At 38.0% G+C, this 131,995-nt stretch overlaps 4 protein-coding genes across 5 annotated transcripts in view; 3 read left to right on the plus strand and 1 right to left on the minus strand.

Annotated features, from left to right (window-relative positions):
• LOC107044980 overlaps positions 1-4,115 on the plus strand; it is a 5,360-nt gene extending 1,245 nt beyond the window's left edge. Inside the window, exons 2-6 of the mRNA XM_015267062.1 lie at positions 5-1,213; positions 1,282-1,439; positions 1,653-1,843; positions 1,916-3,940; positions 3,989-4,115. Coding sequence (XP_015122548.1) covers positions 5-1,213; positions 1,282-1,439; positions 1,653-1,843; positions 1,916-3,940; positions 3,989-4,115 — 3,710 coding nt within the window. The remainder of the gene's footprint in view (positions 1-4; positions 1,214-1,281; positions 1,440-1,652; positions 1,844-1,915; positions 3,941-3,988) is intronic.
• Positions 4,116-22,813: 18,698 nt separating this feature from the next.
• LOC107044983 (guanylate cyclase soluble subunit beta-1) lies at positions 22,814-108,027 on the minus strand. 2 transcript variants are annotated; one of them, XM_015267066.1, is made up of 14 exons: positions 107,879-108,027; positions 105,996-106,069; positions 94,712-94,812; positions 91,421-91,539; positions 81,719-81,874; positions 81,497-81,650; positions 73,957-74,111; positions 71,868-71,996; positions 70,433-70,515; positions 59,499-59,669; positions 56,258-56,495; positions 54,341-54,481; positions 53,968-54,125; positions 22,814-24,288 (listed from the first exon to the last, which is right to left on the minus strand). In XM_015267066.1, the coding sequence occupies exons 1-14, from the start codon at positions 107,879-107,881 to the stop codon at positions 24,159-24,161; spliced, it is 1,812 nt and encodes a 603-aa protein (XP_015122552.1). In that variant the 5' UTR covers positions 107,882-108,027; the 3' UTR covers positions 22,814-24,158. The 2 variants fall into 2 exon arrangements, with proteins under 2 accessions (XP_015122552.1, XP_015122553.1); XM_015267067.1 differs by lacking the exons at positions 94,712-94,812; positions 107,879-108,027 and having other exon boundaries at positions 105,996-106,064.
• LOC107044985 (ankyrin repeat and SOCS box protein 17) lies at positions 38,939-42,049 on the plus strand. Its single transcript, XM_015267069.1, has 2 exons — positions 38,939-39,150; positions 40,954-42,049. Exons 1-2 carry the CDS (start codon positions 39,021-39,023, stop codon positions 41,853-41,855), a joined length of 1,032 nt encoding a protein of 343 aa, XP_015122555.1. The 5' UTR covers positions 38,939-39,020; the 3' UTR covers positions 41,856-42,049.
• Positions 108,028-129,039: 21,012 nt separating the features above from the next.
• The window catches only part of LOC107044981, a 4,901-nt gene continuing 1,945 nt past the window's right edge, over positions 129,040-131,995 (plus strand). The window contains exons 1-3 of the mRNA XM_015267063.1: positions 129,040-129,414; positions 129,499-130,576; positions 130,638-131,968. Coding sequence (XP_015122549.1) covers positions 129,040-129,414; positions 129,499-130,576; positions 130,638-131,968 — 2,784 coding nt within the window. The remainder of the gene's footprint in view (positions 129,415-129,498; positions 130,577-130,637; positions 131,969-131,995) is intronic.

Consider the following 131,995-nt stretch of genomic DNA (forward strand, 5'->3'; position numbering starts at 1 on the left):
ACAGTTGAGGAGTTGGACGGCCAGGAGAAAATCATCGAAGGAAAATGGAATGAATTGCTCATCATCCAAGACAAACTCAGCGAGACCCTCCTGTCATCTCATCAACATATTATTGAGACGACCTATCAGAGGGCTTCAACGCTGAAGGAACCCTGCCTCACACTCATCTATCAGCTCAAAGGAATCATCAAGAAGAGGGAATCAGCGAGTACATTAACAACATCAGGCCAAGCCAATCAACTCAAGAGAATCGGACTGAAACCATTCGAAGGAAAATACTCAGAGTGGAAGCAGTTCAGCGACCTGTTCCAGTCACTGGTGGGAAAAGACGATTCAATTCCGCCAGTGCAAAAGCTAGTACGCCTCAAGGAGGCTCTCAAGGGACAGGCAGCAAATCTCATCGACACCTTCACGGTGACCGATGAGAATTATGAGAAGGCCTGGCAGAAGCTAGTGAGGAAATATGAGGATCCCAGACTCATCGCTCAAGCACTGTTCAACAGGATCCTCCACCTCCCGAAGATCACCAAGGCAACTGCGGAGAACCTCAACGCCAATGCAGCGACAGCCCTTGAGACGAGAGATCAGCTGATCACTATGACAGGCTTGTCCAAGGAGAGCGTCAGTGAGCAGATGATCGTTCATCTATTGAGGAAGTCCCTGGATGCTGAGACTCTCAGAGCATGGGAATTGAAGCTAGGAGATTCCAAGGACTTCCCAACGCTGGAGGAGTTCACCGGCTTCGTTGAATCCTGCGCAAGAGGCATCAATGCTGGAGCCAAGCTGACCACCGAGCCTCTAGCACCACCAGTCAAGAAGCATGGAGCAACTCAACGTCAGAGAAATGCTCACCTAGCAGTAACTCAACAGAGGGAGCCAGGAGAGCTCACCAGACTGCTCCCCAAGGAGCACTGTGCCTACTGCAAGGGACCACATTTCATCGCGAACAGTGAGAGGTTCGTCGACCTGTCCCCCATCAAGAGGAATGAGTTCATGGTCAGCACAAGGCTCTGTTTCAACTGCTTGGGCCCACATCTATTCTCAAAGTGCAGGTCCACCAAGACGTGCTTCAGCTGCAAGCGCAGGCATCACACACTCATCCATGGTGGAAGCACGTACACCAACGGCAGAGATGCTGAGCAGGCAGCTCCAGTGAACCCAACAAGAGAAGAAAATCCACAGACGGTCCAACCAGGAACGAGCTGGGCTGAGTGTACGTAAAAACCTAGTTTCCCTCTAATTTAAAAACACTCATTGATCGCTCTCAATTATACCTACCAGCATCCAGAGCATCACCAACACGAATCATCACCAATCAGGCGATCAGTACCTCAACATCACCTGTCATCAAAGAGCAAATCACCAAGCAGCCAATCATCGAGCAGAGCAGTCATCATTTACCAGCTGATCAGCAATATACTTTTCTAGCAACAGCCCAAGTATGAGCACAATCTCCAAAGGGCTTCCTTCTCAAAGCAAGAGCGCTCATCGATCAAGGCTCCGAGTTATCATTTATCTCTAAGGAACTAGTACATCAACTACAACTCTTACGAAGGTCATCAAAAATAGAGTTAATCGGAATAGGAGAGACAAACTCAGGTCACACGAGGGGAGCAGTATCAGTACTGCTTCAAGAAGTTGATGGATCACAGCAAGTGCAAATCAATGCTCACATACTCAAGAAACTCACCGTCAAGCTACCATCATTCTCGTGCTCAACAACATGGATCGACCCTCCACAAGGTCTTCAACTAGCCGATCCAGATTATCTAAAACCTGGTCCAATAGACATCATCATAGGGGCTGACAGCTATGGGCGGATCATCAAGAACAGAGTCGTCAGGTCCAGAAACACTCAATTAGTTGGCCAATAAATAATATTTGGTTGGATACTATCAGGTCCAATCGAATGCAGTGGTTGTTTACCGAGGGTTTCTCTATCGGCCGTAAAGGAATCTTCAAACGAGCAACTACAAGAGCTTCTTCAAAGATTTTGGCACCAGGAGGAATTACCAAAAATTCCCAACTCATCAGCAGAGCTATCACCAGATGAACTCGAGTGTGAGACATTCTTTAAGTCCACACACACCAGAGACGAAACTGGGCGCTACATCGTAAGACTTCCTCTACGGACCTCACCAACAGCGCTCGGAGAGTCTAAATTCAAGGCCTCACGTCAACTCCAGTCAGTTGCACGTCGTCTTCAGACAGACGAATCATATTCCCAGCTCTACAGAGAATTCATCAACGAGTATGAGGCACTGGGACACATGCGCAAAGCACCAGAAGGAGCAGAACCCGTCACAGCATACTATCTACCGCATCACGGGGTTCTGAGAGAGGACGCACTCACCACGAAGCTGAGAGTTGTCTTCAACGGCTCAAGTCCTAGCTCATCAGGATTATCTCTCAATGATATCCTCTATCCGGGTGAGAAGCTACAAGTTAATACCATGAACGTATTAACATGGCTCAGAAAACACAAAATTGTTTTCGGGACAGACATTGTCAAGATGTTCAGACAGATTCGAGTGCATCAAGACGATTGGGATCTCCAGAGAATTCTGTGGATCAACGAAAATCAGCAGCAGATCACCTACCAACTGACCACAGTCACCTACGGTCTCAATTGTTCTCCATGGCTATCTCTACGAGTTCTCCAACAATTAGCAGAGGATGAAGGACATCACTATCCAGCAGCCGTCGAGGCACTCACCAAAGGTCGCTACGTCGACGATATCTACGGCGGAGCTGATACAGAAGATCACCTCAAAGAAATCGCATGGCAGTTACAAGGGCTCTGTCAAGCAGGCGGTTTCGCTCTACAAAAGTGGAGCAGTAATTGCCCACACGTTTTAGAGGAATTGGGAATCTCAACGAGCAAGGCAATCATCCAGTTCGAGGAGCCTATCACCAAAGTGCTCGGATTGTATTGGCATCAATCGTCCGATACATTTCAATTTAAATCAAAGCAGTTCGAGTCAGCAACAATCACCAAGAGAGTAGTAGCATCAGAAATCGCTCAACTGTTTGATCCATTGGGATTCATCGCTCCAGTAATCACCCGAGGCAAGATAATCATCCAAGATCTATGGAAACTCAAGCTCACTTGGGACACACCACTTCCAAAGGAGTATGAAGATCAATGGACAAGCTTCAGAGAGAACCTCAACCAACTGAATCAAGTCTCAGTGCCAAGGTGGCTGAGACTCTCATCGGAGACATCGAGCATCCAGATCCACGGGTTTGCAGATGCGTCAACAGCAGCCATGGGCGCAGTGGTGTATATTCACACCAAGCAAATCAACGAACCAGCATCAACGGTAATGGTATGCGCTAAAACAAAAATAGCTCCCCTCAAGTGCATGACCATCCCTCGACTCGAGCTAACAGCAGCACTCATGCTTACTCAACTAGTAGTTGCAACTCAGAAGATGCTGGAACTCAACGCAGTAGACACGTACCTATGGTCTGATTCAAGTGTAGCCCTAGCTTGGATCAAGAGTCACCCATCGAGATGGAAGGATTTTGTCCAAAACCGAGTCATCAAGATCCAGGAATCCCTTCCAGACGCTACCTGGAGGCACATCAGCGGTAAGGAAAATCCAGCCGACTGTGCATCCAGAGGACTATCACCACAGGAGCTAGCAGAACATCAGCTATGGTGGTCAGGCCCTGAGTGGATAAATCAGGAACCTGAAAACTGGCCAGTATCACCACTTGACTCTCCAGCCGAAGCATCAACAGAAGCAAGGCCAACTTCATCACATCAGACATCTATCAAGATCAACGCCGTAGCAGAGCTCCTCAACAGATACTCAACACTAGCCAAGGTCCTCCAAGTAACAGCCACCGTGAACCGAGCCATCGACAGGTTCAGAAGACAGCCAGTCCCTCAAACACCGGTCTTAACCTCTAGAGAACTCAACGAAGCCAGACTGTTTTGGGTAAAAATTACGCAATATCAATATTTTGCATCTGTTCACAGGCTACTTGAGAGAGACCATCAAATACCACGGAGTCATCCACTAGCAAAGCTGACTCCAACTCTAGACAATGAGAGCATCATCAGGCTAGGTGGCCGCCTTAAAAATTCTCAAATAGACCCTGACTAGATTCACCCAATTATCCTGCCTCGTCAGTCTCGCTTAACAACGTTGGTCATCGAAGAAGCTCACCGAAGAACACTCCATGGAGGAACTCAACTTACTCTAGCCCACACACGCCAGAAGTATTGGATCATCGGCGGCAGATGCACTGTGAGAGCATATATCTCACGCTGCCCTGCCTGCATCCGACATCGTGGACGACAGGCCCAGCAACTAATGGGCCAACTGCCTGCAGTGAGAATATCACCTTCACGAGCATTTCTCCATACGGGGGTGGACTATGCCGGCCCATTCCCCATTCTCAAATGGCGACCCACAAATGCCCAACCAACTAGCGTTCATATTGCAGTATTTGTGTGTTTCAGTACATCAGCAGTCCATTTAGAGCTCGTTTCGAAGAGCGTATTGGATTAAATCATATAGAATAATTCCTATAGAAAACCCTATACGATTCCCAGGCGAATGGATAGAAACCTCGTGTATAGAATCGCCGTGATTTCTATACGCCATTTCTCTCCGAGCGTATAGGAATAAATCGTATAGAATAATCCCTATAAAACCCCTATACGATTCCCAGGCCAATGGATAGAAACCTCGTTGTATAGATTCGCCGGATTTCTATACCATATTCTCTCGAGCGTATGGGAATAAATCGTATAGAATAATCCCTATAGAAACCCTATATGATTCCCAGGCGAATGAGATAGAAACCCTGTATAGAATCGCCGGATTTCTATACGCATTTCTCTCGAGCGTATAAGGAATAAATCGTATAGAATAATCCTTATAGAAAACCCCTATACGATTCCCAGGCGAATGGATAGAAACCTCGTGTATAGATCGGATTCTATACATTAGTATGAATCGTATAGAATAATCCCTATAAAATCCCCTATACGATTCCCAGGCCAATGAATAGAAACCTCGTGTATAGATTCGCCGGATTTCTATACATATTTCTCTCGAGCGTATAGGAATAATTCGTATAGAATAATCCCTATAGAAACCCCTATACGATTCCCAGGCGAATGGATAGAAACCTCGTGTATAGAATCGCCGGATTTCTATACGCATTTCTCTCGAGCGTATAGGAATAAATCGTATAGAATAATCCCTATAGAAACCCCTATACGATTCCCAGGCGAATGGATAGAAACCTCGTGTATAGGAATAAATCGTATAGAATAAAAATTCACGTATAGAATACAATGATGAAAAAGTATTCGTATAGAAAAACTTCGTATAGAAAATTTTCGTATAGAAAAGTCCGAATATCATATACGAAAAACCTATAGAAATCGTATAGGATCATTCTATACACAATTCGTATAGAAAAGTTCTATACGATTTTTTCATACGTGCGGCGCGACAGTCAACTTCAGACGCAAAAACACCGGTTTGTCTCAAACGCGCGCGGAAACTTCGCGCACTTGTAATCCCAGGATAAACGTTCGAAACGAATATTTGATATTCTCCCCACGATGCTACGATATAATCAACTACTTTTTTACGAATCCGGTCATGCGTTTGACGTATATTTCCATCGCTGAGGGCAAGCGCTGATACTTTGAATAAACAATCCCCCCCTCCACCAGCTTCATGCAGAGTGAATTCCACATTGTTTAACTTTTTTCGCGACATGTTAAACTATATCCACAGAAATTCAATCAGTAGAAATATCGATTTATCCACAGGTATTATCACTATGACAAGTATATATCTTTAAGGAATCTTTCCAACCGTCCTCGACAACCTCTAATTGTGAAATGAATATTCGCTATGAAAAAAGAGTATGTTTCGTGTCAATTCAGCTCTACCCCCGTTGGTCACTCGATAGAAAGGGGGACGGGCAGACAAGAATGAACCCCGAAATATGAATCACCCATATTCTTGGAAAATATTCTGATTATTGAGTCGATTCGTGCAAACTTGCCGACATTACTTGCAATAAACGGACCCCCGCTGACGGAGGACTATTATTTGAATAACTGTTGAATAATTCCTGCTTTACGAAAATTCCAAAATTTTCGTGGAAACTCATTTAAGGGACTGTAATACAATAGCGTTATGCTTATATTTCAATGTGACACACCGGAGGAATTTGACATAAATAGAGTTACCATATTCGTCCACGGATTGCATGAAAAAAGTGAACCTTTCCAAAGGAAAAGATTCTATGGTATTTCTTTCAAAAATTACTCAATAATGCGATAGTTCAATACCCAATAATGCAATATTAACTTGTTACCCCTTAGAACTACGCCAATGAATTCAATCTATGGGCGAATTCGCCAAATATTGGTATGGTTTTGTACCTTAAAAATTTTAATTTCGTTGAGGCTTTTCACATGGTTTTTCTTATTATTAGGAAGATCCGCACGGATTTTTTTTTTTCAATTTTTTCCAGTTTTGATATGCTCACTACGTCAATTTTTCTATTCCTTGAGTATTTGACGAAATTTTTAGTGTCAGTAGTTATCAATTTTTTAATGGAAGGTTTCAAAAATTGAAATAGTTAAAAAAATATATTTTCTAAAATCAATTTTGGACAGAAAGGATCGGAGTGCCACTTTGATTTCTCAGTATGTTTTGTAAAAAAGGTCACTTTGGGTAAGGAGAGAAGAAAATCTGCAATCATGGTTGGGAAAGACGGTACAAAGTGCAATTTGGTTCTTTTTGGCATTTTTAAAGCATTTCCGATGGTATGAGCTAATTGAAACCATACTCAATTGGAAGAACTGAAAATTTCTATCGGAAGCACATGTCAGAAAATGTGGAAAAAATTTTCCTCTACTGAAACCAAAAATTTCGTCAAAAAATCAAGAAACAGAAGAATTGACGTAATGAGTAACAAAACTGGAGGAAAAATTTAAAAAAAGGATTTGGTCTTTTGAATCATAAGAAAACTATATGAGCAGCCTCGACAAAATTAAATTTTTGAAGATACAAAATTATACCAATATTTGGAAAATTTTCCTCTATGTTGTTTTGCAGGAAGAAAATGATGACATAATATTTTCAAATTCATTATTAAAGTGAATTTTTAAATCAACAGTATCGCAGAACTCCTTCTTAAACATTTTTAGAACCGCATATAATCATTACTTCATTTTTACGATCATGACCACTGCCATGTCTCCACCGTTGAACCTGAGTGAAATCATTATTAGAATATTAATATTACAATAGAATTACGTAATTTTCCCTAAAGTAAAATAATTATGGGTATGCTCGGAAACATATATATATATATATATAAATTTTGCNAAAAACATATTGCCGTGATTACGTGAGGTGATCAGTATGATAACCATGCAATGTTTTGATGTATAATTCAAATGACTGAATTATAACCTCAAAACTGAACAGCTCTTGGCATGACCCGGGAGCACCACGTGGAGGTGGCTGTTCAAGGCTCCCAAAAAGTTGTTAATTGCGGGTGTAACTCCGCAATTTCCAACTGGCGCAAAGACGGTGTATGCTGCCTAGCCGGGTTACGCAAGGTCGCAATGTTCGGATGGAAAATGACGCTCATACCTGGCTCTACCTCCTGATGCATTTAAATCCGCCGCGGTCCCTTCTGACCGCATGTTTTATTGCAAAACATAAGAACTCCACTTTCGGGAATATTCGCGTCAGATCTTCGGACTGAGGTTATCGGCATACTGGAGGGTTCGCGAGGTCGAGGTCAAACTTGCATGATGATCACTATACCATACGACGAACGCCCACTACTGGTCATTTTGATAACCGTTATCAAACTGCCCAGAGCTTCATTTATCGTATGCTACAGAAAGATCGTTAAGTTATCAGACTATCCATCTCACATATATATACATATATATATATATGCTAAGATTAGATAATGATTAAAAAAAAAATATTCGTGTTCGTATTTTTGTTTTAATGGGAAAGCAGCAATGTACAGTATATTGGCGCCCCAAAGGGCCCAAACGGCTGAAACTGGTATCGACGCCCCTGAAAAAGGTAGCCGGGCGCACATGTGTTTTTAATTTTGAGGGACTGCTGGTGAACGGGCCCATAAACTCCATGACGAGTTATGATCGTTTTAACAGTACTTTTTTTGACAAATTTTCTTGATTTTTTTAAATAATCAACGGAGATTGTTTATTGAAAAACTATTGACCGAATGTGTTTTACATTGGACTCAAAATGCATTGTTTTTTTTTCAGGTCGGCTCGGCAATTCTACAACGAAATAACCGCAGTCGACATTTCTATAAATAAAATGAATAATTATCGCAATTTCGATCTTTTTCTTCCCTGGTTAGCTTCTCAGGGGGTATACAAATCTCTGAAAAAATTGACGATTCAAAAAAAAAAATTTTCGTACGTTTGCTAGCGGTTCAAAGTTTGCCGACTTTTACGGACCCTGAAAATCGGGAGGGTTTTCGGCTTCTCACAGCGATTATAAATAAACTAATCAAATTAAAAACTTGAAACTCCGTATTGGGTAAGCGAAATACTCATATTACACAGTGTATTTGGTCTCATATTTTTACGATTTTTTTTCACTGAGTTATAGACGTTTATTTCGAATGGTCTCTACTTTTGACACCGACAGTAGGTAACGGGTGGGTAGACATCTGTCGAAAAATTGCTGCGGTGGAATACCTTGAGGAGACGGGCGTTGATTCATGCAGTTACACGATGGGAGGATAGGGGGGAGTCATTTTGGAGGACAAAGGTGTCAAGGAAAGTTATTGATCATTGATATTTCAAAATTGAATAATTTGTCTGGGGAGTATTCACAGAGAAAAAAAAGTTCCGGTTTTTAGGAGTATATACGTTATTTTTGGAAATCGCAGGGATCGATAAAAATTGTTACTAAAGAATTTTAAGAGAAATTTAGCATAGATTAGTCACAGTTCCTTAATTTTTATTTGAATTTCAAGATAGTTTCTAATTCTCCATTACAATTAAAAAATTGATTCTAAATATCTGAATTGGACGTTTCAATTAATCAAATAATCATCATTCTTGTGCAGTTGATTACTGATCTATAAAATATTCGAGAAATAAAAATTTCATTTATGATTAATTTAATGTTTGAAAAATTGAAAATGTTGATTGATAATTAATATAATAAAAATTATAATAAAATTTGAAAAACTACAATATAGTTACCTGATTTTATATGTAATAGAATCATTTTAATTCTGTTGTGATTTTGCCTATTTCTGCGACATTGATCTTGAATTTTTAGAAATTAATTTTCAATTTCCTGAGATTTTTGATAAATGAATCCTTTGACAATCGTTTTTTATAAATAAGTAATTGAAATTGTTTAAACTTCCGGAAACCCCATTATTTGAGACATGAAATCGATTTCTAGTAAAATTCTGAATATGAATAAATTTATTACGATTCCGAACACATAATTTTTATGGTGGAAAATTGATTGTTTATAAATCATTTATAGAGAATGCTGTTAATTTTCAAAAATTGAAATATTTAAATCATTTCATCAATCTTCCTCCAAAAGTTAGCTTTTTCATGTTTTTTAAAGATTTCTACAATAGTTTTCTAACGCTTCAATATCGAGATTCAAATTGAGACCTGCGAATTTTTAATAATAAAGTCATTGTAAAATGTCCGAAAACTTAGGATCAAATGGGGCTTAAATGAAAGCTCTGATATTCGAGTGGAAAAGTAGAAAAGCATTTCACGGGAGAAAAAATAGCCGAAGTACTTGGATATCCTAAGGATTCAATGAAATATCAGTGAAATGAGTAAAAAATTTCAAATGAAAATTTTTATTTGATTCAATAGAACCACTTTTCCCTGTGCACTGTTAGGAGAAAAATGAAATTTCAAGCCCAGTTGACTACCAATTTTCAGGACAGTGACACTGAATGCGATTTAGGAAAAAAAATCATGAAACTTCAGGTTTCACTGAAAAATCAGTGAAATTCCAGAATTTTGAGCAGCATAAAGACGAGAATTCCTTAATTTATTTAAATTTCCAATCTAATGAATTTTCAGTGAAACTTGTCATGAAAATTCAAGAATATATTTACCGGAATTTTCTGATTTTCTATTTATTTTCAGCGAACAATCAAACTGAAATGTACAGTTCTCTTTGATTTCTCCACGAAATTCTGAATTTTCAATGTCGAAATTCCTTGAAATTTCCGTGGGAATTTTCCTCATCCAAATGTCAGCCAATAGAATTACACTATTCGACTGTTATTTCATATAGTCAATACGGTATTCAGCTGATAATTTTTGATAATTCAACTGGTAATTTTTCATGTTGACTATATTTATGGAAAACAAAAGATTCCGTGGTCGAGTGAACCCCTGGTTGGAACTGTCAGATGGATTTTTTCTCATAGTGCAATTCTTTTGGCCGACATTTGAATGGGAAAATTCCCTCCCGAATACTACACGAGCTTCAAAATTAATCGAGTAATTCCCTCAAGGTTTCCTGTACACAAACGAAGTCGTCAAGTTTTTCAGAAAAAATCACTCGTGCTTCGCACTCGACTTGACGACTTCGTTTGTGTGCAGGGAACCTATCGGGAATGGCTCGATAATTTTGAAGCTCTCGTGATATTACTTGTGGTAATTAAATTCGATAAAAATTTCCAAAAAGTGAACGGAAAATTTCGGACAAAAATTTTTAACACTGTGTACCCATGACAGGTATCAATGATACGTTCACGTAATGTTCATCTCTGAATTCAGCATTTCAACCAGTGGAATGAGGCAACACGGAAGAGGGTATTCGCATAGCAAATGTGTACACGAAATGCCGATGGAGAGATAATTCTCTTTACATTGCAAATTGGTAGCGCGAGGTTACTGAATTACAATGACGCTTGTGGTCATCTAATCGTAAAATAGACTATAACATCATTAGGACAGTGTGTGGCATTTGAATATCATTAAGTACCCTGTGGAATGCGCTTATCTGGGGGAGATGTACATGCTGTGATTCTTACTAAGTGGATTCTAAACGGCCGATAGTTATTTCCACTCTTGTTTTCATTTTTATTATGATCACGCGCTCTGGTCTTTTGCGGGGAATGGAAACAAATGGTGAAAGAGTTTTCAACGCGTATAATCTACTGACCTATAACAGCATACCGATGGAGGACAGTTATAAGTGGTGGGTTTGTATGCATTCCTCCACGGAGGTGTATTATACCCCGCGGGTGTTGCTTTTATATGGTTGAGGGATATATGGCGGCTTCCTGGTAAATTATAATTACCCATCGACTACTTTTTTTCGCGTGGAGAACCATTTTTTTCGCAATTTCAGGCGTTTGAGAAGGTAAATAATATATTTGTATGCAAAATTTTGAAGGTATTCTGAGTCACTTGTTGGGTAGTGCGGTGTGGAGGCGGGGTAAACAGGTTCCGTTGCATCTTCCCATGGCTTACGCATTCCATCGGCTGTCCGGTAATGCTGGTTTTTACTTTTTTTTTTCAAGCGATTTTTTGTCTCGTTCCATTCAAGAGCCTTTTAATGGGGCTTGGTGGAGCGGTGGTGAGCGATTTCCGCAGGGTTTTTAGGAGCATTCGGGAGGCTTGAATTGAGCGGCTGAGGCCTGGGATTCATTGCTGAATGCGCCACCTATTTTTTCCGCATGCGGTTTTTGAAGAATTGATTCTTCGTTTGTGAAATCTTTTTACTTCTGTTATATAATTGAAATATATTTACGGAATAATGGAAGGATTTCCCAGAGCTTGCAAGAGTTTTTAATTTAACAGGAATATTCAGTTGCAAAATTGAAATTGAATTTTCAGTTAATTTGAGATATAGAAAATTGACCCCTGGATTTTCCAAATTTGTATGGAATGATTGAAATTTATAACTTCAGAATCTGTGATTTTTTCGAGGCTAAAGTCTCTGAAATTTAAATGTTTTGACAATGCCTGTAGTAAATATTTCAGCTATAAAATACATTCCGTTCTTCTTTCTTTTCTCATTCAGAGGAGGTTCATCTCGGGGATAAAACATTTTCATTTTTCAAGAAAAAAAAATTAAAAATACTAGTTTCTGCGTGATTTTTCCTCAGGAATCTAATTTTGCCGGTCAAAATTTTCTCCAGTCACCTAAAATAAAGGATTCAAATATTTTTTGATCGAAAAGTCAACTCAATGAAAATTCTTAACATATTTTTCAACAGTTTTTTTCACATCTTAGCATCCATCCGGAAGCCAACCAAGTCAGTTTTTTTCACATCTTACAATTTCTTCGTTTATTAAAATTTCTGTTAATATCTCAAGAAAAAAAAATTGTTGCCCAAATATGACGTATAAAGTTCATTTATTAATGCTAACTCAATGTTTAGTGGTCCTCATATATATATCTAGTCTTTTATTACTCCACACGCTGAGAAAATCAGTTTTTTTAGAAGTAGGTCTTTATTTGTATCAAGAAATTCACAGCTCGAAAATTACCAAGCGCACAATATCTCACACTAAGAAAAAAAAATCTTACGCCAAGAAATTTTATACTTGTCCGAAAGATGAGGGCAATTGGTTCATATCAAGAAAACGAGTTCTCAAATCAATTCAAGTAGTTTTTGCATTAAAATAATTTAGAATTGAAGCTAACAAAGTATTAAATGAATTAATTTAATTTTACTTGGGTTGAGAAATAATCGCTTTCTTGCCATCAAGAAATTATTCTTGTCTTTAGGAAAAGTACAAGACTTTGTAACGAAAGTCTTTTTTTCAATGCAAGATATTTTTCTCTTGGAAATTTTCAAGCCACGAGTTTCTTGATATAAGTAAAGACGTACTTCTCGTAAAATGTTGTTTTTCTCCGTGTAGTTGAGAGGGCTCTTCTCAGTAATCCAGATTTCACCAGCGCATTTCCTCCCTAAATTCGGATAGGTGCATTTTTTTGTATAATTTTCATTAATTTTCCATTCATTTTTGGAAATTCGCTTATTCTAATCGATTCTCATAAAAAAATTCGGGAATATAATCGATCTATTGAAAATAATTACTTTTTTCGGTTGACCAATAAACTTAAAAATGTATTTTTTCCCGCATTTTTCATAATTAAGGCAACAAATTTGTGATCATATTCACAAATAAAAAAGTTAAAAACATTAAAAAAAAAATACGGTGGAAATTTTTCTCAACTCGCTTTTGCGATTCAAAAAAATTTGAATATCTAATTTTTAGTGGTCAGAGACAAATTTGACTTTCAAAATTGGATTCCTGCGGAAAAATCACATAAAAAATACTGTTTAAATTTTTTTTTCTCGAAAAACAAAACTGTTTTTTCCCGGCGTGAAACTCCCCTTAAAAATTCTGTTTTACAATAGTCCAATGAAAGGAGAGTTCTCATTTAGGAATTCTAATTATATTGGACAGATTTTTTCAAAATTGTGAAATAAACACCTAAAAACCTAATCAATGTAAATTTCAGGAAAACAAAGAAAGTGTAAATGTTCAGATTGAGATACTATTGCTGACAGTGTAAATAGGTCCCGTGGATTTAGGCACTTCAAATAAACCAAGTGGGAAATAGCTTTTATCTTCACATGACATAGCTATCTTGCCTAATAAATGAGCAATATGCTGCCGAATGGTCATTTTGCACATCATTCTCTTCTATCGTATATCATTTGTCGTTGTATATGATTTTGTTCAATTGAATTATATTTCTTCTCTAATCAATTGTTTTAGATTGCGGTCTCTGTATAAGACATTTGAAATCTTAAAATAAGATAATTTTTTGGGTGCGTCATCTCTCCTAGTAGTTTCCGAGATATTACAACACTTAATTTCATCAAATGAAGATTCTTTCATTTATGTTGAGAACTACCGGGACGATAGACATTGTCTTCTTTCAAATCTTTTTTTTTTTTTAATCTTCTTTCAAATCTAGAACAAAATTTTTCCAGTCTTTACATCACCATCAATCTTGTCATGTTCTCAAACAGAAAAAATAGTATTTCCATTGAGAAAAATATTGATAAATTAAAAGTAATTTTTTCATCTGTATGGACTAATTACAAAAAGGATTTCATTTAAATTATTCTTATCTCCTTTTAATGATAGGAATTTCCCCAAAATTTCTTCGAAGGACTTGTGAATGGATAATGGTTGGAAAAAGCACCTCATCTGACGAGCAAAACAAGTGGGAAATTGCGTTGGTCACAACATAGTCAATACATTTTTGTTAATAAATTAAAGATTTGCTTCCAAAATTTATTTTGATAACGATCGATTTTTAATGGAGTTCAATGATTTATTGAACTCAATTCATTGACATTGCCAGCATTGCTTCAAAAATATTGGTTTCACAATAATTTTTTTCAACAACAGATGATGCAATCAATTTCATGATCGAACTCGGTCAAGATGGTATTGGAAAGAATATTTTAAATCATAATTAGTTTCATTTAAACAATTAGTTTTTCAGTTATCATCCGGTTACTTAACATTCGGACATGATCTAAAAACAGCATTATATTCGAGCTTCGTCTTCGAGATTTTAATAACTTATAGTAGTCCGCCTGCGGCGAGATGAAGCCACACGCCTTTAGAGACCATAGAAAAAGTTGGCTGTGGCACCTCGGCGGTGAGGGCTCGCCATCTTATCATTGTTTTCGTGTGTGCGAGAGTGGAAAGCACGCTTTTCAGAGTTTCCAGTTTGTTTTATTATAATAATCTATTTTTCTCCGTTTTTACACAGTTTTTCCATAGTCATGGATGATTGTAAGAAGAGGAAACACATAAATTGTGGGAAATATCTAGAAATCTATAGTGAAATTGTAAATATTACGTGCATGGGCTTTTCTACTTTTCCTTGGATAAATAATCGATTGGAAATAAAGGTAAGCGATGTTACATGCCTCTCCGCCTTTTTAGACGCTCGGGTCAGATTCTAGAGACAGAACCAATCGACGTCAAAGGTTTTTTTGGGCCGAGTTTATTCCTTGACGAACAATTCAGCCTAACCTCATTTTACCTGGTTCTCCTGGTCCTAGAGACAAAATCGAGAACAAAGCAATTAAAAATGAAATGATTACAAATATGTCAGATGGATTCATTATGATGGCTTCCGGATGGATGCCGCGTCTAGATTCAGCTTTTTGCCGACGTTTCGCAAACATTTCAGTCTGCATCATCAGGGCTAGGTTACTCCGATACTGAAGCTGCCCGTTGTAAGGAAGTCCTTATATACCCCCTGACCCCTGAAGGGGGTAGGTAGAGTGGTGGGGGGTATCCCAGCCAATCAAGATGTTTTTAATTGATCAGCTGGTCAATTTAAAAAAACCGGGAGGGCAGTGTGCCAAATTGGATTGGTTTGGTATCCTCGATCTCTATTGAGATTGTTCGGATGTTTTTGGATCTCGAGACCTTCGCGATGTTTTCTGGCGAAATATCCTTGTGAGCTGGCAAGCATTTCTGTCTTGTCATACTGGATAGAGTGTCCAGTGTCCATCCAATGTTCAGCCAGTGCAGATTGCGAGATATAGCCATTTTTTGCGCACCGTTGATGTTCTTTGATCCGTGTACTGATCCTCCTCCCGGTTTCACCAATGTACACTTTTCCACAAGAGCAAGAGATTTTGTGAACCCCTGGGAGACTAAGTGGGTGTCTTCAATCCTTAGTAATGGGGAGCATTTGTCCAATTTTCGTTGGTGGTTTGAAAATTGTCCTGATGTCATGCTTCTGTAGTACCGTGCTAATGCGATCGGTCGTACCTTGAAGATACGGGAAAACAGCCGTCCAAAACCAAAACCAATCTTCCAAAACTTTGTTTTCGAAACCTTCCTTCCTGGAAGATTTTGAAAACAAAGTTCTTAAATCAGCTCCTCTTAAACCCTCTGTTTGGTTCAGGTATGTCGACGGCACTTTCGTCCTGTGGAAACATGGAGCAGACATGTTGCCTCAATTCCTGAATTTTATTAACTCACAACATCCGAGCATAAAATTCACTATGGAAATTGAGGAACAGAAGTCTCTTCCCTTCCTAGATGTCCTAGTGCATCGTAATGAGAACGGAAGTCTTGGTCAACGAGTCTACCGAAAGCCTACACATACAGACAGATACCTCCATGCCTTCTCACACCATCACCCTTCTCAAAANAGCAATTAAAAATGAAATGATTACAAATATGTCAGATGGATTCATTATGATGGCTTCCGGATGGATGCCGCGTCTAGATTCAGCTTTTTGCCGACGTTTCGCAAACATTTCAGTCTGCATCATCAGGGCTAGGTTACTCCGATACTGAAGCTGCCCGTTGTAAGGAAGTCCTTATATACCCCCTGACCCCTGAAGGGGGTAGGTAGAGTGGTGGGGGGTATCCCAGCCAATCAAGATGTTTTTAATTGATCAGCTGGTCAATTTAAAAAAACCGGGAGGGCAGTGTGCCAAATTGGATTGGTTTGGTATCCTCGATCTCTATTGAGATTGTTCGGATGTTTTTGGATCTCGAGACCTTCGCGATGTTTTCTGGCGAAATATCCTTGTGAGCTGGCAAGCATTTCTGTCTTGTCATACTGGATAGAGTGTCCAGTGTCCATCCAATGTTCAGCCAGTGCAGATTGCGAGATATAGCCATTTTTTGCGCACCGTTGATGTTCTTTGATCCGTGTACTGATCCTCCTCCCGGTTTCACCAATGTACACTTTTCCACAAGAGCAAGAGATTTTGTGAACCCCTGGGAGACTAAGTGGGTGTCTTCAATCCTTAGTAATGGGGAGCATTTGTCCAATTTTCGTTGGTGGTTTGAAAATTGTCCTGATGTCATGCTTCTGTAGTACCGTGCTAATGCGATCGGTCGTACCTTGAAGATACGGGAAAACAGCCGTCCAAAACCAAAACCAATCTTCCAAAACTTTGTTTTCGAAACCTTCCTTCCTGGAAGATTTTGAAAACAAAGTTCTTAAATCAGCTCCTCTTAAACCCTCTGTTTGGTTCAGGTATGTCGACGGCACTTTCGTCCTGTGGAAACATGGAGCAGACATGTTGCCTCAATTCCTGAATTTTATTAACTCACAACATCCGAGCATAAAATTCACTATGGAAATTGAGGAACAGAAGTCTCTTCCCTTCCTAGATGTCCTAGTGCATCGTAATGAGAACGGAAGTCTTGGTCAACGAGTCTACCGAAAGCCTACACATACAGACAGATACCTCCATGCCTTCTCACACCATCACCCTTCTCAAAAGAACTCGGTGATAAACTCTCTTATGTACCGAGCTCTCACTATTTCCCAGCCTGAATACCTGGAGGCCGAAGTTCAACACCTAGATAAAGCATTGAATAACAATGGATACCAGAGCAAACAAGTCCACCATGTTTTGCACAGGCTGAAAAACAAGAACTCAGCTGAGAGTGAACCTGGTGATAAAGTAGAACATCAGAAAACGGCTGTTCTGCCATATCTTCAAGGTACGACCGATCGCATTAACAAGGTACTACAGAAGCATAACATCAGGACAATTTTCAAACCACCAACGAAAATTGGACAAATGCTCCCCAGTACTAAGGATCGGAGACTACCACTTAGTCTGCCACGGGTGTACAAAATCCCTTGCTCTTGTGGAAAAGTGTACATTGGTGAAACCGGGAGGAGGATCAGTACACGGATCAAAGAACATCACCGTTGTGCAAAAAATGGGCATATCTCGCAATCTGCACTGGCTGAACATTGGATGGACACTGGATACTATCCAGTATGACAAGACAGAAATGCTTGCCAGCTCACAAGGATATTTCGCCAGAAAATATCGCGAAGGTCTCGAGATCCAAAAACATCCGAACAATCTCAATAGTGATCGAGGATACCAAACCAATCCAATTTGGCACACCGTCCTCCCGGTTTTTTAATTGACCAGCTGATCAATTAAAAACATCTTGATTGACTGGGATACTCCCCACCACTCTACCTACCCCCTCCAGGGATCAGGGGGTATATAAGGACTTCCTTACAACGGGGAGCTTCAGTATCGGAGCAACCTAGCCCTGATGATGCAGACTGAAATGTTTGTGAAACGTCGGAAGCCATCATAATTAATAATAATATTGGCCGCGAAAGCCTAAAAACTCATGTCAGATGGATCTTCATCCCTGACAACCAGGACAGTGCGAGCAACAGCTCAGATCCTGTTGTGCTAGACACATCTGCGCCTGACGCACTCGCACCTTAGGCTCCAAGCCTTGTTCCACTATTTCAATATTTGAATCTGCACTTGACGCATTGATCCAAGGTTCCAAGCCTTGTGCTACTATTTCAATAATTAAATCTGCGCTTGACGCACTGATCCAAGGCTCCAAGCCTTCTATTACTATTATGATAGGTACATCTGCGCCTGACGCATTAAAGTAAGACTCTAAGCCTTCAATTACAAATGCAATGGTTGCATCTGCACCTCACTCATCATTCAAGGCCTCAAACCTACAAAATAATATTCCACCTGAACTCGATTCAGGAATATAGGAGTTCCTGGGTCATCGAAGCCTCATGATGCCGAGATCTCTTTTCAGAGTGATCTGAAAGCTAGTTGCAGTTTTTGGCTCGTCTCGAATTTGTTGAGGCACAAATTACACAGATTTATGGAAATATCCACCAAATATGAATTCAGAGATTGCTTTTATCTCCACCGAACTGTTGATCCATAGAGATAAAGAATTTTTAATCAATCTGGCAAGACACAGGTTCTGCCCTCGTGGCATTGGGGGCGACTCCTTGAAGTCTGATCTAGGAAGAGAAACTAGACAATCTAGTCCTCTTCCAGAAGTTGTGTGGTTCAAGAAAAATAATAAATTTTTAGTGCCCTTGAGGCTACAGCTCCAGTTTAATTTTTGTATGGCTTCACATTTTTCGGGAAGCTTGAGAAGATTAAAATAAATCTTCAAAATTATGTCAAGGTTTGGAGATTTATCCACCTTTACAGGAGAATCTAAATTCATTGGATTCAAAGGAGCTTGTTTTGAGACGTAAAGTTAAAACAAACGGTTCAAAAACCTTGCATGCCTCATGTTGAACAACATGTCCAACCGGAGGCATTTCCTCAATCGTCCCAATGATTCGTCTCCAGAGTTATCTTACTTCAAGAGAGTAAGAAGTAATGGCAAAAATCTCTGCAGCCATTCTTGAGCATCTCCTTCCCAATGGAAATTAAATTGTTCTAATAGTATTATTCTAGAGAGACTGAAGAGTCATAAAAGCCTCTTCAATTCTGGCCCTTACCAATCGGTAATTCCTCCAGAATTTCAAATCTCTGAACTAAAAGGGACAGTCTTGAGGGGCGAATAAACAGGTATGTGATTATAGAGGTAGTTAAAACCTCTGTATTACTATCAGAATCCTAACAGGATCAGCTCGTCTCATTGTAACTTTTTGTTAGTGAACCACATGATTAGCAATGGTTAATTTTTCATATTAAAAGGGTGAACAAATTTATGACAACTCTTAACTTCAATTGAAGGACATGAAAACCCTTCCAAAACTAATACTTTGTGACACATTCACGGATGGAAATGTCTTCAAAGTCGTATATTTTCTGCCCCGGTACATGTGGAGCATGAAAAGTTCCATTGTTTTGGTATGGGTGGTATTTTTCCAATTCCTACCCCCCATTTGGAATTGCGACTAGTTCTCTAGCTTCGCCAGAGCCATGAGGCCGGTCATGAATCTTATTGATTCGGAGGCTTCATATCATCCAGNTCTGCCCCGGTACATGTGGAGCATGAAAAGTTCCATTGTTTTGGTATGGGTGGTATTTTTCCAATTCCTACCCCCCATTTGGAATTGCGACTAGTTCTCTAGCTTCGCCAGAGCCATGAGGCCGGTCATGAATCTTATTGATTCGGAGGCTTCATATCATCCAGTTATCTAGATGATATTTTATTATTGGTTTTCCGGCTATTGAGTATGGTACAAATACAAAATTAAACTGTCAAGGCTCTTTCTTGTCTGAGCCGTATTAAAAAGCAAAAAGCGTGGTGAATACCTTGATTTTATCAATTACTCTTACAAGTTTTGCCTAGAAAGAAGATAAATTTTAAAATTTGGATGAAACTGGGAAATTTCTTTCCAGTCAGGACGATGTTTGGATTTCTTGAATTGAATGATCGCCCTGAGAGTAGGATCCTCATTTTGGAGTTTAATCCAATCATGATCGTTATTGGTGGAACAAATAGTTCTGAAAACTACCTTGGAAGAATTCTCAGTAGCATTTGCTTTGGTACATGACTTACATGAACAAGGACGGCGGGATAAAGCATCCGCATTGCCATGAAGATATCCTGGACGATGTGAAATTTCAAAATCATAGGAGAAGAGAAATTCCATCCATCGAGCAATCTGATCGACCGGTTTCTTGAATGAAATAAGCCATTTTAAGGCAGCATGATCGGTACGAATCAGAAATCTCCTATCCAAAAGATAACGGGAAAAGGATTCAACGGCTTTAATAACAGCCAGAAGTTCCTTTCGAGTTACACAATAGTTCTTCTGTGAATTACTCAAACATTTGCTTTAGTAAGCGATAACTTTTTCCTGACCATCTTGTACTTGAGAAAAAGTAGCGCCTATGGCGAATTGTGAAGCATCCATATCAAGGATGAATTGACCAATTGGAGAAGGTGTAGATAAAATTGGAGGGGACGTCGAGAGTCTTTTCAACTCATTGAAAGCTAATTGGCAATCATCAGTCCAAATGAAAGGAGTTTTGATATCTGCAATTTAGTGCAGAGGTTTAGCAATGGAAGCAAAACCTTTGATATATTGTCGATAATAAGAACAGAGACCAAGGAAACTACGTAAAGAGGTTTTATCAGAAGGAAATGGCCATTAAATAATAGCTGAAATCTTTTCTCGGGAACAATTAATTCCATTTTCAGAGACCAAATGACCTAAGAAGAGAACTTCCTTCTGAAAGAAGAGACATTTCTTATAGTTCACTTTGAGATTGGCGAAAGACAATCTATCAAAAACGATATGAAGATTCTGGAGATGTTCTTTGAACGATCTACCAAGAACAAGAATTCCATCTAGATAGACTAAACAGATTGTCCAGATGAGATATTTCAAGATGAAATTCATTATACGTAGAAAAATAGCGGGGACATTAAATAACCCAAAAGGGAGAACTTTGAACTGCCAGAGTTCGTTACCGATACAAAATGCTGTTTTTTCTTCATCTTCAGGGGCAATTTCAATTTGCCAATAACCACTTTTTAAATTGATGATTGAAAACCAACAGAAACCTCTTGTTGCATCAAGAAGTTCACCTATGGAAGGGATGGGCATAGAGTCTTTTTTGGTAACTCTGTTGAAAAGACGATAGTCCGCACAAAATCGAGGAGTGTCGTCCTTCTTTCTCCTAATAATAATGAAGAAAGTCTGATGCCAAATCATGAAATATTGGACTTATAAGATGTGTTCAAGCAAAACTGACCGAAACTTACAGACCATAAATAATGATAATTTAAATGAAAAAAATGAGAAAGTACAACATTAGTTACGTAAGTTTTATAATTAGTATATTTAGTCATATAATTTATTGAAATATTTTGAGAAAGAAGAACTTCTCCCTAAATAAGAAATGACTTTTTTGACAAAATAACTTTTATTTGACTTGTTCTTCCACTCGACGCGGCCTGGGTCAGAGGCTGTCGAGGCTCAAATTTGACAATAAATAGCCTGGTGGGCGCCAGTTAACTTAACAAAATTAACAAATACTTTAAATACGATATTTTTTGAACTCTTACGCAGGAGGACGTTTTAGAAGACCCTAGGATGGGAGAAAAAAAATTTCCAAGAGAGAAAGAGAAGAATTGAACAGAATGTACAAGTTTATTTACTTACGAATTGACTGTCAGAAACCGACTCTCGGTAGACTCACGACACTTTACAATGGTTTTAGACAATGTGAAAAAATATTAATTGGAAACTGACAATGAATAAACTGGTTATTCGGATTTAATACGCTAATACAATCAATACAACACGTGAGATGTAAGAACCATCACGAGAGTGATACGCCGACGTGCCTGCTCGACACTTGTTGCGGCGCCGAAAATCAATAATTTGGCGCCTGCGCGTTTGACTAGTTAACCGTCCTAGATGGCGTGGACTCGCGCTCATTTTGAAACATCAGTTCAGTGTCTATTTTCCTACAATTAATCCAATACTACTTTGGTGTTGGATTATGCGGTTAAGTCAAATGGACTTGACTCAACCTCACAATCCCATTGACAGTATGAAACCCTATGGTTTCTGATATTGACGTCAAATTCAAAGACTTCCTGTTACAATTTACTTTCAGTGATACTTTCCGCCATGACTGTTCCCACGGACGAAAAAATTTAATAGGAAAACCTATCGAATTCGTTGGAAAATTCTATTGAACTTCTATTGAACTGTTCTATTAGTTTTTGGCTAATTCTATTGAAATGTTCAATAGAAAATATTCAGCAGAAAAAGTCAATAGAATTCAATTTTTCTATATAACTTATTCTATTGAGATATTTTCTATAGAATTTCCTCGGCTCAAATTTTCCAAGTTTTTCCGTTTGATTTTCTTGATAAGAAGAAAAAAAATACAATGAAAAAAACTGAGAAAATTCGAATCGAGCAAATTCTATAGAAAATACATGAAAAGAGTAAGCTATATAGAAAAATCGAATTTTATTGACTTTTTCTATGGAATGTTTTCTATTGAACATGTCAATAGAATCAGCCAAACACTAATAGGAAATTTAATAGAAATTCAATAGAATTACCTGAAGAATTCGATAGGTTTTCTATTGAATTTTTTTGTATGTGTCCTTAAACTTTATGTACTAATATTTTCATTTATCGACTTTTCGTACGCTTTAGTGATGCCGCAAGACAAAACAAGACAAGAATTACATAATTCTTATCTTGTAATTTTTGAGTTTTCTCTCGTTTTGTTTTCTTCCCATTGGCAAGAGGAAATTCGTCTCTTGTCCTGTTAGATATGAGCAAGAGAAAAAAAATTCTTGTCTTGTCTTGCGTTCTCTTGTGCACCTCGACAATTCTATTTTTAAATTTCGTGAGATTAATAAATTGAGTTTTCCTCGTTTAACTCGTATGGCTAGTGATTAGTTGACAATTTATGCATCCAGTGTTCCTTCAGAACGGTTGTTTTCAAAAGCTGGTCTCATCATCAGAAAACACCGGAGTCGATCGAGTAACAAAAATGTTGAGTACTTGCTATGTATGAATTCATGGTTCTCAACTCCACTAGGTCCGATCATAGAAGATGCGCCATTCGAGAAGAAAGATTAATCTAATGGAGGAATACATAATTCTTCACAATATCCAAAGATAGATATAGTGTTATTTAAGATAATGGTCTTATATTATTGATGACTTGAGAGTTTTTGATGAATTTTTTGATTAATTATTTTTTTCTTGCTCCATATCTCTTTTTTTCTCTTGCCTCTTGTGAACGTCCCTCCTGCCTTCCCTTGGCCTTCTTACCAAGAGAAAAATCTGTCTCTTATCTGCTTCTTGCAGTAGTTCTCTTGTATTGTTTCTCTTACGCTCTTGCGGCATCACTAGTACGCTTTGTCTTTGTGAAATAAAAACAAAAATGAAAATAAAAATAAAAATAATAATAAATCGAATTCAATGCCACTTCTTATGAGAATTACCACCAGATTGTTCATGAAATTTCAATTTTTTCCAATAGTGATGTATCGATTTTCCATGAATATGCGATTTTAGTGATTTCTCACCATGGAAATCACTAAAATGCTGAATAGCAAAATGTTACGAGTCTGTTTTGATTTACCACGGCAACAAATAAAAAATATGTGCGCAAAGCTGCATCGTTTGTACGTCAGATGGTACTTTTATTGTGTTCCATTACAGAGTTAGTGATGATATTTATATCTTTTCTCTTATCATTAAGCAGATCTCATCATCGCTTATTGCTATTGTGAAAGTTTTAATCGCACAAGTTAACGGGTCGCAGGAGAATACAGAAAGAAAGAGAGAGCGTAATAGGATCGTGAGTCGTATGAGAATGCTGTCATTTATTTAAACACTTAATTCTTATTATTTTTACGACGGTAATTCCCTCTCTCGTGATAGGAACCAGACGTGCATCGGCTCGCTCTTTCCCTTCATAGTAACGGGCCCTCGGTACTCCAAGAGGAACTGCGGATCCTGATTCTCGGGCATGCAGAGGTATCTGAAAAATTAATACGGTCTTTAATGATGATTCATATCTATGCAGATTCACGGTCTGCCTATGTTTCTCGTTGCTGGAGTTTTCAAGCGCAGACGAAAATGAGAGATAAGGAAGTTAATAAGGTGATGAATCATCAGAGGTGATGTATCGTTGAAAATTTATGAGAGGAAATGGGGTAAAGAGTCTCAAGAGTCGTAAACAGGAGTTGATGGATAACAAATTGCAGGTAATTGGAGATTTTTATGAAGACAAATAATTGATTTATGGCGATTTTGAAATTTTGTTTCAAGTGTCCTGAGACAATAGAGGGAGTTCTACGGATCTTCAGTTAAAATTAGATCTCTGATTGACAGTGGGAAAATTTAGATTGAGGTTTATGTATTTTTTTCGCATTTTTAAGATAAGTTTTTAAAAATCACATCGAGTGTTCTGGAAGTACTTGAATTTTGAGTGAATATACTTAAGCCGATGTTCACCGATAGCGAACTCATAATTTTCCAATAATACTGTGACATTGGGAAAATGCGTTTCTCTCTATATAATAATTTTGTAAATTAAGACAACGCAAAAATTTTCAGGGTTCACCAGGGTCAAAATAATGGTCACAAGGGTCAAAATAAGGGTCATAAGGGCCTAAATAATGGTCGCAAGGGTCAAAATAAGGGTCACGAGGGTCGAAATAAGAGTCACAAGGGTGAAAATAAGAGTCATTAGAATCAAAATAAGGTCACGAGGGTCAAAATAAAAGTCACAAGGGTCAAATTGTTGTCATATAAGGATCATTTGGGGCTCAACTGAGAGTCATCTTCGATATAATCCACCAAACATACTACTGTCGGTGTCAAAAGTAGAGACCACTCGAAATAAACGTCTATAACTCAGTGAAAAAAAATCGTAAGAATATGAGACTAAATACACTATGTAATATAAGTATTTCGCTTGCCCAATACGGAGTTTCAAGTTTTTAATTTGTTTAGTTTATGTATAATCGCTGTGAGAAGCCGAAAAACCCCCCGATTTTCAGGGTCCGTAAAAGTCGGCAAACTTTGAACCGCTAGCAAACGTACGAAATTTTTTTTTTTTAAATCGTCAATTTTTTCAGAGATTCGTATAACCCCTGAGAAGCCAACCAGGGAAGAAAAAGATCGAAATTGCGATAATTATTCATTTTATTCATAGAAATGTCGACTGCGGCTAATTCGTTATAGAATTGCCGAGCCGACCTGAAAAAAAACAATGCATTTTGAGTTCAATGTAAAACACATTCGGTCAATAGTTTTTCAATAAACAATCTCCGTTGATTTTTAAAAAAATCAAGAAAATTTGTCAAAAAAAGTGCTGTTAAAACGATCATAACTCGTTATGGGGTTTATGGGCCCGCTCACCGCCAGTCCCGCAAAATTAAAAACGCATGTGCGCCCGGCTACCTTTTTCAGGGGCGTCGATACCAGTTTCAGCCGTTTGGGCCCTTTGGGGCGCCAATATACTGTACATTGCTACTTTCCCATTAAAACAAAAATACGAACACGAATATTTTTCTTCTTAATAATTGTATCATTAATTATACGTACTAATGGGTTTCATCAATATTAATCATTTGAAACATGTGGCTGCAATTAATTATTATTTGTTATTTTTAAATATAAACACATCCACTGTTCTTAGCATTACCCAGGGTCAACGACGGGGACGTGGCTGTGGTCATGACCCCAAAAATAAATTATTTCCTATATTCGGTCCCAAAATTTTGGAACGAATACTGGAATATCATTCAATTCTTATTCAAAAATTTGCTGTCGTAATGAATTTGAAGTTCATTTTGCAGAACTCATTGATACTTGAATGATCGTATTAATGAGTGATAGTGGTTAATAATAATAATAAGAATACGCTAATGAATTCAATCTATGGGCGAATTCGCCAAATATTGGTATGGTTTTGTACCTTAAAAATTTTAATTTCGTTGAGGCTTTTCACATGGTTTTTCTTATTATTAGGAAGATCCGCAGGGATTTTTTTTTCAATTTTTTCCAGTTTTGATATGCTGACTACATCAATTTTTCTATTCCGTGAGTATTTGACGAAATTTTTAGTATCAGTAGTTATCAATTTTTTAATGGAAGATTTCAAAAATTGAAATAGTTAAAATATATTTTCTAAAATCAATTTTGGACAGAAAGGATCGGAGTGCCACTTTAATTTCTCAGTATGTTTTGTAAAAAAGGTCACTTTGGGTAAGGAGAAAAGAAAATCTGCAATCATGGTTGGGGAAGACGGTACAAAGTGCAATTTGGTTCTTTTTGGCATTTTTAAAGCATTTCCGATGGTGTGAGCTAATTGAAACCATACTCAATTGGAAGAACTGAAAATTTCTATCGGAAGCACATGTCAGAAAATGTGGAAAAAATTTACCTCTACTGAAACCAAAAATTTCGTCAAAAAATCAAGAAACAGAAGAATTGACGTAATGAGTAACAAAACTGGAGAAAAAATGAAAAAAAAGGATTTGGTCTTTTGAATCATATGTGAGGAACCCTCACAGTTTATATTTTACTTTACAAAGATTCATTTATTTTATGCACAAAACCGGTGAGGAAATATTTTCTAAGATTTTTGGAATTAAAAGCGAAACGGAGTAGAATACGGGGCAACGGAGGTTTAAATTTAGTTGCGACAAACGACGCTAGGCGATCGAGTGGCGCAGGGCTTTCTTCTTGTGATTTAGTTATGGAAAGTTGATAAGTTACGGCCGGTGGCGAAAATTTGTCAGATCAGTGTGCAGTATAACCTGCCCACTTCAATCCACAGCGGTGGATCGTGGCGAAACATTTTTGGACGCAACCCTTTTCGTAAGTAGCCTAGAAGCTATAGTCAACTCACTTGAAGCACTCAATCGGAGATGCTTACCAATTTTGAGTAGCCTGAAAGCTATAGTCGACTCACTTGAAGCACTCAATCGGAGATGCTTACCAATTTTTGAAGGTAGCCTTGAAGCTATAGTCGACTCATTTGAAGTGCTCAATCGGAGACACTTAATTAATTGCAAGCAGCCTGCTGACTGTAGTAAACTCTGGGGAAAAGGGTGGGAACCTACGAGAATCATTCTTGGGGTGGAACAAATTTGGCAACTGACAATTGCCCGCAAATTGACCAATATTATTGTTAACTCGTATTCTGCTCCGAGGAGATTCCCGGTAAATTTGAGAATTTAGTGAGAAAATCTGCAAGCAACTAATTAACGGTCGAATAAATAGACAATCAGTCGACGACCGCTGCTTGGAGAATAATGAGAAATGTAAAAGAGAGAGCAATTTTGATAATTTGTTGTATCTTGATTGTATCCAGTGGATTTTATATGATTTTATTGTTTCGAAATGTCATTTTCATTATTTTGATAATAAAGTTTGTGTTGGATTGGAAAAATCTCAAGGATGACAATAGAGTCTAACTTGATAAGACCAGTTCTGAGGGATTTTCCTTTCTCTATTTAATTAATTAGATTGAATAAATAAAATAATTAGAGTCAAGATTTTATATGATTACCGAAGCTCTCGTTAATTCCAAGCAGAGATTGTCGAGCTGAAAGAAATGAAAATTCTGTTTGGATACCGGGAGTAAAAAGAGTAAAATTGCAAAAAGCGAAGTTAAAATCGAGAATAAAATGAAAGACCCATGTACCGAATAATATTCAAAATTTAAATATCGACAATAAAAAGAAATTCAACTGTTAATGAATCGATAAGCCTCATTATTTTAAACCCTGGACAACTGAAGCATCCGGCAAAATGAGCACATATTAAGAATTTAAGAATTCAAGAAAGGTTCATTACAGTTTGGCGCTCGAACACAGGGACTCGAAATGAAAAAAAAATATATATATTTTTGAAAATAGTTTAGTAGACTCACCGATTAAAATTTATGAATAATTAAAATACGTAATTTTAAGAAAAAAGAATCTCGGTCGAAATAATTGAAACAATTTAATAAGCGGTAAAAATGGGTCCCAAAATTAAAGTATCGTGGATCTATGGACTTAACAGAGCACAACTGGTCAGCGAATTAGAACAACGAGGATTAAGTACAGAAGGTACAGTGGCAGATCTCAAAGCCAGATTAAGAGAAACTGTAGGTGCAGAAGGATCAACCCCAAACCTCAGCGGAGAAAACAGCAAGGAATCTAGTGCAAAGAGCAGTAGAAAATCGAGCCAAGAGAGTTCAAGGGACAGTAGCAGAGGTAGAATTTCTCTGAAGGATCTGAAGGAAGCGGGAACTAGTGATGGACGAAGGACTGACTTCTACGAGGAAAAGGAAAAATCAAAACAGGAAACAAGAAGGAAATCTGGTGAAAAGGAAGCAGGCTGAGGAATTGGCTAAGAAACAAATGCCTCCTCCTCTTACACCATTAAGAAAGAAAATCAAGATCATCTCTGATGAGAAGATTGATCCAGATGAAAAATTGTTTAAAGAATTGATTGAGAGATATCGTAAAGAGAAGTTGAGGAGTGGACAAACCACACCTGGAACTCAAACTCCAAGAAATGAAAGTCCTTCAAGACCCGGCACCCCGAATAAAGATGATCGACACTCCCCTCGAGCTAAAAGGAAAAATGATTATCCAGAGAGAGACTACTACCAAGCTGATAAATCGAGGATTCAAGATACCTATTATCAGGATAAGAGATATCATGATAGACCTAACGATTCATGTTCTCGTAGAACCACAAGTCCAGTGGATAGGCGTTACTCTAGAGACCATGATGAAGAACATAGACGAGTTGAAGAATTGATAGAATTGGAGAAGAAACTGGAAGAGAATTTGAAGAGATTGAAGGAAGAAAAAAGAAGGCTTCGTGATAACTCCGAAGGACGTAATAGAGACAGGGGTAGCTATGATCCACCGAGAAGACACTCGTATGAAGATGACTGGAGAGGACATGATAGTCGATACCATGATCCGTATCCCCATGATTATTATCAACACATGGAACCCAGGAATCCAGCCGAACTCATTAGGAAGTGGAGAGTCACGTTCGATGGACAAAAGAACGTTCTCAACTTCCTGGAAAGAGCCGAAGAGTTGAGAGAGAGTGTTCGTATCTCTTATCGAACGCTACTTGAGAATGTTCCCGTGATGCTGGAGGATGAAGCTATCTTCTGGTACAGAAACAACAGACGATGTTGGAATTCGTGGGAAGACTTCACCAGAGACCTGAAAACTCATTTTCTTCCCCGTAATCATTTATTGCGACTGGAAAGAGAAATGAATGATCGAGTACAGAAGAAAGATGAAAGGATCCGAGTCTACGTTACGGAAGCTTTAACCTTGATGAGACGCCATGGACAATATTCAGAAAGAGAAAAGCTCGACAGGTTGTACTTTAACCTGACACCAGAGTACAAGTCGCACATCCGAAGGATTGATTGTCGAACAATAAATGATCTGATTGCTTTGGGAAATGATTTCGAGACTGAGGTATTAGAACTCGATCGAAATGATCACCCCTCAGTCGAGATTTTGAGAAGGAAAGATAAAAGGAAACAGAAGAATGAAGAAATGAAGAAAAAGTCAAGCACTACTAATGAAATCGCAGCGTTAGTCAGCGAGAAATACGATAGACGAACTTGCTGCTGGAAGTGTGGACAACGAGGACATCAGACTTCAAATTGCAAGAAACAAAGGGTTAAATTCTGCTCTGCATGCGGCACGAGAGATGTACTAACCAAGGATTGTAAATGCCCCAAACCAGCATGGCTAGAGGAAAAACTGAGACAATCAAGGGAACGCCAACCAAAAATTGGAACCGAACCAGTGAACACTCATAATGTCCAACCATCCTCAATGGGCACACCACAGGCAATGAATGTTGCACCTCTGATATCGACACCTGTTAATCAACAGAATCAACTAAATTCAAGTGTTCCAACTGCAGCTCTCGCTGGATGCTCTAATCAACAATTGTTGTTGATAGACAATAGAATTTACGTGGACATTGTAATCGATGGAACGAATTACATGGGATTAATGGATTCTGGAGCCATGAGATCATACGTATCCCGAGAAACGTGTGAGCAGCTTCTGGGAAAGAACCCAAAGTTGAGAGTGTTAGAAACTAATCACACGGTAAGAGTTGCCGATGGTCGACAGACCCCTATCGGGGGTAAACTCGAAATCCCTGTTAAATTCCAATCGAAAACTGCTACATGCACATTTTTTGTGATGGAGAGACTTAGTGCTCCACTAATTATCGGAATCGACATTGTGAGGAAAATTGGATTCGCGATGCGATTTGAACCGCAAGATACTTGGTCCGAGGACGAAGACCCTATGGAAATGGGATATATGGATCACTTCGAAATGGAGATGCTTGCCGAAGAGGTATCTGAAGAGGAAGCACACGAAGCAGAAGCTAATGAAGAGTCGGAAGACTCAGAAGAAGATTCACTTGAACTTGAAGAGCCGAGAGAATTTGAGGAATTACCGGAGGAAAGTGAAGGAGATCTGAATAAACTTGACGAGGAATCAGATGCAGAGTGTGAAAACCTTGATGAAGAGGCTGCTGAGACCAAAGAATCAGCAACTTCAACCGAACCTGGCTATGAGAAAGCTATGGAAGAAATACAAAAGGAACTGGAGAAGTTCAAAGACATCAAGGGTCCCACTCATCTGATCGAACATAAAATACGTCTGAAGGAAAATACTGAACCCATCAAGTTTAGATACTCCCCTAGAAACCCTGCTACATTGAAAATCATGCAAGAAGAAGTTGATCGAATGGAAGCTGAGGGTATTATTGAAGACTCCGATAGTCCATGGAATTCACCGGTGGTACTGATCAAGAAGAAAAATAAAGAGAACAGGTTCTGCGTAGACTACCGCAAGGTAAACGAAGTCACCGTGAAGGATGCTTATCCTCTTCCTCACATCAACTCCATGTTGGATAAGTTCCACAATGCAAGATACATCTCGGTAATTGACCTCAAGAGCGGTTACTGGTAAGTTCCAATGGAGGAAGCCAGTAAACCCCTGACTGCCTTTACTGTACCGGGGAGAGGCTTGAAACAGTTCAAGGTCATGCCATTCGGATTCACGTCCGCACCTGCTACATTCCAGAGGTTGCTGGATCGCGTGATTACGCCTGAACTAGGAGATAAAGTTGGAGCTTACCTGGATGACATTTATGTCGTAGGATCTACCCTGGAAGAAAGCATCGCTAACCTGAAGACAGTCTTCGGATGGTTACGTGATGCTAAGTTAAAGATCAACATCGAAAAGAGTAAGTTCTTGCAAACGGAAACTCGATATCTGGGACACATTGTTGGAAGAGATGGTATTAGACCTGATCCTGAAAAGGTCGAGGCCATTGTCCAGATACCAAAACCAAAGACCGTGAAAGATCTGAGAAGGTTCATTGGAATGATATCCTGGTATAGAAGATTTATTCCTAACTGTTCTTCGACGATGAAGCCACTCACTCTACTTCTGAAGAAGTCACAGAAATGGGTGTGGGGTAAAGACCAACAGGAAGCATTCCTGAAGCTGAGAAATTGTTTAGTATAAACACCAGTACTGGCGGCGCCTAATTTCGATCATCAATTCGTTCTCCAAACTGACGCGAGCAATGAAGGTCTAGGTGTCGTCTTGACACAGAAGGTCGATGGAGAAGAGCACGTAGTTGCTTATGCGAGTAGAACCTTGAGCAAACCTGAAAAGAACTACTCTACCACAGAGAAGGAGTGCCTTGCTGTGGTGTGGGGAATTAAGAAAATGCGAATGTACTTAGAAGGTTACACTTTCCGGATCATTACCGATCATCAGTCCCTGAAATGGATCAAGACGATGGAGAACCCGTCAGGACGCATCGCCCGATGGAATTTGTTCCTGCAACAATTCGACTTCGAAATCGAGTACAGAAAAGGGATATACAACACGGTAGCAGATGCGCTATCTCGAGATCCCATTGATATCGGAAATTCCTCTGATGATGATGAAGAGAACGAAGGCTACGTGATAGCCATCGAACAGGAAGATCATTGCCAATGGTACAAGGAAACTATGGCTAAGGTCATGAAGAACCCAGAACGACACCCCGATTTTATGATCCAGGATGGCGTCATGTATCGCCACATTTATCATCGTCATGACTACATGAGCAGACAAGGGGAAGCTTGGAAACTTTGTGTGCCCACACCCAAACGTCTCCAGGTATTGAAAGAAAACCATGATGAACCGACTGCTGGTCATCTTGGCATGGGGAAGACAATTGCTCGTATTACCCAGCGTTACTACTGGCCAGGGTTGCACGGCGACGCAAAAAAGTACGTTCGTCGATGTCGCAACTGCCAGAGTTACAAGATACCCCAACAACAACCGGCGGGTAAAATGGGTACTCGACACGTCACTCAACCATGGGAGATGGTGTCAATTGACCTTGTCGGCCCGATGACTCGATCCAAGCAGGGGAACTCGTACATTGTCGTTGCACAGGATCTATTCACCAAGTGGGTGGAAGTAAGACCCTTGAAAAGAGCCAACGCAGATTTGCTGGTCAAGATGTTTAAGGAACAGATCGTACTGAGATTCGGATGTCCTAGGATAGTGATATCTGACAATGGTCGACAGTTCACTAGTAATTCATTTACAACTCTACTAGAAGAGTATGGAATCGAACATCAGCGAACTCCTCCTTACTCACCTCAGTGTAATCCGGTCGAAAGAATGAACAGGGTTATCAAGACCATGATCGCGCAATTTGTTGAAGAGGATCATCGGACGTGGGACCAGTTCCTACCCGAGCTGACGTTCGCGATAAACACAGCGAAACACGAGAGCACTCAGAGTACACCGGCGTACTTGAACTTTGGTCGAGAACTCGACCAGCCAAGATCGTTGAAAAGAACTTGTGAGATCGCGAAACCCAGTATCCAAACGGAACAGTCTGATAGACTGAAAAGGTTGAATGAAGCTAGGGAGATAGTGAAGGTCAATCTCGTTAAAGCTTTTACAGATCAGAGTAGGTATTATAATGCAAGACACAGGGATTGGAGTCCTCAGATCGATGAAAAGGTATGTCGTAAAGAATAACCATTGTCCTCTGCCTCAGATCAATTCGTTGTTAAGTTAGCGCCTAAGTATACTACCGGCTTCACGGTAAAGAGTAGCATTTCTCCGGCAGAATACGAGATCGTAGACAAAGAGGGAAAAGGATATCTAGTACACATAAAGGATCTTAAACCCTTTCATGTGTAGAAGCTCGGTTACTTGTAATTTTCTTTTCTCTGTTAAATAATTAGTAAATCCAGAGAGTTTAGTCGAAATGTCATACGGGCAGGAGGAATTCGAAGAGATGTGGGAGAATAGTCAACCCCTCTCGCCGGAAGAAGACGGGTTGTATAGCAGTCCCAGTCAAAGTCCCGACATCGAAATTTTGTATCCGGAGGTCCTCCTCAGGAAGGGAGATGTCCGTGGTACCGGAATCCCTATCGACTCGCGAACGCATACGTTATTGAGGGAGATTGACGAAGTCACTGAAGTAGCTGAGAGTAGGGGGGCACCAGTGTGTCTGGACAATAGAAATCTTTTCGATGGTTCTCCTGCGCTCACTTCTCCTACATTACCGAATCCAGCTTCACCTCCCTCTGATGCACGTATCAACGAGCCTGAACCCAAGAACGATTGGAGATTAATCACAATCGATGTTGAAGATCCTCGTACACTTCCCAAGGGACCATTGAAATACCAGATTGATCCGAGACTAGGATTAAGTACAAGAGAATATAACGTGGAACGCCAATTTGGGTACCTGAAAAACCCACAACCCGTGTATTCAGGCAGATATGTCCCAGTTTACACACCCTGGAGACGAGCTTACAAGCCTCGTATCCATGCTCAAGTAAAAACAATCAGGGAAACCCCTCTGGGAAAAGAAATTAAGATTGTAACAAATTCTAGAACTCGTTATAAATTCATCCCTTATGATAAAAATAATAAGAACTAAAAAGACTCGAAAGAGATAAATGACTAGATTAATGAGCAAAAAGACTCGAAAGAGATAAATGACTAGATTAATGAGCAAAAGTCTCGAAAGAGATAAATGACTAGAAAAACTAGGATTAGTCATTGACTGAGATAACAGGGATTGTTTATTAGAGATAATACTGTAAAATCATCAGTAACCTTTTGTGTTAACATTTTGAATATTTTTATTACGTACTTAAGGACAAGTCAATGAGGGACTAGATTTTGAACAAACACTTGTTTTATATGATTTTGATTATTCACGAACACTGTGATAAAACGTGATAGTTAGAAATAGTCTAAGAAGAGGGAAATCAGTACAAGGCAAACCCTAAGACTGAAAAAGAATCAAAAATATAATAATACCAGATAAATAAACAAATAAGAAAAGATTTATAAATCTACCTCAAGAGTTTAATAATTAATAGGTAACTGAGGAATTAATATGAAAAAAAAAAAAAAAAAGAGAACGTAGATCACATTCCTTTTTTTTTTCGTGAAGAAAGGAGAGAGTGTGAGGAACCCTCACAGTTTATATTTTACTTTACAAAAATTTATTTATTTTATGCACAAAACCGGTGAGGAATTATTTTCTAAGATTTTTGGAATTAAAAGCGAAACGGAGTAGAATACGGGGCAACGGAGATTTAAATTTAGTTGCGACAAACGACGCTAGGCGATCGAGTAGCGCAGGGCTTTCTTCTTGTGATTTAGTTATGGAAAGTTGATAAGTTACGGCCGGTGGCGAAAATTTGTCAGATCAGTGTGCAGTATAACCTGCCCACTTCAATCCACGGCGGTGGATCGTGGCGAAACATTTTTGGACGCAACCCTTTTCGTAAGTAGCCTAGAAGCTATAGTCGACTCACTTGAAGCACTCAATCGAAGATGCTTACCAATTTTGAGTAGCCTGAAAGCTATAGTCGACTCACTTGAAGCACTCAATCGGAGATGCTTACCAATTTTTGAAGGTAGCCTTGAAGCTATAGTCGACTCATTTGAAGTGCTCAATCGGAGACACTTAATTAATTGCAAGCAGCCTGCTGACTGTAGTAAACTCTGGGGAAAAGGGTGGGAACCTACGAGAATCATTCTTGGGGTGGAACAAATTTGGCAACTGACAATTGCCCCCAAATTGACCAATATTATTGTTAACTCGTATTCTGCTCCGAGGAGATTCCCGGTAAATTTGAGAATTTAGTGAGAAAATCTGCGAGCAACTAATTAACGGTCGAATAAATAGACAATCAGTCGACGACCGCTGCTTGGAGAATAATGAGAAATGTAAAAGAGAGAGCAATTTTGATAATTTGTTGTATCTTGATTGTATCCAGTGGATTTTATATGATTTTATTGTTTCGAAATGTCATTTTCATTATTTTGATAATAAAGTTTGTGTTGGATTGGAAAAATCTCAAGGATGACAATAGAGTCTAACTTGATAAGACCAGTTCTGAGGGATTTTCCTTTCTCTATTTAATTAATTAGAATGAATAAATAAAATAATTAGAGTCAAGATTTTATATGATTACCGAAGCTCTCGTTAATTCCAAGCAGAGATTGTCGAGCTGAAAGAAATGAAAATTCTGTTTGGATACCGGGAGTAAAAAGAGTAAAATTGCAAAAAGCGAAGTTAAAATCGAGAATAAAATGAAAGACCCATGTACCGAATAATATTCAAAATTTAAATATCGACAATAAAAAGAAATTCAACTGTTAATGAATCGATAAGCCTCATTATTTTAAACCCTGGACAACTGAAGCATCCGGCAAAATGAGCACATATTAAGAATTTAAGAATTCAAGAAAGGTTCATTACACATAAGAAAACCATATGAGCAGCCTCGACAAAATTAAATTTTTGAAGATACAAAACTATACCAATATTTGGCAAATTTTCCTCTATGTTGTTTTGCAGGAAGAAAATGATGACTTAATATTTTCAAATTCATTATTCAAGTGAATTTTTAAATCAACAGTATCGCAGAACTCCTTCTAAAACATTTTTAGAACCGCATATAATCATTACTTCATTTTTGCGATCATGACCACTGCCATGTCTCCACCGTTGAACCTGAGTGAATTAGAATCATTATTAGAATATTAATATTACAATAGAATTACGTAATATTCCCTAAAGTAAAATAATTATGGGTATGCTCGGAAACATATATATATATATATATATATATATATATATATATATATATATATATATATATATATATATATGCTAAGATTAGATAATGATTAAAAAAAAAATATTCGTGTTTGTATTTTTGTTTTAATGGGAAAGCAGCAATGTACAGTATATTGGCGCCCCAAAGGGCCCAAACGGCTGAAACTGGTATCGACGCCCCTGAAAAAGGTAGCCGGGTGCACATGTGTTTTTAATTTTGAGGGACTGGCGGTGAGCGGGCCCATAAACCCCATAACGAGTTATGATCGTTTTAACAGCACTTTTTTTGACAAATTTTCTTGATTTTTTTAAAAATCAACGGAGATTGTTTATTGATAAACTATTGACCGAAAGTGTTTTACATTGAACTCCAAATGCATTGTTTTTTTTTCAGGTCGGCTCGGCAATTCTACAACGAAATAGCCGCAGTCGACATTTCTATAAATAAAATGAATAATTATCGCAATTTCGATCTTTTTCTTCCCTGGTTGGCTTCTCAGGGGTTATACAAATCACTGAAAAAATTGACGATTTAAAAAAAAAAATTTTCGTACGTTTGCTAGCGGTTCAAAGTTTGCCGACTTTTACGGACCCTGAAAATCGGGGGGTTTTTCGGCTTCTCACAGCGATTATAAATAAACTAATCAAATTAAAAACTTGAAACTCCGTATTGGGCAAGCGAAATACTTATATTACACAGTGTATTTGGTCTCATATTTTTACGATTTTTTTTCACTGAGTTATAGACGTTTATTTCGAGTGGTCTCTACTTTTGACACCGACAGTAAGCATGCCCGAAGAGATTGGGGGGGAGTGCGCAAAGTGAGCGGGGATCGAAGTCCCCTAATTTTGAAATGTTTGGGTCTACTGCTCGTGTACAGATTATTCGTTTACCTACGTAACTCGTTGCTGAAGTATTCAAGTGCAGACGAAAATGAGAGATAGAAGAATTAAAAAGGTGAATCACCAGAAGTCATCTATTGTTCAAAATTTATGAGAGGAAATGGTGGAAAGAGTCTGAAGACTCGTAAATAGGAGTTGACGAGTATCAAATTGCAGGTAATTGGAGATTGTTGTGAGAACAAATCATTAATTTATGGCGATGTGAAAATTTCTGTTCAAGTGTCTTGAGACAATAGAGGACCTTCAGTTAAAATTAGATCTTTGATTGACAATGGAAAAATTTGAATTAAGGTTTATGTATCCTGTTCGCATTTTTTAAAATGATTTTTTACAAAATTAATGGAGTTTCCTGGAAGTACTTGAAGTTTGAGTGAATATGCAAACAGATTTTCAACAAAAGGGGTTTTACAGTTTTCTAATAATACTGTGACGAGCGACGGCCGTGGCTGTGTGGTTAGAGTATAGGATTGGCACGTGAGCGATCCGGGTTCGATACCCGGCTGGGGAACCAAAATTTGTAACACTCTAATCTCACAGTTTCACTGTCGAGCGGGAGTCTCGTTAAAGGGACGACTGTATCTGGGCAGGTTTTTCCCTCAAGTGAGGTTTTCCCTCGTCCTTCGGCGAATGCGGTACAGGGGGTTGGGAGGTGGGAAGGGAACAAATCGTAAAAACCCCAAAGGGTATACGAGAGAAAATAATTTTTTTTAATACTGTGACGTTGTGAAAAAGCGTTTGTTTTTAAATATTTGGGAAGATTCACAAGTTTTGGGAATATTTGGGATATTTGGGAAGAGCTATAATAATTTTCTGTAGCTTTGTGCCAAAGTCCAGAGTGAATAAAAGAAAATGAATCAAATAAATTAATTAATCATGTAGGAGAGTTTGTTGTCAAAAAAATTTTCAATTTGAAACAAAATTGTTTTCACTTTAAAAGCCATTCATCAACATATGTCAAATCCACGATAACCTCAAAACTGAGATTCCTTGAGATTTACTTATGAAACTACCAGTTTTCTGGCTGGATATATAATTAACAAAAAAGCCAACGTGAAAAATGACAAACAATTTAATTTTTCAATTAACCATTAATGGTGAAGTTTTAATTCCGTAACAATCGGAATTTTAAATTCACTATTTTATCTTAGATACAAAATAAACAAAAGAGTTCAATCACAAAGGAAATAAATGAGAAAAAATCCAATTATTCGATCAATCATGAATAACAGCGAATAAATTTGAAAACATTTCCAAATCAAGCTAAGACAATAAAAAAATCTTCGACAATGAACTTACGAAAATCCCATTCAATAATTTCGGAAATCTCCGGAACTCCCCAGCACTGACATAAGGCAATAAACAACAAGAGTAAGAGCCGTAATAATCTCCTCCAGCTTCGTGCGAATGTCAGCGTAACTGCGATATACCTCCCTTGAAACTGAAGATTGAAGCCCTTGCACTTCTACCTTATCGCCTAATGAAATTACCCAAGCCCACCCGTTGTTCTTTTTTCCTGCACTTTTCGCGTACTTCATTCCCTACGGAACAACCCAAGCCATTACTCCAGTCTGTCATTAAAAGTCTGCTCAAAGTATTTTCTCAACCACAGCCAAAATTCTACCGAAGAAGAAAATCATGGAGGTCTTAATAGATTGTTACTTCGACCGTTTATTCGAGGAAATGGAGCGTGATTGTTTGGCCTCTCGTCACAAACGCTGTCAGCTCGTCAGGTATTTTTCGGACGTGATAAACAGCGTCTCAGAAGGTAACAGCGCCGCTGAATATAAATATGAATGAGTACCGTATCGCGAGCAGAGAAAAAACAGTTGAAAGATTCAGGAATATTTACGAAAATTCTTCGTTCTTTCAAGTAGAAATTTCACTGGAATATTGCAATTTTAGCTAGAGTCATCGCGTTTTCTACTACATGGTTGGAAATTTTTTGACATTCAAGTAACAGTGGAATTCAATTTTTCAATTTTGTGAATTGCCATTTAATTAAAAATCAAAGAGGTTTTTTTAAGTCAAGGATATCCAAGTATCTTTTACAATTGGGTACAAACCACACTATAGATTCAACCATTTTCGATCTTCAAATTTGTCAAGTAAATTGCGTGAGAAAAAATGGAAAAAATCATAAATATTCAGGATCATTCAAATTATATTTTGCAGAGAATTATTATTTTTTTAACATTCGTTGTTGATAAATAAATAATTCGAATTGTTTAAACTTTCGAAAACCTTATTTTTTAGACATGAAATGGATTTCTGGTAAAATTCTGAAAATGAATAAATTTGTTGCGATTCCGAAATTGATTGTTTATAAATTATTTATAGAAAATGCTCGTAATTTTCAAAAATTGCAATTTTTCAATCATTTCATCAATCTTCCTCCAAAAGCAAACTTTAGAATTTTTTTTAAAGATTTTTAAAATGTTTTCTCACGATTCAATATCGAGATTCACATTCAGACCAGCAATGTTTAAATAATAAAAACATTTCACAGGAGAAAAAATAGCTAAAGTATTGAAAATAGCCAAAGTATTAAAAAAAAAAAATTCTAAGAGAATTAGAATTTAGAGAGAAAAAATTTCCACTTCACCCAGCTGGGAATCGAACCCGGGTCTCCCAGATACGCGCCGGGCACTCTTACCGACTAAGCTACCGGGAACCACAGAAATTCACTCTCAAATTCACCTCAAACACCGCCTAACCTCCTTTAGGCATTAAAGAATTCTAAGAGAATTAGAATTTAGAGAGAAAAAATTTCCGCTTCACCCAGCCGGGAATCGAACCCGGGTCTCCCAGATACGCGCCGGGCCCATCACCCCTGCCCGGATATCCTTAAGTGATCATTGAAATTTTATGTAAAGTAGTCATTGTTAAAACATTTTAAAATATTTTACCTAAAATTTCAATAGCAATTTACCAATAGTGTAGAGTCAGTAGGAAAGGTAATAAGCTGAAATAAATTAGGAGAACCTTCATTTAGAAAAATCTGCTCATCTTCAAAAAAGGTCTTTCAAAATTTAATTCAAAATAACTTATTTTCCAAATATTTGAGGTTTGCACAAATTTCATCATCAATGCAGATCAATTCCTGCTCGTAATAGCAGACAAAAATTAACAAATCATCTCAGTAATTTTACTATACTGTTGGAAATTCAAAAAAACCTAATCATCAATTGAAATCATTTCCTTTTCCAAAATTACGAAATCATTCTTTCCGTCATAAATAATATTCTCCACTATTCACTTTATTAATTTCACTATTATACTTCACGTTCATTTAATTTGATCCTATAATTATTCGTGTGCTGTTGGGTCTGTCTGAAAGAAAACCCAAATGAAATGAAATCTCAATAATTATCGATAGGAGAAACTATTCGCCGTTCTTGTCAATAAAAAATTTCCAACAAAAAACCTCTGACATTTTCCCCCAAACCCATTAATTACCGAGATAATCACCCAATTAACAAATCCATCACACTGAACCAATTAAATTTCACCGCTGAACCCCAGAATTCCATCTGATCCAATCCCAATATTTCTGTTTCTCTTGATAAAGCCGAGAGTCTCGATACCAACGACGTGTGCGAGAGAATAGTTAAATCGGCCTTGCGTTACCACAACATCAGTATGTCGGAGAATGGCTCAGTCTGCCTCCTGGGCAAATTCCACAATGTTTTATACGTCGCTGCTAAATTGTGTTACGACTGGAGTCTCAATAATAATCGTGTGGTATCACGTTTACTCAACGACATTTACTACTGTGAAAAGACATTCGAGAGGATATTTGTCGGTGCAATATTTGGAATACGAGTGACACACTTTCTGTCGGGTTGGAAGAGTGATTTTGCGGACAGGGATGAGAATATCCGGGGACTCGTATACTTCCTGGACCACGCTATCAAGGGGCGATTGGAGTACATGTGCGAGTTGGACTCGATGAAGCGGAGGTTTATCGATGTGCCAATGGAATCATACGGTCAAGTGTTGCCCTTGAGAGTGGCCGTACAGCATGGAGCACCGGACATTCTCCTGATTATGCTGCGCTATGGCGCCTCGACGGAATCGGATAAATTCTCTCCAACGCCTTTGGAAATTCTATTGGCAAAATTGAACGAGTACGAGACTGAGGACGAGCCCAATCGCGTTATACCCGAGAATCTGCTAGTTTGCCTGAGATTACTACTGCGAACAGTTACTGTGGGATCGGTCAGAACACCCAGTCACATTGCTGAAGTGTGTGGGATAGAGAGTGTGACATTGTGGGAGCAATTTCCCAATTTGGTGGAGAGAAATTTCGTGAGGGCCGATAGGAGTGGATATTGCCCGGCTGAGCTCAGACACTTGTGCCGGTGTAGAATAAGACAGTGCTTGTTTGATAATTGGGCGCTACCGCATGGAATTAAAAGTCTGCAGATACCGAGGACACTGCAGAATTACTTGGATCTGTTTTATGACTAGGGACGGGTTTGGGGATTGTTTGGGGGAGGTATTAAACTTGTTACCTTAATTTGTTGGGGCTTATCGGAGATGTATTGGGGGATCAACATGTTAAGGGGAAAACAATTGCGGGCAGATTGGTTCTGAAAATTTATCGGGAAGGGAGAGGTTGGGAGGGAATATGGCATAGTATATTTCCCACCAAGGGAAGGAAAATAAAGACGTCGTACCCACGTGCAGAATTACCACCCGACCTTCGGCTCGGGTGGTAATTCTGCACGTGGGCAAGGGTCCTTTATTTTACCTCCCGTGGCGAAAAGACGTTTTTGTGGAAAATTTTATGAACTCCAGAAGATGTCATTGAGATTTTTTTTAAATATAAATTGTGGAACCATGAGTTGGACTGTTTCTGGGCACTTTTATGTTTTAGAAATAGTTACAAAATAATAGGTTTACGTTAGTCGACGAGTTTTGAAGTGAATTATCACGTATGAAAAAATTCAACAGAAAATCTAGGGAATTCGCTTGAAAATTCTATTGTAGTTCTATAGGAATTCTATGGGGTTTCTATAGGATTTTTATTGAAATTCCAGTGAAAAATTCTATTTTTCACACACCTGCACGGAAAGTTCGTACTTTCCTCCCGCTCATCAGACAGCAAAATACAAACTTTCCTTTGCAGGCGTGTTAAAAAATAGCATGTGCACCTCGGGCGGGAAAACATGACTTTCGGCCCTTGATGCACAATATACTATTGTTTTTTCTGTTAATTTTATTGGATGTTCGATAAGAAAAAGTCAGCAGATTTGGAATTTCTGTTTGAATTTTTCTCTTGAGCTTTTTTCTATAAGAATGCTTAGGCATTAATTTTCTACGTTTTTTCCACTCGGATTCTGCAATGCAAAACAAAACAAAATCCAGCGGGAAAAACTTAGAAAATTTGTGCTCAATAATTCTAATAGAAAAAATCTAAGAGAAAAATTCAAACAGAAATTCGAAATCTATTAACGTTTTCTTATTGAATATCCGTACTGGGGGATCAGCGCAAAAAAAAAAAAATTTTTCAACAGACTTTCAATAGAAATCCTATAGAAACCCCATAGAATTCCTATAAAATTCCAATAGAATTTTCTAGCGAATTCTATTAAATTTCTATTAAATTTTTTCATGCGAGACGTACACGGAGAGAAATGTTCAGTAAAAATTACGGAACTCACAATTCGTTCACCGATTATGGAATCGACTCAGAAAATTTAAGTGACAGTATCGTAATTTTTCACAGGAGATTCAGATAAAAATTACGGAACGCTCTGGAAAAATTCCGTGATAGTTCCGCAAAATTTTCTACAACCACATTTCGCTCCGGAATTACGGAAAAGATACGTATTTTTATTGAATATTTCTCTCATCCGTGTAGGCGATCTTGAAATGACTTGGTAAATATCCTTTTCCAAAAAAGTCTGAGGGAAAATATAACAAGGGAAATTTTCAGATCCATGAAAATATTTGTCAACATTTGTAAGGGCAAATTTGGAGTAAATTTAAAAGTTGTAGGGGATTATCCCTCCAATGCAGATGATTGTAGTATTCATTTTCATACTCAAAAATTGAGAAAAAATCGAATTTAATATTTTTCATTCACAGTAAAAAATCCAGAGTGAATTTCGACTCTAAGTCTACACCAAACGGAGTTACAATAAGTCCATACCGTTTTTCATTGTAAATGTACGGAGTTAATTCATTCCAGAGTGAAATTCAGCGAGTGGAGTGAAAATTGACACTGCCATGGAGTCAAAATGAACATATTAATCAATACAGCTCCGTGTGAATAATAAAAATTGACTCCGTACCAAAATTTGACTCCGGGCGACAGAATTACTTTTAACACTAGAATATTTAACCATGGTTAAATATTCTAGTTCTTGGTTAGTGTCTCTGGTGTGAGTGCACTCACACACGACACCATCAAATATTTTTGACGTGGATGCGTCTATGGTTTCCATATGGGAGATCATTTTGGGAAACGGATGGAGGGGATTTTGGCGGTCCTTATGTGCAGCACCATCTATCGGAATTCTTGAAAATTCTAGACATTTCGAGGTAATTTGAGAAGTTTCTTAAAATTTCAAAAAAATTCAAGGAGTTTCTAGAAAATTCGAGGGAATGCAAGAAGTTTCTAGGAAATTTGAGAAAGAAGGAAAGACCATGGACGTGCCCGCGTACAATTATAGCTGTATCGAAGATACAGCCGCCTGCAATTTTTTAACTGTGTTGACTGCATGTGGTTGTACAGGCATCAAATCTTTTAAATAGTCCCTTTACCAGGATTTTTGAAGGACTGACTTGCATTTTGGTTACTACAAACATAATATAGTGACGACAAAAATATGTAAGCTTTTCTGAAAATTCCAATTTTTCGACTTTTTCGATTTTTTTTCTTCCAATTGGTGGAGATAATAATATTGTAGTATGATGAAAATTGAAAACTGTGACATATCAATAAACTAACATTAAAAAAAAAAATTTCTTGATCATTCATTTTACAACACGGTCGTACTGATGGCATGCTAATTAAATCTATTGCTTCCGGAGATATTCACTAAACAATTTTCTCACTTCAGTCGTTAAATTGGAGACAATCTAATAATACCTTTGCAAATGGTTTTAGAAAAAAATATTATAAAAAATCAACGGGATTTTTAAAAATAGAATTTCTTGAACTCCAGATGATGACTTTTAACATTTCTTTTGCCCCATAAATCGTCCTAGACATAAATGTCAGATGAAATGTTTCTCGTCATTTTCCTCAGTTTTAGAGATTTTCACAAAATAATAAGTTTGCTTGAGTTGACCAGTTTTGAAATGGATAGAGTGGGCGCTCTTGGAATCACTTAGGAAATATCTTTACAAAAAAAAGTTTGTGGTACACAAAAATATTGGTCAATTTTTTTCAACAAAGCCACAAATTTCAGAATAAAGAAGCACATTTTTCAATGAGAAATCGTTAATAAAAAATTGGGCTGTGACGTCACAACGGGGAAGTTCGTATGTCTCTTACTCACTCTCTCAGCGGAACCCGCGCAATATCACTCTCGCACGTGGGCAGCTTACGCCGACGTATCGGTTCCGGCGGCGTATGTTTGAGCACTCAACTTTGAATTCATTATTAATGTTAATAAATCATGAAATCAAATTTTTTTATGGAATATCATGTTTACAACCCGTAGAACGAGTTAAGAAGAAACTGTGACTAATTTAAAAAAAAATGTTTTTCCTATTTCGCTTTAATCATGAAATTAGAGACAATCTCATAGTGAATTTGCAAATTATTCTATAAATATCGTTGAAATGAACAAGTTCAGCGATAAATTCTTGAGCATTTTTCTCTAAATCGACTACTCCCAAAGATATTTTCAAAACAAACTTGGCAAGAAAAAGTTTTTAATTCACTTCTGCTCTTCGGCACTCTGTAAAAACCGTTCGATAAATTTCCCTATCAAAACATCACCCAAACTTTACAAAATGAAACTTTCCCGAGTGCTTCATCATCCAGAAGTTATCGAGAGTCGTAAAGGAATTACCAACGTGACTGTACAACAAATTTTCCATCCCATAATTTCCTTCGATCCCTCCAGAAATTTTAAAGAGCACGAAGTGTTCACAAAATCAACTCAAAGCATTAAGGGATCATTCTGGTTTAAAATTTTTCAAAAATCGATTTTTTTTTTCATTTTCGGAAAGGATACACATTCAAAAGTATTGTGTAAAATTTTTAGAATATTTGGAGATGTCTAACTATGACTAACTCGGACATTTTCTTGACCGCGGGACGCAACTGACCTGCAGCCCTCTTACTACCTGTGCGCGCTCGGCCGACCCATCTCTTGTCTAATCCGCTTTCTGTTTCCATTCATTCAAACAGCTGCTCAGTTCGGTTTTCGTTAGATTTTTGAGAAGCGGCATCAGTTTTCTCTCCGAGGTTGAANCAAATTTTGCCGAAGACCGCGATAAAAAGCGCGTGAAATTGTCTAATCGACGCAGCTCCCAGTCTTCCAAAGAGGCCAGAACTGAGCAAAAGAAGGCTAGACTGGAAGAAAATGAAAATTTTGAGCAGGCTGAAGGCATTTTGTACGGTGCAGGCATTGCAGATTAAGTGAAGGTAAGATTTTTTCATGATTTTTCACTAAAAAAATCTTTAAACGCGTTTTTCTCAAAACTACATTTTTCCGGTCGGCGGCGGTGATTTCTCCGTAACCACTGAACCGATTCTCTTGAAATTTTAACCACATATTCTCCACATAAATAGCTCTCCAGTAAAGCAGAATTATATTAAAATTTTAATTTTTACTATTTTTTTTTCACGCGAAAAACGCAAAAAAAAACGCGTTTTTCAGGTTTTTTTTTTACATGTCCGCCATTTTGTTAATTATTAATAAATAATTATAATTCTGCTTTGCAAGAGAGCTACACTCATACTGAATCTAAATATTTTTGGTTTTTTCATTTCAGATGATCCATCATCGAGATATCAACGCCGCCAGTGACATGTCAATTCCGCGAGACGTTACAATTGGCGGCCATTTTCATAAATATAAAGAGTTAAATATTAGTTGAAAAATTTTTTTTTGTGTTTTTTAAGATCATATTTACTGGACTTATTTAATAAATTATTACTATTTCTATAAATAAAAGCCTAAATAAATTTATTTAATTGTCCTTTTTTTTAAGTGTCTAAACCAGAATGATCCCTTAAGAGATTAAATTCCTAATATCTAGACCATATTTATTTGAGCGAAGTAAATTATTTTCAATGGGTGAAGGGAAGTTCACCCCAGGAAATGGTATATTTCTATACGAGTGAGACGAAATTTTCACGAACGTGAAATTGTGAAAAACTTTTTTTCGAAGCGGGAGGGAAAGTGTACTTTGCGCCCGCCGTGGTGGAAAATGAATTCTTCAATGAAATACACAGGAGGTTTCGTATAAGATACTTTAGGAACAGTAGAAGAGTAAAATTCCGGGAGCCACTATGCGCCCATAGAAAGGAAAAAAATAGGGATCACCGGGTTTCAAATAAGATACCTCGCTCGTTGCACCCGAATTCATTGAAATTTTCATTTTTACTGAATGAATATCGATAACTAATCAATTTATATATGTTTAATGTTTTAAATTTATACCGCCCGCGTCCCCTTTTCTCTATAAACATAACCACGTGTGATAGAATGGCATCTGATGTTGAGGGATTGTTGGTGGACTCGAGAATAATCACAGACGAAAAATTCCGATTTTTCGATGGAAAAAGTGAAAAAAAAATCGATGTATATTTCCATTACTTGAAAAAAGTGGTGTGATCCCCCCTTACGGTCACTAGACCCCATGATCACTGCGTTCATCCCTCCCATTTGACCCTCAACACCGTTTGATCCTTATAACTACACTCTTCCTGTTGATAAATGACCGGGCCCAAAGGTATCTTATAAGAAGCCCAGGTAACATAAATATTCGGGAGGCAATAAAAGTGCCGAGAGTGGAGGTAGGCCACTTGAGGGATGGAATGATTCACTAATAAATGCGATAGTTATAAAACAATCACAGTATATTTGCAAGACGTAGACTATAGACAAAAACTGATGATAGATAATGTAAGGAGTAGGTGTTCACTCCTGAGTATTCGGCGGTCGGCGTCGGACTGCCTCATTCAGGTATTTCTCAATTCGCAAGACAGCCCAATTCCGTAGATGGAATTAATCCAAAATATACGCGTGACACAATAGGGAGCGAGTGGGACAGCACGGGAGTTTCGTTCGCCCGTCAATCATCTTTTCCTCTGTGTCCGTGGTCACCGCGTCGATGTATACGTCTGTAGGTGAGACGCTACAATCTGACTTTTAGATTGAACTGACCCTTAAACTCAACACTCAACTGACCCTTAAATCCGCCTGACCCTTTGTAGTTGTTTGACCCTTAGACTCAACTGACTCTTAGATTCGCCTGATCCTTCGGACTCAAACAACCCTTCGATCCATCTGACCCTTAAACTCAACACTCAACTGACCCTTAAATCCGCCTGACCCTTTGTAGTTGTTTGACCCTTAGACTCAACTGACTCTTAGATTCGCCTGATCCTTCGGACTCAAACAACCCTTCGATCCATCTGACCCTTAAACTCAACTGAAACTCACTGACACTTGGACACAATTGACCTTTAAGCCGAACTGAAGCTTTTGCGTATCTGACTCAACAGACCCTGAAATTCGCATGATCCTTCAGACTCAACTAATCCTTAGACCCATCTGACCCTTAAACTCAACTATCACTGAGACGCATCTAACCTTTAAACTCAACTTCTACTTATCTGACCCATACTCAACTGACCCTTATATTTGCCTGACCCTTCGTACCCTTTGACTCTCAGATTCGTGTGATTCTTTGGACTCGGCTGACCCTTATATCTATCTGGCCCTATGCTGAAGGTGCTACGCTTATTGATAATAAAACCCATCTGGCCCTCATACTCATCTGATACTTATACTCATCTGACCCTTAGATTCATTTGACCCTTAAACTCAATTGACCCTTCAACTCAACTGACACTTGAATATAGCTGATCCTTAAACTCAACTGAGCCTTTTACTTATCTGACCCTTACTGAACTGACCTTTACATTCGCCTGACCCTTCGTACTCTTTTGACCCTTAGGTTCAACTGACCCTTAAATTCGCGTGATCCTTCAGACTCAACTAACTCTTATACTTATCGGATCTTTACACTCACTGACTTTTATATGAAGGGTCCGACTCTTAGAAGCCTTAGACCTATGTGGACTCTAATCCCCTCTCATCTCCTCCCCCTGCTCCTTTATTCTTAATTGCCTGTATTACTTTATTGCCTACTTTCTTTCTGTTTTTTCCTATTTTTCTTCTTATTAGTTGCTTATATAAACCCGAAAAAAATGCAACTCGCCACAAGCAACTGTAGAGCTCAGAAGCATACCGAGATATCCTGTGGTCACTGAGCTTGAGCAGTAGCGAGTAAAACCAGAAAAAGAATGGGTGACCGAAAGGGAACACGGCAGAACTACAAGCAGGGATATCTCGAGAACCAATGAACCGATCCGTTTTTTTCTTTTTTTTCCCATTTTTGTTTCACCGAGTTAATAATATTTATATTTTTGCCATTCTGCCACCGATTAATTTATGCAAGATTTAATCAATTAATCGATGTTAGAATGGAACTGGTAGTGCGAAGAGGGAAGGGGGGAGGAAGGAAGGAAAGAATGTACGGTGGAGGAACGTTGAAGATACGTTTAGTTTTAACCTAATTTCAACGTACAATCTGGAAAAAATGGAAAAAGAGACGGTATTTACGTCGAAAGTAGGTTGAATCGGTGCATCAACGTCCTAAACCCACCAGTCGAGCTTGAAACTACGTTAGGAGACCCGGTAAAATTTCGACTCGGGAAGGCACCGTCGTATATGAATGCTCCGACTCTTGAGCCAAACATTTCGTTATTGTTGAAAGCGGAGCAATTATTCATGTTTGAGACTTTCAAATTCGAACCAAACAATTATTTCTTTAGTCATTTTCAACTAACGATTTTGTTGGCGTAGAGAAAACTTATTTGAGAACTTGTTCATTTATCTCTCAGTGTATCGTTCCACGTTACATCATGAATCATAGATCGGTATCAATCATTAATTTAGTCATATTATGAGAGGCTGCACCTTGATATAATTAAAATTTACTTATCTTCATTGAAATTTGAAAAATAATATAATAATTGGTAATTTAAGTTTCTCAATTATTGGTTGATAAAATAATTCGGAATTTGAATATTTAAATTGACTTTGAAGCAATTGACTTATTCAAAATTCAACTGTAATTAAACATTATGATTATACCGATATCTGTAATGAATGTATCACATATCGAAACATTAGAAGTGCATGAAAAAAATCATGAAAATAAATACTTGACGATTGGCGCTTCTTCTACACGATTTGAGTGAGTTCATTTGCGACAAAATTACGCTTAAGTGCAAGAATATTTTAAAACATGAGACCTTTCTCAGGCCACGTAACTTGAGATGCCTCTAAGAAAAATTACTTGTCTCAAGTAAATATGTTTAAAATATTAGAAATATTTTTATGTCATAGGTGCCCAGAATCACGCGATTCTAACCTCGCTTCGCTCGGTAGAATCGCGGATTCTGGGCCCTATGACATAAAATAGTATACGAAACTCGTGCGTAATGGTGTTTTTTGACTCGTGGGATTGTAAAAGTCGCCTTCGGCTCGTTTTACAACTTCCCACGAGCCAAAAAAACAATTACGCACTTGTTGCGTAATATACTATTCTCACTGGAATTGAAGAAAATTTCTACAACAAAAATCGCTCCGTTTGGGCTCCACTAGCCATTAGAATGTTGCCATGTTTTCCTGTTTATGGTTTTGTAGTTGAATTCTTTTCAATTTCTTCGAGGTCAGTAAACCGAATGTAGTTTTACACGAAATACCACGCGTAACATTCACTTAGCGCGAGTCAAGGAATAACGAAGGTGTTCAAAACTTTAGTCATATAATTCTCCTTTCACCCCGGCAACAGCCTAGTACTTTTCACTCACTTTGATTTTACTCGCCTGCACGTACGTAATGGAGTTGCTAAACATCATTCATGTGCGATTTTGCGACAGGTTACGAATTTTATTTATCGAAGGAAACAATGTTGACATTTTGTTAAGGCACAATCGGAATTCGTGACAGTTCATTCCAGCCTTTTCATCCTCGGATATTTTTTTCCATTCACATGGAGAAAAAAAAAGTTGGAGAAAAATTACCCAACAAGTCAAGTAGTCATGAAGCGGAGAAATGTGAGACGAATGGTAAAGTTTTCTACGCTGACGCGGGAAAATTTAGTAAAGGTGAGGATAATTTGAGCCGAAATTGAAAAATTTATGATTTATTCCATCAAAAATTATCCCATGAACGTGAATAATTGCTCGATATTGCGTAATCGTTCACATACATGCAGGAATTTTTCTGCTACGGAGAAAATTCCCGCACATATGTAGAAAAAAAATCTTAGGGCAAGAAATTTTATACTTGTCCGAAAGAGGAGGACAATGGGTTCATATGAAGAAAACGAGTAGAGGAGGGTAGGGCTGAATGGACCGTAGAGCATAACGGACCACTAACAGAAAATCGATTTTTTTTTCTTTCATCCAAATCAGGAACACTGAATGTGATGAATCAAAAGTGAGAAAACAAGTGTCGTTGAACCGCAATTTGCTAATCACCTCAAACCACAAAACACTTCGAATTTACTCAATTCGGAAGCAAAAACAAAAATTATCAATTTTCTGTCAGTGGTCGGGTTTGCCCTAGGGGTCTGTTTTGCCCTACCCTCCCCTACTCAAATCAATTCAAGTGGTTTTTGCATTAAAATATTTTAGAATTGAGGCTAAAAAGCTGTTGAATGAATTAACTTATTATTCAATGAATTGGTTTGAGAAATCGCTTTGTCATCAAGAAATTGTCCTCGTCTTTAAGACAAGTACAAAATTTCTTGACAAAAGTTTTTTTTTTTCATAGTACAAGATGTTTTGTTCTTGAACATTTTTAAATCACGAGTTTCTTGAGATAAGTAAAGACGTACTTCTAAAAAAACTGCGTTTTTCTCAGGGCAGGGTACGGTAAACATGCGTTTTCGGAGGGGTTCGGTGTAAAGGTTAATTTTAAATACCATTCTTATCACCAGAAGTCGATTTTGATTTTTATCATACAGAAAAATGATGAGGATGAAATGGGTCCTGGATGAACTGTTCCAGGATGAAAAAGTTCGGGGATGGACGGTGTCCTTATAGACTGAAAAAGGGACAAGAAAGAGCGGAAAAACTTGAAGCACTAAAGACCGCGGTAAAATGAGAATATTTAATAAACTCCTCATTTGAAATTCTAATTCCTCATTCAGGGAATGTAACTCAATCGGAAATTCAGCGCCACCCTTCTGCAGTAAAAATTTGTAATACTGCAGAACCCAACGCAATATTCATCAAAGTAATTGATTTATTTTTCTCCGAATGACAATAAAATGAACGATAAATAACCCACAAAAATTCAAATATTACAATACAAAAGTGATGTAACTGCCTCGAAAAATTGTGAACGACGTTGTTAGGTCATAATATTCGTCATAATTTTGTTATTTAATGTGGATAATAAAAGGTAATAATACAGTGAAAAATGGAAAAGTGGTCCTCGTGAAAGTGAATGAACCTGTGAATGTTTTCTCGCGATGAAAAAAATCTGGGAAGAATGGGCATGGAACAAAACTTGAAAGTGAAACGTGATCTCACGATTTTCGTAGTTCATTGGAGGATAAAAAGTAGTCAAAACGGGATAAGGAATGAAAATATTTCGTTTTGTATTTCATACCAATTAAAATGTAATTGGATCTATTCGTGGAGCTCGACCCATTTCACATTTTTTGGATTGAATGATTCGAGTCACCATTCAAAATTTTCATGCTCGTCACATAAAAAAACATAACTTTCTCGAACTGTCAATATGAAAACGAGTGACTGAAACTAAGTCGAATCATGAGTGAGAATGTAGAGAATTGGTTTTTAAGGAGTTTCGTGTGTAGATCACCGGGGGGTGAAACGGAAGGGGAGTCTTATTGTTCTTGCGCCCTGATTCAATCGCTGAGCACGAAATTTTCCTATTTTCAAGTAATTATTCAAGTGTGTATTTGAATATTTTTTGAATATTGATTTTATTGATCAGATTGGTTGATTTCTTTCTCATCACCTACGGTTGTCAAACAATTTTTATTGGATGTTTTTCTAATTATTGAAATGATATTAAAATGCGTCTCGAGTTGGTAACCCTGTCAAGTGTTTTCTCTCTCTGAGTTCCACGGTCCAACCCATACCTTTCCCATGATGCTCAATGACATTTGAATCACGCGCCTGCGCGTGAAGGCGTAATTGCCCCGGAATTCATAATTTTCCGAATCATTTGTTCAAATAACTTTCTTATGAAATCTGAAAAAAAATCTGAAACTTATACATGTTCTCAAGAAAAATTTGTTTTATCGCCCACTAGTTTTTCCTCAATAGTTCATTACTTTTTTGGGTGCCATGGAAATTTCCTAATTAAGAGTGGGGTAACCTCGGAGGTTATAGCTGGAGGGGTTACAAAAACATCCAAATTTTATTATTTGTCTTCTTGAGACTGAGATCTGAAAAAAATGTGCAAAAATTCTCAATGATGCAGCATACTCAGACACTTCTGCCATGAATTTTCCAATATTTTTTCATTATTTTGACTTTTCACACGAAACACCTTAGTTTGATTTTACATTGGCAAAGCTCAGAGATCAAGAACGTTTTCAATGTTTTTCTTAAATTTGTAAGGTTTCGAAAAAGTCTACAGGGTTCGGCTGAAATACGAAAATTCGACTGGGTTGTTGGTCGCGAGCTTCGCTCGCTCATCCCATTGCGGGTGGAGTGGAGTAGGTGTGACCCATTACGGGTCGAACCAATAATTTCCCGACCAATTGCCTTTCCTTCATTCATTAGAATTAGATTTTTCTATACAAATTATTCTATTGAGATATTTTCCATTGAATTTCCTTGGCTCAAATTTTCTAAGTTATTGTATTTCATTTTTTTGAAGAAAAAATCAGAAAATAGAATGAAAAAAAATAATAATGGAAAAAATTGACCTATATTGAAAAATCTTTGAAAATTTTCAAATTTCAAAAATTCATGTTCGAATTACTCCGAAACCGCTGAGACGATTTTGCTGGAATTTCACTCCAATCTTAACCATACAAAGTTGCATCAATTATGATGACAAGAAATCAATCTCATCGTTTCTCTGAGAGGAATCATCAAATTTGTAAAAAAAAATGTCGGGAGAGTTTCTAGGGGTCATGACACGTGGAGAAATCATGAAATTTCTACAATCGATTTTCGGAGTCATTACAATAACTTCCTTCGGGTCGGGAAATTAAAAATAAAACACAAAGAAAAAAAACATCTTCAAGTGACGTTCATCAATATTTCAATCCTGAGCGAGTTCCCAACGAATCACACAAAAGAAATGACATAATTTCCTCAATTTACCTGTATGCATCCTCCGAAACATTGATTTTCCCCGGCTCCCCGGTCGTTTCAGTTCTGCTCGTGAGATTGACCGTGTTACCAAAGAGGCAATAGCGTGGCATACGATGTCCAATAACCCCCGTAACAACTTCACCACTGTGAATACCGATGGTGATTTTCTAGGAATCAATCAGTCAGTTGCAGTAAAGATCGATTTTTTTCCACCTTTCCATTTTCCCAAAGCCCCAGTGACTCGTTATGACCGGGAGGCAGTAAAAAAATATATATTCTCAGAAAAAAAAGGTAAACGAGCACACACTGGAGGCGTGGGAAATGGGGGAGAGTGTGTGCCTGATCGGTCAGATGAGTTATTCAGTGTTGGCATAATACGTACCACTGGCTCACCGTCTATTTGTACAGCATCAGCAGCTAGATCCATCATATCGAGGGCAAGTCGTGCTATGCATCTAGCATGACTCCTGCAGGGCTCGGGCAATCCACTGACTGCCATGTACTTGTCACCGACAGTCTCCACCTGCATCAAACAGTATCAGTTATTAATTTATTCATCGATTTATACAGTCAACTGCCTGCAGTCAACAGTTCATTTTTCATCAGCTCTGTTGCCGCACGTTAGCGCTACTCCTGAGTTACAATTAATTTCACTCTGGGTATTTTCAAGTTTGGATGATTTGGTTGGATAACACTGATATTTTAAGTAGGGGAGAGTAGGGTAAAATGAAACAGTCGGAAAACGACTGTTTGACCCAATTCAAGCTCAAAAAATTTTGTTTATTGAATTTTTTCTTTATTAACGTTTGTTTATCAACTTTTTTTTTTATTCTTGACAGTATTGATGGAAATATTAACTTTCCATTCAGTAGATTGGAAGATTATTGAGAACTTTTGACGGGAGAATATTTTGTCAATAGGTTAATTGAAAAGAAAATAAAAAAAAATTAAAAAGAAAATATGCGAAAAAAATATAATATGGGCCAATTCTATATATTTTTCAAATTTATGAAGAATATATAAAAAATATATATAAACCATATATTTGATATTTTTTTGTATAAATTCGACCAATTTAAGATATTTTTAAATAAATTTTTCAAAATATAAATTTTTTTGTGTGGGAGAGCAAGGCCTAGGAGGGGAGACCCAGAGGGGAAAAATGGAAAATGTGGTGCTCAATTTCAATTGAATAAAAAAAGAAAAGTGTTTTCGCGCTAATCTCATTTTTGAATTACAGAGATTTTTTTTTCAATTTTTGAAAAAATGTGCGCAATAACAATTACGAGCTAATTTTTTAAAATTCGAGTTCTACGCAGGTAACTTCATTTTTTGTTATATTAAAAAAATGGACCATTCATGTAAAATAGCCAGAAAAATGTTTCTGAAAGAATCGAAAATATCTTTTAAATATTTTGAGGATCACTTTTCTGGCTATTTTGCATGAATGGTGCACTTTTTTATATAAAAAAACGTAATTAGCTGTTCAACTCGTAATTGCTATTGTAAACTTTTTTTTCAAACATTTTCAAAAAAAAAACCTCTGTAGCTCAAAAATTGGAGGCCCTGGACTATTTTTAACACTTCAAGCGTCTGCGGGGCAATGAATAATGAATAATCAATTTTTGTATACCAATTACGCGTTTTTAGACATGTATAATCGATCGTCAATGTATGATAAATCTCATTCCAATAGCCCGTGAATTTAAAAACTCATAGTAGTCTCCCCTTAATGAGAATTCGCAGATGTTTATAATGAGTTGAATTGTTAATTAGTTATTCATTTACCCTGATCACAATTCAACAGTTTAATAGATTATTTTTTTACGATAATAGAAATCATTAAACGATGAAGCATTGATACAATTAGTTTATTTATAATTGAATATAATTGAAATTGACATATTTTAGCATATTTTGTTTGTGTTTATTCTTCATGAAAATAAATGGGGTTCGATTTTAAAAATTGACTTTGAGTTAACGTTCATTAACCCTCTACGGGGAACCTCCTGGGCATTCCTGGAAATCAAGAATATGTTCCCGAAAATAATTGTTTTTCCCTGCGTTTGGTATAAATAACAATTCCAGTCCACAGACTCAGAAAATATTTATAAATTGATTAGTTTAAATAACAATTTTAAATGATTACTACATTTTTGATAAAATAGACGAATATCTCATTTGAAACGAAACAAATTTCTAGATGTTATTCCAACGTAGGAAGTAATTAAATCAATGGATCAGAAAATTTTCAATATGACGATGTTGTTTTCTTCGAAAGCCGACAGCCTGTTATTACCTTGTAAACGTTTGGATTTTTCTTGGGATCCGTGAGAACGTCGAAAGCTATGTAAAGCTGATTGAGCATATTGACGATCTTCATGGCGCCACTCGAGTCCGTATTAGCAGCGCAATATGCACCGAAACCTACGATACCGGAGAACAGTAGTGTTACGCAATCGTATTTTTTTGCTGGCACGGGTCTCGAGTGTCGCAGCTCACTTGCCACTGATATTGGCAGTACTGAGTACAGCAATCTGTTGAAAGTTGAGGAATTTGAATCAATGGGTTTTTAAGCATGACGGAGGAAAGTTTCAAGTGAATGATGGAAAGGAACAATCGATGTGAGTATTCAGGTGGAGAAATGAGAAAGTCTCACCATTTTTTGTTCTGGTCTGACACTTGTCTGGGGATTCGTGGAGAATTTTAAGTGATGAGTGACAAAAAAGCGAAAGAATTGTTAATTTTCAGTAGACCGAGGACTTCATTTGCATTTGGTTTTCTATGAATTTTTTTCGTGTCTGCTTGCCTTCGAAAATATTTAAAAAATGTGACGCGAGCCACAAACGAATTATTATTTCGAAATTCATATAACGCGTCTCGAATATTCTATATCGTCGTACACGCAAAAGAAAAATTACTTTTGATCAGTAGAAAATGTACTTGTACCCAGTACCAAGGGGTTTCTGGGGAAAAGGCACATTTTTGTACTTCCTCGAAGTGACAAAACAACTTGATGCAAATATCATGCGTCAAGTACCTGTGTACTGGTGAGAAGTACCTCAGTACTTGTCACGAGTACTTTGTTACTTGGAACAAGTAACAAAATTATTTGTACTGAGTACCTGGCTGGTTCTTTTCAAAAGTACTAAATGAACTCAATATAAGTTGAGTATAAGAACTCAAAAATGTTTTTTTTCTACCTCTTCTAAAAACCAAATTTCGTCAAAAATTCAAAAATCCAAATAATTCCCGTTTTGTGAGTAATAAAATTGAAAAGAAATTTAAAATAATTTTTCGAAGCCTTTTAAATATTGATAACAACATAAAACATAAAAATTTCAACAAAATTGAAATTTTGTAGATTGGAAAGCATACCAATAATTCACGAAAGCATCCATAAAAATTGCAATCTATTGATTTTTTCCTACAAAATATCTTCTGTTGAACATTTCTATTTATAAAAATGCGTAAAAAGGCCCATTCTATGTGGTAATAATATTCACTTTTTTCAATAAAGTAATCAAATGGAAGTACTGCAATTAAGTCCTAAAAGAACTTGAGAGAAGTTGAAAAATTACTTTTCACTAGTACCTTTGGTACTCGTGAAAAGTACTAAAACTACTGGCAGTAAGTAGTGATACTACTTCCTCCCCGTACCATTTCTACTCGATCGGCAGATGTGGTACTTCACCGAAGGACACAAAATGTACTTGGGACGAGTATTTTTAGAACTTTTCCAAAGTGAACTTCCCACAAGTACCGGTTTGGACTGGTGAGAAGAAATTTTATTTTTGGGTGTATTCGAGACAAACATCATTCTATCCTTGTCCCTCACGAAATTTCTGGACGATTCTCGAAACTTCCATAACAAAAGGTATTTAAACCCGCACGCTCCCGACCAAATATATCAGTTGAACTCAGTCCGATTTTCAAACTCGATGTAAACACATCTAACATGATAAATACAACACCTTTATTCTGCTAAACCACGAGTTATTATTCTACAAAATACACCTAATCGCCACAAAAATAANGACAAAACAACTTGATGCAAATATCATGCGTCAAGTACCTGTGTACTGGTGAGAAGTACCTCAGTACTTGTCACGAGTACTTTGTTACTTGGAACAAGTAACAAAATTATTTGTACTGAGTACCTGGCTGGTTCTTTTCAAAAGTACTAAATGAACTCAATATAAGTTGAGTATAAGAACTCAAAAATGTTTTTTTTCTACCTCTTCTAAAAACCAAATTTCGTCAAAAATTCAAAAATCCAAATAATTCCCGTTTTGTGAGTAATAAAATTGAAAAGAAATTTAAAATAATTTTTCGAAGCCTTTTAAATATTGATAACAACATAAAACATAAAAATTTCAACAAAATTGAAATTTTGTAGATTGGAAAGCATACCAATAATTCACGAAAGCATCCATAAAAATTGCAATCTATTGATTTTTTCCTACAAAATATCTTCTGTTGAACATTTCTATTTATAAAAATGCGTAAAAAGGCCCATTCTATGTGGTAATAATATTCACTTTTTTCAATAAAGTAATCAAATGGAAGTACTGCAATTAAGTCCTAAAAGAACTTGAGAGAAGTTGAAAAATTACTTTTCACTAGTACCTTTGGTACTCGTGAAAAGTACTAAAACTACTGGCAGTAAGTAGTGATACTACTTCCTCCCCGTACCATTTCTACTCGATCGGCAGATGTGGTACTTCACCGAAGGACACAAAATGTACTTGGGACGAGTATTTTTAGAACTTTTCCAAAGTGAACTTCCCACAAGTACCGGTTTGGACTGGTGAGAAGAAATTTTATTTTTGGGTGTATTCGAGACAAACATCATTCTATCCTTGTCCCTCACGAAATTTCTGGACGATTCTCGAAACTTCCATAACAAAAGGTATTTAAACCCGCACGCTCCCGACCAAATATATCAGTTGAACTCAGTCCGATTTTCAAACTCGATGTAAACACATCTAACATGATAAATACAACACCTTTATTCTGCTAAACCACGAGTTATTATTCTACAAAATACACCTAATCGCCACAAAAATAATCTGGACCCGCGTTTTCAGTCACCACCAGACAGTTTTCCATTACATTTTATTCAATTGACCAAAAATATTGCCCTAAATTCAACGAAAAATCAATTCACATAAAATGTACCCGATACAAATAAAATAAGAATTGTTAGCGCATATTCTTCCTATCAAAAGTCCATTTGATTCAAATAAATCTTCTGGCCGACTTCACTGAAGTTGAATTCAATTTTCTATGACCCATTACATGAAGCTCGAATGAAACAGGAAGAAAGACAGATGGAGAAAGCATCTGTCACTCTTCTCCACTCCGTCCATATTACCAGCTGTAGCGAATCAACCAGTGGAGGAAACTCAATTCTCTCCCAGCACTCGTGTAATCAGGAATTTCCTGCTGAAGATAGTGTCATACTCTCCACCTTCTCCCTTCCATTTATCCATTAGAAATATGTAGCAAGAAAATTGGCACATATCCCAGGTATTTACCTGTCAGTTTTTTGCTTCTCTCCGTCCAATTCCCGGTAAGTCTGTTGCAGTTTATCAGTGAGTAACTCAAGATTTCTGGTAAGTTTGTAATCAGCCTCAAATTGTTCAGACATTAAAACTAGATCCCGCGTTGCATCGTGAAGTGGCACATCACTCAGGTAGAGACCGCGTCTATCAAAAACAATAGATTTAATTTAACTTTGTCATCCAATTTACATTTTCCCCATTTACGTAATATTTATTAGGGGAGGTGGTGCATGTACCGCCCACCTTCAGAAAATGAATCTCTTTTTCCAGTCTTGCGCTCTACAAGGAGTCATAAATGAATAAAATGGGTTGTTCGAGGTGTTTACTCGAAGATGTGAAGATGACAAATATTTTTATTAACATTAAACATATTTAATTTTGTAATTCAACTGCCATCAGCCAGTGAGCGATGGAATCGAACTTTGAGGGTAATACTGCCCGGCATACGTCCAATACCGCCCATCTTGTTTTGATGAATTTTTTGAGCAATGCAGACCAACTGTTATAATTTTTCCTATTTTCATCCTTCGTTCCCATTCTTTGGCTCCATTGTGAGAAAGATTTCACGTGAATGACAATAAATTATCATGAATTAACCCGATGTCCCGATGTTCCACCGATTACCCCAAACAATCGAGCTGTCACTCGACAGCCCTCTAACTGCAGAGTCTAGCAGCCCTATAGAAACCCTGGGCGGCATTACCTGCAAACTCTGGGCAGAATTATCCACAAACGCGGGGGCTGATAAAATAACCAATGATAACGGATGAAGATATTCTTTTGCTATCGAAAAGGTCGCAATGGATGTGGAAATGTATAATGAATATATATTGCGCACTCAACCAACTGTAATGGTTAGGTGGGTGAGCTGTTGCTCCGGCGGACATCCAAGCTAAGCAGCGTTGAGCTGGGTTAGTACTTGGATGGGTGACCGCTTGGGAGCACTTCGCTCGCACAAAAAATGCGGGGGGTAGGTACGGTGTAGCGGCCTAGTGTCTCCATCTAGTCACTGTGACAGATAGATATATTAGGGCACTGCACAATCGGCCAGCTGTGCGACTGGGGTTTTATATGGTTTCCCGTGCAGTCCTAACTCGAATGGGGCAGAGCTAAGAGTAAGACGGCCATGATACCGCAGATGACAATGAGAGGAAAAGAAAGGAGGGGAGGCAGGCTAGAGCCGGGGTTTCAAATCGAGAATTACTTCGATAAAACCAATGAAATAGAAATATATATATATATATATAAATATATATATATTGCGCACTCCATTCAATTATTACCCAACTGGAAATTTGAAAAATCTTAAATTCTGGGGTTGAAATATTTTAAGAATTCGGTAGAAAATTATTTGAAATTTTTTTTACGATGTCTCCACGGTGGACAATTGAAAATTTCTGTTGAAATTACTCATTATCAAATATTTATGTAATAAAAAAAAATTCTAGCCAATCCTGAGAAATGAGAGTGGGCGGTATTACCCGCTGGGCGGTACAGACACCAGCTCCCCTACACTCAAACACATTGAAACTGTTCATCTATTATGCCAAAATAAGTACCAAACATACAGAAGAATATGTATTGGGTAGATTTTACGATAGAAAACAGGTCGAGAATAGGTCCCAGAGGCAAAAATAATCGATAAAATAACGATGTGTGACTTCGTAGAAAAAAACATTTTTAGATGAATTGCTCTATATCAGGATAGAATGAATCGATCGACACAAAATTTTATACACAATTGCGACTCAATAATACTAAGTAGTCAGAATCTCAGATGTTTATTCCAAGTTTTACGCGTATTCATATTTTCATTGATCTTGATAAGGGCGGCAAGACGAGCTTTTTGAAACAAAAAAAAATTGATCGGACCCGTAGTTAGGGAGATTGAATAAAACAGTTTTTAACAAAAAGTTGAATATCTTCTAAACCACTTGTCCGATTTCGCCTATGCAGAATCCCACCCTGTGATATCATAAAAGCTACAATCTCACTAAATTTCAATATCCTATCGAAATTTTTCGGGAGTTATCCCAGGTGCGGGATTCCAAGCTTGAACAATGGGATCCAGCTTGGTTCAATCTAGGATACCCAGCCTTGGGATTCCTAGCTTTGATCAAGTTTGAACCTGTGGTTATACCTAGGTAAACCCAAACTTGGCGATATCCTGGGAATAAAAGCTTGGGTGCTAAGGTCGCTCCAATCCTGGTCCAAGCTTGGTACTCCAAGCTTGAACTCAGGGGCTTGAACCAAGCTTGAACCTATGATGATACCTAGGTAAAACCAAGCTTGGTGATATCCTGCGAATCAAATCTTGGGTGCCAAAGTAGTCCCAATCATGGTCCAAGCTTGGTATTCCAAGCTTGAACTTAGGGGATTGAACCAAGCTTGAACCTGTGGTGATACCTAGGTAAAACCAAGCTTGGTGATAGTCTGCGAATCAAAGCTTGGGTACCAAGGTAGTCCCAATCATGGTCCAAGCTTGATATTCCGAGCTTGAGCTCAGGAGTTCAACCAAGCTTGGCCCAATATTTTGGGGTCAAGAGGGTGAGGAGGAGGGGGGGGGGTAAATAGGATGATAAGATGAAAGGGAGCGATGAAAAGCATCACTATCAAGTATGCACAGAAATTTTTTTTTTACCACGCTATCCCATTTTACCCCACTGTCTCACTCACTCACCATTCGGTGAACCGGACTATCCCATTTTACTCCTCTCTCCAATTCACCCCGGTATTCCATTTTACCCCACTGTCTGAGTGACCTGTTATCCTGTTTTACCTCATGGTTCAACACCCTGCTCATTATTATCCTACAAATCACGAACCCGAGTAAGGTTAGACTTATGTAACTTTAGTGGATCATCCGATGTGAAATTTGTTTTTCGAGGCGTTTGAGAATTTCCACCTTATTTGAGGACATTATGTGGGCCAAAATATAATTTTACAAGAAACTATATATATGAGAGAAGCCCCACGAAGACTATTTTTTAATTTTAAAACTTTCCAAACTCAGTAGTGTATCCGCTTAAACTGAAAATTAGTGAATGGAAAATTTAATAATTTTCAGTGTATCAGGGTGATGCACGGGATGCAGCGATAGTGGGTGGGAATATTGAATCATCGTACGAATCACTTTAGTCTCATTGAGTTACGTATGACATTGCACCAAAGCAACAGGCAACTGTAATAGGCGCTCGCATATCAAGGGCGTGCGATGCATTCAGGATTCAATTTGTTTGTCAACGCTCGCTCGGTACATTTCGATCTTTGCTCCACTTTTCCAGCTACGCTGTTGACAAAACGGAATTGTGTAAGCAGTCTACTCGAAATTTTCGGAAGAATGATATTGAATTCAGTTTATGGATAGGGCGCTGAAATTTCGAATATCCCTGGCGGAAATCATAAGAGGCTCTGCGACATGGGCTGTTGCAGTGACGTTCACGCCCGAACTGTGTTGCCGTATGCCGTAGCCGTGAGATGTACGATACCCAAAAGATATCGATATTTGATATCGAATTGAATTGGATTGCCTAATATCGATACCGGAAAATATCGCCATAGCAAATATCGATACTTTTTTTAATACCAATGGCACATTAAAAATATATTGTCAGTTGAAAAATAGTACATTTCGATACAAGTGCAGAAAAGTGTGGCTCCCACAAGTCAAAAAAACTTTTCCCATGAGTATCGAACGAGGGGCCCCTCACTCCATAATTGAGTGACACCATGATTCCGAAATGAAGTCGATTTCGGGTGATTTCAGCGGTGATTTTAGTGATTTCGGAAAAAATGATTACGGTGATTTCGAGCGTCGCGGGAGCTCATTTCATGATTTCGAATGATTTCATAATTCCAAATCAGTAATTTCAGAAACATAAAGTGAATAAATAATAGAGATGGGGTAAAACGGCTTGCGTCAAATTATGAAAATCAGAACTGGCAAATGATAACGAATTCATTTGATTTTACACAGAGAGAAACGTTCAGTAAAAATTACGGAACACTCCGGAAAAATTCCGTGACAGTTCCGTAAAATTTCCTACAACCACATTTCGCTCCAGAATTACGGAAAAGAGACGTAATTTTTATTGAATATTTCTCTCCGTGTACTCCGTCAATCTTGAACTAATGACGATGAAAAGCGGTCCATTTTATCATTTTACATTTCATTGATTTCACGTGATTTCAGAATGATTTCATGCCAGAGTGGCGTCGTGATTTCGGGAGTGAGTGGCCGTTCGGTATCGAATGATATTTTTCATCACAATGTGTGAAAAGTGGAAATTCGCACACGCAGAGCGCGCGTAAAATTTCACTTTAGGTATTAGTGACGAAAATAGTAGATTTCGTCATTAGGCCGAAAAAAACTTTTCTGGCGAATATGAGGTTTGCAGCACAAGCCGAAGGCGAGGACTGCAATCATATTCGTCAGAAAAGTTTTTTTTGACCGTATGACGAACAATATTTTTTGTCATGACGACCGTAGGCAGAGATTCACGGAAGCTCCGCTTCGCTCCGCGTCCGTGAAACGCTGTCTTACGGCCGGAATGACAAAAAAAAAGAAATGAATGGATTCAAATGCAAATGGAGGTTCTATGGAACAAGTATTAAATTTGGATTTAGTAGGAGATTTGGGGGTAAAATAGACTGTTGGGGAAAAATAAATAATTGCCAAAATTTTAGATTTTCGCAATTTTTCAATTTTTGTTTTTCGTCATTTAAATAATAGACTAGGCATACCATGCCATGTGGGTATGTTGCTGCTGGAGCCCTGTGTGACATTGACGCGGTGAACTCCCAATTCTTCATTTTATCAACATTAATAATTAACAGTTAGTTGAGAGCAATTATTAGTCACTAGAAAATCGTTGAGCCTTCATTAATTGATTTGAATCAATGCGAATAATATGAATATTGTGAATCATCGATTCACAGGATTTGAGGTTAGGGCGGACACAAATACGTCAGTCTCGCGTGAGCGTCACATAGCATTGTCCCAGCGACCGCACTGGATAACATTCTGGGGTACTTGACGAGGTACACGCAGCATTAGATTTCTACTAGTTCAGGTGGAATTTAACCCCAAGTCGCCACATACGGTCCTGCGCTTTTGGTCAAACCCATGGGGATTTGCCGCCGTGTTATTTAGGCTTCAGTGTTGCCGAATTGACTCTAGAATACGTGGGCGCATTTATGGAATTTCCGGCAACGTCGCATAACTGATAATTTCATTTAACATGGGACAAAAATTATCTGTTGGGAATAATTGGTTTTCCTTTGGAATTTCAGGAATTCTGCTGTTATAAAACTACCAAATCATCGTTTTCATTTAATGTAAGAAACAAAATATATCTGTTGGAAAGAATTCGACACATTAATAACAGACAAGCGTAAGTTCTATGAGTTCCCTGTGTACCCTAGTAGAAATTATGAAAGGTTCTGTAACATTGGCTGTTGCAGCGACATTCACGCACGCAGTACGCAGCTGAACTCCGCGACTAGGTCGCTGCTGGAACCCTATGCGACACTGACGCGGTGCGCTCCCATTTTTTCGAAAATAATAATCACGCTTAATTTTTTCAACCGCTTCAAATATCATAATAACAACACCTTCCTAGGGCCATTATGCGGTCATGATATGCAGAAAACTATCAATTTATTCTGAATCCTTTACCAACCGTTTCAAGTGCTAAGTGCACTCCTACAGGGCAATTTTATTTCATATAATTATCTAACTCTTCTTATTGAACATTGTAATGTAAATTTTTCTATTTAAGCAAATACATCAAATCGACAGTTCCCCATAATACTGATGGCATTGAATCCTTCGTTATTACCGGAGACCATTGTTTTTCCACTACAGTTATTCATTTATCTTTCCTGTTTACCTTTTTTTCATCGGAACGACACGACCTCCAAAGGATTCAGAATAAATTGATAGTTTTGTGCATATCATGACCGCATAATGGCCCTAAAAAGGTGTTGTTATTATGATAATAATAAGCATCAATTAGTTGCAAGAGATTATTATTCACTAACAAATCGTTAATACTTCAATAATTGATATGAATTAATACGAATAATCTGAGGATTGTGAATTCTTAATTGATGGGATTTGAGGTTAGGGCGGACACAGATAGGTCTATCCCGCATAAACCTCACGCAGCCCTGTCTCAGCGACCCTGCGGCGTACCTTCCTGAGGTACATCGTCGCAAAAGGCAATGTCGCGCGCCAACTTACGCCGCGACGTTTCTGCGCAATGAAATTTCTAGTAAGGTAGATACGCTTGTCTGTTATTAAGGTGTCCAATTGATTTTCTTTAGGAATTTCAGGAATTGTGTTGTTATAAAACTACTACCATATTTTAGATTCTTTGACCCTAGTTGGTCACCACCTGAGCATTTGTGACTTCCCGAGTGGAAATTGCGTCAAGCCCACCTGAAGCACGATCAGAACTTGATCAGGTTTTTGTAAGGTTCGACTGTTCTGGTGATTTCTGATGAGAACCTGACCAAGTTCTGAGCCAGCAGATCGGATCCGAAAAACTACAGGCTGGTTCAGATCAAGTTCTGATCCAGCAGATCGGATCCGAAAAACTACAGGCGGGTTCAGATCAAGTTCTGATCAGGTAGACATGATCAGATGATGCATGATGAGAACCTGACTAAGTTCTGATCCAGCAGATCGAATCCGAAAAACTGCAGGCGGGTTCAGATCAAGTTCTGATCAGGTAGACATGATCAGATGATGCATGATGAGAACCTGACTAAGTTCTGATCCAGCAGATCGAATCCGAAAAACTGCAGGCGGGTTCAGATCAAGTTCTGATCAGGTAGACATGATCAGATGATGCATGATGAGAACCTGACTAAGTTCTGATCCAGCAGATCGAATCCGAAAAACTGCAGGCGGGTTCAGATCAAGTTCTGATCAGGTAGACATGATCAGATGATGCATGATGAGAACCTGACTAAGTTCTGATCCAGCAGATCGAATCCGAAAAACTGCAGGCGGGTTCAGATCAAGTTCTGATCAGGTAGAAATGATCAGATGATGCCTGATGAGAACCTGACCAAGTTTTGATCCAGTATCCAGGATCCGGAAAACTGCAAGATGATTCAGATCAAGTTCTGATCAGGTAGGCACGATCTCACCCTGAGGTCAGCTGTCTGACCCCAATTTGATCAAATTCTGATTTGATGACTTTGATCGGCATTTGAACGCGGTCAATTGAAGAGAAAATGATCAGATTTAGATCCGGTCCACCTAACATTAATTTTAATAAGTTTTTCGGATAATTTAATTAACTATTATTATACTATTCAAATTAAGTTTTATTAACCTTTATCAATAATTATTTTCAATCTTTAAGAAGGATCATTATACTATAATTAAAATAAACTAAATTAATTTAATTTAATTAATCAATTTAATTAACAGCCAGCCATTCTCAAATGTACATAAGGGAGAGATGATGATACCGAAAATACGTATTAGAGGAGTATCAAACTTACACACAAATGATCTTGAGACAAAAAATCACCAAATGTCTATTTATTTATTAGTGTTATTGTTATTATCATTATTATTATTCATGAATGAAATGAATAAAAATTTAATTGAGCATATTTTATCTCTGCGAATACACACGCACATCCGCGAGATCAGGAATAATCGTAAATTCAACGAATACCCCGATACAAATTATATAAGCAATGTACAGTTTACTCAATAGTAATAGCGCGATAGCGTAGTGGTTAGGGCATAGGATTAACAATCATAGAGTCCCCGGTTCGATCCCCAGCATTAGTAAAAAAATAATAAGCTTTTTCAGAGGTAATAACAGTAGAGATTCATTAACAGAGGCGGCCTACGGTGGAAGAATTGAATTATGTTTTGTTTTGGATTAATTACCATTGATAATTGTTAATGACACAGACAGACAGGTCATGTGGTTTTCATACAGTTGACTTGATCAAGTTCGAATCCATTCGTCCTGATCAAATCCGGATTGGTCAGAGGCGTAACATGTCTGATCAAGACCGGATCCGTCAACCTGATCAACACCTGATCAGTGGTCAGGTCTAGCCTGATCCAAACTTGATCAAGACCTGACCGGAATTTCCACTCGGGCTGGTCACCTGCGCGGGGATTCGCCGTTCTGTTATTTATGCTCGAGCGTTGCTGAATTTTCCATACACTGCCCGCGTGTGTTTAGCGTTTACAGTTTTGATTGCTCTTTAGAAGTATACGATATTTAAAATTGATTTCATCTCTTCAGTTTGTTTTGATTATCTTGAAATCTTTATTTGTTGTTGAATACAAGTTTTAAGATTCATCAATTGAAATGAAAAGTAAATTTTTAGTCGAAAGTTCAGTATGAAACTCAACAACGCACAAATTCAACATGATCAAAATTTTCCAATATTATTCCTGAATTTATCACAAACTTTTTTGTATAATTTAATTGAATATTCCGTTGCGATAAAACCAAACGGATTAAGAATGTTTCGAACACGCTGGAGTATTGGTAAGTATCCCCAGCAATAAATAACGGTGAGCTTCCTATTTTTTCAGCCGTAAACATGGCGAAATTTCGTCATATTCCAGAAACATCCCACGCGAAATTCCTTGAACCAACAAAATTTAAAACACTTTATGTTTTCTCATAAACCTGTACCCTTTACCCTGAGCATGTAACACGTCCCTCCAACCCTCGCACGCGCCACATAAATTTCGTCAAACACTTTGAAACTTGTTACGACCCAACTTGGGAGGATTTTCCTTCTGGGAAATGCAACAACTCACCCCCCGGCATCTCTTCAAGTTCCACCCGACGCGGAGGAATTACTCAGAAGTTAGACGAGTTGAATCATGTTACTTGAATCCAGTTATAAAATATCATGGTTATAACGGACAAGTGGATAGTCGTTTGCATGAGGGAAGTGAGGAGATCATGTGTCTGTTCGTTTCGCATTCATCATTTACTGGCAGAAAAAAATGCAATCTAATGGACAGTGCGGTACTAATCTTTGGAAGAGTTATATTTTATTCCATTTTGGGGGAAAAATCATGAAATTTCAAATTTCCCGAAAAATCCAATGGAGTTCCAAATTTTTGCTGCCAAATGGAAGCTTTGTAATCGCTTAAATTTAAGATTCTAATTTTTGGTGTTAAAGTAACTAAATATGGTCTAAAAAGTCAGAATATGCGATTTTTAGATGGTGTCTATGTGTATGTATGCCGATATGTATATGGGTATAATATGTGGTCCGTTTTCTTTATATTTATTTTCGAAATTTTCTCACAAGATACCAATCAAATATCATTAATTTTTTCAGGAACTAGGAGGAACGCCCCCTGCTCGCTCCGCTTGCCAAACCCCATATGATCTCTACAGGATCCTCTTCACGTTGTTTCAACCGCTTCAATTAATACAATAAACTCCTTCCTGGGACCATTATGCGGTCATGTATGCAAAATATATATATATATATATATATATATATATATATATATATATATATATATATATATATTAAAAATTAACTGAACTCAGCCTAATTTCTTTGCCAACGTTTCGAGTGCTGAATGCATTCCTCTTCAGGGCAACTTTATTATCTAAACAACAGGACAAAAATAAAAATAATCTATTACAATTCTGTCCCACTGCTGCACTTTATGAGTAAATAAAAACCAAAGTTGAGGTAATTTATCTCACCTAATTCATTTCTTATCATTAAACCTTTGTTATTTTCCACCAAAGGCAGTAACTTATATTTGACAGCTTTTCTAACCGATAACCAAAACATCAAAACCATAACACTAGTATTCGACTTATGTCATCTCCAAATTCTAAAAATCTATTGTAATAAAAACAAATTAGTCACTTACAACTCTAGTAATTGTCTGTACAGGATCCCCATATGACCTCTACGATCCTTACTCTGACCTTTGTGACCCTTAATCTAATCGTTGTGACCCTTATTTAGACCCTAAATCTGATCGTTGTTACCTTTATTTGGACCCTCAATCTGACCTTTGCAACCTTTAATTTGACTCTTGTGACCCCTATTTGAACTATTATTCTAACTCTCATGACCCTTACTCTGTCCCCCATGACCTTTATTCTGACCCTCATGACCCTTATTTTGACTTTTATGACCCTTAATTTTGGAATCTTGATTTCAAGCACCAAATTTTTATCAGCAGAAGCCGGTTTGGTTTTTTATAATATAGAGACCCTTATTTTGGCCCTTCTGACCCGTATCTCACGCCATGATCCTTATTTGGACCATTAATTTTACCTTTGTGATCCTTAATCTGACCCTTGTGACCCGTATTTGAATCCTTAATCTCACCCTTAATCTAACCCTTGAGACACTTATTCTAATCCTTTTGAGCCTTAATTGTAAAGTCTTAATTTCGAGTACCAAATTTTTATTACCAGAAGTCGATTTGAATTTCTATAATATAGAGAGTTATAGACTTTAATAAGCTTTATTCATTAACACCAATCAAAATTTAATTTTTCATACAGATTTGAAAAAATTAATATTTTTGCAAAAATCGATTTTTCAACGATCACTCAAAAAATCGTCATTAGTCATGGCTTAAAAAAATGATAACAACTCTTTATATTCTCCCAGTGTGGAACAATACAACTCAAATTTCCAGTTTCCATTGATTTCTTCATCAAACAACGAATTTTCATCGACGAAATTGTTCAAAATTTTCACGAATATGTCTCTTGATAAAGACTTTGAAGAAGTGTACTGGTAATTTGAGGCAAAAATTTTCAACAGTGCCGGGAATTCACGGGGCTTTCATGATTTATCGGTTCAATTGACAATAAATTAGTGGAAGAGGAAAGTAGGGAGAGCACACTGAACGAGAAAATTACCTTGTGAGATCGTCGAGGTTCATTACGCTTGGGTAACACAGGAAGATTACTAAGTCGGATTCTGGTATATACAGCATTTGACCCTGAAAGAAATAAAACCGTGCCTGAGAAATGCCATTTAGGGGTAATTGGAGATAATGGGATGATGGGATGGTTTTATGCATACGTGTTTATGCGATTTTTGCTTTTACATTTGTAATCGACGACAACGATCGCGCGCTTGAGCCCGCGTGTTAAAGACAAATCGTGACACGAAAACCGAAAGCCGACCGAAGTCGAACACGTGCGGGCGGATCCGAATGTTCGACCAATGAAATTCGAGGAATGAGCGTTACGCTATAGCTTACGGCATATGTTCTTTTTAGAATAGGAATGTCTTGCTGCAGAACAAGCTGTCATTCCAAAAGAGGAAATAAATTTAATGAATGATCTTCTAATCATTCCACTGATGGTGAGACTGATCTCATTTCTTGTTAATTATTAGAATGCGAATATTTTTGACAGAGAGCTTTTCGTGAAAAGCTTCTATAAATATTCCTCGATTAAGAAAAAGGTGAAACATTTTCGGTTAGCAATCTATTTCGCCAAGCATATGGTGGACTTAGGAATATTTCAAGGTTATTTTAGCTTATGAATAAAGATGTATTTGAAAAAATTTAAACAGATAAATGTTTTTTTTAATTTTTGCTTTACTATACATATATATGTGGTAGCTAAGCTATGCAGGAAAGATGAACGGGAAAAATATCGTTGAATATTCGAACATTCAAATTTGCAAAAACGTTTGGATATAACAAAAATGTTTATAGCATTGTTATGAACAATAAATTTACATACACATTGAAAAACAAGAATAACGTTTAAAAACACAAAAACAAAACAAAAAAATGTGAATTTCGAAAGTAGACAGTTTCTTTCGAAAAATTTTTATTTGCACACTTGGAAAATGGGTGATTTCACCGATTTCACTGTCAGATGCACCTAATTTCTTAAATTTTACAACGTAAATTTTTCCTTGTGCAAATTTTTAAAGATCATTTCTCAAATTTTTTCTCAAATCGAAGCTTAATAAAAGCGAACATTAACTCTTTTTTAATGAATAAATGAATACACCGACGAATATATTACGATAAAAACTAATAAGTATAAGTCACTAGCCAATTAAGCGTGCGAAGCGCGCTCCCTTTCCAAGTTGAATAAAGCTGGCTTGTCGATGTTTTCTTCTAAACCTATGATTCTTAAAAATATTTGCGAAATCATCTCCATCTCTGCTTTCTCAATTTAAATAAATAATGTGTTCAATGAATAAATACAACATTCATTAAGAATGAAGCGATCCCTCAAAACTGAATAAAATTTCCATTGGATTTTAATGGAGCTGAACAAGGAATAACGGAAAAATTTCCAAAAAATTTAATGACTAAGCTAACATTACCTTCAACCGTAAATTTGAAAATTCTTCGGACGCCTCCACCTTCATCACTCCCTTCTTGGTTTTAAGCACGTAAACAGTATTAATGTGCGATAATATATTTTCAAATGTAAGTTCCAAGTGCGGTCTGACCTGGAAAAGCAAACCACAGTGTGAAGGTTAATATTATCACGTTGAAGCCAGTTCGAATTACTAATGGCACTGAGGTCAGAAGGTTTTACAACTTCGTGATCCTCACATGAAAAAGCTTTCGAACCCAGCCTATACGTTTCTCCGCTTTCCTCCCTTCCCACCACGGCTCCAAACCACTGCATCTTATTCCGCATTTTCTGGCTAATCAACCGTTTCCATGACTAGTGAAAAAAAAATTTTTTTTCACACAGCTGCACGGAAAGTTCGTACTTTCCTCCCGCTCATCAAAGAGCAAAATACGAACTTTCCTTTGCAGGCGTGTTAAAAAATAACATGTGCACCTCGGGCGGGAAAACATGACTTTCCGCCCTTGATGCACAATATACTATAACAAGTAAATGGAAGAGTTGAGTGCGCCTTCTACAAAACAATGGAAATTTAGAAAAAAAAGAGCGAAACGAGAAAAAATACGCGAACGAATTAATTGAAAAAAGAAAATGAAAACAAGTGGATAATGGAATTTTAAAAATGCATGAGTATAGTCGTTGTTGCTGATAAATTAACAATTTGTTTCCGAACGGATTCTCTTTTTTAAAATTCTCTCAGTTTGAGAACGAAATTATTTACGAGATTTCTCGATTTATAAAATTGACAAGAAAATATTTTCTTGCATCAGATAAATTTTCTTTGTCAAAAGTAGTTTTTTCTCTCAGTGTACATAAAGGCCATATATACAAAAGCTGTTATTTTTCCACCTGGTATTAAGAAGCTTCCGCAGTAAGCATATGGGAGTAGAAGGAAATGAACTGTAAAGCTGAAATTTTGAGAATATATTCTTCGAGTAATTATAAATATCCTCCCGAAGTCCTAAAATGCTGAACCACGTAGATTACTGTGGAGAAAATCTGAAAAATGTGTCACCAACACGGCGTCTTATGGCACCACTTTCTCAAAAATCACAAAAAATAATCGACAATGGAATAAAAAACCACACGCTTCACGAATATTAGCCGTCACCACAGGCATTAGTTGTAATTATTGAAAATGTATGGCATAGTTCGGGATTTTAGTTACGTTAGAGGAAACTGATGGCTGAACATGGCAACGTTGAGGGAGGTTAGAGTGCGCGCGGCGGAGTCCATCGTGTGAACTCCTCCAAGGCATATACTGTAGATTCTATAGTGTAGTATAGGATTTTATCGGGACACAAGAATACCAACTGCGTCGAACAAAAATGCGTGGTTGTCAAATCTCTCATGAAAATTTGTATTTGTTAAAAAATTCGGATAAATAATCTTTCGGGATAAAAATTATTTGGAACAGATTAATCATGAACAATAAGTGCAAAGAAACCCAAACGAAGAAATTTCAATACATCCGTGAACTTTTCGTCATTTCATTATTTTTTTTTTCAAAGATACAGCGGATAGTCGGAACCTTTGATATTTTCCCCCACTCCATAGCCTCAAAATTTACTGCGGAAGATCTTTAACTGGCAGAAGAGGGTGGCAATAACAGGAAGCATATCTATTTCTTCCTCATACACTCAACGAGTGGTTCCGACAGTGGGTCCTTTACGTCAACACAAGCTTCGATATTTGACCCATTAGAGATAGGAAGAATAGAAAACATCCCTTTCATTTCTTTCACACAACCCCAAATGTCAATGGAAACTCTTCGGGTCGGCGCCAATGATTGACTCCATCGATGGTCAAATATCGGACGGAAAAGACCCTACTCCCTCTTGCCGATAGTCATTCCCTCCCTTGCGTTTTTTTGTATCTCACAAAACGTATGTTCCTGGCGTTATCACCAAAAGACTGGTGGATTTGGGGGGATCACCGCGGCCACATAATTCAAGTAACGGTTCAATAGAACTGTCGGCGATATGTCAAGGCACCTTGCAGGAACCACTGATCAGCTGAAGAAAGTGAAATAATGAAATGTTATGGTTACTCACTGTCAGCAGGATGTCACTGAGTTTACAGCTGCCAGTTGTCACTTGAGGAATGACTCGGGTTATTGTACAGCCGGTTTGCACTATCGTTAGGTCACGGTTAAACATCAGGTGAAAGGGAAATACTCGACAGAACGTCGCAGGGCTGACCTTTGGTTCTAGAAAAACATTGTGATGATTACATAATTTTTTTTACGATTATGTTATTCGAGTTTATTTGAAGTTGATTGATCATTGTCTTGATTTAGTGCCGGAGTGAAGGAAAATAAATTAGAATAGGTAAATGGATTTTTTTCTGAAGTTTCCGGTATAACTTTCGAAAAATTTTGACAAGTGACATTTCTACTGAGATTTCAGGAAATCTTGTCAAGGAATAAACACATGTTGATAATGAAATCAATGGAAGTAATGAATTTAAGGTCAATGTTTCTATGACAATTAGTGGAATTCGAATGAATATGATTTTCAGATTTTAATTAATTGAAAATCCAGCTGAAATTGATGAGGGACTTTCATGTTCAACTGGAAATTGGAGGAAGTTGGGAAATTGTCACCTCATGTGTACAGCCAGAGAAGTAGTTGATTTGAATTGAATGAATTTTATTAGAGTCAAATAAATAAAGGTTTCATTAAAATTTGAAATTGATTTTGATTTGTGACGTTTTGACTTAGATCACCCACCGCATTAATCCTGGGTGATCTAACAGGTGACTAGTCCCTGGGACTAGTCACAAGTAGAAATCAGCCCTTCCTTCCTAGGGCCGTCGTACCCTATGTTGATGTCGTCTTGTGTCACTCGTACAGGGACCCTCTGCTTCGCACCCCTGGACCCTCTGCTTCCAAAGGTCCACTGCTGATGGAGATGCCGCTGGTTTTCTGTACTCCTCTATCCTTGGCTAGCTCGCCGGTGAGCTCACGGGAGATTCGCTCACTTGGAGGGATATGAGGGATGGTCAAGGGGGTTAACCCCCAGTGAACACTCGCGGTTTAAGTGATAAGGATATATATATATAGTTAAAATATTGATTCACTACACTTTGTCGATTGGAATGGGCCGGTATACGCGTGATTAACTTCGCGGTCCGACGCGAATTAGGACTCGGACTTATGGCTTAATTTGGGAGCTCAGAGGTCCGCTCTGTTCCGCTCCTGGTCGTACTCTACTGGACTCTTGTCGTTCCAGAGCCCTCGCGACTCGCTCAAGTCCCAATTTTGCAGACCTAAGCGGTCCCACGGTTTTCTGCACCAAATGCCATTTTGTGCTCATGGATTACTACCACTAGTAATCCTCGGTTCAAACGCCTGAGCTGGGCTTGCAGAAAACCGTGAGATTGCTTACCATTTTGGTGATAGAAGACACCCTGGGACTGCTGATGGCATGTCTGGATGCGACGAAAGAGATATCATATTTCTCCTTTCTTCCACCCAGGCCTTTTGAGCACGTCCGGTGTTAATTTCAACAAAAACGACGTATTAGTCGACCCAATACGTCACACTCCCCTGATAAAACTATTGTTATCCTTTGGGATACAATAGTAACACTATTTATTAAGACTTTCTTCAAGTCTTTGCCTGATCTGCCTACTGGTGCCTGATGGGCCTGCCTATGCCTGATGGGCTATCAACTTCCCTGTCATACAGGTAGCCTTAAGGGCAAAACAATTTTTCTGATTTAAATGCAAATAGCTTGCATGAACTTAAATATTTCCATAAAGTTTGGTGCTTTATGAGCAAACGTCAACCTGAATTTCAATTTTACTGAAAAACCTAATTGGCCAAACCCTTACAAACATTTGTTATACATAAATTTTTTTAATTTTTGTACCTCACATTGGGTGACAATCCTTATTGTATTTCTTTCGTGATTCATTTTTGTTTTCTCTCATTTTTCTCACAAGTAGAACGTATAATTTAAATTCCAATTTTTTTTTTCGATAATATTTGAATGCACTTCGCTAATTCCAAAATAAGTGTCTGTAAGAGACTGATAAATAGTCAAGTCCTTCTTTTTATTTGTGTATACCCTGCGTACATTAAACTGGATATAAATTCATATGTTTTGGAATCGCAATTAATTATTTACTTCGTCAAGAATCATAATTGAATCAATATGAGTTTTCTACAATGCAACATGTTCATATTCTGCAAGCTAATAAACTGAAATCTCCGGACGGAAAATTAATATTTTTGTTTTGCTTCTTTTTTTTTCTACAAGCTTTTTGAGTAACTTCTGTGTCAACTAAATTTTGATTTGAAATGATAACAATTATCACACTATCGTCATGAAAAAAAATTTTTTTTTGGTTATGAGAATGTCTCGTAAGACTCATGCTCAAATTCTCCCGCGCGCAATTATTGGTACTNACTTCCAGTATTTTCGGGTTCGTCTCTTCGAACCACTCGTTGTCTCGTTCCCTCGTGCCAGCTTCGCTAGGAGTCATCTAGAGGATGTTTTTCAGCTGTTGTTGGCTGCTTATCGGTCAGCTGATGACAATGATCCCCCCTGGATCAAATGACCGACGTCGCATCTCCCGGAGACCTTGATTCATAGGTGTTTTGATGGCACTCAGGCCAGCTGGTGATAATAATCCCCATGGATCAAGTGACAGAGGTCTTATCGCCACGTACCTTTCGCTCACTGCACTTTCGAGCGCTGCACTTCTTAAAAAGTCTGATTTCAGTGGCTGTTGTAGTTTCTTCCAAAATTGCACATTTGTACCGTTCACTTTCNACTTGTCGTTTCTTCCAAAATTGCACATTTGTACCGTTCACTTTCGATAAATTTATATCATTGTCTGCATTGGTTTTATCCATTTTGTCCATTTCTTGGAGGGCAGACTCACACTCCACTAATTTTTCACGTATTCCAAAATTGATTGTCGTAATGGTTGATGGCGGTGAGGCTTTTCCACTCAATCCAGAAGATGAATCAGGTGAGGCATGTCGATGAACTGTAGTCTCGGCTGCTTGGACATCAGCTGACACTCGCATTTCTCCTGGATCGAGTAACAGAGGCCTTATCTCCGAGTCTACGCTTGCCACAGTTTGCGGAGGTATGTAGACTGCAGGGTCAAGACGTTGAAATTGTACACTTTGTGATTTAATGTCTACTGTCACTGAAATGATTTCCAATGAAACCGCACTATTATCTTTTTCGGATTCACTCCTTTCAAGAATTAACTTGTCACTGCTGGAGATTTCGGCTTTTCTCTCAATTTTATAATCTGTAATTATATTTGAGTCCACTGAATTTTTCACTGATTTTTTCGCAACACTCGGCGCGTTTCACCCCCTTCTTTAATCTCAATTCCTGATGAAATTTGGTGTCCGGGGTCACATTTGAGTTTGATATGTCTTCTGCGAATTGTTTACAACACTCGGAAATATCCACATTATTTTGAGTTGTCAATTCCTCGTTTCCATGAAATATGGCAGTTCTGTCTGCATAAATATCCAAATGTTTTGCTACCATGTCTTCTGCAATGGCGTCATACTTGGATCTTCTTGATTCCGGCAGCGACTTCTTCACTGCAAATTGTTGCCAATGCAGTCCATAAATTTGTTCTGATGTCCATACCTCATTTCCTGTTGAGCTGCCAATCACTGGAATCCGTTGTTCATCCCTCATGGCTGATGGTGATGAGTAGTACGATGAAGTCCAAGTCCCGTAACTGGTGAAAGCGTCCGATTCCATGGCAATTTTTGTGGAACGTGAATTTTAATGTCATCCGAACTGCGGGACCGCTGTACGAGCGTCCCCTTGTCAACAGAATCTCTCTGTGATATCCCTAGGCTTAGCGACGTTTCTTCAGTCGCGTACTGGATCGAGCTCTACCTTTGCTGATCCAATACTCCGTGTCTCTGGAACCCTTCTTCCAGATCATGACGCTCGATGTACCGACAAAGTCCCCGGGACTTTCGATACGTTTAATTCACTAATCCCATGTTATTCCACGGCAATGCCAGCTTCGCCAATTTTTGAATTTTGAACTTTTTCACGCACTATACCGAACCCACTTGTTTCTTCTGTGTAATCCTCTTGTTGGAGAAACATCACATAATTTTAGTTCACTAGTTTCTTATGTCCTCGCACTCCACTCGTCATGAATGCCAAAACTAGTCGGGCGCCAATGTGACGTTTTGACTTAGATCACCCACCGCATTAATCCTGGGTGATCTAACATGTGACTAGTCCCTGGGACTAGTCACAAGTAGAAATCAGCCCTTCCTTCCTAGGGCCGTCGTACCCTATGTTGATATCGTCTTGTGTCACTCGTACAGGGACCCTCTGCTTCGCCCTCCTGGACCCTCCTCTTCTAAAGGTCCACTGTTGATGGAGATGCCGCTGGTTTTCTGTACTCCTCTATCCTTGGCTAGCTCGCCGGTGAGCTCACGGGAGATTCGCTCACTTGGAGGGATATGAGGGATGGTCAAGGGGGTTAACCCCTAGTGAACACTCGCGGTTTAAGTGATAAGGATATATATATATAGTTAAAATATTGATTCACTACACTTTGTCGATTGGAATGGGCCGGTATACGCGTGATTAACTTCGCGGTCCGACGCGAATTAGGACTCGGACTTATGGCTTAATTTGGGANAAATATTGATTCGCTACACTTTGTCGATTGGAATGGGCCGGTATACGCGTGATTAACTCCGCGGTCCGACGCGAATTAGGACTCGGACTTATGGCTTAATTTGGGAGCTCAGAGGTCCGCTCTGTTCCGCTCCTGGTCGTACTCTACTGGACTCTTGTCGTTCCAGAGCCCTCGCGACTCGCTCAAGTCCCAATTTTGCAGACCTAAGCGGTCCCACGGTTTTCTGCACCAAATGCCATTTTGTGCTCATGAATTACTACCACTAGTAATCCTCGGTTCAAACGCCTGAGCTGGGCTTGCAGAAAACCGTGAGATTGCTTACCGTTTTGGTGATAGAAGACACCCTGGGACTGCTGATGGCATGTCTGGATGCGAAGAAAGAGAAATCATATTTCTCCTTTCTTCCACCCAGGCCTTTTGAGCACGTCCGGTGTTAATTTCAACAAAAACGACGTATTGGTCGACCCAATACGTCACAGATTATACCATAATTTTTTCGGTCATGTTTTTTTACGATCATGTTATTAAGTTTATTTGAAGTTGATTGATAAATAGAATTTTTCTCTGAAATGTCGAGTACAGACGCACGAAAAAATTTAATAGAAAAACCTATCCAATTCGTTAGAAAATTCTATTGAATTTCTGTAGGATTCATGACAGTAATTTTAATAAAATATATGATACGATTTATTCATTGAAAAGAAAGTTAAATATTCAAGTACATAAATATACAAGTCTTAACCTGACACTACGAACTCCGGCTAACAACTAACTCCCCTAATCATTTGCTCGTCCTTAAATGCTAAAAGTGTCCTTTGTTATCCTCGTCTTTCTCACTCACGTTCACACTCATTCCTTCTCATTCTATTTTCCACTCAATCTTTCTCACTCTACTATTTACTCATTCTATTCACTCACGAAATTACACTCAGGCCCAAACCTCACTTTATTATTTTATAATCTAACCCCCGCTCTCTCAATTCCGCCGGGTACTTCCCCGATGGACAGACACTCCGGCGTATTTCCCCGTTGACCCGTCGCGGCTATAGAACTCGGGCCCGGACTGTCGTTTTATGGCTTAATCCTCGGCTTTCCCAAAATATTCCATCAGGCCTTTTCCCACCTCCCCTCATGGCGTTTTCCCTTCACTATGTTTTTCCCCACTAACACTCATTCACTTAAAATATGTATCCCACATTTCTATTGAACTTTCTATTAGCTTTTGGCTGATTCTACTGACATGTTCAATAGACAAAATTCAATAGAAAAAGTTTTTTTCATTCTATTTTTATTTTCTTCTCATCAAGAAAATCAAACGAAAAAACTTAGAAAATTTGAGCCTAGAAAATTCTATAGAAAATATCTCAATAGAATAAGTTATATAGAAAAATTGAATTCTATTGACTTTCTCTACTGAATATGTTCTATTGAACATTTCAATAGAATCGGCCAAAAACTAGCAGAACAATTCAATAGAAATTCAATAGAATTTTCTAACAAATTCGATAGGTTTCTCTATCAAATTTTTTCGTCCGTGCAAATATCGAAAATTTTGGAAAAGTGGCATTGCAAGTTGGAGTTCCCAACTGATATTTCAGGAAATCTTGTTAGGAAAACATCACTTTTTAAGGATAAAATCAATGGAAGTAGTGAAGTTCAGTTCAATATTTCTATGAAAATTGGTGGATATCCAAATATCTTTTACAGCTTGGTACAGACCACACTATAGATTCGACCATTTTCAATCATCAAATTTGTCAGTTGAATTGCGCGAGAAAAATTTGGGTAAATCATGAATATTCAGCGTCATTCAAATTACATTTTATATATAATAAATTGAAATTGTTTGAACACTCGGAAACCTCATTTTTTTAGGCATGAAATCGATTTCTGATAAAATTCTGAATATGAATAAATTTGTGACGATTCCGAACAAATGATTTTCATGGTGGACAATTAATTTTTTATAAATTATTTATAAAAAATGCTCGTAATTTTCTAAAATTACAATTTTTTAATTATTTCATCAATCTTCCGTCAAAAGTAAACTTCATAATTTGTTTAAAATTTTAAAAATGTTTTCTAGCGGTTTAATATTGAGATTAAAATTCAATGAGATTAAAATTCAAATCACTGTAAAATGTCCGGAAACTTAGGGTCAAAGGGGCCCAAATAAAAGCTCTGATGTTCGACTATAAAAGTAGAGACGCATTTCGCCGGAGAAAAAATAGTTAAAGTACTTGGATATCCTTAATTAAAAGTCCACCTGAATGTCACAAGGAATGTTCATGTGCAACTGGAAATTGGCGGAAGTTATGAAATTTTCACTTCATGTGTACAGCTTGAGAAATGTCGATTTGAAATAAAAAAACGTTATTGCGTTCAAATAAATAAAACGTTTATCAAAATTTGAACCTGATTTTTATTATAACAACATAATTTTTTATGAATCAACTCGTTTTTAATTTGGCAATATAAAATTCACAAAACTGCAAATTTTTCGTTCACTCTACTAATCAGTAATGGCCTTCAATATTACATTTGTTCAATATTAAAAGGATTTCCGACTTACACTGATAAAAATATGAATATACTCATCAAAGTTTTGAAATAGTATAATATTGATAATTTAAATTTCCGATTGATGATGAATTAAATATTTGATAATATGGAACTGTAAATTTTCCATTAAGTGAATAATTCTAATTTCGTGAAAGGGATCTTCGATTAACCAAATAATCGCCAATCTTCCTAATTAAATTATTGATAAATAAAATAATTCAGAATTTGAATATTTGAATTGATGATTACTTAAATAATTCAACAGTTGTGAGTGATGTTACCTAATTGATGGCTTTAAAACTAACGGGAATTATGATTTATGAATATGAGTATTCCTGCTACTAATTACTAAATTTAGGTAGTCGAATTGAATGCTTTACCAACTGATAATGTCTCCAGCTCAGCAGTGATGGGTTTGGTAGTGACCCCAGGAGCCGATGTATCTGTTATCAAAAACTGGACGTGATCGCACTCATCCTTGGTCTTGAGTATTTGCATGTCAACGTCTGTCCCGTGTAATTTCTTGGCCACTGTCTGGGGATTCATAGGAGGAATCGATTTTTATTTTCATCCCAGATTTCGTTTACCTGTGCTGGACCTACTTTGACTATTCCAATGACAATGTGCTCCAGGCCCGGGCGATCAGAGTAGTAGTGGAGGACGAGGGCACCGTCCTCGGGTCTCTCTGTGCAGCGGAATGAGGGGGCTCTCATCCCGGGGTAGAGGGTGCCCAAGTGGTCGTGGAGGGCATCCAAATTCTGGAGCAATATAATTCATGAACCTTTGTAGTAATTACGATAATAATTGAATCGAATTACACTTTGAAATTAACAAAATTAGAACAATTCAGTAGTGAAGTGGTAAAAGGAGATGAGTTTTTTAGGAATATTTCCAAATCTAAGGGAGATAGCGAAATTTTTGTACTTACATTTGTGATAGCACTCAATCGGCTCCACAAAAAAGGTTACAAAACAATTTTGCTATCTCCCTTAGATTCCGAGATATTGATTGGAAACTGGTCAATAGTCAAAATTGACTTATCTCCTTTTACTATTTCGCTACTGAATTAATGTGCTAATATCATAAACATGGCGCAATTTGTATAGTTGGAAAAATTGTCGCCCAGGACATTCGGCGCAAAAATTGGTTCTGCCGAAGAATTATGTTTCACGCGAGAATATTCAATAGAGTGGAACTGATGTATTTGAAGGAAATTAATCAACTAGATAAAAGAAAATTGAAGATGACACAAAAATTTAATTTTTGAAACACGTGCTTGGAAAAGTCCCTTTTTGTTGACAGATTTTTGTGCATAAAGTGGTATTTTTCTTAAGATTAAGAGAGATTTGGAATTCTTTTATGTAAAAACGATGCATCATAAAATATTGAGTTCTACTTCAAATTTATAGATAATTTTCGTCTCTACCCGCTGGTATTTTTTATTTTGGAATTAACGCTAACAGTTAGAAAATCAATGGTTTTTAATCAATTAAAATGATACGCCGTTTTAACATTCTCTGACCATTGATATGTTATTCAGTACATTTCTGTTCATAGATTGATCATTTTTCTCACATAATCGAATTAGCGAGGGTCCAAACACCTTCATTGACTGGACTATATCGCTTAGCTGCGCGTGTCCTACGACTCTTCCTAAATATATACCCCACTAGTGTTAACATTCCCCCCTTATTCACACTTGGAATGTAATATACTATTTTTCCTTCGTCGTTAATGGCAGATAGGTAAACCTAAAATACGGAAAAATCATCGTAATTTACGAATACGAAACTGTAAATTACGCTTAAGTGATTGTAATTTCCGAATACGAAATGGTAAATTACGTTTATGTAATCGTAATTTACGACCATTGTGAGCGTAAAATACGCTTCAGAAAACGTAAAAGACGACTTCTTAAACATAACTTCCGTTTAGGTTGTTCTATGTGTACACTGATAGATTGATTCATTTATTCCAAACGAGATTCGTTAACTATTAAAGAATGGTAGAGTTGGATATGACTAAATGAATATTCGCTAATAGTTAACGAATGGTTCACTTGAAAATTGAAAATCGAGTCAGGCAAGGCTCCTCAAATGTGCATTTGCAAACTATTAACGAATTAACATATGGTGAGACCAAACAAACGCTGGTCTCCAACCAAATCCATTCGTTAACAATAACTAATCCTTTCTATCAGTGTAGAATTTTTTAGAATTTTGATGAATGGTGTCGCGGCATAAAAATTTCTTCCCAAAATGATTCCCGATAATGAAACCATAGACACATCCACATAAAAAATCTAAATGTTTTCATGTGTGAAGCAATTTGCCCTCAGGAGCTGATACAGTAAAGGCTTCGTACAAGATACCTTAGGGACAGTAGGAGAGTGGAATTCTGGAAACCCCTATGCCCCCACTACGCGCACCCATAGTGAGAAGAAAAATAGGATTCAGCGGGTTTCAAATAAGATACTTCGCTCGTTGCACCCGAATTCAATGAAATGTTCATTTTTACTGAATGAATATCGATAACTAATTAGTTTATATGTGTTTTGAATTTGTATCGCTTGCGTTCTCTTTTCTCTCCAAACATAACCCTGCATGATAGAATGGCAGCTGATGTTGGGAGATGGTTGGTGGACTCGAGAATAATCACAGACAAAAAATTACGATTTGTCGATGGGAAAAGTGAAAAAAAAAATCGATGTATATTTCCATTACTTGAAAAAAAAGTGGTGTGATCCCCCCTTAAGGTCATTAGACCCTCATGATCACTTCGTTCGTCCCTCCCGTTTGACCCTTAACACCGTTTAATCCTTATAACTACTCTTTTCCCATTGAAAAAAAAGGCCATAGGTATCTTATAAGAAGCCCACGGAACATAAACATTCGGGAAGCGATAAAAGTGCCGAGAGTGGGGGTAGGTCTTGAACGCTCGGAGCGCGAGGTATCTTATAGAGAGGTATCTTATACTAAGCCTCTACTGTATATTCGCCTCAAAAATAGTAGATTTCTAACCTAGGAGAAGCATCCCTTTCCCTTCGTAGATAAACGTGAACTTGGCGGCAGCCCAGGCGAGAATTAGTTATATTATTCTATACGTTCTTCCTTTTAGTCTATCGAATAATGTCCGCTGAGAACGAGCGCAAAAATTGTGAAATTTCCAATAAATATCAGCAAGAAAAATTGATTGAAAATCTTATGGACAATAAAATTCTTAATACACTTTATATTACCCTCTTTTTCTTACCACAGCCATTATTACTTGTTGAGAACGAAAAATTGATCTTGTTAAAACGTTTGGTAACCCCAATTTTTTCTCGCAGAATCGATTCCTCCATAAATTCAAGACACCCATAACTTTTTCTCCTGTTTATCGGCCATAGAACCTTGGAAATCTTTTCAATCATGAGCGAAATTGTTCCTCATCCCCGCATCCATTTATCAAATTTCATCAGTTGATTGGATTTTTTAAATCGAATTAATAACTTGACAGATCAACGTGATGGCTTGGCAATCATCACAAATGATGACAACAGTCCCTACCAATTATGGACCACTAAACAATAACCCCAGCCCATTCAAACAAATAGCATGAAAAATATTCGTTATACCGAAATTGTTGAATTTAATTGGTTTAATTGGATTTATTTATTTGTTCCCAAGTGGAGTGGCGAAAGGACTGGGAAAAACATGAGTTTCATCCCCCTCGTTCTGCAAATAAAACACGGAGCCACGTAAATCATCATTTATTTTTCTCTGATTGGTCTAGTTACTCTTGACATGTTTCCACTCGGCATTGTGCAGCAGCTATAAGGAAATTGGATGAGATAATCCGATTCGTATCCTCTCCACCGCGATGTTTCATTCCTGTTGATTTACTTCCAGATTTAGATTTGCAGAGAAACCTGTGGGCGGAGGGGCGGAGGGAAAGAGATAGTGAGGAGAAGGAAAAGAGGGAAATTCAATCTCCAAACGGTCGTCTATTTGACTTGTAAATGTATAAGAATTCCGTAACCACCCGAGGGTTGTATCTTGTTCTCGAATCTCCCTCATAGTTTTTCCTCTCCCCTCACTAGATATATGGATTCAATACAATTACGAGAGGGACTCGATAACGGAAAAAAATCTGTTCAAACTGGTGCTATTTCCTCTATTCCTCGTGGACTTACAATATCACAAAAATCTCTCGTTTGAAAATTTGATGATGAAATTGATTGAACAGAAAATGGGAAATTCCCATCCATTGCACGGATTCTTCGAGGAGAAAATTATTTGGTCAATTTCTACAACTGGTTGGTGAAATTCACCAATTAATTGGTGAAATTTAACGACCAATTAATTAACATTTCGAAGAAGATTTTTCACTTTCATTCGACAAACATTCGTTAAATTTTCAACCAACGTTCATCGATTTACTTGGTCGATCAAATTTAGCAAGGAATTGTAGATTATTGCGAAAATATCTTCTAGGGGAGACATTGATCGCTGGTCAAGATATAAGTGATTGCGGGATTGTTTCCAAATGTACATATGCCCTCAGAATCTACCTTGTAGGAAAAATTGATTGAATTCATTCAATTAGAGGTATGGTAGCTTCTGTAAGTTTTTCCTCCAGAAAATGGAATATGCATCCATCAAAAAAATTTACAAACCTTAAACGAGAATTTAACAAATAGTTCTCGAATGAAATTGAAAAATTGTCTCTGAATTTTAATTATTATAATTGAAAGTAAAACGGAAGGGGGTCAGTTTCATATCTATTTTTTTATTTTCTCTTTTGTAGTCCATTTGTGGCTTGAATGTAAAGTGTTTCGTGTGTTGATCACTGTGGGGGGAAACGAGGGGGGGNCTGAGCACAGAATTTTCCAATTTTCAAGTAACTATTTAAGTGTGCATTTGAACATTGTTTGAATATTGATTTTATTTATCAGATTGATTGATTTTTTTCTCATCACCCACTAGCGTCAAATAATTTTTATTGGATGTTTTTCTAATTATTGACATAATATTAAAATGCGTCTCAAGTTGGTATACTTGTCGAGTATTTTCTCTCTCTCAGTTCCATGGCCCAACCCATACCTTTCCCATGATGCTCACTTACTTTCGAAACACGCGCCTGCGCGCGAGAGGGCGTAATTGCCCCGAAACTCATAATTTTCTGAATCATTTGTTCAAATAACTTTCTTATGAAATCTGAAAAACATCTGAAAATTATACGTGTTATCAAGAATGATTTGATTTATCACCCACTACTTTTTGCTCAATATTTTTTCATTATTTCATTATTTTTTTGGGTGCCATGGAAATTTTCCTAATTGAGAATGGGGTAACTCCGGAGGTTATCGCTGTAGGGGTTACAAAAATATCCAAATTGCATTTTTTTTTGGAACTGCGATCTGAAAAAAATTTGCAAGAATTCTCAATGATGCAGCATACTCAGACACTTTTCCCATGAATTTTCCAATTTTTCTTCATTATTTTGACTTTTTACACGAAACATTGTAATCTGGAAAATGAAGGGGATGGAGCTGAAAGTATTGAAGCACAATGTTTTCATTATTACGGTCATTCTGAAAATGAAATTGAAAGGACTTTCTCTATTATACGAGTGGAGTTGTCGATGGCCTCAATGTGAGGTCTTTCTCTCACACATCTACAATCGTTCAATCCGATTCTACTATTGAAGGTTTGGAAATGTATGACAATAATCTAGGCTTGATTGACATTTATTTATATTGGAAGTTCTATAAATTACGAGAAAATGAGAAACTGTGGAACGAAAATGATTTTGAACGCATAAAACGACGTATTATGATGGAGAAACTGTATCTAAAAAAAATTTTGTAATATCATATTTCAGATATTGAAGTCAAAATTACATATGAATGAATGAGTGAGAGGATATTGATGTCAGAGGTATTTTTCATACGCATCGAGCCAACAAGCACAATTAGAGCACTGACATAATTATCATATTCAAAAGGATGGATTAGTTGGAATTCATTCAGTGAATGCGACGATTGTTGATCAATTGAAGAATTGATAAATAAGAAATTCGCATGACTGGAAAAATGAAAATCTAATTATTTATGACATACCGTCCTTTATCTAAGTAGGGATGAGCGATGTTTATGGATTAATCGAAAACATTGATTTTTCATGCCCAAACATCGAAATTTTTTGGACCGAGCTAATCGAATTTTTCATTCTTGACTGAGAATTAAAAAAAAATGTTTTATTCTTAATCAGAAGTAATTATTTTCTACAGTATGTACGTTATAAATAATAAGTGGACAAGTCCAGTCGTCTATTGGTTTTTTTTTCATTTTTTTTTTATTTAAATTTTTAACAACTATTGCAGCTACTGTCCAGCCACGGAAAATATTTAATTTATTTTCTTCCAATTGATCCATAACATCGTTTTTTTTTTAATCGTTATTTTACATCGCTTCGACCCGGTTAGGGTATACTGCGATGATGATCAAGACTTTAAATGGTTAGATCGCACCATTCTACCCGGCCTGGATTTGAACTCGGAACCTTTCGCATGTGAGGCAACGAACTTACCCACTGCGCCAAGCCACCGGGCGACAACCTCGTTTTGAGATTCAAAATTTAACTCTCCAGCAGTACTTATCATTAAAAGGCAGTGTCTATTCACACGCTCCACGGTAACTTTGACCGTGGATGTACGGGACGTTTTCCCGTGGATTCAAGGTAATTTCTACCGTGGATATATGGGGGATCATGTACCCTCAACTTTTACTGCTTAAATTAAATCTCGACAATAAACTAGACACATCGAATCAATTGATAAGTGATATGCAGATAGTAGACTAGTAAATAAGTTTCTCAAAATATTAATTCGTTGAATACGAATATCAGTCTAGATTAACGCAAATAAAAAATGAAATAAATAATTGACAAATAGTTAACTAAACGCAAATAAAAGATGAAATAAATATTTTTTTACATTTTATGTAAACGTTTTCTCAACAATATTCATACTTGTCTGATGGGGTCCGAGTGCAGGAGTGGATGCCGAAATATAGTGCAAATGATTTTAAGGGTGATTTGCCAACCGGGGGAGGCTCCTAGACCCCACTGGACAATGTTCTCACTACTCTGGTTTTGAACTCTACTTCCAGCGTTCAAAACCAAAGTTCATAACAGAGATGTCAGACAAGATGTGAATGTTTTTTTGGGCCCGAATGAAAGAGCGAGTCTCGAAATGGCGTGCAAATGATTCTAAGGATGATTGTTTAACCAGGGGAGACTCCTAGACCCCACTGAACAATGTTGTCACAACTCTGCTTTTCAACTCAATTGTCAAAGTTGAAAAGCAGAGTTCATAACAGAGATGTCAGACAAGATATGAGTGAGAATCTACCATGGATCCACGGTAAAATTTAGCGTGGAGCGTGCGAATAGACACTGTCTCATTAAAATGTAAGATCCTCGAGTTGTAATTTTTAAATATAACGATCGCGCGCTTCAGCGCGCGTATTAAAGACAAATCGTGACACGAAAACCGAAAGCCGACCGAAGTCGAACACGTGCGGGCGGATCCGAATGTTCGACCAATAAAATTCGAGGAATGAGCGTTACGCTACAGCTTACGGCGTATGCTCTTTTTAGAATAGGATATTTTTCCATCAAAATGCGATGATTTTTTTTTTCTAAATGGTTTTCTGTGTAATGAGAAAAACCATCCATTGTTTAAGAAAAAAACAACGATTCGTCAATAATCGGTTTTTTTAAAACATCGCCCATCCCTATATCGAAGACACTTTGAATTTTTTTTATCTCAATAAATTTTAAACCTAAATATTCTAACCATTGAAGTACAAAATAAAATCATATACACTTCCACTCAATATGTTTGGTTATTATCAGACTCTCTACAATGAGAAAAAAATGTTATTTCATTATTGAGGGAGCGTTGTTAATTCCATAAAAATTGAGCTTTTATTTCGCTCATCAAGAGCTTCAAAACAAAAACTCCAACTGTTACATTTAATTGGACTGCGAAACGAGAATGAAATTGTGAAACAACGAAATAAAAAAACGCATGAATGTGAAAATAATGAATGATCCGTAGTTATACTTGAAAATGCTGATAATTAAACAAATCAATGTCTGAAGTAGTCAATGAATACCGAAATCTCTCTATGTTATAAAAATCCAAATCGACTTCTGGTGATAAAAATTAGGGGCTCGAAATTAAGACACCGAAATTAAGGGTCATAAGGGTCAGGTATCTCGTAGAAGCCATAAAATTATCGAAAAACTAAGACGGAAGCCGACCGAAAAATATTATCTGACAGCGGATAATACCGCTCAGTATTCCGTATAGATATGGATGACTGGCATTCGATAATTGCCACATGCATAGAGGAATTCTTCGGTGCGAAATAACTGGATTTATCGAATAATATCGAATTTTCGTTCAGAAAAAACGAAATCTGTCTCTTTAGTATAACATCATATATTTATGTCCCAGAATTTTACACCGTAAGAGCCTAAATCAGTCGAAGAATGATTTTTTCATAACACTCCGTTGGTGACGTAAAAGTTACGAACGCCGTTAGATGGTCGCGCCGTGAGCGGCGCGCCGCACCAGCATAAATCGACATAATAATAAATTTGAAAGATCTAGGAAAAATCGGAAAAAACAAGAGTGATCTAGATTGTATACTTGAAGAAGTCCCGTAAGATTTTTTATGTTCAGTGGTACTCTTAATTATATATTCAAGCTCAACGTTGCCATGTTTTTCTAAAAATTCGCCTTATACACGGTACACGTACGGCCCGGAGGGTCGGAACACTAATTTGTAAATCTAACTACTTAAAATATTTTTGGCGGATGTTTTCATTGATAGAGCATCTAGACACTTCATAATGAGATGTCAAACTTTTCTGAGGTTTTACGGCAGTGCAATTTTAAAAATCGGAAAAAGTGCGGCGCGGCGCTCATGACGCGATCAATGGAGTGCTAAAAACGTTTAAAAGTGTAATTTTTTTATGTCAAATACTGTCTTACATTAGATCCTCGATATTGAAAGAGAAAAAGTGTGAGAAATATTTGTACACGGAGAGAACAATTGGATAAAAATTACTAGAAAAAAAACGTAAAAATTACGTTTCGAAACGTAATCCGCGAGCGATGTAAAATTCAATAAAAAGTGGGAGTTGGAACTGAAATTGTACGAATCGTCACGTAAATTCTACGATTTGTTCCGTAAAAATTAACCACCCGTCTGATGACACCCTTGTGGGGACAAGTCGTTCCGTAATTTTTCCCCAACGATTGAGAAATTTTACGGAACCGAACGTAGAAATAACTCACCACCTTCATAAAAATTGTTGAACGTTCTAGATTTTTTTATTTTGGAGGCATAATAAGTCGGGAAGTTTCTGTAAGATTTTACTTCTTCGGGAAAAATTACATGACAATTTCGTACTTTGTTCGGTGATGAACCTAAGAATTCACTGACCGTTTCAGGTTTTTTCTCCTCCAATCCTATAAAAATTACCGGAAAACGATTCCCCATTACAGATTACGTGAATTGTTTCGTAATTTTTACTGAATATTTCTCTCTGTGCGGTTATTATTAGAATGCGTTCTCCGATTGCTTTTCTGACAGTAAAGTTTTCAAGATAATTTCCCTCAATTCTTCTCAAAATCTTTCCTCAGTTATCACGATAATATTGCCAAACATCCCTTCGTGTGTGATCAAATCTCAGTAAATTTAACTAACATAATTTCATTATTTTCCTCCCCTCCAAATCTAATGTCGGCATAACTGATTTCTCTACGAAGGTAGGATTGTCAATACCGTAAAAACAAACTCCTTATCTCCCGCGCATACAACTGTTAACCGCTGCTGCTTCCCCCATGGGTATCAAATTAATTGACAGTTCTATACCTCCCCAATGGGATCCCAAAAAACCAGGAGGGTTGGACAGTCACCGGTGGGAGATGCGAAAGCAACAGCCGTAAATGGGCACATGGGGGTTCTAAAGTGATTACGTCAGACATATCACGGTGGTAATGGGGTTACTGGGACTCGAGCTCAAGGATTCCGGAGTAAATTACTTCGAATGACAGGAGAGATTGAGGGAAAGTGATGGGAGAGTGCAGGCTCCTCTCGCTGGGTCTCATAAATGCCGAATGCAACTTTGAGGAATACCACGGGTGCTCTAGATCCATAACGAGCTTCTCTCGTGGCTATTCATGCACTTCATCTCTGCATATTTACACGGAAATTTCTTGTACTTGAGTAGTAAATTCATTACCTGGAGGAAGTCACGGGGAGTGGCTCCCAGAACTTGGAGAATTTTGTCGTAGCCAGAGTCCTGACAGAACTCGAAGAACATACGGCCGAAGAGCTCGAGAATTTGATTCGCTGGAATTTCTGGAAATGGAAAGAGAATATATGGTGAAAAAAATTGGATACTGCTGTGTGGTGCTTCCACATGGAAGCATCGTACTCATCAAATCCAAAATTCCTCACTTTTTGTGTCAGGATAACTCGAGGGGCTACACTGTTAGAAATTTTTTGAAATTTAAGTAACAGATGCATTTGAATTTTCAATATTCTTAACTTGAATTCAATTTCAGACTAAACTGCTCATCCGGGGTATACTGACAGAACGGTTTAATCGAACCAAACGAGACTTTTTAACTATTATCACGATTCGTTAACTATTAAAGAATCGCGGTAACAGTTAAGAAGCCTCGTTTGGTGCAACTGAATCGTTCTATTATTTCTGTCAGTGTAGAAATCTCTCCGCTCAGTCCCCGCTTGCTATACAGTCAAGGCGGGGCTGAGCAGTCGGTTCAAGCGTGTGAGCAGAGTTTCAGCCACATCTCCGCTTGAATTTCTACATGGGATAGAGAACCTGATTCATCTTGGAAATTCAATAAAATTAAGTTTTTCATTATGAATTATGAATTTTCAATGACAATTTGAATTTTCAAACCTATCGCGAAAATTAAGCAACAGATCGAAAATTCAGAAGAAAAGTTGCCTGAATTTTCATCATTTTCAGTAATTTTCATTGTCGTATGAACTTGAGAAATCAAATTTCATTAAAAATTCAAGAACATTGACTGATTTGTCAATGACAAGAGAAATGGAAATTCCACGTAAATTATTCGTTGTTAAAAATTTCAAAATTTTTTACTTGAAATTGCAAGATTAATTTTCTAACAGTGTACTCACTTCCTAATTGAATGGCACCATGATTTCGAAATAAAATTCACATCACGTGATTTCAGGGTTGATCTCAGTGATTTCGAGATTGATTTCAGTGATTCCGGGAAGAAATTAAATCAATGACTCCAAGTGGATCGCGACATGATTTCGTCACTGCAATTGACTTCGAATGATTTCCTACATTCGAAATCAGTGATTTTAGAGGCAATAACATAAATTAAATCGCGATAAATGAATTTCATTGAACGAGAGGAAGCGGGACACAATGGGCCATTTTAAGTTTTCGAAATGTACTTATCACACAATGCGACTTAGTTGAACGTGTTTTTATCGTAAAGTCTGCTGAGTACGATTTGAAATAAGAAAGCATTTATGTTCTCACTGAAAACTCGTGATTAAATTACAAAAACTAGTATTTGCAGTTTGACGACTGGTTGTTGAAAAAGTAACACGACAATCAGTTGTCGAATTTAAAAAAATCCCTAAAGAGTGAATCAACAACCAAATGTCAAATTAAAATAATTGGTGAAATGCAACCGAAGCCTTTTCACAGTCATATCCTCGCTGAAGAAAGAAGTACCCCATTTCGTCGACAATTATCCTATTCCATCAACAATCGCAGAAGCATTTCGAAAGGTCAGGAACTTTCATTTTACCTCTCATGAATTTAGCAAAGGAGTTGATTGTCAAATTATCTTAGTGATGAGAGCTATGAAGAGAATATTAAGAAACTGTTTCACAGGCTAAGAAATTTTCTACATAACGGTCTCTCGACATTTTTCTTTAGAATTCTAAATGTATCAATTTTCCACTTATTAACAAAAGTGTTACACTTGACCCGATTAATTTGATAATTTCACCAGTGAATTCATGGGAACTTAGTTCAAAGAATTCTTCAATTTACGTTGAAAGCCTTGTTTCGGTGATTAAATAATTCATTCGCCTCACGGAAAAAATATATATGCGGAGATATTAATATTCCTACTCCTCGTTTCATTATCCTTAACCCACGATCGGTCGCGTCATGGCACGAGCGCCATTCTGTTTCGATGTTTATTTTTTACGCTGAAACGTTGTTGAGAAAAATCTGAAAAAATTGGGATTCCTACTTTCCACCATGTCAAACATTTGAACAATTTTTGTTCTGTGTATCTTTGCACAGATCAAAAATTAAAATCCCTTACAAATTCGACTTGGTCAAAATCTCTATGTCTAACCTCTAAATGTCAAATTTTCGCACCGAATGGAAATAAATTTTTGAATAATGTTTTCACCTTTCTCATTTTATACTGATATTAGTTGTTAATTGGAAGTTCAAAGTTACTCGTTTAATCATAAATACATCATTTTTTTGAACTTTTCTTTCTCAAAATGGTAAAATACACGGAACGGCGCAGCGCTCATCGCGCGACCAGATACGTTTGGTGGAGAGGTGAGACCACTGGGAGGCTATTCTCGAATTGAAATCGTACTATTCAACTTCAACAAGTCGCATACGGCCCATAAGGCGTACTACGAGTCGCATGCGACCTATCGAAATCGAACGCACGATTTCAACTCGAGAATAGACTCCCTGGAGGGTTAACCCTAGTTTGGTCACCATAGGAGGGAAACGCCGCAGAAGGTCGATTTTTTTTTCTTACCATTGACTGGCTGAGCGGAAAAATCCTAAAAAATTGGAATGCGTCAATCCAAGTGTTTAGAAAATTATAATATTTTTTAAAATTATTTATATCCACAATTCCTGAAGAAAAAAAAATATTTCTAATAGACGGGCAATTTTTTTCCATATTAAATGAAATTGCCCGTTGTGCGACGTTGCCGAAGTCTCGCTAAACGCGCCCGGGCAGTATAGAGTGAATTAGGCAACGCTCGGGACTAAATAACACGGCGGCGATTCCCTGCGGAGGTGACCAAAGTCGCAAGTTCTCATATGGTGACCAACTAGGGTTAACCCCCGATCACTCGCGCTCGGCCGCCAGCCTTCATCCGTCGCACAGTAAGCGCAGCGCCGCTGCGTTAAAATTGACGATGACAATTCGAAAATTTTGAACTTAAAAACTGGACATAAAACAGATGTAGCACGTCGCCCTACGGATGACGAAAAAAAAATTTTAAAACAAGATATTGAATTCAAGTTTTTCAACTTTTTTTTTACGAAAATTAATCATTGTATCTAGGCAATGGAAAAAATAATAAATTCTCAAATTTTTGGAGGTGACAGAAAATGTAGTATTTCAGTGTTTGACAAATTGATATCGGTTGATTCCCCTAAAAACTAAAACGTTGTTCTCTGAGAGGAACAAAAATGGTTGTAAAGAAGACGGAGCAAATAATTTCTGAATCTCCCATGAACTGCTGTACTCACTGAGTAACTTCTCCGCTGCTGAGATGATATTATAGGTGATTTCATCGTCATAGATTTGTCGTACGAGAAACTGTCCCTCCATACTGACAGCCGCCTCTTTCCTACACAGAAAGTGAGAAACATTTTTATGGATCTCTTCAGAATCTCAGGCCATGCTCTAGCTACCCTCGCTCTCACCCTCAACAATGGTTTGCTACTCTGTTTTTGCATGAGAAGATAAACTTGCTCCATAAAAGTTTCGTTCACTGGAACCGAACTAGGCAATATTTGATCAGAGATTTATGAACATGGAAGCTTTAATAGCCCGTGTTATAGCCCATTATTCGAGCAATAATACCAGAGTAAAACGTCGTTATTTTGGGGTATGACCGTACAAACCATAAAACATTGTTTACTGAGAGGATTTGAAATTCAAAGAATAGTCCTGCTCTTGAAGGATCATATAATTCCTCAATTTGATGGATAGCGGCGCTGGATACTTGAGGGTAGGGTTGGGTTGTTCACTGAAAATCAGAGTTTTCTACGATACATAGTATAATCCTGGTAATTTACCTCTAAATGGTAAAAAAGGTAAATAACTGGTAGAAAACCCTTTCATCCAATTATTAGTGCTTAAACGCTTGTGACTGAATGTCACGAGGGTTGTACCTTGCGAGGATCAAACGTCACAAGGGCCATACCTTGCAAGGGTCAAACGTCACAAGGATCATATCTCGCGAGGGTCAAATGTGGTACAGGTCGTAACTCGCAAGGATCCTGCTCCGTGATGGTCAAATGTCGCAAGCGTTATACGCCACAAGGGGCCAACGTTGCAAGGTTCAGAGATCGCAAGGGTTTTACCTCGCGAGAAACATTCTCCTGTTAAACCCTTCATGATCCTTCTGTTTGACCCTCATAATCGTTGGAAGCGTGTGGTCGTCTTTCCTAGCTCCCCGGCTGCCGCTTGTTGTCGTTTGACCTATGAGATTGTTCTCTGCCTACCTCTCTATTGTTTAATCTTTACAACGTTTGACCCTCGCGAGGTATGACCATTGCGATGTTTGAGCCTCGTGAGGTATGACCATTGCGATGTTTGACGCTTGTGAGGCGTGACCCTTGCAACCTTGTCAACGGGGTTGGTCTCGCGCCAAAACAACTGTGTTGTTCTCAATGCCGCACACATGCGGTCAAAAAGGTCCAAAACTGGGAGCTGGTCACTTAATCGAGTGACTCAGTGATTTCCACAATCAGATTATTTCTTGTAATTTCCTGTTGATTTCTGTGATTTCGCGAATGATTTTTGTGATTTCTCAATCAACATTAGAAATCATGATTTTTTTTAATTTCTTGTGATTTCCATGATTTCTAGTATATTCCAATGATTTCTTGATTTCCAGAAATCACAGGAGAAATCATGATTTCGGGACCAAAATGAGACATCTGTCGATAATGGCAGTTTTCTACATGACGTTACAATACGTAAGGATGTCAAAAACTTTATAGCTTCACATTTCGGGATTGGGTGATTTCGAACGCACCGATACCATAACAAAAATTGTAGAGTTTGAAACTGCAAAATCAATTTCGATTCTACACTTATCGATGATTTCTAATGATTTCGGAAATCACTTGATTTCTTTATGATTTCTATTGATTTCCGGTGATTTCCTAAAATCTTTAGAAATCACTACCGAAAATGGAAATCACTTGATTTCCAGTGATTTCCATTGATTTCTGGTGATTTTTTCTTTGATTTCCAGTCGAGTAGTCCAGTGATTTCCTAAGTGACTAGTCCCTCGTCCAAAACCTCCTTGGTAAATTACTTACTTTTTTACATGTACACGGAAAAAAAGGAAACTGCGGAAAACCTGAGATCGCAGGTATTTCGCCGGAGGTTCGTATGAGCGGGGCGCTTCGCCAGGTATTTTCGTTTTCCTTGCGCAGCGCAAGACAATATTCCGTTCTTTAACGTTAATTATTAGGAAGTTTAATGGGAAGTCGAATGTTCGGTGAAAAGCTTGAGAATTTCGGATAAACTACCACATTTACGCAAGGCATTATTCTGCACGGACGAAGAAACTAACGAAGGCAAGACATTAATGGAGACTGGGATAGAAAAGGAAAAATTTCTATTTCGTATTTATAGATATATATCTAGATTTCATGTTATACCTATTCCCTACATCACTAATGTCTGATGATGTTGTTGGGGTGATTCGCCTACAATTGAACAATTGTATTATTGACTGTACTGAGAATCTCCTGTCTTTTATAAATTTACTGATCATCATATATGATTCAATTCACAAAAGAGTTGTGTTTTTATATACGTGGAAAATTGGTGAAACGCCGTCGTTTTAGTGTCGAAGTACCCTCTTCGTACGTAACTCAGGCGAAATACCTGCGATCTCAGTATTTCCACCGTGTCTTTTTTTTCCGTGTAGAAAACTTGGTAAAATACCGGTTGTATTAACACGATTCATTAATAGTTAACGTATGGCATTAATAGTTAAGAAGCCTTGTTAATAGTGACTAAATCGTTCCACCTTTTCTAGCAGTGCAGTCTGTCAATACCTGGCATCCAGTTTGAAGACTACACAGAAGAACGCTGTGGAAGGGGAGGGGGGATGAGGGTGGTAAAAGCTGCTTAGCGGTACTGCGTCATTATAATGACAGAGACATTACTCAAAGGAACATACAGGAGAGTTCCATTTCCACCGTATATAATATGAGACCCACTTTTTTTTAGATACATCTCTAAACCCCCAACGAGTTCAGTTGTACTCCACCTCTTCGCACTCATTGCCATTTATTCTCAAGTCAACTTTAATCCAAAAGCCTTATTCCACCCTCCCGTATTTATTTTCTCTTCCCTTTGATGACAGAAAAAAGAGATTTATGGATATTGAGGGATGCAGATCATAACGGTCTTGAGAATGAAAAATGAGGGAAATATCCTTTTGATGAAGTTGCTCTGGGTTTCGCGGAAGAAGATAAACCTCTGTAGCGAAATGTTTCTTCTCCTCTCACACGGTACAGGAAGAGCTGCATTAATTATTTATCGAAATTTATGCTCGAGGGTTGGCGAGTTTATGGGTTTTCTCGGTGGGTTTCATTCGCAGTGCTGGGTAATTTCCACTGACCTTACAACACAATTACCGTGGCCACCTTCGCCCTATTGTTGTGGCCTCATTTACAATTTAATTCAGTTTTTATTCATTCTGTTGGTTAAGATAATGTGGGCATAAACACGTGATAAATGAGGTTGGACTACTTCTTGTTTTTCATTTGCGGAGGTCAAGAGCTTTTTTGGTCCTCGATCCGTGGTGGAAAAAAATGAGTGCTTTTTTTTCTAAACCCATCACGTTAAAGAATTTTTCTCAAAAATGTGCGCAATTTGTCCCCAAGGGCAGGCACTGACAGAATGATTCATTTATTCCAAATGAGATTCGTGAACTATTAACGAATGGTAGAGTTGAATATGACCCAATAAATATTCGTTCATAGTTAACGAATGGTTCACTTAAAAGGTGAAAGTCAACTCAAACAAGACTCGTCAAATATGCATTTGTTCACTATTAACGAATGAACATTTGTTGAGAACGACTAGACCCTAGCCTCCAACCAAATCTATTTGTTAACAATAACTAATCCTGGTAATTAGAGTATATCACTGCTCCAACGGATTTTTCGAGGAAATTGAATCAATTTGTATTACTAAAATAAATTGAAATCAACAAGAAAATTGAGTCGGACTCAATTAGATAAATAACTTGAAGAGGGTTGACTGGGTTTGACCTTTGTAATGCCAAGTGCTGGTAAAGCTTGATACTTTAAAAATGAGTGCTTCACTACAGTGAGAGAAAAATCTGAAGTTCGATTTACAATAAGAAAATAGTTGAGGCAGTTTTGGTGAATGATACGATTTTTTGTTATATGCGGCACATAACATTATAGTAACTTCACAAGCGTAATTTTTGCAAATCAAAATGCAGTTAAACTAACCAAAGTTCAAAAGTAACCAGGACAAATCTGTCGTGAGTAGAACTATAAAATAATTGCAATGACTATATTCCATTGTAGTAATTACTTCTCCGGCCATAGTTACCGTAACCCATGAAAAATTGTTGAAGACTTTTTGACTATAATTCGATGGTGATGGAATATACTCAGAAGAGTTATATTTTTCCCTCAGTGTACACGTTGAATATATATGAACACATCATAATTGGAATTTAAAAAACTGCTGTTAGAAGTAAAAGCGTAAAATGGGAGGTCCCGTACTTCTAAATGAGCATACACGCTACTAAGTGTAATAGCTCAAGGAGGTTAGATTCATTTATAGCAGCCAGTTTCCGACACATTATACGTCGGAATACTTCAAGATCACGTATAAAAACTTAATATGTACCTATCAGTATCCCGGGAAAATTGGAGTTGCTATATTAGCTAATTACCCTAATCCTTTCTATCAGTGCGGAGAGAAAAGTTGAATCAAAATTGTCTAGAAAATCGTGGCAAATTTTACCATATGAAAGATCGAGGGGCTATTCACAGGTGTAATCGTGGTGTCACTCGCTGATGTAATCGATAGTAATCCCAGTGAAATCAATGTAATCACTGTAATCACATGATTACCATATGTGGAACCAGGTTTTGGAAATCAAGTGGTAATCATTTTTAATCAGTGCAGTCTTTGTTTTTATTTATACACAGAAAAACCTAAACGTAAATCACGTTTAAGAAGTCTTCTTTTACGTTTTACTGAAGCGTATTATATTTCAGTCTCGTTCTCGGAATTACAATGATGATAATTACTAGTAGTAGTACCGCCGCTTATGCCAGGTCGAGTCACAATTTCAGAGAGCAATTCGAAAAAATGCGCCCCGCGCGCTTCTTGGCACCCTCGTGGACGCTATGACAATCATAACGTTTTTTGTGCTCGAGAGAGACACAACGTTGAGAGCATTTGTATTTTAATATTTCCATTCAAAATATTAAAAACTGTGATTTCTCTTCCAATTATGGCAAAGGAGAAAAAGAGAAAACGTGACAAGTACTCAGAAGATGAGCTTGTCAAGAAAATAAGGAGATTGCGAGAAAAATTGGATCACAAGCGTGATCTAACCTCCAAAGGTAACTTTTCTTTTACGCCTATTTTTTTTGTTTTACATTCTTCTAAGGGCTACGTATACTCGTCATGAGTGAGATACGTTAGCGCCTACAATGGCTGGTAATCTTTGCACGAAGGAGGCAATAACATCCAGTGCATAAAAATGCAGTTACATCTCCAATGACTGGTGACAATTGCACGTAGGAGGCAATAACGTCCAGTGCATCGTAAAACTGTTGATCTTTTTTCCACAGAACAACACAAACCTCAGGGTTTGCTCTATGAGGAGGAGGTCCTTAATCCCCCAACTGAGGATCAGAACACAGATCCTAATGGGATTCTCCAGAACTCTCCTGAGGTTACAGAAACTACTGAGATTTCCGAGAGTTCCCTATCAGGCAAGACTCCCTTGGGGGAGGGCACGAGGTCGCCTGTGGATAAAAATCCAGCAGATATAGTCGATTTAACGTCGAATGAGCCTATACTAGACGACGAACCTCGAAAATTGTTGGGAGATGAACCAGATGAAGGGAAGCCAAAGGATATTGCGCTCCACCCTGATCTAGTTATCAGATGGATCAAAATGATCAAAGAAGGTCTATCAAAAGAATCAAAAGCTGAACTTTTGAGTAAATATGCGAGAAAAGGGAACCTTTCTCTGGAAGCTCCATTGCTGAATGCTGAGATCTTTTGCTGGTTCGGCTTTATCAGCACTGGGCCAGGCCCTCACAATGATTCTCTATGATGATGTGGAGCCGGTGGACCGATTGAAGCTGGTGGAATTGTTACCAGATACAGGGAAACTCCTAACACAAATTCATTTCCAAATCACGTCAGCCAGGAAGGCATACATAGCCCCGACCATGACAAAACAAGTAAAGGACTTACTCCAAAAGACAACTCCGGGTGAATTCCTTTATGGGCACAAGGTGGGGGAAGTTATCAAGACTGCAAAAACCGCTGAGAAGTTGGGAAAAGAAATTTCTACTCAGTCATCGGTGACTCCATCTTTGACTACAAGAAAGAGCCTTTTCAAGCAAAATGCTCGCTCTGTAAACTGGAATCGCCCTGCTCGAGGATCGAGAACCCTGAATCAGGGGCAAAAGCTGCCTCAAGCAGCCACCAAGTTCTCCAAATCTTCAGTAAACCCTCGCCATTCACCCCCTCCCAAAAATCAGTCAACTCCCCAGGAAAAACAATAGATCTTGAGGTAAGAACTGCAGGACGTTTACAACATTTCCAAAAAGCCTGGCTTTCGATCACAAAAGACAAGTTTGTCTTGGATTGCATCAAGGGTTATAGAATTTCCTTTTTTAAAAAGATTGATCAAATGAGGATTTTCCAAGTTAATAAATTTTCATTAGAAGATTATAACAATTTGGATACAGAAATTGAAAAATTGGAACGTTGTGGAGCTATCCAACGTTGTGTTGCAGTCCAGGGTCAATTTGTTTCACCCTTTATCTTGATTCCAAAACCTAACGATTCTAAACGTTTCATTCTCAACTTGAAAGTTTTAAATAAATCAATTAAAACTCCACATTTCAAACTGGAGGATTTGCGAACAGCTGTAAAATTCATTTCCAAAGAGGTTTTTATGTGCACTTTGGATCTCAAGGATGCATATTTTGTCGTCAATACTCATGAAGATAGCAGAAAATTCTTAAGATTCACTTTTCGTGACAATCTTTATAAATTCACTTGTCTGCCTTTTGGATTGACCTCGAGTCCTTTTGTTTTTACTAAAATAATGAAAGCTGTAGTCAGTTTCTTGAGAAACCAAGGATTATTATCTACCATTTATCTGGACGACATTTTGTGCATAGGTAAAACCTATGAAGATTGTAAAATCAATGTTCAGAAGACAAAAGACTTATTGAAGTCTCTGAGCTTTTTAATCAATGAAGAAAAAAGCAGATCAGAACCAAGTAAACAATGGAAATTCCTAGGAATGTTAATCAACTCAGATAAGATGACAATTGAATTACCTCTCTCCAAGAAACTACAATTGATAAAATCGATCGAAGCTTGTCTATCTAAAAACTCTTTTAAAATTAGAGATATCGCAAGTCTCATTGGATCTTTAATTGCAGCCTGCCCGGCAGTTCCATATGGCATTCTGTATACAAAGATTTTGGAGAGAGGAAAATTTTTAGCCTTACTTATAAACGATCAGGACTTCGAACAAAGTATGAGTTTGTCGAGAGTGGCTCGTGAAGATCTTTTTTGGTGGAGAAATAAAATCCCCTCTGCCTTTTTCAAAATTAGAAATTTGAGATACAAGAAAGAAATTTTCTCGGATGCCTCTCTAACTGGCTGGGGTGCTAGTTGTGAGGGAACGCAAATTACATATTAATTATTTAGAATTAATTGCAGCTTTCTATGCCCTTCGTTCTTTCGCATCGGATTGTTCTGATTGCGAAATTTTAATCAGAGTTGATAATACCACATCCCTTGCATACATCAGACATATGGGGGGATTCAATACCCTGAACTGAATCGTTTAGCTAGGAATATTTGGCAATGGTGTGAGACAAAACGTATCTGGATAGATGCAGAGTACGTAGCTTCAAAGGACAACGTTGACGCAGACAGAGAATCTCGCTCAACGAGTATTGATATGGAGTGGGAACTCTCTGACGTTGCCTTTAGAAAAATCATTAAACGTTGGGGTTCTCCTGAGGTGGATTTATTCGCCTCAACAATCAATGCTAAAGTTGGAAAATTCTGTTCCTGGAGGCGAGATCCAGAGGCTTGGAAGGTGGATGGATTCACTGTAAATTGGACAGACCTCAATTTTTATGCTTTCCCATCGTTCTTTCCCATCCCATTTTCTGTGATTCTTAAAATGTTACGCAAGATAAGAGATGATAAAGCCTCTGGAGTAGTGGTAGTTCCACATTGGCCATCTCAACCTTGGTACCCATTTTTCATGGATATGCTCTGTGAAGATCCTATAATCTTCACACCATCAGCTGATTTGTTATTATCACCCTGCAGGTCCATGAAATATCCTCTGGCCCATCACCTTTCCCTGGTTTGCGGGAGATTAAGCGGTTAACATACCTGAGAAAAGGCCTATAAGAGGACACAACTCAAATTATGATTTCTTCCCTGGCGGAATCAATAATACGTCAATACAACTCAAGTCTGAAAAATTGGTGGGTTTTCTATAACTCATCCATGCGGGATCCTCTGGATTTTAACAAGAATTCCTTATTAAAATTTTTCACTGCTCGTTTCAATTCGGGAGCTTCATTCGGGTCACTAAATAGTGATGGAGCAGCGATTACTTTCATTTGTGATGATGATGTTACTAAAGATTCCATGTTTTCCCGTTTTTTTAAGGGAGTATTTAAGTTAAGGCCAACTCAACCCAAATATCAATCTATTTGGGATGCTGAAATAGCCTTGAAATGGACTGAATCTCTAGATCCACTAGAATCCTTAAGTCTGAAGCAATAAACTTATAAACTCGTCCTTTTACTAGCTCTAGCTACTGCACACAGAGTTCAAACTCTTTCTCTTATCAAACTTCACAATATTAGAGTGCTTAAGTCGGTGGTTCAGATTGACGTATCTGACATCATCAAAACCTCCAAACCAGGGGCTCTGCAGCCCAGGTTTTTTCTTCCATTTTTTCAGGAAAGAATTAAAGTTTGTATAGCTAGAGCTCTCATTCATTATTTAGAGATATGCAAAGATTTACGTGATAATGAAGATACTTTGTTTGTAACCTTGAATAATCCTCACAATCCTGCGACATTGCAGACCATTAGCAGGTGGATAAAAAGCAGCCTCAAGGAGGCGGGTATAGACAATAATTTAACAGCTCATAGCACAAGACATGCCTCTACCTCTGCAGCTAAATTAAAAGGTATTGATATAGGTCTCATTCATGAGACAGCATCTTGGTCAGACAAATCGAGGGTCTTCGCAAAATTCTATGATAGACCTGTGTTTGCTGAGAAAGGAACTTTCGTGTCTACTGTTCTAGGAGATAAAGGAAATATCTAATGGATTTCCAACTTTATGCTTTGTTTTTTCCTTTTCACAAAGTTTAATAGACCAACAGTTTTTGTTCTCTTAGTTATAGCCTCAGTGTCTAGGCTTTATGGATATATATAATGTTATATATATAATATATATATATACATAGTATATCTACAACATATATGATAGTTTTGGATTAAATAAAAAGTAAAAAAAAAAAATCTTACTCTGAACTTCTACTAGTAATTATCATCATTGTAATCCCTTCGAACGAGACTTCATATAATTACAATCGAACTTCACTTACAGGTAAGTTCGTTTGATTTCTAATTTTACGTTTGGAGTTGAAGCGTAAATTACGCTCAAAATTGCCCTAAATTACGATTACATAAACATAATTTACGTTTTGATATTCATAAAAGACGCTTCGTGTAGGTATAATTTACGTTCTTATTTTGAACGTAAAATACGCTTTTTTAAAACGAATCCAAGAATTTTTTATTTTTGAGGCTAATAAGTCCGGAAGTTTCTGTACGATTTTACTTTTTCGGGAAAAATTATGTGACAATTTCGTACTTTGTTCGGTGATGAACCTGCAAATTCACTGAACGTTTCACATTTCTTCTCTTCCATTCCTGTAAAAATTGCCAGAAAACGATTCCCCATTGCAGATTACGGGCATTGTTCCGTAATTTTTACTGAATATTTCTCTCCGTGTATCTGGACATGGTCTAAAAATAGCAAATTTGAAATATTGAAAATTTCGAATTTGACGAATACAATGTTTCCATTCGGAAGTAAAACAATACTCTTTCTTAAAATCAAAATACTCTTACCACACGCAGAGAAATGTTCAGTAAAAATTACGGAACTCACAATTCACTCACCGACTACGGAATCGACTCAGCAAATTTAAGGGGCGGTTTTGTAATTTTTCACAGGAGATTCAGATCTAACATACGGAACGCTCCGGAAAAATTTCGTGACACTTCCGTAAAATTTCCTACAATCACATTTCGCTCCGGAATTACAGAAAAGATACGTAATTTTTATTGATTATTTTTCCCAATCAGATTTCGACCAATCAGAGCGCAGTATTTGAGGCTACCCGACAGTTTTATTTCGGATATTTCCTCCTAGCTTTTGAATATTTCGCAGTAGTTCTTCATTTTTTTTACCTGAATATTCTGCAGTAGCTCTTTATTCTTTCAGCTCATTTCAGATAGAATCTTATATTCGACAGTCTATGGAAATCGGGTTATTCTATTAACATAATTTGTTGAAATCTTCCCCAATTCACCTCCTGATGTTGTCCACTGCACTCTGCTTGGCCAAAATCCGATTGGGAAAAATAATCCAACAAATACCCCTCGAGATTCAAAATTAATCGAGTATTTCCCTCAAGCTCCCCTGCAAACAAACCATGGTGCCAAGTTGTGCAGAAAAATCCCTCGCGCAAGCGCTCGGGATTTTTTAATCTGTGAAACTTGACACCCTCATTTGTTTGCAACGAAGCTATCGGGAAATACCCGATAATTTTGAAGCTCTTGGGGTATTACTACTGAATATTTCTCTCCGTGCATCAGCCAATCTCAAACGTGACAGTTGCCTAGTCATACCTTCCCCAATCACGTGTCAGTCAATTTCTCACCTGATCCTCCACGAGACACGAAAACCCCCGACAGCGAACGAGACCACAACAACCCTCCCTCTCTCGTAAACGAGGCCTGAGCATCGAGTCTATTAACCGGAAAATCAATCGATGTCAGTGGTCACCCGAGCCCGCAATGATCGCTACCTAATGGCCACCGGGGAGGTAAATTCGCCTGGAGCATCAGCCACGGGAAAACTAGATTTTCATCGTTATCTCGTGCCATCCCGCAAGGCAAGAGATTCCGCGAAGTGTCCCGGACACAAAGTGAAAGAATAAAAAATGCACCAGGGGGGAAACAGAATAAAACTTTTCATAGAATAATCACCTCCACGTGGGCACGTAAGTGCACGCGTCGAGTGCACAGGCACTCGGCAAGTACTTAACCCCCGAAACCCCGGATATATAACATCCGAACACAGAAAAAACCCTCATGAATAATATTCCTCGCGTAGAAAGCTGACACCACTCTAAACTCACACATTAACTACAGTAGTAATTTGAAAAGTAGAATGAAACATCAATTATAAGTATAAATATCAACATACTTTATTGCCTCCCATGTCTCGTTGTCGAACGTCTTCACAACTAGGAGCTCCAGGGCATAATTCACGAAACCGTACTGCGCATGTAAACAATTAATTTATTAAAAGTAACGAACTGGAATAATAATAATAAACAAAACGAATTGGAATAAAAAAAATTGTTTTACTTCAAAGTACGGTGTCATTAAATATCTTGGAATTCAAGTAAGATAAAGTCATTTTTATGATAACTTTTTTCGTAAATCTCATTTCCTTCTACAAAAAAAAAATAAAATGAAAATAAAAATGAATAAAAAATGTCTAGTGCGAATATTGTTATTTTGTTTAGATTACTAAGAATTACAGAGCATTTCAAATCTAACAGCTAATGATTACTGACAAATGCAATGACTATATCAACCACTTATGAGTACATTTATTATAATATTGAGAATTCGTTGAAATTTAGGGAACAGTTGCATTTGAATTATTAATGAGACGAATTTGAAATGAATTTATATTGAATGGTAATTCAATGACAGCTGGAATTTTCAAACTCATTGGAACGGTTGTAGGGTAAACAGGTCAATTTCTGGACGGGGGTTAGTGCCTGGACGATTTTTACTTCCATTGAATATTATATAAATAATAAAATGAAAATTGTACTGATTATTAATTTTTTCAATAATATTACTAGTGTATAATCATGTGATCAATTATTTTTTCTATTAATGGACATTTAGTGGATAAAAAAAATGGCCCAGTTGCCCAGAAAATTGCGGTTTCGGCCGCATTCAACTATTTCTTAATTTGATCATTCTTTGTTTTGTGATTTTGACTTTAAATAATTGTTTTTTGCTAATTAAAACTTTGTTGAAGGTATGGAAGCCATCATATTCATTATTTGGGTCAATCTTTTATTTTAGATCCTACCACGAAACTCAAGTTTTTCTTAACCGTCCAGCAACTGGGGAACTGTTCACCCTGCATTAAATTCAATTGAATCTCCAATAGGTTTCATTATCGTTTGGGCTGAAAATTAGAAGTGTGTTGAACACTTCAAACATTAACTAATTGGTCGGTCAATATTTATGGACGTTTTATCTAAATGAGTTATCAAAAATTTTGACTGTTTACTTGAAATCCACGGAATAATTTTCTGACAGAGTGGGTCGACTAGCATTTCAATTTTTAATGGATGAATGAACGTATGAACCTATGATCAACAGTGTTATGAATGTCAAATAAATATAGATTAAATGGTATTTCAATGACAACTGGCATATTCAAACTCATTGTAAAGATTCCACACTAAATTCAATTGAATTCTCAATAATTTCTCAATAATTGTATGGGCTTAGAAATTGGAATTGTATTGAATACTTCAAACATTAACTGATTGGTCGGTCAATATTTATGAACATTTTATCTAAATTAGTTATTGAAAATTTCGAGACTGTACACTTGAAATCCACGGAATAATTTTCTGACAGTGTGGGTGGACTAGCATTTCAATTTTTAATGAATATAATCAATATTCAGAGCTAATGTTAAGTTCTTGAAATTTGAGGAACAGTTGCTTGGGAATTATAAATGTTATGAATTTGAAATAAATTTAGATTGAATGGCACTCCAATGACAGCTGGAATTTTCAAACTCATTGCAACGATTCCACATTAAATTCAATAATAAATTCTCAATAATTTTTATTGTCATACAGGCTTGGAAATTGGAATTGTATTAAATACTTCAAAAATTAACTGATTGTTCGACCAAGATTTACGAAAATTTCATCTAAATCAGTTGGCGAAAATTTTGAAATTGTTTACTTGAAATCCACAGACCAATTTTCTCATAGTGGGTGTCCTACCCATTATTTTTTATTCTTAATCAATAAATGAACGTACCATGATCGACAGTGAGAGCAGTTGTCCGGTTGTCAGCTCCCACAATTATTATCATTCCATTCTAATGGCCATTTGGTGAACTGCTCGGTGGTGGGGATGGGTTGAGGACTTTTATAGTACACGAAAGCGTGTTTACCTCATGCACACGAGACGCGTACTGCAAGCGACTCAACTGCTCGTAGCAGACGATAAGTATCGATTTTACCACCGAGCCAATGGCGCCACCTAGGTACTCCTCCGGAACGAGGAGGGAGCTTTTTCTCCCTCTTCGGTGTACTCTCTCCCTCCGCACATCCCTGCTGTGGTGTACGAGGAAAGTAGTGCTGGTACCTATGTACTAAGACCCACAGCCGAGATATACCCATCCTGTGCGATTATTTTCTTCTTTTGCTTTTAGGAGTTGCTTTAAGTCATTGCTAAAAATTAGTATTCCTTTGTAACACCTGGAAGTTCTACTGTTTTTATTATGACTTTGTGTTGGAGGGAGAGAGATGTTAAAGGGGATGAGCTGTTTTACTGATTTTATGTTCAATTTCAGAAATTAGTGGTTTTTTGCTTTCGATTTGAAGCTTTGTAATCGTTCAAATTTAAGTTTCCGATTTTTTGTGTTAGTTAGGGGGCTACGCCCCCTGCTCGTTCCGCTCACCAATCCCTAGATGATCTCCATGTGATCTTCATATGACCCCCATGCTACTTATTCTGACCTTTTTACCCTTAATCTGACCCTCATGACCGTTCTTTTGTCCCTCATGACCATTAGTTTGACCCTAGTGACCCTTAATTTTGGAGTTTTAATTTCGAGTATCAAATTTTCATCACTGGAAGTCGCTTCAGATTTTTCTAGTATAGAGAGATATCGACCTATTGGGATTTGTATTGAAATCGTTCTATTTTTAGATTCTCTAATTTTGCTTGGCATTTATGTAGAATGGTATGAAACGTAAAAATACGCAGTTTGACCACTCCGTGTGCATGTGCGAGCGTCCACCTGGTGGTCAACTTTTATAAAATACAAGGAGGGACATTTTCTGGTAAAATTTCTAGGGATATCTGTTAAATTTTCACAGAAATAGGTATGGGGAGAAATTCACGTTTTCCCCAAAAAAATTTCTAGTGCCGGCACTGTAATTTTTTCTTGGCCGTCGCTTTGCGCCTCTTTTCCCGTGCTAGCCCTAGAATTTTTCTAACAAATTTCTCTCCCTGTAGAAGAATGAAAAGACTAAAATAATTTCAAGAAATCTGAAATGTTGGCAGATTATAGGTATGAATGAGAACTCACTCTGTCCTCAATTTATTTATTAATTGCACATCAATTGAATTTCAAAACGAATGGGCACTCGTTACAGTTAATAAAACAATTAAAAACATCGGTCATAAAACTTGGTAAAATATTTATTTTTTTTCACGTGTGTTTTGCGTCCATTTTTTGGATGAATAGATAGACAAAACAAAATAAAATTTCATCCAATTTTTATGAAAACTCGACAGCACCATGAAAGTCTCAATTTCGCTTCGCAGCCCGGCACGTATGAAAAAATCGTATAGAAATTTTCAATGCGAATTGCGTATAGAATTTCTATAGGATTTTCGTATATGATATTCGGATATTACTATATGGATATTTTTTATACAAATTATTTCTATACGATTTCTATAGGTTTGATCCTATACGACACACTACCACATGTATAGAAACATTTTGTATGGAGTTGCGACATTTCTCTACGTTTTCCTTTGGAGCGTTTAGACATCGTTCGAATGAAAACAAAAATTTATGTAAAAATTTATGTATTATATAGAAATAATTAGTATAGAAAATTTCTATACGATTTTTTCATACGTGCCCCTATTAACAAATTGACTTATTCCAAATTTCTATATTTTTATTTTGATAAGGAACAATACCTTCTAATCGAACATTCGTGTTTCACATCAGGAATCGTACTCAAATAGTCATGAAAAATGGAAATCTTCTAGTATCTTATACGGAACATATCAAATCAAAATATTTTCCTCTCTAAGCGCAAGTAAAGTGAGGGATACGTAATTCTGTGTTCAAGTTTGTACCTAAGTCTACACGGAGAAAAGTGAATGTAGGGGTTACTTTTATATGGTAGAGGTTACCATAAATTATGGTAAAAGGGTTTCTAAGTCAATCTCAATAGTAATTTTTACTATGTTCAACAGTAAAGTGTACTATGTTGTATAGTAATCAATACCATTCGAACATGGTAGGCATTACTATACAATATAGCAACGACAACCATTATTATAGGAGAGATTACCATGTATAAATAGTACTGATTACCATCCACATGGTAATCTCTCCTTTTCTCGATATCGTAGAAAATACTAAAAATATGGTAACGAGTACCATATTTATGGGAAAGGGTACCACGGATGTGGAAAGTGTTCCTGTAGTGTATGGTTATAGTTGCTAATTCTCTATTAATCCGTCTGAAAAATGAGCGCGATCAAAGGTTCGATAGTACACAGAGCTCAGTGAACAATTGAGAGTCAATTAAAACAGTCATGGATCTCAGCATCTCAGAAGATTCAATTGGCACCGAAGTAAGTACTACCTTTTTATCACTGTTAGATAAATTTAAATGATTAAAAAAAGAAAATTGCAATATTTCAGTCATTATTGATCGAAATTTATGATGATTATATTATTTTTGAAATACAAAAGCATTTTTTCTTCCTAAAAAATTGATGATTAACGTCATCGTTAATCATTTGATCCGCAATTTTTTAATCATTGAATGATCCAATATAAATTGTTAATTTTAAATGAAAATTGAAAAAGAAATAAAAACGAATTGCGATTTTCTTCATCTACATCGAAAAAAAAAAAATCTTGACTTTAAACATTCTTATTTGAAGATCATTATCTTTTATATTCGTGACATTTTATGACTTTTTCACGTTTTACCATATAATATAGGTCATGTTACCATAGTGCATGGTAATCTCTCCTATAAACTATGGTAAACTTTACCAAACGACTATGGGTCCCTTTACCATAATTAATAGCACACTCTACCCGGTAACATGGTAGAAGGTACTATTCACTATAGTAATTTCTCCTATGTTCATAGGCTTCATTACCATCGAGCGACTTACCATGGCCCATTGCATGTAATACCATACCCCATAGGAATCATTACCATAGCATAGTAATGCTTCCTAAATTTTAATAATACGTACAAATCGTAAATTTAACATGGGACTCTTTACCATAGCTCTTCTCTCCGTGTATTTTCTTAAATATCTCAAAAAATACGTAACCGATTTCAATTTTGTTTTGGAAATACTCATCTTGTTTTTTTTTAATTACATCGATTCATTAAGTTAAACTTCTTAAGAAAAAGCAAAAAATTTAATGCTCACAATTGTGGAAAATACCTGGTGAGCGGTATTGTCCGCCAAGCGATACAAGCGCACTGTCCCCTATACAAAATCAATACAAATCTCAAATCTGACTCATTACGTTTTATCGTTTCCTTACATAATTTCTCATCACAGGTGGTGATTAAACCATCCGATTACTTAATTTTTCCCTAAAATCAATAACAAATGAGGTTTCTTCGAATTTACCGAATATGGAAATTTTAAAGAGAAACTGATTGATAGTCAGTTGGTAGCAATAATTGATATTAACATTGAAATTATAAACGCGAAATTAAAATCTTAATTGGATTTTCTGTCTATCGATAACAGAAAACAATACTCAATTTAATTTTCGTGATATTTTGCTGTTAATACAAATTATATTTCACGCTGTAGATCCAATTATCATTAAATTTCCGATTAATTCATTTTTTTTAGGGGAAAATCAGCAAGTTTTTTATATGGGCCATCGCTGGAAATTAGTATTCCTCTGTCGCACGCGGAAACTCCGCTATTTTTATTGTTTCTCTGTGTCCCTCTGCGTGACACAAAAGAGCTGACAAGTGTGTTCCACTTGTTTTCCCTTCAATTTCAGGAATTGATCCGTGTTTCTTCTACTACACTTTTCTTCAAATGTTGAAGATGATCAAAAATAATGGTTCATGAAATTGTTCTTCTGCCTGAGAAAAGAAGAAATGTTTTTTTTGTAAACTTAATTTTGTAAATTAAATCCTTGAGACCCTTACTTCTGACCCTTATTTTTAATTTTTTTCTTCCCATTATTTCTGGGCTTTTTTTACCCTTATTTTCAATTTTCATTTTTGACCCAGACTTCTGTTATTTTGTGAAAATTTTTTTAACCCTCACACCTGATCGTCATTTTTACATCCGAATGGAAGCATTATGTTCGTTAAATTCAAAATTTCTAATGTTTTGTGTCAGGATAACTAGTTTTGTCCTCAGGAGTTCGAATTTGTATATTTTGATACGAGTGAGATGGGATTTTCACGAGTGTCAAGTTTCATGTTGCCAATCACACAAGTTGACCGATCCCTTTTCGACGACAACTGAAAAAATAATTGTTTAACTGAATTCAATGGTGATTTTAAATATTCTTTCCAATGCCATACTCAGAAAAATATTGACATAATATCATAAAACTAATTTCTTACATCAAATATTTCATCTCTTAAGGATAAAACGCTTGGAATAACAATTCCGCATAATGAGTCAGACTGAGTAATATCCTTTGAAATGTTCAGAACCTGAACATGAACACTTGACGGTAAAGTGAGGATTTCTTATCACAAAAAATCATTCATTTCGTGTCAAATCATGAGAAAATTGCTGAAAATAATAAAAGCTCCGATTCAGTGAATCATGGATCAGAGATTCTCATATTGAATGAATACAAAATTGAATAAATACAGGGGAGAATCTTCAGATATTTCTGAAATATAACCGTCACGTGCTCTCAATCGCAATGAATTCGAAGAAAAGTACTAACTTTCTTTCCTTCTCTCAAACTTAGTTTGTCTCTTTAGGAATATTATCTAATTTGCAGAAAAAATATTATTGTTTCATTTAGAATTATCCTCCTTTAGCCCGAGGAGCACTTGATTCAAATATATTTTATACTCAATTCAGGTCTATTTTTTTTGAGAGAATCAAGTCGACGAATCGACTTGAATCAAGTCGAATCATATCTCAAGTAGGTCGAAAAATCGACTTGAATCAGATCTTTGTGTTTGCATCCCTCCGAGGAAAACTTGATTGATGCCGACGATAATGAATCAAAGTAAGTCGATTCCCGGCATAATTCAATCCGAGTTGATTCAAACCGATATTTCGACAGGATTCGGGACAATTTTTGATTGGATGTCTCCTTCGACGTATTTTTTCCCGCTTGCCCATTAAAAATTATAATACTACCTAACGACATAGAGGTGACTTTTCACTGAATTTCCAATAAATTAAACAATGTTCACATTAGAAACACCCCGAAAATAGCGTATGAAACGGTTTCAATTGAATATTTTGATAACTGGGTTATGAAACGCAGATTAGAATTCCCCAGCAACGATTTGAAATCTCTTGAGAGCATCCAAGATTCACCACGGAAAATTTAATACGATTAAAAATTCAGTCACGCCTCTCTTTTCATTTCCCTCACTAACGGCAATTTTGATTGCTTCCTCAGCATTCAATGGCCCATGAATTGCGAGAACAAAGGCTAAACATTTGCCCCAATAAAGCCGCGATAATATGGTCGAATGCACCGTGAAAATTTAACGAGTAGAAAAATTTGCCCGGTATAAAACCTAGAAGAGAAATACAGAAAAAACACGAATGAAAGCAAAATATAAAGCCAGAGAAAGAAACGGCGGGAGGAAACTCAGAAGGCACAGTTTCCTTGTATCACCCGGCAGGTGAATATTTGAGGGGGGGGGGGGTCACGAAAGAGTTGAGTCTTTCTGTTGGAGTTTGCCGAGGCGCAAGAGAGCTTCGGTAATCCATTATTTAGTGGTGACCCGGTTTTAAGTTTATTCCGACGAGAAAAGAGAGGGGCTCGCTGTGTGCGGAAGGAAAAACACATTCACATAGCTGAGGCGTAACGGAGATGCGGAAATAAACGACGAAAGGTGCAGAAAACTGAAAATGAAAACGCATTCATGCAGTGGGCGAAGGAATCACTCTGAATGGTAGTCATTTTTGTGTATAAACTATAGCTTATTCAGGTTTCTGAGAATCCTGGAATGTTGATCGGAGAACAAAAATCAGGGGGTGATTGCTCGCTTCACTACATAAACCAGGTGTCTGACAGCTATCTGAATTTAAGATGTCAGACGGTAAAAAACGTCTGAATCTTCAAAAGTGTCTGGAAATTTGACTAATATCTGAAAATTTTAATCACCGTTTCTGTCTGCAAATGATGGTAGACATTTTTCGTGTCTGAACAATTTCAGGTATTGATTTTCAGATATTTTCTATGTCTGAAATTCAGTTATTTATGAGCTATTCAAACATTTCACTATTAAGATATCTCACCTGATTCGGACGGCAAAGTCCATTGAAACATTAATTTTTAAGATATTTCTGTTGAAGAAGCAGTAAATTCCTACTTTATCCACGGAACCGTTTACTTTATGTCAGTACATGCTATGTAACCTAACCTAGTTTTTTCACCTCTGGTTTTCATCTCTACGAGTGAACATGTGTCATTAAACACACAGTAATTATCAAAGTATATCTGTTTTATTACTTGCCGTCCTTCATTTCCCCCTGTCCTAACATCAATTCCTCATGTCTGAAAAGGTCACTCATCCACTGCAACAATTAGGTATCTGACAACTATCTGAATTTAAGATGGCAGATGGCAAGAAACCTTTGAATCTTTAAAAGTGTCTGAAAATCTAACTGATGTCTGAAAATTTCAAATATCACTTGTGTCTGAAACTGATGTCTGTATCTCAATTTCAGACACATTTCAATTTCTCAAAAGTGTCTATAAAATCATCCCAGAAGTGTTTGAAAAGCGTCTACAAAAGTGTCTGGAATTCAGACATTAGTTTTCGCAGTGTTCGCTCGCTCCCGGTTATCCTGAGTAGAAATCTTAGTTCTTGTCTGGTAAGGTCCTGGTTCCCTGTGCCGTAATAAAGATCTGGCCCTGTCAAGGTTACTCCATCAAAGCCAGATAGGAAATGTACCGCAAAGCATGATCAGGACCTGATTTCCAAACCTGATACAGATCACGACAGGCAGGCACGCTTCGCACTTGTCGGGTTGACAGACTTTGTTACTAATCAATAAATTGCTTACTGTACGTGGGGATACTTTTTTAAAGCTAAAACTGTTGAATTTATCATACTTTAATTCACTATACTTACAAATATTGTACAAAGATTATGGATTTCTAAAATAGACCGTCTAATCCATCCAATGCCTTTCGCAAAAACTTCTATCGTCTATACATAATTTTGACAACCCACTCTCAAAATCCGCTCATTACGCTGCTCCACCTTCACTCCTTAAATATACTGCTCTACTCCCCTAGCATCCTTCATCCACCATCACGCACTCTGGGCCTTAATCGTTAGTCCCATAGATAAAATTTTCCCGAAATGTGGCTGCATGCATCGGCTAGAAGGTTCATGCGCCGTCGATGAGCGTGCTCTGGCGTTAGTGCAATAAAATGATACAACTCTACGTCTAAACTTAATCCTACGGCTCGTCTTAATATTTCCGCAATAAATGCCTCAAGAAAATAATATTCCAATCACCTGGAATATTTTACCATCAGGAAGCCCTCTCGCGTAGTTCTCCAAGGTCTAGAGTACACTGAGAGAAAAATATAATTCTTCCGACTATATTCCATCATCATCGAATTATAGTTAAAAAGTCCTCAACAATTTTTCATTGGTTATGGTAATTATGACCGGAGAAGTAACTACTACAACGGAATGTAGTCATTGCAACTATTTTATAGTTCTCCTCACGATAGATTTGTCGTGGTTACTTTTGAACTTTAGTTAGTTTAACTGCATTTTGATTTGCAAAAATTACGCTTGTGAAGTTACTATAATGTTATGTGCCGCATACAAAAAAAAATCGTATCGTTCACCAAAATGCCAAAATGCAATGATTTCTTATTGTAAATCGAACTTCAGATTTTTCTCTCAGTGTACCTATAACTAAATTATCCGCGTAGTTCCCCGTGGTCGAGATATCCTTACACCTAAAATTCTCGTCACTACATATAAATTAATCAATTACGCAATTAATGAGTAACATATGAATAAATAGCGCTCCTAGGACAGGCGGGTTGAGAAGAAAGAAAAAAATCTGCCAGAGCAGGACTTCAACTCCGGACTGTTCTGTTGCTAGTTCTGTACCCTATCCACGCGGCCACCGTGTCATTCTTAAAAATAGTCATTTATTTTATGCACATCAATTATACACAAAACAAATAGTCATTAACAGCCATTTGTGTTCATACAACACAATACAAATAACTATTAATGACTATTTGTTTTGTATTGTATGAAAACGCATCGATTGTGTGAAATAAAAATTTGAATCAGACCGATCCTTCCATGGAAATCGTTGGGCAAACTGTTATTCATATACGCATACACAAACACATACTCTTGATTCCCAGGAGTGCAAAATCACTAGATGGGTACCTCAGGGCTCATTACTGGATCCTCTCCTGTGGAATATCATGTGCGATGGGCCGCTGAAGTTGACATTGCCGCGGGATATGAAACTCGTGGAATTTGCGGATGTGGCCGTAGTCATCGTGGGGAAATGCCTGCAGGAGAGCAACTTTGCATTTGACATGACCTTTGGGGTGACTCGCCCCTGGATGGACACAGTAAGTCTGAAACTGGCGGAATATAAAACAGAGGCCGTGTTGAGTATAAGCTGGAAGCGGGTCACCGCAAGCACCCTGAAAGGCCGTGACTGCGAACTTACTCCCCAGTCGTTCATGCAGTGCAATGATCGATGCGCGACTCAATTTCAAGTCGCAGGCAGAGTACACTGTTAGAGAAAAAATGAAATTGCATGGCCAGTTGACTACTAATTTTCAAGACAGTGATACTGAATGCGATTCAGGGGGAAAAAATCATAAAATTTCAGGTTTCACTAAAAATTTAATGCAATTTGACACTGAATTTTCATGATTTCAAAATTTTATGATTTTTTCCCCCTGAATCACATTCAGTATCACTGTCTCGAAAATTCAAGGATATATTTACCAAAATTTTTTGGTTTTCTATCCATTTTCAGGGAAAAACAGAACGGAAATTTACAATTCTGTTTTATTTTTCCACGAAATTCTGAATTTTCAACGACAAGATGCCCTGAAATTTCAGTGGAATTGGAGCATATTAAAAATTTCCGGAATTTGGCACGGAAAATTCAGACAAAAATATTTAATAGTGATACGTGGCTTCGAAGGCATCTAGAGCCAGAAACCACGACCGTATCACACCCTATCACAGCTCATGTCCAAAGCAGAATATCGATAATAAAACAATAAACAATTTTGTAAATTTCGAAAAGCCGAGAGGCTACGGAAAGAGCCAGATGCGGTAATATAAAACCGTAATAATTCATCTCATACAGTGGACTCTGGTTAGAGTCGACTGTTTTGCGGGATAGGGGAAGCGAATTCGGAGAATTCGACTCTATTTCCCTGCCCCCACTACGCGCTCACGCCGAATCCGACTTCCGAGAAAACTAGGAACGATAAAATGAAAAATACTATTTCTTTTCTCTCTCAATTCAACACTTTATTTTAATGATAAACTTTAGTTCACAGTTTCAACTATAATAACAATATTCATATAGATTCAGACGATTTTTTTATTATCAATATTTTTAATTTCATTGACTATATTTGATCACAGAAGCTTTGTACCTAACATTCCATAGAACAGATATTTCTTCTGGAGTTAACGAACCATGTGAATAAAAAATGTTACAGTCGTTTTCTTTACCTCCCTTCATTATTTTATTTAATCCAATTTCAAATTAATTTTATGCCAACAAAACGAGATCCTCCCTCCATAACAGCCAGAAGTGAGCTAAATTTTTTCATCTACAATTCAAATGCAGAATATTTTATTTTTCGTCTTTACTGGAATCGGAAGACAATAGCAATTTGAAGAAAATATTGGAGTGTTTATTCTCCGGCTTGCGTGGGGACAGAGTGGGGGAAGCGCTCGAGCGGCGGGACAAAAAAATTGAGGGGAAGTTCGACACTAACCAATATGCCTCTAACCAGAGTCCACTGTATAACAAAATTGGTTTATTCCAAGACGAAGCGAATAAACCAATTCTTTATCATATCCCAAGACACAAAAAAAACAATAAAATACCAGTAGATGACTTCATGAACAGGGAGCTGAAGAACTCAAGAGAAGTCCCTGATGTCGATTACGAAAATTTTTATCGAATAACACGCAAATACTGGTGGATAAATGAGAACGATAAATTCATCCCAGAATTACAAACCCGATACCAAATCTACAAAAATAGAATTAAGAATAGAAATCTAAATCAAAACAGACTTCGAAGAAGTAACTTCAGACCACCATAATTAAGATAACAAGATATACATCAATTAAAATTCACTCTTCACATAAAAACCCCGGTTTTTATAGATATTCAGATACTAAATGAAAAAATCGAAAAAACCACAAATCAGTATTGACATATACATATATTAAAATACTTTCAAATAACTAATACAAAATGTGCTCTTTTTTTATACAATAAGTTATGTTTCATTTTTATTTTTTCTTCTCCCTTTTTTTTTGAGCGCACCTACCACACAAATAATAATATGCAGTAATCCAGCGCAACGGTTTAATTTACCACAAAGAACAATACTGAATTCTATAGAATAAACCCATGAATCTATTAAACTTGAGTGTCACAAAGGGACCATTTGTTTAGACTACAACAGATACTTATCATTAAGTTTTTTATATACTTATTTTTTTTCCTAAATGTAAATATTGTAAATAAATGTAAATACTCATTGTAAAAAATTAAATAAAACATGGTTAAACAAAAAAATTCCCAAAGTAGAAGACCCTAAGCAGAGGAGTCGAGCATTACTATCGTCGATGGCCACCTCAGTGCTCATGTATGGCATTTCACAGGCGAATTGGGTGACACCGCGATTACAAAATGTAATCGATTACCCAGGATTACGGGACTGATTACACTGATTACCATTGCCTATGTGATAACCGTGATTACCCAGAGCACAGAATGTGATTACATGATTACAAATGCTTTCGTCGATTACATTCTGTGATTACCAAACATCTGCAATCATTGAAATAAAAAAACATGGGCTCTTATTAAATATGAATTGATGGAATAATTAATTATTAGAACCTGCAAANCAGAGCACAGAATGTGATTACATGATTACAAATGCTTTCGTCGATTACATTCTGTGATTACCAAACATCTGCAATCATTGAAATAAAAAAACATGGGCTCTTATTAAATATGAATTGATGGAATAATTAATTATTAGAACCTGCAAAGAAATGAGGAAGGAGAGACGGGGATTAGAATGGAGGAATACAGTCTCCATCACTCCATCTAAAAATTTGGGCATTTATAAGTGCTATCAGCAAAATAAATTTACTGAATATCTACCATTAATGGAGAATGAAACTTACCAGCAGCTAATTCAGAGATAATTCAGTCGTTGGTTCTCCAGAATGAGAAGAAATTTTAACTCTGTTGAATCAATTTTCTACGGACAAATGCTCTGTGCAAAACGCATTGGCTATGCAAGGTTCTGAACCATAAATATCTGGGATTCGAAGAAAAATTGATCCAGGGATCTCTGAGACTTACCGTTGGTAGAAAGGACCCGCTCGGTAATTCAAAAACAAAATTCACGGTCTCAGTAGGAGCAACTGCGAAAGATTACACTGATTACAAATGATGACCAAAACTTGATTACACTGAGAGAAAAATCTAAAGTTCGCTTTACAATAAGAAAATAGTTGAGGCATTTTGGTGATCGATATGATTTTTTTTTGTATGCGGCACATAACATTATAGTAACTTCACAAGCGTAATTTTTGCAAATGAAAATGCAGTTAAACTAACCCAAGTTCAAAAGTAACCACGACAAATCTATCGTGAGGAGAACTATAAAATAGTTGCAATGACTACATTCCATTGTAGTAATTACTTTTTCGGCCATAGTTACCGTAACCCATGAAAAGTTGTTGAAGACTTTTTGACTATAATTCGATGGTGATGGAAAATAGTCAGAAGAATTATCTTTTTCTCTCAGTGTACAAATATGGCAACGATGTGATTACAATGATGACATTGATTTCACTGGAATTACAATTGATTACATCAGCCTGTGACACTACGATTGCGGCTGTGAATAGCCTCTCGATACGTCAGGTTTGGCCCACAGGTTGAATCTTCTTATTAAATTTTTCTGCAGTCCCCATAATTCCTATGTGGACGAGTATATTCTTGCGGTTTACTCTCCCGGACGGGAAAATATCGCTCGGCTACATCACTGAGATACTGAACATGGACGAGTGGACTCTTGGGAATAATTAAAAAGAAAACTCACGTGTGCGGTTTATTTCCAGCAAGAGTTTCCATCGGTTTTTTTCCATTTATTTTTTTCAACCCTCTCGTTACATGTCCCGTTGGACAAATCGAGGTCATCGTGGGGTAGTTCATGTAGCGGGGTCACTACTCGCTTCCTCTCACTTCCTCACTCGTTTCGATTTCCTCCTCCAGCAGCACTCACCTCAATAGAATGATTTTCCTCAGCAGATAGAAAGGCGAAAAAAATCTATTTGAATCTATTGCTATGGGCTCTTCAGTGTTGTATACCCTTTCTTTCTTCGTAACTCAGGGAAATACGAGGAGAAAGAGAAAAGGGTGAATAATAACAATAGCGTTTCTATCTCGCTCAGCGTTGAAAACGCTTCGCTTTTACAACGAAAGGAAGGATAAAGTTATTTCGGGGTAAGTGCTTTTCGTGTCCACTCAGGATACTTCACAATTTCCCTTGGATGGTGTGTAACTACACAGCTTGTGGACATCTTTCACCCTTGAAAACCAATTTTTAGTGTAGTTTTCTTCTTGTTTCAGAGAGGTTTATTATCTCTCGAGCCGGGTTCATGTAAGTTTTATAACGCTATTCAACGCATTTCTCTCCGGTGACTTTTGAATTAATGACTGGGGTGAATTTTTAACGGGTTGGTGGGAAAAAAAACTCTGACCTATCTGGGTGATCTACTTTCAACCGCTTGGAGGTCACGGCTTTCCACTGGATCGCGGTAATATCTGAACATCCATCAGCGATACGATCGGGGAATTAAGAAATCAGGGGGGAAGTTGGGGTTTCATTTTGATGGGAAATTTGATTTATGAAAGGGAGAACAATTATCGAGTATTGAGATATTTTACGTAAAACTTCAATTTCATGTCTGTTTCAGAATGGTGTTTGGGGTGTATAAGCTGATAATTTCGTAGCATTCTATTTAATAGTGCTGTTATATGAAAATAGGGGAAAAAGAATAATGAAGTAAAAGAAAGTAGGATCATGGGAAATAAGGTAAATGCACCTATGCTCGTCCCTATCTTTATGTTGGTTCAGATGTCTCATTTCAATCATTTTGACAGTTCCAAGAATCTATTAAGAATGATTTGAGGATTTGACGCTTGAAGTTGTTATTTTCGTTAATACACTGAGATAAAAATATGATTCTTTTGACTATATTCCATCACCATCTCTCTCTCTGTGAGTACATTACATGCACGTTTTGTTTGCTCTCGGTTTGAACTTCTTACTGCCTATTTCTGCCCCCTGGGCCCTTCTGTTGCAGATTAGTGGCATGCGCTACTTTGCAACCGACATTTGGAGATATAAACCCCGTTTGTTGGTTGCGCTTTTACTTTTTCATTGCCTCTAAAAAATCGCTTGAAGACACCTTAACCTGCAAATTTCTTGGTGTCATCGTTTGGCTGTCTCTCTCACCTTCACTCTTACTGATGCCACTGGTGAGTCAAAAATCAACTATTAACCAGCGGGAACCAGGTGTGACCAGTTACCTACGCACACTGCGCGTACCATTATCTGTGCACACTGGCATCTACTTCACCGACTCCCGTCTAGTTACTGTCACTAGCTCGCACTCTCTCACTAGACATTCCCCATTTTTACGGCCGACAAAATGGCGGATGGAGACAAAGTGCCCTGTGGTAAATGCGCACGTATTGGGGGGTCAAAGATGGTGTCGTGTTTGCGACACTCACTATCACTCTCTATACATGAAAACACAAATCATCGTAACTGAAAATGGATCAAAAATTCGGATATGTCAACCATGCTACAGCGCTAGTGGTATTGTATCTCCCGCTCCGGTAAGGCTTACTCGCAATAACTCAACGAGTTCCAATGGCTCAGGCTCTTCATCACGATCTGGGGCCCTCAGTCCTCTGAAACTTGCCCCCTCCCTCCAGGTACCGCCACCTCCGCCAGGTGCTGCTTTTCAAAGCGGGTCACCCTTACTATCTGACCCCGCCCTCGTCAGTATTATAGAGTCTCTGGGAGTGATCACCAAGCGCACTGAGAACCTTGATGCCTTATCCACCAAGCTCGATACCGTTCAATCAGAACTCTCGGAAGTCAAGGCTAAGTTGTCAGCTCTGGACCAGCTTCCAGCCCTGGTCAAGCGTGTTGATGACGTTGAGGCTGTTGTGGCTGAGCAGTGTGAGGAGATCAGAAGCCTGAAGCAATCTGTAGAGACTGATGTCGGGGTACTGAGGGAGCGAGTCAACTTGGTTGAAGAGGAGCAGCGGCAGATAAAGGAGGATATAGCCAACTCTGTCTCGGTGTCTGCTGGTGCGTCAGCTGAAGCGTTGGGAGCCGTGGTGGGCAGGGTGAGCTCCGTTGAGGAGACGGTGAAGGAACTGGCTGACTCTCTAACGAAGATCAACGCGGAAAGGATGAGGCTTGTGTCGGACATCGTCATCCCAGACCTTGATCCGCCTGCGAACTGTGATATGAGAAAACTGTCGTTCGCTATCTTTCGTGCCGTGTCTTCCTCTATTCAGATGGATGACATTCGCAGCGTGCATCCTCTTCGGGTGAGGCAGCCTTCAGCTGTGGATGCCGCTGATGATAGAACTGTAGCTTCTTCAGTATTTACGAGCACGGCAGCTGATGGTGTTGCCAGGTCCTCATCACTTTTGGTGTCAGTCTCGTCTGGTGAACTCGTTCGTGAGTTAGTGATCGCGAAGGCAAGGCATGGCAAGCTGCATTCGTCTCAGTTGTCAACTGAGCTTCTGTCTGCCTTTGGAGCGACACTTCCCCGGCAGCCATCACTCATCAACATCAACGAGTTCCTCCCGCAAGATCTCCATAATCTTAGACGCGCTGTGAGTACTGCTGCTAAGGAGAGAGGCTTTCATACCTTCATTTGAAATGGAGCTGTGCTGTGTTCATAAAGAAAAAGGAGGAGGATACTGCAACCAGAATCTCATCGATGGCTGAATTAAAAAACTTCATGGCGGGCCCTCAATAAACTCTTCTGCTTCTGCTATATCTCCTGTCTCCAATCTTTCTCTTCCTCTCTCTTCTTTTTCTCAGTCCCCGCTCCGCTTTCACTAACTCATTCCTACCTTGAGCACAGTCAGGCGGCAGCCATGTTGGAATTGGAGGGTTTGCGTGTCTGTCATCTTAATGTGAACTCTCTCAGAGCTCACATTGAGAGAGTCAGGCTTTTCCTGGAATCTCGTCCTCCATTTCATATTATCGCCATGTCAGAGACTCAGCTTTGCCCTCTTATTGATGACGATGTCGTTTCGCTGGAAGGCTATAGGCTATTCAGGCGTGATCGCAATACGCGTGGTGGCGGGGTAGCTTTGTTCATCAATAACTGCTTCAGGGTCACAGTTCTCGCATGCTCCTCTCATGTGTGGACTAAAAGACCTGGTTTCCCCGAGTATCTGTTCTGTGAAATCTCCTGTCATGGTGTCTTTCCAGTCTTTGTTGCCAGTCTATACCAGTCTATACCAGTGGTATATAGGTCGCTACATGCTCCTTTCTTCCAGGGTAATGACTTCATCCACTCTCTGCAGGGGTTTCTCCAGGATTATAGCTCCAAGGTCCTCCTTGGGGATTTCAATGCCGATCAGCTGTCCATGAGTAACCCTGATGCGGCTCTGGTGCGTTCGCTCTGCTCCGATTTTTCTCTGAGCCTTGTGCCGCGCGGTGCCACTCATCATACTCATGGCTCAGACTCCTGGCTGGATCTGTGCCTGATTGATCATGATGACACGCTTCTGTCCTACTGAAAGACAGAGGCCCCCTTTGTGGATGGTCACGAACTTATCACTGCAACAATACAGGCTGTCCTGCCTCGCCCATCTGTGAGTAGGGACTTCACTTACAGGGATTTTGCTGCTCTGGATCTTGATGTGCCATTGTCACAGCTTGCCGGGAGCGACTGGTCGGTGTTCGATGGCCTGTCGTCTCCAGACAAAATGACTGCATGTCTGGGCGGTAATCTTGGAGTCGCCATGGACGCTGCTGTCCCGCTCAAGACGATGAGGAAGTCCTCGAAGCGCAAGCCGTGGTTTACTGATGGGATCGTTGCTCTTGTAGCGAAGAGAGATCGCCTGTACCGTGTGTACAAACGTACTCACTCTCGTCAGGCACTCTTAACCTATCGCACGGGTCGTGATCGTGCTCATCGTGAGGTTGAAGCGGCACGTCAACTTTTCTTCCAGCGAAGGCTGGAGCCTCTCTCTGACCCTTCGCTTATCTGGAAGGAGCTCAGAAGGCTTGGTGTGGTGACTGGGAATGACTCAACACCCGATTTCGATCATGATGTCTTGAATCGTTGCTTTGCTGGAGTGTCCTTTGATGAGAAGGAGCCTTCGCTGGATGGGTTCTTGGACTCGGCTGAGCTAGAGTCCATTCCTCTTGCCGTGGGTTTCTCCTTCAGGCCAGTCAGTGCTGATGAGGTACAGAAGGCTGTTCGGCACTTCTCTACCGAAGCTAAAGGAACTGATGAGGTTCCCAGGTCGGTGGTTGTGGCTGCCCTGCCGATTCTAACACCTTATCTAGTGATGCTCTTTAACATCTCTTTCGCTCGGTCCTGCTTTCCCTCTGAATGGAGGAGGTCCCTTATTGTTGCGCTTGGCAAGGTGAAAAACCCTGTGTCACCTAATGACTTCAGGCCGATTGCCTTGCTCTGTTTCCTCTCCAAGGTGCTGGAGAAACTTGCTTCCCAGCAAATCTCCGGCTTCCTTGCTGAGCGCTTCATTCTGGACTCCCTGCAGATGGGGTTTCGTCCATTCAATGGGACGCAGACGGCGCTATTGAAACTGACAGACGACATTAGGACGGGTATTGATAGACGTTAGCTGACGATGCTGCTGTTATTCGATTTCAGCAAGGCGTTCGATTCCGTTTGTCACGTGTTGCTGCTGCGGAAGCTGTTAGGCTATGGCTTCTCAGCTTCTTCACTGAGGTGGCTTGCATCATATCTGGGTGGTCGTTCGCAGGCTACACTAGGCGGGGCGAGTGGCTGTTCATCCTTCTGTCATCTGAATAGGGGAGTTCCACAGGGATCTGTTCTAGGTCCTCTGGTATTCCTCCTGTTCATTAATGATGTTAATGTAAACTTAGGGTCTGGAGTTCGGCATCTGATATATGCTGATGATCTCCAGATTTACCTGACCTTTCCACGTGAGGAGTTAGAGGATGCCATTCATCGCATGAGCAATGCTGCTAACCATGTGACAGACTGGGCTAATGCAAATCAGCTGAAGCTGAATGTGGCGAAGACGAAAGCCATCATTTTTGGTTGTAATGTCTTCATCAACGATGTCTATTCCTTGCCCGGTTTGTCTGTCAACGTTGGTGGCTCTGCAATTCCGTTTGATACTTCCGTGCGTAGCCTGGGAGTGGTTCTGGATAACAAGCTCTCTTGGAAAGAACATGTGGCGCATGTGACGCAGAGGGTTCACTCTGTCATGTACCGCCTTCGGTTCTTTAGAGTCAGTACCACTCTGGGTCTGCGTAAACACCTCATTCAGGCTTTGGTGTTTCCCCTGATCGACTACTGCTATCTCGTGTATGATGGTCTGTCTGGTGTACTTGCTACTGTGATTCAGCGTCTCATCAATATGACGGTTAGATACATCTTTGGGCTAAGGAGAGACGAGCACATCACTCCCTATCGTCTGCGGCTTGGCTGGACGACGTGTGAAGTGCGCAGGAAGTACTTCCTTGCGTGCCTCACTTACAAGATCCTCCGCTTTGGTCAGACGGTGTATCTGGCTGACTTTTTTGTGACCAGTCGGGCCGTGCAGCCGGTGAGGGGTGATGTGACTCCCCTTATGATCAAGCCTTTCAGGACTGAAGCCATGCGATCCTCCTTCCACGTGTCTGCGGCTTATTTATGGAACTCAATTCACTCTGCAGTGCGGGATCTTCCCACACTGTCGTCTTTCTGATTAGCTGTGCGGAATTATCTGAGGGACAACTCTTAATGCTTTTCCTACCCTTTGCTCTCCTCTTATCACTTTCCCTTCCCCTGCTGCCCCAGTCTTCCTATCCCTTCTTATTCTTACACTCTTCCCTCTTTCAACGTTACCTTTTCGCACTTGCTATTTACCCGTTTGTTTAGGACCCGCCGAAGCTTGCTCTTTCTGTTGCATATTGCTCCTTCTCATCTTACTCTGCTTTTTATGTATCAATTATTATTACCATGTATTGTTTACTCCATGATATTCGCTGGGATTTACTGTATACCAGCTTATGTGGTTCTGCCACCATAATTTTGTACAACATAATGTACAGCAATAAACTCAATCAATCAATCAAAACCATCGCACTATAGTCAAAAAGTCCTCAACAATTTCTCATGGGTTACGGTAACTATGGCCGGAGAAGTGATTACTACAATGGAATGTAGTCATTGCTACTATTTTATAGTTTTGCTCACAATAGATTTGTCGTGGTTACTTTTGGTTAGTTTAACTGCATTTTGGTTTGCAAAAATTACGCTTGTGAAGTTACTATAATGTTATGTACCGCATACAAAAAAAAATCGTATCGTTCACCAAAACTGCCTCAACTATTTTTTTATAGTAAATCAAATTTCAGATTTTTCTCTCAATGTAAGGAAAGTTATCCATACCAACCAATAATGGTTGATTGAATAGTAAGGGAAAAATCCAATTCACATCAACTGGTGCTAAGATAGTGTAAATTCTTAAGTCACAAGTTAAGAAACTTACACGGAGAGAAATATTTTAGAAAAAATCTCGTGCTAGCACGGGAAAAGAGGCGCAAAGTGACGGCCAGGAAAAAATTCCAGTGCCGGCAATAGTAATTTTATTGGTGAAAACGTGAATGTTTCCCCCTACACGGAGAGAAAAAATATATAAGAATTACCCTTCTGGTAGGATAAAAGTGTACTGAAAGTTATTTCTATGCTAAATTCTGATAAAAATTAATAATCAAAAAATAAAATTTATAATAAGCAAAATAAATTTTACCCTTCCGCAGGATAACTTTTCGAAAGAAGCGGCAAATTCATCATTCATTTTGTGAATTTTATGTTGACATGAATAAATAATCTCCCTACGAAGGATACAGATTATAATTACCCGGTCAATTATTGAAAACCGTGAGATAATTTTTATTCTCAATCCGGTGAAATTTTATTAATCGTGCGAATCAAAAACTATACGCATGCGCGAGATAATTTTTACCCTTCCAAAGAATAACTTCTACCTGGATAAAGTAGAAATCCCGTGCTCCGGCCCCGGTTGGTAATTTTCCAGTTCCTGTATTAACGTAACCAGTGCGCCGATCAACAAGTGCAACGTATTATTCGATGATTACAATACGAGATACGACCTATTATACGTAATATATGAAAGTATTAATAAAGTGATAATAATCAACTCGTCCAAGCTGTTCAGGTGGGGCACAAACTTAATTATTGAGGTAAGTAAACGTTGATGAAATAATTTTAAAATGATTTGGAACATGTGGTTTGCATTGTCTTACTTTAAAATGTGATTATTTTTTTTTGTTTTTATCGATCTTTCGACGTTTCCCTCACATGATTCGTAGTGTCCACACGTATCCTGAAAAGCCATTCTAAATTATTAACAACAATTTAAACAATTTCCATCAGTTGAAGGCGTTCATTCATATGCTTCTTTGATGTCATAATAAGTACATCTTCCATTGCACCAAAATTCCACATCCAGAAATCTTGATTAACCTAACTTTTTTTAAAAATAACTTTTTAAGTTTCGCTTGTTGGTCCTTCGGAATTTCTTTTAAATTGTGCTCTTGATAGCAAGGGTATTTTACATTAGATCTTAAACTCTTCCGCATGAAGCTAGAATTCCAAATAATCAACGTGAATGTGCAGTGACCTTCAATAATGTAACTCGATTTCAGTGACATCAAACTCTCGAGTTATAATGGTATCTGATTTCAAATTCGACATTTTTATGCATTGTCCGTTTATCTCGATAATGGGCAATGTTAGGAGAAAATGTCAGAAGACCTTTTTTGTGGGGGAAGAAATTCTCATCAAAAAAGGTCTGTTTGAAACATAGTCATCATTCTATCAGTTCAGCGGGGAATTAATTCGGTAATCTTCGAAATCAATCGGAACCCTTCGGTTCAACAGTCAAGAGTCAGCGAATCACCCGGAAAGGTAATGGTACGAAAAGGTCCGTCAGAGTAATCNTACCGACGATCCTCTAACCTCCCAATCCACCCTAAACTTAGTCCCTCACCAAACATTGGTCCTTCGAGCCGGATTTGGGAATAATTAGTATGATCGGATTCGGGTGAATTTAAAAAGACGCCTCGTGTAACGAACTTTCGGGGTCCACATGAGTCGGTCAACGGACAGAGTCTCAATGGACAAAGAGTAGTTGTGCTATTGTTTTCTCTTGGCGGTAATCCGGAGTGTAAACATCAGTGTCTCAAAGTGGTGAAAAGGTTCGTGAGAGTTCGGGATATACGAGTACTGCCGAAGGAACTCAACGCTGGGCCAGTGCGATCAGCAACAGGCGGCCTCCCAAGCGACGCCTTACCGACACAACGCAAACATCTACGGTCGGAAACGCTTCGACCGTCAATACATCACCGACATCCGAAGCCACTCAACAAGGAATTCTCAAGCAAGTAGACTTTCAATTACATCATCATGTCTGATCCAGATACCGTAATTGAAAAACAAGCTGTAGATAATCAACAAGATGCTAGAGGCGCAGCGGCACAACCAACGAAGACAGAACCTCCACGATCAACAATTCCGAAAGCTGTAATCAGCGAGACTGAAGACGAAGCCAATATCCCGAGTACTCAACGAATTCAGCACATCAAGACGAGATACTCGGAGGTGATAGGGCTACCCGCTGCAGGTCTCACTGTGCATCAAGAGATTCTACTGAGGCAGCTAAAGTTCAGAGTGGAGAGCATCACCCACATTTATAAGGAGCTCACCACCACGATCATGAATGACGAGGACGTCACCGTGGAAGAGCTGGATGGACAGAAAGAAAGGCTTGAGACCTATTGGGCAGAGTTTCTCTCATAGCAGGGAGGCATAATCGAATATCTCCCTCACGATCATCCCTACTTGACTGAAGGAATCTTCGAACAGACAGCTGCCACAAAGGAGCAAAGTATAAAGCTCGTCAGTAAGCTGAAAGGTCGGCTGTCGAAGAAAACTCAACCAGCAAGCAATTCACCAGGCCAAGAACACCCAGACAAGCTCAAACGTCTGGATTTGAAGGCTTTCGACGGCACCCCATCCCAGTGGAAGGAATTCAGAGATCTCTTCACCTCGCTAGTCGGTAGCAAATCAACAATCGCACCAGTGGAGAAGTTGATTAGGCTCAAAAGCAGCCTCAGAGGATCTCCAGCTACTCTCATATCGACATTGGACATCAACGACCAGAATTATGAAAAGGCTTGGGAGAAGCTCAAGGCGAAATACGATGATCCAAGATTGGTGGCTCAGTACCTGTTCAATCGAATACTGAAGCTACCAAAAATCACCAAGGGAACTCAGGAGAAACTCAACCACAACACAGCAGCAGCAGTCGAGTCGCTAGACCAACTACGAGAGGTAGTCGGTCTCTCAGATGCGAACTTGATTGAACAGATGATCGCCCACCTGCTGAGGAGATCATTAGATGCAGAAACCCTCAAGCAGTGGGAATTGAAACTGGGAGACTCCAGAGACTTTCCCAGTCTGAAGGAATTCGTCGGATTCGTCGAAGCCTGCGGCAGAGGAATCAACGCAGGATCAGAGCTTCATGCAACACAGGAAACCAACATCGCCGACAGGAAATCACTGAAGAAGAAGAAGAGCTCTTACGCAGCAGCTACTCAACAAGACAGCAACGCTGAGAGGCTTCTTCCGAGAAACTGTTGTGCCATGTGTAAGGAAAAACACTTCATCGCTGAGTGCCAGAAATTCAGGGAGTTGCCCCCAGTAAAGAGGACCAGCGTGGTCATAAGCAATGGCCTCTGCTTCAGCTGTCTGGGACCTCACCGAAAGACGAAGTGTTTCTCAACGAAAAGATGTCAACAATGTCAGGGCAACCACCACACTTTAATTCATGGAGGAAGCGAGTACACCAACGCTCCACCACGAACTCGACGTGACTTGGAATCAACAGATGTCCCTGCATCAGCAAAAGTCGATCCAGGGCAGAGTACAGACAAGATCACGAGTGAGTGAACGAATTATAGCATAATCAACAAAATAACCTCCTCATTGGTCATTCTCAACAGCTCGACCCAGTACATCAACGGCAACAGTCAACCTCAACAACCAGCGGACCAGTGAGAATGCAGAAACAACTCAACAAGAAGCAGATCAACAATCAGTGCTGTTAGCAACAGCGCAAGTCAAAGTAAAATCCCCAAAAGGATTCATCAGCAGAGCCAGAGTACTAATTGATCAAGGATCAGAGGTGTCATTTATCTCTGAGAAATTAGTACATCAACTGCACCTCACAAGAACAACAGAAACGTTGGAATTAATAGCAATTGGCGGAGTCACTTCAGGCCACACAAGAAGAAGGGTGTCAGTGACGCTACAAGCAATCAACGGGCCCCAGCAAGTAAAACTCAACGCCCACGTCTTGAAGAAACTCACAGCAATCCTGCCATCATTCTCCTGTGAATCAGTCGACATCGGCTCACTAGAAAATCTTCAACTAGCTGATCAACAGTATCTCCAGCCTGGACCAATAGATATAATAATAGGGGCTGACAACTACGGGCAGATAATTAAAGATGAAGTTGTCAAGTCTAAACAGTCAAGATTAGTTGGCCAACGAACAGCATTTGGTTGGATATTAACAGGTCCAATCAACTGCTCCAGTCGCTCAAGGAGGGTCTCCCTATCAGCTGTACGGGAATCTTCACATGAACGACTACTAGAGCTTCTACAAAGGTTTTGGGTCCAGGAAGAATTATCAGTCCAACGTTCAGACAACTCAGAGCTATCACAAGACGAGCTGGAGTGTGAAAAACACTTCAGATCAACACACAGCAGAGATTCAACAGGGCGTTACATTGTGAGGCTCCCATTGAAAACGTCAGCAGAAGCGCTCGGGGAGTCAAAGTTCAAGGCTTCACGACAGCTCAAATCAACAGTCAGCAAACTCAACAACAATCAGGAATATGCCCAGCTCTACAAGGAGTTTATCAACGAGTACGAGGCTTTGGGACATATGCAGAGAGCACCCGATTCTCCAGAACCTACCCCAGCCTGTTATCTGCCACACCACGGGGTTCTGAGAGAAAAGGCCATCACCACAATGCTGAGAGTCGTTTTCAACGGCTCCAGTCCCAGCTCATCAGGTATGTCACTCAATGATATATTATATCCTGGTAGAAAATTGCAGATCAACGCCATGGACGTCTTGACATGGATGAGAAAGGACAGACTCGTATTTGGCACCGACATCGTCAAGATGTTTAGACAGATACGAGTTCACAGGGACGATTGGGACCTCCAGAGAATTTTGTGGATTGATGATAATCAGCAACAAATCTCCTATCAGCTAACCACAGTCACCTACGGTCTCAACTGTTCTCCATGGCTATCTCTGAGAGTTCTTCAACAATTAGCGGAGGATGAG

This window comes from Diachasma alloeum, unplaced genomic scaffold (genome assembly GCF_001412515.2).
Source record: "Diachasma alloeum isolate Michigan unplaced genomic scaffold, Dall2.0 Dall_scaffold_00857, whole genome shotgun sequence".
Classification (NCBI taxonomy): Eukaryota; Metazoa; Arthropoda; class Insecta; order Hymenoptera; family Braconidae; genus Diachasma; species Diachasma alloeum.

What these genes read in the sequence shown, in the direction of transcription:
- LOC107044985 (XM_015267069.1), top strand. Translation starts at nt 39,021, where the DNA reads ATGGAGGTCTTAATAGATTGTTACTTCGACCGTTTATTCGAGGAAATG. An exon ending in GATAAACAGCGTCTCAGAAG is followed by an intron (nt 39,151 to 40,953) that starts GTAACAGCGCCG and finishes CTCTTGATAAAG; the next exon opens with CCGAGAGTCTCGATACCAAC.
- LOC107044983 (XM_015267066.1), bottom strand. An exon ending in GAGACATGGGAGGCAATAAA is followed by an intron (nt 94,813 to 105,995) that starts GTATGTTGATAT and finishes CTTTCTGTGTAG; the next exon opens with GAAAGAGGCGGCTGTCAGTA. An exon ending in GCTGGAGACATTATCAGTTG is followed by an intron (nt 74,112 to 81,496) that starts GTAAAGCATTCA and finishes ATGTTTTTCTAG; the next exon opens with AACCAAAGGTCAGCCCTGCG.